Below are 144,179 nucleotides of genomic sequence, written 5' to 3'. Positions count from 1 at the left end.
AAGTGGCCGCAGGCTCAGGTCACACAGGTCCTAACACAGTCCTCCTGCCCTGCCCTACCGCAGGACAAGGTCACAGGAGCCTCTCCTCCCAGCCTGAGGACTCGGCTAACGGCCCGTGCACACCCACCCCCCGGGGCCCCCGTGGAGATGGGCTCCGGGATGGCCGAGCGGTCACCGTGGCGTCTGTCAGCCAGCACTGGGTTTAGTGAAGACGTCTGGGGACTTCCCTGGTGGCCCAGTGGTCAAGAATCCAGCTGCCAACGCAGCACACACAGACTCAGTGCCGGGTCCAGGGAGATCCCACACACCACGGGGCAGCTAAGCCCCCGTGCCACGATCACGGAGCCTGCATGCCCAGAGCCCAGGAGCTGCAACCAGAGAGGCTGCCACCGTGAGAGGCCCACAGCTAGAGTGAAGCTCGAGCAGCAGTGAAGACCCTGCACGGCCAACACCAAATAACTTAAAAAAAGGAGCTTGATGCATCAGACTCAGCTCCCTATTAGTAAATAACCCCATTCCAAGTTGTCAAAGAAAAGTCTGTGTCTAGAGATGAGAAGGAAGGGAGCAAACTGAGAGGCAATTTTGCCCAGAGGAGTGAGTCAGAAATACACCAACCCTAATCTCGCTAAATCCTCAGCACAGCTGACGACTGCAGTGCTGTGCGCCCAGCACAGTCACAGCTGTGAAGAGGGTTTAGGCATTTAGGGTCAGTGTATTCTGACTAAACTCTGAAACAGTGAGCTATGTTCATGCTCAGCAGCTTTGAATCATCGCTTCCACTGTTACCCCCTCTGACTGACAAGGAGCTGGAGGGTCGAATCTGAGGATAGGTCAGGCCGTCTCCAAATCCCGGGCTCTTGGCCTCCCTGCTGCCCGGCAATGTGGCAGCAGAGGGCCTCCTTCTAATGCCAAGGAGACCCAGGAACAGGCAGATACCCGCGGCCAACACGGGCCATGTTCAAGCTGGAGGGGCAGAGAGCCCTGCCGCTCCCCGTGCCCGCAGCGTGGAGAAACACCACCAAGCCTCTCCAGACGTTGTTCAGGACAAAAGCAAGTGTGTCTGTAACTCCTGCGACGCAACAGCAACTCAGGCTGGAGAGAGAGAAAGGAGCAGAAGGAGAAAGACCTGCAAAGAGGAGCAGACACAGTCTCCAGACCCTGGGTGTTGTTTAGTCCCTCAGTCGTGTCCAACTCCTGTGCAACCCCATGGACAGGCTCCTCTGTCCACGGGATTGTCCAGGCAAGAATACTGGAGTGGGTTGCCATTTTCTCCTCCAGGGGATCTTCCTGTTCCAGGGATCGAACCAGTGTCTCCTGCATTGGCAGGCAGATTCTTTACCACTGAGCCACCAAGCAAGCCCCTCCCAATCCCTGGGCCCAACCATAATGCGCCCTCTGCCAGCTGACGAGTTGCTCTCAGCAGGTTGGAAGGTTTAGCAGAAGTGCCTAGTGTGTGTAGGAAATGCCTAGTGTCCTTCACTCATCTCAGCTGGGCATTCAGGGTCCCCCAGCTCTGTGCTCCTGTCTCCCCGTGACTCTGCAGTCGCTTGGAACCCTGCCAGCAGCAGCCACCCTTCAGCTCCAGCCACCTCCGGGGCCCAGGACCGTCCCTCCTTCACCTTGAGCACCACCAGGCCCACTTTCTCCTTCTGGGGGTTCCCTGCTGCTCGTGGCTGGGTGAAGGAGGGCAGAGAACACATCTCATTGCTCAGGGAGCAGGTACTTCCCTGAGACACACCTCTTAACCCAGGCCCACAGGTTGTCAGGCAGGCTGTGCAGACCCTCTGCCTCTCCAGTGGAGCTGGGCCAGCACTTTCCTTGGGTTCTCAGAGAAACCACCCTGGTTAGATGCGTGAGTGCAGGAGGAGAGGTGGAGATGCTTTAAAGAATAAGCCTCCTCCACTCTGCTCTCTTCCCTGGTGGCTCAGACAGTGAAGAATCTGCCTGCAACGCAGCAGACCCAGGTTCAATAGATACCTGAGTCGGGGAGATTCCCTAGAGTAGGGAATGGCAACCCACTCCAGTGTTCTTGCCTGGAAAATCTCATGGACAGAGGAGCCTGGTGGGATACTGTCCATGGGGTCACAAAGAGTGAGACAAGACTGAGTGACTAACAATTTCACTTTCACTCCACAGTCAGGCTCCACGTGATCCAGGACAGCACCAGCTGCAGCAAAAAATGAGCATCAAGGACTTCCCTGATGGTCCAGTGGTTAAAAATCTGCCTTGCAATGCAGGGGACACGGGTCTGATCCCTGATCACAGGCTTCCCAGAAACGCAAGACCAACTCTGGAAGGGAACTCACCCAGGGAAACTCAGCTCACTGCTGGGCCTGCTACAGTACTCTCTCCCTTCATTCTTGTACTATTGTTTTCTGATCATGTATTAATTAAATACTCAAGTAATAGATAAGTCCTCATTCATGCAAACATTACAGAAGTGTACAGAGATGTGCCAGGGCACACCCACACTCATGCTGTCATTTTATACTAATTATTCCGGCAGGGGCCAAGCTAAGCCCAAGGTCTGAGCTGCCTGTAGAGCGCAACATCCAACAAGCAGGAGGCAGAGGGAGGCGAAAGCCTCTACAGGGCAGCCTGAGGGTGTCAGGGAAGGCCTGACAGCAGAGGCAGAGGGGTCAGAGGACACACCCAGGCCCAGGTCCCTGAAGCACCCAGGCCTGGCCACTTGGCAGAATCGCAGCCTCCATCACCCACTTAGCATCTTAGGAATTAATTACCCGATTGCTCCAGGCAGAATCTGGGAGCTTGGTGGAAGCTGCAGGCAATCTGCAGAGGCCTGTAGAGCAGTGTTTCATGCCAAATATCAGAAGAACCCTCCAAGGATGGATTTTTATATTTTCACATTAGCTCTGATTGCGTCTCAAGTTACTAGTTCTCTGACAGAAGAACTTGGTTATGATAAGTTTATCAACAGCAAATAGTTAAGGGGTGAAACTACTCCAAGAGAAACTCCTAGTTCAGGACAGTCTTCTATCAGTCTAGTAGCTTGATTTTTTTTTTTTTTAAGTATACGAAAATAAGGCAATGCACTGATGAAAACGAAGCTTATTGTGAAAAAGCATCAGAAAAAATCGAGACAAAAAATCAAAAGCATCATGAGACTCATGTAACATTCTTTTTTTCTTTTTCTTTTTTTTCTCTTTAGAGACTCCTCTAACATTCTTTCGATCTGGATTCTTGCATTGTGGACATGTCTCCACTACAATGTGGAGATTGCTCCACTAAAATGTAAAGGAGAGTTTTGTAAACCTGAAGCCTGATTAAGAAAAACTGCCAATGAGCCTGGAGTAGAGGAAAGTTTAGGGGAGAATGGATACATGTATATGTACGGCTGAGCCCCTTTGCTGTTCACCTGAAACTATCACAACATGGTTAATCGGTTGTAGCCCAATACAAGATAAAAAGTTAAAAAAAAAAAAAAGAAAGAAAGAAAAATTGCCAGTGATGAAGCCCATGATGATGAAGGAAATTAGAAAACAGTGCTGACAAGAATAAGCAACCATAGATATCAGGACTGGAAGGTTATAAAGAAAACTTGAGGTGTTCAGAACATGTGATTTCTTCATGGCAGACTCAGCAGAAGTTTTCATGTGTAGGATTGGCTTTGTGTTTTGGGGGTGTCTCATGGCAAGGAAAGTGTGTGTCATCTTTTCAAGAATATCCGAAATTTCTGGGGGAAAATTCTATAAAGAATTAGATTTTAAGTCCCTACAGGGCAGATGCTTCCAGCTGAAGCCCAAACATTCCTCCGGGGGTCTCAGCTTTGAAGATGTCAGGGAGAGTCCAGGATGGACAGATCCGGCGCTTCCCGAGGGCGTGGCCTCACCGCTTGCATCTCACCCACCCTGAACAATGCACACAGCGTTCACTAGGTCTGCCTCAAAAGTACTCTATTAGAAGACTGTGATCTAATCACTCACGAAATTCAAGAGCCCACTGAGGCCAGAGAGGCAGGGCTGACTTTCTAAGACCACCAAAGTCAAATGACAAAACCCAAAACCCAAATAGTTTACCCACCGATCTCAAAGCCCACGGAGAGGCATCAGGGCCTGTGTTCCCTACTCCTCTGCCCTCTTTTATTCTTGGCAGTGGTCCTGCACGTCTACCCCAAGCCAGTCCCCTGAGTCATCCTCTGCCCTGAGATGCAGGTTGATGACCGATTTGGACCAAGGAGGCGGAGCTTCCAGAGAGGCCCGCCCCCCGAGTGTCCCGCCGCTGTCTTCCTGGTTGAGCTGGTGCCCGGCTTGCTGCTCCTCTCCTCTCTCGATCAAGACTCAGTCCAGGTCTTCCTCTAATGCACGCTATAACGTTTCAGCAGGCTCCGGCATCACATCCCCCGGCAACAGGGTAGTGATGACCTCCAGGAGCTAGAACTCCCTCCCCAGGGCCCAGACACAGGGCTTGGTGCTCTTCTAGCGGAGCAGACGCAAAACGATGGTTTCCGACAGTCAAAGGAAGCAACAGAGGGCCCCGGGGAAGGCCAGCATCCCAACCCACGCCAGTCTGACCCTCCAGCTACAGAACCTACGTAGGCAGTCAGCTCTCATCCTATAATGAGTTATTCCATTCTTCTGAAAAATAGCGAGAAAGACGATCGAAACCCAGAAATCTACCTTTTTCACTGAATCCACAGTTTCCAAATCACAGACTCAACGGGACTCATTGCTAGAGAGGTGGATAGGCGGTGACAGCCAGGAAGTGAGGAGAAGTGGGCTAGAGGCCAAATCAACGCTGCCCTCTCGCAGGGCTGCTTGTTGGAAATGTGTCTGGAGGGCCGGCGGTGTCACGAAGCACACTGCCTCCAGTTGGGGGCTGGGGGTGGGGGAGCAGTAACCCTCTCCAGTGGCTACTGGTGGTTACTCAAGTACTCTCAGTGTCCAAAGGTATGCAGAGCCATCCCTTGCTTCATGTCAGGCCAGATGTTCCAACGCTGGCAGAATCCACAGGTGCGGCCGGGGTGGGAGCTGGAAGTCACCCATCCCAAGCCAGGCTCCTGTGGTCACCCTCTCATGGGTGCTGGGGGAAGCTCCTTTGTTCTCCGTGGCCCCTTCCCCCACTTTGGTGTGGTCGGTGGGTGCGGGGGAGGCGCTGGCTGTGGTCTGGCTTCAGGGTAGAGTAACCACAAGACAATCAGACAGCAAAATTAAACTCAGGGGGGCAGGCTTCCTCTGTGTTCTCCTGCTAGAAAGGCTTCTTCGTGGTCTTGAGTCGTATGTGAAAATGGCCGCTTGTGAAAAGAACTTATGGTTATGGGGGAAGGATGGGGGAGGAGACTGTTAGGGAGTTTGGAATGGACATGTACAGGCTGCTGTATTTAGGACAGATAACCAACAAGGACCTACTGTATAGTATAGCATAGGGAACTCTGCTCAATGTTATATAGCAGCCTTCATGGGAGGGGAGTTTGGGGGAGAATGGATGCTCGTATGTGTATGGCTGAGTCCCTTTGCTGTCCACCTGAAACTGTCACAACGTTGTTCATCAGCTATGCTCCAATATAAAACAAAAGGGTAAAAAAAACCAAAAAGTCTTCTGTGAGCGTGTGTTGTAGACATATGCATGCGGGTCCCAGGAAGGAGTGGGGAAGGGGGCAGAAATCATTCCCACTGTATCTGTCACATTACGTAAATTGCCTCCGTCCATCTGTGCTTAATACGAAAAGCTGCATTCTACCTACACAGGTGAGTCTAGGCGGTTATTTTAAAAATGGTAGTTCCTTCTCCATCCCCCCCCCAGGGTAATATTTTCCACCAAGCTGATGAACGGATAAAGCTAGGGTACATATATACGATGGAATATTACTCAGCCATAAAGAAGAATGAAATAATGCCATGTGCAGCAGTATAGATGGGCCCCAAAATAATCACACTAAGTGAAGTGAGTCAGAAAGGGAAAGACAAACGCCATATGACATCATTATACGTGGAGTCTAAACTATGACGCAAATGAACTTCCCAGTGAGACAGACACAGACTCGCAGACACAGAGAGCACACTGTGGCTGCCACGGAGGTGAAGGGTGGGCAGGGAAAGATTGGGGACTTGGGATTAGCAGATGCAAATATTATACATAGAATGGATAAACAGCAAGGTCCTACTGTGTAGCAAAGGGAACTGTATTTGATATCCTGTAACAAAGCTCGGAGAAGGCAATGGCGCCCCACTCCAGCACTCTTGCCTGGAAAATCCCATGGACGGAGGAGCCTGGTGGGCCGGAGTCCGTGGGGTCGCTAGGAGTCGGACACGACCGAGCGACTTCACTTTCACTTTTCACTTTCATGCATTGGAGAAGGAAATGGCAACCCACTCCAGTGTTCTTGCCTGGAGAACCCCAGGGACGGGGGAGCCTCATGGGCTGCTCTCTATGGGGTCGCACAGAGTCGGACACGACTGAAGCGACTTAGCAGCAGCAGCAACAAACCTAGATAGCATATTCAAAAGCAGAGACATTACTTTGCCGACTAAGGTCTGTCTAGTCAAGGCTATGGTTTCTCCAGTAGTCATGTATGGATGTGAGAGTTGGACTGTGAAGAAGGCTGAGCGCCGAAGAATTGATGCTTTTGAACTGTGGTATTGGAGAAGACTCTTGAGAGTCCCTTGACTGCAAGGAGATTCAACCAGTCAATCCTAAAGGAAATCGGTCCTGAATATTCATTGGAAGGACTGATGCTGAAGCTGAAATTCCAGTACTTTGGCCTCCTCATGCAAACAGTTGACTTACTGGAAAAGACTGTGATGCTGGGAGGGATTGGGGGCAGGAGGAGAAGGGGACAACAGAGGATGAGATGGCTGGATGGCATCACTGACTCGATGGACATGAGTCTGAGTGAACTCCGGGAGTTGGTGATGGACAGGGAGGCCTGGCGTGCTGCGATTCATGGGGTCACAAAGAGTCAGACAGGACTGAGCGACTGAACTGAACTGAACTGAACAAACCATAATGGAAAAGGATAAATAAATAAATGCCCTTTCTCTTTTTATTCCTTCCTCTATGCCCCTGAGGTCGCCCCTCTAGTCTAGGCCTTTATCATGCTATATGAAGGTCACCACAGTAGCACACAACATCTTCCCAGGCCAGACCCCCTGCCCCAGTATTTTCATGAAATTAATCCATTCAGCAAACGCTTGCTGAGAAGCTTCCAATGCCAGAACTGTTCAAAGTCCTGGTGCTAATCAGAAAAATAAGACAAAGCAAAGTTCTTTGCTCTCACGTATCTCCTTAAAAGCAAGGAAACAGTTCACAAGAGTAATGTCAAGTGGTGATAAGTAAAACAGAAATAAGCAGGATTAGTTAAGGAATAAAGAATGATAGGGGGTTATGTTATGGCAATTGCTCACAAAATGTCTTAGATAACAACAGGCTTCAAATCCTCATCACTGCAAAGGCAGAAGAAATTCTTCTGTAAACTCCAGTGAGCTAGAAATTTATTTTAAAAGCTCGGGCAAGTCCCTGGAATAGAAATGTTTTGTTTAAAACCTTTCCTAAACTTTGATATTTTAATAAAGATCCCATGATATGAAGCTTATTTCTTGGTTATCCAAAAAAAAAAAAAAGCATGAGGGGTTTCCCTGGAGGCTCAGTGGTAAAGAATCCACCTGCCAGGGCAGGAGACATAGGCTCAGTCCCTGATCTGGCTGATCCCACATGCTGCAAAGCAACTACGCCCATGCACCACAGCTACAGAGCCTGCGCTCTGGCGCCCAGCAGCCGCAGTTACTGCAGCCCTCACGCCCGAGAACCCGTGCTCTGCAAGAAGAGACGCCACCACCATGAGAAGCCTGCACACAGCTACTCGAGAGTAGCCCCTACTCACCACAGCTAGAGAAACGCCTGCACAGCAACAAAGACCCACCGAGACAGGAAAAAATAAATAAATGAAAGGGTCTTTTTTAAAAAAGGTGAACTTCCCTGGCAGTCTAGTAGTCAAGACTCCATGCTTCCAATGCCGGGGCTGCAGATTCAGTCCCTGGTCAAGGAATTAGATCCCACATGCCGTTTGGCCAAAAAACCCCAAAAACCCTGACGGGGGCAAAGCTACTATTTTTACACAGAGTGGCCCTGGAAAGCCTCTATAAGAAGGGACCTGAATGGGGATGAAAAAGCTAGCCATGCAGATATCAGAAGACAAGTGTTCCAGGCAGAGAAAACAGTGAGTACTAAGGCCCTGGGGCAGGCGCATGCTCTTTGAGGGATGTCGAGCAGTCTGATAAAGGAGGAGAAAGTGAGCAGAGTGATCTGGGTTAGAAGTGAAGTTACAGAGGTACCACAGACAAGACCATGGAGAGCTTTGTAAGCCGTGAAAAACACTAGGAATATCAGACTGAGAAGACTGGGGAACTATTTGATAGTTTTGAGCAAATAAGAGGAATGACCTGACTTGTTTGCAGAGGATGCTGAGGACAGCCTGTAGTGGGGGGAGGAAAGACACAGGGAGTCCAGCTGGGCATTACTTGCAGTGGTCCAGACAGGGTGTAAGGATGGCTTTGAGCGCCAGGTGGAGAGAAGCGGATGGATTCTGGATATATCACAAAGGTGAAACCAACAGAATCACTGATGGGCCAGGTGTCAGTTGTGAAAGAAAAAAAAATATCAGAGATGACTCAGAATTTACACCTTGAGTAGCTGGGAGAATGCCGTGGTGGGAGGTGGGCTGCAGGAAGAGGAGGCTGGGGAGAAAGCTCAGTCTGGGGTGTGTCAAGTTCACCATGACTGAGGTCCGGGTGGAGACGTGAAGCAGGCAACTGGCTGGAGTGTCTGGAGTTCAGGAGATGCTCCAGACTGAAGGCTTATACAGGATAGAAGACAGTGTGTAGTTAGTATTTTTTTCTTTCTTTTTTTGGGGGGTCTTAAACAATAGCGTTTGTTTATACAAAGCAGTGCAAAATGAGGCAGTTCCTCAAAGGGTGACTTGGAGCTAGAAAATCCATCCTGGGTGTGAAAGTGTTAGTGTTATAGGATAGTGTTGGCAAACCCTATCCTACTCTTTGGACCAGGGACTGTAGCCCACCAGGCTCCTCTGTCCATGGGATTATCTGGCAAGAATACTGGAGTGGGCTGTCACTTCCTACTCCAGGTGTAGTGGGTATTTCATGTTTTGTGTGTGGGTGCACACACACACACACTACATGTAATAGTACAGTTGACACGAACAACATGGATTTGAACTGTACAAGTCCATGTGTACACAGATTTCTTTTTCCAATAAATACACACTACATTTCTACACAACCTGAGGTTAGCTGAATCCAAATCACTAAGTCATGCCTGACTCTTTGCAAGCCCCTGGACTACAGCCCAGCAGTCCCCTCTGTCCATGGGATTTTTCCAGGCAAGAAGAGTGGAGTGGGTTGCCATTTCCTCCTCCGAGGGATCTTAGTGACCCAGGGATTGAGCCCATGTCTCCCGCATCTCCTGCACTGGCAGATGGGTTCTTTACCTGGGAAGCCCAAATCCAGGGTCACTGAGGAGCAACCTGAAAAGTCACACCCTGCCTGCCAACCTCCTTGTCATTCTAGAAGCAGCCAAACGTATGCCTGACGCTCAGACCACTGACAGAACGGAGATGCCTGCCGGAGGACAGATGCAAACCGGCCGCCCTGAGGAGGAACGTAAAACCAGACTCCGCTGGTCACCTAGAGGGTGAGCAGAGAAAGAGCCGCCCTGAGGAGGAACGTAAAACCAGACTCCGCTGGTCACCTAGAGGGTGAGCAGAGAAAGAGGGGCAGGCTCTACGAATGAGCCTGGCGACCTCTAGCATGTTTGTCTAAAACAAAGCTTCAGCTATTCACCCCCCGGAACTATCCTAGACGTCCATTGTCCAAACGCTTGGAGCACAGTCTGCTCACCCTCCAGCCTCCCGGGCCCTCTTCCCTTCTCCTTCATGGCGCTCCCATCAGGCCAGTTGCGGCCCCACTGCCCCCTCACACCATGCAACCCCACCCCCAGAGCCTGATTCACCCTGTTGTCCTCTGTTGGCAGGTCTGTGCTGGGGTGCTCTTTCTGCTTGACTCATTCCAACTAAGCCACCCAAGACTGTCTAAGCCCCGTGCTTCCCATAAGCACTGCTATAACCCTTGCCCCAGGCTTCCCTGGTGGCTCAGTGGTAAAGAATCTGCCTGCCAATGCAGGAGACTGGGTTCAGACCCTGGCTTGGGAAGAGCCCCTGGAGAAGGAAGTGGCAACCCACTCCAGTGTTCTTGCCTGAGAAATCCCATGGACAGAGGAGCCTGGAGGGCTCCAGCCCACGGGCTCACAAAGTCGGGCACAACTTAGCAGCTAAACAGCAGCAACTCCTGCCCGATGGAGTCCCCCCATATCTCCCCCCAAGGGCAGGCTGGGACCTGGGCTTTGGCCACTGACCAGGCACCCCTCATGTATCGTCCTGTACAGGAATTCCGCCCCTCTCCTTGATAGGGTGAGAATGAATCTTTGTGTCCTGACTTCCCTGGCATTTGGCATCGCATGGCATTCAGTGGACCTTCGTTCATGATGCTGATGACAGCTGTGTAGACAAAGAGAAGGGCCATCCATCACGGCGTCCTCAGTGACCCCTGCCCCTAGGTGGCTGCCCCCAGCACCCGTGGGCAGCCACAGCAAGGGAGTCTGACAACAGGGTTATTTTTCTCTTCCTGATAAGCCGTGCTCAGCCCGGCACCCTCCTGCTCCTTATGAGAGAAATAGCACGGGCTTTCTCCTCCCACAACATTACTTCACCCCTCTTGGCGGCTTTGAATTTGGGCGAGAACAAGATCAAGTTCTCCTAGGGTCCCCTGCCCCTGTGTCCACGACCACCCTTCCCACAGGGAGAAGTGTCTCCCCCCGGCTTGAGGATGAAAGAGCCTTCCTCCACAGCAAATTATCTCTAAACTGTGTATCTTGTTTAATGTATTTCAAAATTGAAAGAAAATACTTCCCCCACAATTACAGTCATTTTGTAACTAAACCCCACAGTTTCCCAGCTCCTTCCAAACCTACTTATTTTAAAACAGAAAAACACTGCCATTTCCCAACATGGTCTTTACAGAGTAAACCAGGGTGCATAGAGGGGACCGCTTTACTCTCCAGAATTGTCCTGGGACCACTGGATTAAAGACAAATTGTGTGTGTGTGTGTGTGTGTGTGTGTGTGTGTGCACACGCACACATGTGCCAAATCAGTCAGTCACGTCCAGCTCTTTGCAACCCCATGGACTGTAGTCTGCCAGGCTCCTCTCATCTGTGGGGTTCTCCAGGTAAGAACACTGGAGTGGGTTTCCATGCCCTCCTCCAGGGGATCCTCCTGACCCAGGGATTGAACCCATGTCTCTTACCTCTAAGCTGCATTGGCAAGTGGGTTCTTTACCACTAGAGCCACCTGGGAAGACCAAAGACAAATCAGAAATCTTGAATGCTGTTCTCTTTCAGAGAGATTTTGAAAGCCAGGTTTTCAGCGAGGCAGCTGCTCGTGAATGTACACAGCACGGCAGGCAGGGCCTTGAGCCCAGCGAGGGTGATAGGAACAGTTGGCTCCGTGAAAGAATGGCACCTGCAGGCGGGAGGGCCCTGTGCCAGGGACAGCCTCCCACCGGCCACGGGGCCGATGCAGGGGCCTCCCAGCACCTTCCAACCTTGGGACAGGACCCCCACACCTTTTCTAACATGAGCTATATTCCAGAAAGAGATTCACAGACTTAGAGAGCAAACTTACGGTTGCCAGGGGGACACATGGCGGCGGGGCGGGGCGGGGCGGGGGGGGTGGGTAAAGGATAATTAGGGAGTGCAGGATGGACAAGTGCACACAGCTGTATTTAAAATGGATAATCAACAAAGACCTACTGTGCACCACAGGGAACTCTGCTCAGTGTTATGTGCCAGCTGGATGGGAGGAGAGGGGCCTTTGGGGGAGAATGGACACATGTGTACGTATGGCTTTGCCGCCCATCTGAAATTATCACAACACTGTTAATTGACTATACTCAATACAAAACAAAAAGTTTAAAACTAAGAAATAAAAGGCATGAGGTTCAGAAAGGAAGAAAAACAATGAGCTGAAGTCCAGAGGTTTGTGGCGTGATATTTCCTGGTGTCAACTCACTGTTCTCAGTAGGAAAATAGAGACGTTCCTCCCTTCCCACCCCAAACAAGGCTTTAGATGGGGTGACCTTCACCTAACTTGACCCTGGGTCTTAACCTCCACATGTGTTCCCCAAAGATGCCTGGACTCCCACTCCAGAGCAGTCACAGGTGAACTAGGGGTTCAACAGCAACCACAGCTCAGAAATGGTGAAAATGTGAGGCAGCATCCTGAGAATTTAGGATAATATGAAAAATCCTTTTTGTTTTTTGAGGCCAAATTTTACCTAGTGATGAATAAGTGATGCTGTCTAAATGCCACAAGTCACGTGATCTGAAGACACAACAGGACCGCAGACACAGCTCGTGCCGCCGTGAAATATGCAAGCTATTGTTGCGTGAGGAGGATTCCGGTTCCGGAAGAGGAAACAGCACTGGCGTTGGATTGTGGTGAGAGGCTTCCCCGGCGGCCCTAGTGGCACAGAACCCACCTGCCAATGCAGGAGATGTAAGAGATGCTGGTTCAATCCCTGGGCCAGGAAGACCCCTGCAGGAGGTCATGACAACCCACTGCAGTGTTCTTGCCTGGGGAATCCCATGGACAGAGGAGCCTGGCCAGCTACAGTTCACGGGGTCACAAAGAGCTGGACACAGCGGAAGTGACTTAGCAGGCACACGCAACGGCTACAGAACAATGTGAATGTACTTAATATCACTGAACTGTACACTTAAACATGGTTAAAATGGCAGATTTGAGTTACGTATATTTTAATCACAATAACAAAAATAATAAAACATTTCTAAGCTAAAAAACAAAACAATAAGCTGGCTCAGAGTTAGCAATGAAGAGGAGGAAATATCCACTCAAACTCCTGGATCAATTTGGGTTAAATCTCCCTTTAACTTTTCAGTTACTTGAGCCAATAAATTTTTTTCTTGGCCACATTATGCTGCCGGCAGGATCTTAGTTCCCTGACCAGAGATCAAACCCGCGCCTGCAGTAGAGGCAGGGCATGGCAACCACTTGACCACCAGGGAAGTCCCGTAATTTTTGTTTAAATCATCAAAAAAATAATAAATTGGCAAAACTGATTTCAAAAGAAGCAACCATTTCACACTTTGGAAGGTAGAAAGGCACGATGAGCAAGGGGCTTCCGAAAGACAGTGCTTGGGGCTTCCCTGGTGGCTCAGTGGTGGAGAATCCACCTGCCCATGCAGGAGACTTGGATTTGACCCCTGATCCAGGAAGATCCCACATGCCATGGAGCAACTAAGTCCGAGTGCCAGGAAAAAAAAAAAAAATACAGCAGCGACTCAGGTGCTACACGCAAACAGGATGCCCTCAACACCCCCCAAAGGGCTGTAAAACATCCAGGACGTTCAAGTCCAAAGCCAAGTCAAGTGTTTCAGGCCCATAGCTCTTTTTTTCAACTGGGAGTCAGTTTTCACCAGGTGTGAGACACAGAGTCATTGACCCCAAGCAAGCACTTAGCAGAAACCTTGCTTAGCCTCAGACACTTGTCATCTCGGATTTAAACTTGGCCCAGCCTGCCCCCACCTCACATGAGATAAAGGTCAGGAAACAAAACAGTTCGGCACGACATCACTTCCCACCTGATTTGACAGCCTCAGAGATTTTCCCTCTCGCCTGCAGGCATGATCTCAACAAGGATGAACTTGAAACTCTCATTTGAGGTACACACACAAAGTGAACACGTGAGTGCTGGAAGGATCCTCATAAGGCCTGACTCATACTCGGACTGTGGCGAGAAGTGTTTGGTTCCCTTGGGAGGACAACACAGACATTCGTACGGCACTCAGAGTTCAAGACTCAGAGTTCAAGACATCCAGAGATATGTAATCATCTTTTCCCTAAAAGCCACATACCTTAATTACATGTGGGATCCGATAAACTTCTCGAAAATCATTGCACAGATAGAAACCCGTGGATGTCAGGAAGACCAGTTACATGTCCTGGACTATAAGTACCCATTTGGGAAACAAATTGTTCCAGTCACCTTGAAAAACAGTTAGGCATTATCTTACAAAATTAAACATAACATCTACCCTGGGCTCCAGCAGACCCAAGAGAAACGAAAAGAGAAGTCCTCACAAAGACCTGTATGTGAATGCCCTCAACAGCTTTATTCCCTATCACCCCAAACTGGAAACATCTTTGACGTCCATTATCTGGTGAGTAAAGAAAGGCGAGTGGTGGTACGTTCGTACAGTGCAAAGCCACCCAGCAATAACGAGGAACCGCCCTGACACCCACAAAGACAGGGACAAGCCCCAGACAGACTCTGCTAAAGGAAGGAAGCCAGGTGCAGAGACCGCACACGGTGTGACTCTGTGCATGTATTTCATCTCTGGCCGTGCCGGGCCCTTGCCGCTGCGCCGGCTTTTCTCCAGGTGCGGCGAGGGCTTCCCTTCGTGACGGCTTCTCTTGTTGCGCTGGGCTCCAGTGTTGTTAGTCACTCAGTCATGAGCGACTCTTTTCGACTCCATGGACTGTAGCCCGCCAGGCTCCTCTGTCCATGGGATTCTCCAGGCAAGAATACTGGAGTGGGTCGCCCTTCTCTTCTCCACGGGGTCTTTCTGCCCCAGGGATTGAACCCAGGTCTCCTGCATTGCAGGCAGATTCCTAACCAGAGCCGCCAGGGAGGCCCCTATCTGAAGTTCTAGATAAGGCAAAACCATTGAGATAGGAAACAGACCACGGGTTTCTGGGGCCAAGGGGTGGGGGTGGCTACAATGAGATGGAAAGGGAGGCTTTGGGTGATGGGGCCAGTGGTGGTGATCACGCTCGGGCGAGTCTGACTCTATGCGACCCCACAGACCTAGCCCGCCAGGCCCCTCCGTCCGTGGGATTCTCCAGGCAAGAATGCTGGAGTGGGCTGCCAGGCCCTCCTCGATGCCCACCCAGAGGTCGAGGCTGTGTCTCTGACATCTCCTGAATTGGCAGGTGGTTTCTTCACCACGAGGGCCACCTGGGAAGCCACACAACCACACATAATTACCAACACTCATTAAGGGTGCCTTAACTTTCACATGGAGAAGGAAATGGCAGCCCACCCCAGTACTCTTGCCTGGAGAATCCCACGGACAGAGGAGCCTGGCGGGCTACAGTCCACGGGGTCGCAAAGAGTCGAACACGACTGAGCGGCTTCACTATCTTTCACACAAACCTTATCTCAATACCTTTAAAAGTTCCTCACCTCCGTTCCATAAAAAATTCAGTCTACATCTCAGCCCCTGTCCTTCTTTACTGAACATGCTGTCTGCACCTCTGTTCCGGCAAAAGTTTGTGGTTACATGGAATCAGAGGCCAGGAGGGATTCCATGGTATCCCATCACTTCTAGAACAAGGGGGTCTGTATCAGGACACATCATCAGAAAGCCAGAACGCGACCCATAACCTGGACTCTGGGACATCCGTGGAGAAACAAACAGACAGATATAAAGCATTCCACCCTGGACAGATGCATTCCATCCCCCACAGGGGAGAGGACCCCACAGAGGACAGGTTCCCCAGGGGGAAACATCGCCCAAAGGATCAACCCTGTGAGTTCCCAGACAGCCCAAGAAAGGCCAGTGTGATGGTTAGAGATTACCCAGAAATAAAACGAAGGACCCCTGATGAGCCATGAGCATCCGTCCTTCAAGGGAGAAAGATGAGTCTGTGAGAGTCAGAAGGAAGGAACACTGCAGACGTGAGTACAGACGTGTGTCACCCTGCAGGGTCTAGCCAGATTCTAGAGGACCAAATTTCTCTTTCTTCCTCACTAGAAAACAAACCAGGAAGCTGCTTCTTTGGGGAACAAGCGATGAAGGTCATCTGTGTTATTCTGTCAAATGGACACGCCCTGAGCCTGGGAAAATTCTTGACCAGGCATGCAAGGCACCCACAGTCGGTGTTTGCAGGTCAGCAAACTGACCACACTCCCTTCCCCAACCCCACTGTCCTGGAAAGGTGTTGGGCAAACCCAGGATGATCAGCACCACCCCCTGACATGCCAGCTGTGGCTGCCAGTTTCTGTGAAATAACAAAGACATCATCCCAGATTCTCTTAAAGCCAAAACCCCAAATAACACCAACCATGCCACAGCTGTGCCCAGATTAAAGGTTGCAACGGCCAGGCATGAAAGGCCCATGGGGGCTCCCCCAGCCGTGGCCCTCAGTCTCTGCTGAACGCTGCCCACATTCCCCATTTCACAAGCCACAAGAAGGTGCCGGACCGTTTGCAACCAAACTCCAACGAGTTTGCACAAATAGAGGAGGCTAGCTAACGCTCCGACTCAGCAAAGCAGCCTTCGAGTTTCTCAGGCTCCTGGTCAGACGAGCTGACCTCACTTTCGGTCCTTCTTCCTCCCAAGGGTTGTGCTTCTCATCTTTGGGAGGGAGGCAGGTTCTCCACACTCAGTAATCCTTCCAAGAGAAGAAAAGGCCGGGCAGACCCTGCCCATGCTGAGTTTAGAAGAAACGCCATGACAAAGAGGAGACAGAAACTACAGGGGAAAGTGGGCAGGGCCGTTAGCTCCTGAGTGGCCAAATGGGATCAGCATCGGTCATTCTCTCCTGCCTTCCACACCCATAGATACAACGAGTTTGCATTTTAAATCACCTGCCCCAGAAGTGAACTTCTCTCCGGCAAAAGGAGCGTCTCTAACACCAGCAAGTGTATCTCAGAACTATGAGCAAATGAGGACTTCCCTGGTGGTCCATGTGCCTAAGACACCCGAGCTCCCAGTGCAGGGGGCCCAAGTTGGATACCTTGTCAAGGAACGAGATCCCACATGCCACAACCAAGAGTCAGCATTAAGCACCCTGCGTGCTTTAACTGAGACCTAGTGCAGCGAAATAAATAAACATTCAAAATAAAATCTAAGCATCCATGAAGAAAAGAAGAAGACGTGAATCTGATATTTTTTTTAAGCTGCAAAGAGAAAAAAAAAAAAAAAGACCAGAAACCTGAATTAAGTAGAGACAGGAGACCAGAAGAGGGCGCCCTCATAGCCTGCAGCCGCAGCAGAACCTGACGGAAGCACAAGGACACCTCTTCGTTCCTAGGCGCAGCTTAGGGGGTGAAAAGCCACAGACTCCTATTTATTATAAGCATGCCAACTGCCTCTTCACTTTTATGTGTGGCTCACCGTGGTTGCAAACCCCAAATTGCAATTCTCTGCAATAAACTCATTTTTGCTGGAGAAATATCTGGCCGTCTATTTCTGATCAACAGAACTAGTGCCAAAGACAGAGGTTGACTGACCAGGACTTGGGATGCACGTGCTGTGGGAAGCCATGGCAAAAATGAGCTGTCCTCACAGCCCCCAGGCCTGCTCCTCACGACCCCCAGGCCTGCTCCTTACAGCCCCTCAGGCCTGCTCCTCAAGACCCCCGGGCCTGCTCCTCACGGCCCCTCAGGCCTGCTCCTCACGGCCCCCGGGCCTGCTCCTCAGGACCCCCGGGCCTGCTCCTCACGGCCCCCGGGTCTGCTCCTCACGGCTCCTCAGGCCTGCTCCTCAAGACCCCCGGGCCTGCTCCTCAGGACCCCCGGGCCTGCTCCTCAAGACCCCCGGGCCTGCTCCTCACGGCGCCCCCTGGCCTGCTCCTCGCGGCGCCCCCGGGCCTGCTCCTCATGGCCCCCGGGCCTGCTCCTCGCAGCGCCCCCGGGCCTGCTCCTCACGGCCCCCCGGGCCTGCTCCTCAAGACCCCCGGGCCTGCTCCTCACGGCCCCCCCGGGCCTGCTCCTCGCGCCCCCCTGCAGCCTTCCTGCACCCTTAGTCTCAGCCTCCATCTCCCCAGCTATCACACGGACACTGCACTGTCACATGGGTGAGTCACAAAAAGAGAATGAAATGAAGTCAGCAAACGGGGTACTCCCGCTCCCTTTGGATAAACGTGCATACGCCGTTTCCCTGGCAGGGTTACTAGATACAGTTAAGCCCCCTGTGTACGAACGAGTTCCTTTCTGAGTCCCTTCGTAAGTCCAATTTGTTCATTAAGCCCAGCAAAGTTAGCCTAGGTACCCAACTAACACAACCGGCTATATAGCACTGTACTGTAATAGGTTTAGCATACTTTTTGCACAAATCATCCATAAAAAACAAACACAGGGCTTCCCTGGTGGTCCACGGGCTAAGACTTCACGCTCCCAATGAAGGGGGCCCAGGGTTTGATCCCTGGTCAGGGAGCTAGACCCCACATGCTGAAACTAAGACCCAGTGCAGCCAAATAAATAAGTAAAAATAAATATTATTTTTAAAAAACACAAAAAATAAGAAAACATTTTTAATCTTACAGTTCTGTACCTTGAAAAGTACAGTTGTACCAGCTACTTATACTGCTACTTGTACTCTTGTTTCCAGACATCCTGGGGTTAAACCAAAGATACCATGTGACTGTACTCTATGCCAACAAAGATCCACCTAATCAAAGCTATGGTTTTTCCAATAGTCATGTATGGATGTGAGAGTTGGACTGTAAAGAAAGCTGAACGCCAAAGAATTGACGCTTTTGAACTGTGGTGTTGGCGAAGACTCTTGGCAGTCCCTTGGACTGCAAGGAGATCCAACCGGTCCGTCCTAAAGAAAACCAGTCCTGAATATTCATTGGAAGAACTGATGCTGAAGCTGAAACTCCAATACTTTGGCCACCTGATGCAAAGAACTGACTCATTTGAAAAGACCCTGATGCTGGAAAAGATTGAAGGCGGGAGGAGAGGGGACAACAGAGGATGAGATGGTTGGATGGCATCACTGACTCGGTGGACCTGTGTTTGAGTGAACCCCGGGAGTTGGTAACAGATAGGGAGGCCGTGGGATCACCGTGGGGTGCTGCAGTCCGTGGGGTCACAAACAGTCAGACACAACTGAGCGACTGAACTGAACTGAACTGATACAGTCCTGTGCAGTAAAGTGCACAAAAGCACAGCCACTTGTAGAGGAGGGTGCGAGCACATGACAACATCAGCAGAAACAGGAACTAACTCACGTGTCGCGTCTGTGAAAATGTGCAACTTGAAGGCTCGAATGTAGTGGGATTACTGTATTTCAAACTATAAACAGTTAACCGAGATGACTACTAAGAACCAAGTTATTAGCTCCCACTTAATAAAAACCATTACTCGTGAATAACCCATCAATGATCAGCCAACAAACATCTTAAACCTTACAACGTTTAATGAATGATGTGATTTGTTTTGATACTAAAACTGGAACTCTCCTGCTCTTGAATGAATTGTACCTGCCCGGGGCAGCCTGGCCATTGGCTGAATGCAGGAACAGAGCAGAAATCTGGGCAGAGCCTTCAGCTGGGAAGCTGAGCCCTTCCGAAGTCCAAGTACCAGTTTAGTCAGACCGTGGCCGCTCCTGTGTGGGGACTTATCCATGACCCGAGCGGGGAGGGCTGCCTCCCTCTCCCCACTGCAGGGAGCACGGCCGCCTGTTCGTCTGCCAGGGAGTCGCTGTCGTCTGTCCACTGGGTGCCACCGGAGGACTGAGGCTCCCATGGGGTCTCACATCCTGACCTTGCTCCTCCCTCTCCCATCTTGTGCTAAGCAGACAGCCAGAGGGAAAAGAGTGAGAAGGGTGCAGAGAAGAAGCCGGTTCTGACCCCGTGTTGGCCTCTTTGACTTGCTTTACGTTGTTTTCACTGTTATAATCACACAGAATGGCTTGCCTCGGAGAATCCTGCCCCTCTGCCAGACTGTTAAAGTGCCTTAGTTCAGAATTTGTCCACCTGTGGACGGCAGGAAGGAAGAAATGAACACATCCCCTACCTGAGGCTTGACATCCTAAAACTAATGGCCTTTTTACTTTGCTTCTTCACCTTCTCCCATCTCTGGTCTAGAAAAGAACCTGGCATCCAGACCCCCAAAAAATGGTTATTTTGAGGCGCTAGCCTGCCATCTTCTTGGTCAGCCAGCTGCCCGACTGAAGTCGTTTCCCTTGCCTCAACCCCTCATCTCTTGGATTCATTGGCCTGTCCTGCGGCAGGCAGGGCGAGCTTGGACTCAGTAACAGGAACACTCGCAAGCACCTCTGTTTCTGTCCCAGAGGCTTCTATATCCATCACTGCGTGCTAAGTCATTTCAGTCATGTCCAACTCATGCGACCCCATGGACTGCAGCCCACCCAGGCAAGAGTTCTGGAGTGGGGTGCCATTTCCTCCTCCAGAGGATCTTCCCGACCCAGGGATTCAACCTAAGTCTCCTGCGTTGGCAGACAAATTCTTCACCACTAGCGCCATGTGAAAAGCCCATACTTATCAATAGCACGTCCAAACCTTCCCCCAACTCCACGATAGCTATCCTCACTCTCGTTTTTGCCCAGGACACAGAGCAAATAAGTGGCCAACCTGGAACTTGGGTGCAGGCCAGCCCAAGGGCACCACCCAGGCCATCCACCACCACAGCCAGCACCCCAACCCCTCCTCCAGAAGCTTGCCACACAGTGCCCCGGGGTCTCCCTCCTCCGTTAAGCTCAGCTCTGTGGGGGCAGACTGCCTCTTCCTGACTTGTGTCTGCCACAGTGTAGCTCTTAGGGGATGTGCAAGAAAGTTTTAAAAATAAACACATCTAGAAATAAGAGACCAACCCACCAACAGACAGCAGTTGACCCTCAGAGAATGTTGCAGGTGACTGCGGGCATGGTGGGCCAACACCTCTGGTGTTTCTGCTCCTTTTGGACAGATGGGCAGACGCCAGGTCGCTGGCAGTGTTACTGGATATTATTGTCGAGGGCCTTGAGGCGTGCTGGCCAGGAAGAGAGCTGCAAGCTTCCTGATCTCTTTGGCCCCATTCCAGGGAGAGGCTCAGTAAGGAAAGAACTCCTGGAACCGTCCACCCGTGTGTGGCAGGAGGGTCACAGCGCGCAGCTCACAAACTAGCCTGCCTTGCTCCTGTCCTTAGAGGGCCTGCAGCTGTGTCCTCTTCAGCAGTGGCCTGGGGACACCTCAAGAAATCCCAGTGACCTAGGATTGGACCAAATGAAGCTGCTTTTGAGTGGATCCCTGGGGTGGCGAGGCTGGACTTAGAAGTACCCACATACCAAGGGCTCTGCGGGCGGAGGCTCCAGGAGATGGCCCGGGGGAGAGCTATCTATCGCAAGACCACCGTCATAAGAAGACGTCAATCTGCCTAGGCTGCCCAGGCGGTGCTAGTGGGAAAGAATCCGCCTGCCAAGGCAGGAGATACGGATCCCTGGGCCAAGAAGATGCCCTGGAGGAGGAAATGGCAACCCACTCCAGTGTTCTCGCCTGGAGAATCCCACGGACAGAGGGGCGGGGCCTGGCAGAATATAGCCTGTGGAGCTGCAAAGAGTCAGACACAACTGAAGCAACTCAGCATGCACGCACAGCCAACTCAAGAGCAAGTACTAGGGAAAGAAGAAAAAAAAAAGATCAGTGGCTAGTGTCTACACACCAGCTCACACCCATTAGGATGGCTACTATCCAAAAGAAAAGAAACAGAAATAGCCTGTGTTGGGAAGGATGTGGAGAAATTGGAACTCATACGCACTGTTGTTGGGAACACAAAATGGGGCAGCCACTGTGGAAAACAGTAGAGCAGCTTCTCGAAAGATTAAAAATAAAACTGCCACATGATGCGGCCATTCCACGTGGGAGCACAGACCCAAAAGAACTGACAGCAGGTCTCTGTTGAGGCATCTGTACACCGCTGTTCACTGCAGCCTTATTCACAATAGCCGAAATGTGGAAACCCGTCCAAGCATCCGTCGGCAGAGGAACAGATAAACAGAATGTGGTCTACATGCACAATGGAGTGTCACTCACCCTCCAAAAGGAAGGACATTCTGACACCCGCTACAGAATGGATGGACCTTGAGGACACTGTGCCAAGTGAAGTGAGCCAGACACACAAGAACACACTGTGTGACTGCACTTCCAGGAGGCTCTTAGAGCGATCGAGCTCACAGTGATGGAAAGTGGAACGGTGGTTGCCAGGGTCCGCAGGGAGAGGACAAGGACGAGTTAGCATTCAATGGATACAGAGTTTCTATTTTACGAGAGGAAAACCTGGGGAGATGGATGGTGGAGATGGTTACCCTGAAGAGCAGCCAAAAATAAATAAACATTTTACAGTAATAATTTTTGAAAAAAATAAACAGTTGCTTTAAAAATGTATTAAATACAACCAAACTATACACTTAAAGGGCTTCCTTAGTGACTCAGAAAGTAAAGAATCCGCCTGTAATGCAGGAGACACAGGTTCGATCCCTGGGTCAGGAAGATCCCCTGGAGAAGGGCATGGCAACCCACTCCCCAGCATCCTTGCCTGGAGAATCCCATGGACAGAGGATCCTGGTGGGCTACAGTCCATGGGGTCGCAAAGTGTCCGACACAACTGAGCAACTAACACACACATACACTTAAAATGGTTAGGATGGTCAACTTTTTGCTGTGTATTTCACTACAATTTTTAAAAGTGTCCACGCATATTAAAACTGTTGTTGTTGTTCAGTCACTAAGTCATGATTGACTCTTTGCAGCCCCGTGGACTGCAGCACTCCAGGCTTCCCTGTCCTTCACTGTCTCCTGGTGTTTGCTTAAATTCATGGCCACTGAGTTGGTAGCCATCTCATCCTCTGCTACCCTCTTCTTTTGCCTTCAATCTTTCCCAGCATCAGGGTCTTTTCCAATGAGCTGGGTCTTCACATCAGGTGGCCAAAATATTGGAGTTTCAGCTTCAGCATCTGTCCTTCCAGGGAATATTCAGGGTTGATTTCCTTTAGGATTGACTAGTTCGATCTCCTCGAAACCCAAGGGACTCTCAAGAGTCTTCTCCAGCACCACAATTTGAAAGCACCAATTCTTTGGCGCTCAGCCTTCTTCATGGTCTAACTCTCCCATTTATACATGACTTCTGGAAAAGCCGCAGCTTTGACTATGCAAACTTTTGTTGGCAAAGTGCTGTCTTTGCTTTTTAATATGCTTTGTCATAGCTTTCCTTCCAAGGAGCAAACGTCTTTGAATTTCAAGGCTCCAGTCACCATTAGCAGTGAATTTGAAGCCCCCAGAATAAACTAGGTCACTGCTTCCACGTTTTCCTTTTGTACTTGCCAAGAAGCAATAGTGTCATGATCTCAGTTTTTTGAATGTCGAGTTCTAAGTCAGTTTGAATTAAGTTTGAATGTTGAGTTTTTTCCACTCTCCTCTTTCACCCTCATCAAGAGGCTCTTTAGTTCCTCTTCACTTTCTGCCATTAGAGTAGCATTATCTGCATATCTGAGGTTGTTGATATTTCTCCCAGCAATCTTGATTCCAGCTGGGGATTCATCCAGCCCAGCATTTCGCATGATGTACCCTGCACTCAAGTTAAATAAACAGAGTGACAAGATGCAGCCTTGACGTACTCCTTTCCCACTTTTGAACCCGTCCGTTGTTCCATGTAAGGTTCTAACTGTCCAATCCTCACTGCTCCCTCATTGACCAAATGGCATTTTTTGCTTTGCTGTGATGTGTCTCCTCTTCAGGTTCACATCCATTGAGTATAAGTTTTATTAACGGCAGAATGAGATTCAGATAAACTTTCCTGCAGAGAAAACACAAACCCAAGAAGCAGACAACTTGCCAGGACCAAAGGACAGGAAAATAAGCCAACATCAGTTCAGAAAGTGCTGGCTCTGCCCCACAGGTTGGTCCTTCTGAAACCTGCCCTTGTTGGTGGGGGGTGGGGTGGGGGGCGGGAGGAGGGGCAGGACGAAAGGAGGACCAGGTTACAACCCAAAAAATGTATTATTACTCTCCTTCCGGGTTCAAAATGTTTATTTTGATGAGTCACAAAGGTTAGCTGAGAGGCTCTTCAATTAAAAACCCACAGGGTTTTCCTTTTATAGACTATCCTCAGGAGCCCTCTCGCTGAGCGTTCCCTGTCCTCACCCCGAAGCGGCAGCTGCTGTAAGCATGTGTGTTTACAGAAATACCAGGAGTTATTGCATGTTCCTCTCCATGTCATTAGGCACTGCCATAAAGCCAAGCTGGGTTAGAAATAGACCTTTCCTTCCGGGAGAAGCCGAACTGGGCAGAGCAGCAGCCATGGTGTGTGTCTTGTGCCACCTGCTGGCCTCTGCTGGGATGACACAGCAATTGCCCGCGGGATGGACAGGGTAAGCAGGACGGTGGGGACTGGGAAACACCACCAACCAACTGTCCCACACAGGAGCTGATTTCCAGACCCGTACTCCCTAGCAAAGGGCTCCAACCCCCTGAGCTGGTGCCTAAGAGGCAGCCCCTTGGGTCTTCCGCTGCCAGTTGAAGGGCACTCCAGGACAAGGGGAGCTTACATGACAGCGTGACTCACCACACGCATGTTTAGACTTGGAGATGAGGGGCGTGCACACCACTGTGGTTTGCAACTTGATATCATTCGCCAGGTAGCTTTTTGGTGGGGGGAGGTATAGTTGCTTTACAATGTTGTTAGTCTCTGCTGTACAGTGAAGTGAATCAGCTATACATAGACATATATGCCTTCCCTCTGGAAACTCCCCCCCTCCCACCCCCATCCCCCCCTCCGGACACCGCAGAGCACCCTGAGCTCCCTGTGCGGTTTGCAGCCTCCCGCCAGCTCTCTCTCTTACGCATGGCAGCGCATATCCGCCAGCGCTGCTCTCTCCATTTATCCCAGCCTTCCCTTCCCTCAGTGCATCCACAGGTCCATTCCGTACGTCTGTGTCTCTACTCCTGCCCTGCAGACAGGTTCATCTGTACCATTTTTCTAGATTCTACGTTAATGCATTAATATACAATATTTGTTTTTCTGACTTACTTCAATCTGTATGACAGGCTCTTGGTCCATCGACATCTCTACAAAGGACCAATTTCTTTCTTTTTTATGGCTGAGTAATATCCACGGTATAAACGTACCACATCGTCTTTACGCCATCATCTGAGCCCAGCAGTTCAGTTCAGTTCAGTTCAGTCGCTCAGTCATGTCCGACTCTTTGCGACCCCATGAACCGCAGCATGCCAGGCCTCCCAGTCCATCACCAACTCCCGGAATTTACTCAAACTCATGCCCGTCGAGTCGGTGATGCCATCCTGTTGTCCCCTTTTCCTCCTGCCTTCAATCTTTCCCAGCAGCATTTGACAAATGTACCTCTTCTAATCCTCAACCCAGCTACATCAGGTTTGTTCTTATTTTAGAAGTGAGGAAACCAGGGCACAGAGGTGTTTGATCACTGGGTTAAGTACCTTTCTGTTACAGAGAGAGAAAAATGAAGCATTCTTGCCGTACTTGTTGGGAAGCTGAACTACAACACAATTGTAACTCATTGTCTATTTTCCCAAGTAAACACACCAACAGAATGATATCCGAGCATCCTATTAACGGCTTGGAAGATCTCACTTGAAAGTTCCACAAGCAAATGAAGCATCTGTACCTTCGTAACCACCATTCCATCTCCTGGTTCATGTCAACAAATATGGGCTGACCCTCTTCTGGGTTCCAGGCAGGCAGTGGAAATGAACTAACTACTCCGTCACTGACCTTATGACAGGGGGCACTCTTGAGGCCAATAAAAGTTTGGCTATTTCCCAAATACAAACTAATCTTAAGTAATGAAACTTTGCCAACTCAGAGGATATTCATGCTCTGAAGCCTGTTCACAAAGAACTGGGGGCAGGTCACGTTCTCCATGGACTTCCCTGGTGGCTCAGAGGTTAAAGCGTCTGCCTGCAATGCGGGAGACCTGGGTTTGATCCCTGGGTCGGGAAGATCCCCTGGAGAAGGAAATGGCCACCCACTCCAGTACTCTTGCCTGGAGAATCCCATGGAGGGAGGAGCCTGGTGGACTACAATCCATGGGGTCGCACAGAGTCAGACACGACTGAGCGACTTCACTTCACGTCACTTCATGTTCTCCTAGGTGACCACCAGGGGGCGTGGCTTGGTGGCAGGAGCCCAGGGCAGAATAGCTTCCAGGGGCAGTGAGGGTGTGAGGGATCTGAGCCCAGGCCCTGAGATAGGACTGTGCTGGCACCATCATCCTGGTGAGCTGATATCCTGAAATCCAACAAGACCCTGGGACTTTTGGCCTCCAGAAAGACAGGTGATGGGGCCACTGCAGTCACCAGCCTTCATCGGCCACACAGACCTGCCTGGGGCAGAGGCAGCTGCAGAGGAGGGGGCCTCAGGGAGAAGGAGGCAGGCAGGGGAGGACAGGGGGGGCTTTTCTCTCATTTTCTGCCCCTCCTCCAGGCCCGCCCAGCAGCCACTTTCCTGCCTTCTCAAGAGCCATGTGTGAAAGCATTTGATCATCGCCAAAGCCAGGTCAGGGGGACAAGGACAGCCACCACAGCACCCCCAGCACCCCGGCCTGGTTCCTGTGTGCCCACCACCTGCAGCCCCCACAACCTGGCCCAGCCCCCGTCCTCCCCTCTGCAGACCCACTGTGTTCTGGGCTGTGTCCTCTACCTCCACCTCCTACATTCCCTTCATGCCCCACACTCACCGAGTCTCGGGGTCCTTGTAGTCGACCCCAGGAGGGTCTTCACACCCGCCTTGTTTATCAGAATGTGTGCTTATTACCTTTTCACTCTCCGCTCCATGGACGCACTGCCCCCTTGTGGGAACTCTCGCCAAGCGCCATCTTGAGAACGTGATTCGCTTTCACGGTGACTTGTGTGTGCCCGCCTTCTTCCTTTCCCTCCGCCTCCTCTTTCTTCTTCTTCCTCTTCATCTCCCTCTCCTCCTCCTCCTTCCTCTACAGCTTTTATAAGAAGCCTGCATGTAGGAACTGAACTCATTTCACGCATATAAATACTTTGGCCACCTGATGCAAAGAGCTGATTCATTGGAAAAGACCCTGATGCTGGGAAAGATTGAGCGCAGGAGGAGAAGGGGATGACAGAGGATGAGATGGTTGGATGGCATCACTGACTGGATGGACATGAGTTTGAGCAAGCTCTGGGAGTTGGTGATGGACAGGGAAGCCTGGGGTGCTACTGTCCACGGGGTCGCAAAGAGTCGGACACAACAGAGCGACTGAACTGAACTGATATAAACCCAGACACTTGACGTCCGCTCTTTAAACAAACGTTTTCTTAATTTAAATAAATAAAGGGCCAAATCAACTAAAACCTTGGTCTTCCTGCCCCATCAGTGCTTAACAGTAGTCAGAGAGGAAACAACTTTGTATTTGAGGAAGTGATGTCCTTTCTGACCTCAGCTATGACCATGCCTTTCAGTGGCCCTTTCTTTGGCCCTGCTCGCTGACCCTGTACCTCACAGACCCCCTGCATTTCTGCACCCACTACACAGGAACACTGGACTGCATGGTTCATCCAGTGCCCTCTAGGACTGGAGCACAGCTTCGTTTAACCTAAAAACCCACTGAAGAGGGAACATTAGCATAGACCCAATCTCTATCGACAAGATAAAAAATACTTAACAACTTCTCTGAAACAGAAGTGGTATTTAGAGTAATCAATATTCATAAATACATTTGAGCTTCTAATAAGTTATCCCATAAACACCGCACATTATTTCAAATTAAAACGTTACAAACTCCTCAGTCATGTGACCTTTACGCTCTTAAGACACTCTCCATAAGTTACCATGGCAGCGCCTCAAGAGACATGCGCAAAATAACAAACACAATCCCCGCACCTTAGCAAGTTGGGGCTTCCCAAGCAGCTCAAGCGGTAAAGAATCCGCCTGCCAATGCAGGAGACGCAGGAGACACAGGCTCAATCCCTGGATAGGGAAGATCCCCTGGAGGAGGAAACGGCTACCCACTCCAGTATTCTTTCCTCGGAGAATCTGAGGGACAGAGGAGCCTGGTGGGCCACAGTTCAGTGGATCGCTAAGAGTCAGACATGACTTAGCAGCTGAGCACATTAACAATTTAAGATGGTGATTTTTCACAATAATTTTAAAGTACATTTAAAATTTTAAAGTACATTTAAATTTTAAATCCCTTAAGCATATATGTCCACTAAAGAGGTTGAGTACACTGGCCGGGAGAATTTTTGCCCAGTAACCAAGATGCTCCGTGTTGCTGTTCAGGCTTCCTTTCAGCAGGGGGCACTGTAAGTCAACCTAAGCACGTCCTAAGCACCACTGGTGCCTGATACTCACCTGGCTAAGATCTAAGGAATTTACAAACCCATCGTGCATCAGCCAATCCTTGCAACAACTTTGGAAGGGAGGAACTGGACTGTGTTGGCCATGATCCCATACTTAAGGCCAAAGTGTTGGTCTAATTACATCCTGGGACAACAGACCACACTTGGGGCAACACTTTCCTCTAAGATGGTCGCCACCACAAAGCCTTTCCACATAAAGCGAAGGAGCACATTTGCTTTTGTTTCCCTCTCACAAATCTGTGAAGGGAAGAGGAAAGGGGGCCCGAGTAAGACCACACTTGTTCCCTGTGCTGGGGAGACCCGCTGGCCAGGCCTAAGACGTCACAGAAGGAGGAGAAAGGGCTTGGAGGTCCAGGAGGGACCTCAGACAGCCTGCTGTCTGTAACAGAGTTATGCTGAGAGTTCCTTTTGTTATTTTATTGAGCAGCGTTCTGTGCTTCATTTATTTTTTTAGAAGTCATCTTATATCTCTTCTGATTCCATGGATTGACAGAATGTGATTAATGTCACCTCTGCGTTTTCAAATTTAAGTATAAAAATGATCGAATGAAAAAGAAAAGTGTAATGTAAAGTTGTCAAGCGCTTTCGGTTTGCATTTCTCCCTAATCTGTTGATAATTTGTATTTACAGATGCAGCTCTCAGGGAAACCACTTCCTGTGCTGAACAAAGTTTGCTGATAATATAATAAAGGCTGGAAGCTCAAAACGTAACAGCAGCAAAAAAGTCACTACCCTGGACTTCTGGTTACAGACAAGATGTCCTTCTCCATACTCCTCCTGCTAAGAACAGTTGCAAAGCCTGGATATTATAGATGAAACATGAGAAGATTCTGAAATGTAGAGAAGAAGAAAAAGATTGGATAAGGACCCCAGGACCTGAGGAACAACACAGCAGTAAGTTCTCCAGGTTCCTTCTTGACTTCTTATATCTCAGACGGGGCTGGAGAAGCTAGCAACCTAGAAACACCTGTGGGTGCAGGCAAAAAGCCCCCCAAGATAAGCCGGCTCTTTTTAGTTAAAAGAGCAAGAAGATAGTAGCCTAGCAAAACGGAAAACTTCTGGACAAAAACCACCCTGCTGCTGCTGCTGCTGCTGCTGCTAAGTCACTCCAGTCGTGTCCGACTCTGTGCGACCCCACAGACGGCAGCCACCAGGCTCCCCCGTCCCTGGGATTCTCCAGGCAAGAACACTGGAGTGGGCTGCCATTTCCTTCTCCAATGCGTGAAAGTGAAGTCGCTCAGTCATGTCTGACTCTTAGCGACCCCATGGACTGCAGCCCACCAGGCTCCTCCATCCATGGGATTTTCCAGGCAAGAGTACTAGAGTGGGCTGCCTACTCCGGCCAAACACCATGAAAAACAAAGGGGGGGCCTTAGTCCCATACTTGTTATTGAAGGATGAGTGGAGAACCAGACCCTGGAGAAGGGCATAGCAACCCACTCCAGTACTCTTGCCTAGAAATTTTCATGGACAGAGAATCCTGGTGGGCTACACTCCATGGGGTCTCAGAGTTGGACATGACGGAAGTGACTTAGCACATACACAAGCACAGAGAACCAAAACATCCATCCTCTTCTGGTCGTAACAAGATGCTCTGGCAGTCCCTTCACAGCCAGGACGGTGTCAGAAAGGGCTAAGAGCCCAGAATTTCCATCCATGCCTGGGTAAAGCATGCCCCACCACGTGCCGGTGCAAGCCACATAGAGATCCTGGGCTCTCACCCGCTCCCAGAAGTGCAACCACTAAATAACTTACACAAAGCAATACGCAAGAATGCTATACCCCAAACTGGAGTTATGAAGTATATTAAAACATCTCACAGGAAGGCAGGAAAAAGAAAACAGAGGAACAAAAAAGAGAACAGGAAGGAAACGAAAGAGAAAGGGCAGGCTTAGCCCTAATATATGAATCCTGACACAAAGTGTAAATAGCTTATTAGAGGATAACCTTATGGTTGCCGGGGGTGGGGAAGGATGGGGGTAAGGTATAGGTAGTTTGGGGTGGACACGTGCGCGCTGCTGTATTTGGAAGGATCACCAGCGAGGACCTGCTGTGGAGCACAGCGAGCTCCGCTCAATGTCAGGCGGCAGCCTGGGCGGGGCGGGGATTCGAGGGGGAAGGAAGGGATACATGCATGTGTACGCGTGAGGTCCTTTGCTGTCCACCTGAAACTATCACAACTCTGTTAACTGGCTATCAGTTCAGTTCAGTTCAGTCGCTATACTCCAATATAAAATAAAGTTTTTTAAAAACAAATGTAAATACTCTAAATACACCTACTAGAGACTTCCCTGGCAGTCTAGTGGTTAACACTCCATGCTTTCACTTCAGGGCGCCAGGGTTCAATCCCTGGTCAGAGGATTAAGATCCTGCATGCTGCGAAGTGGAGTAAATAAACAAGCAAGCATACTAAAAACACAGAGGTGGGCAGAGCAGATTAGAAAACACGACCCGACAGTAAGCTGTCCACATGAAATTCACCTCAACTGTAACAGGTTGGGAGAAAATATTTGCAAATCACATATCTTACAAAGGACCTGTATCTGGGATATATATCATAAAAAATTCTCAAAACTCAACAGTAAAGAAGTAATTCAAGTAGGAAAAAAACATGAACAGACATTTCACCAAAGAAGATACACAGACAGCAAATAAAAACACATAAAAAGATGTTCAATATCATTATGGAAGTGCCAATTAATTCCACAATGAGATATGGTTAAAATAAAAAGTGATAACCCAAACGCTGACAATGATGTGGAGAAAGCGAATTATTCACTCACTCCGAGTGGGGATGTACACGTTCCCTGGTGGCTCAGTGGTAAGGAATCCGCCTGCAATGCAGAAGACGCAGGAGACGCAGGCTCGATCCCTGGGTCAGGAAGATCATCTGGAGGAGGGCATGGCAACCCACTCCAGTATTCTTGCCTGGAGAAGCCCGTGGACAGAGGAGCCTGGCGGGCTGCAGTCTACAGTGTCGCCAAGAGTCAGACGTGACTGAACTGACCGAGCGCATTGGGGATGTATGACGACAGGGCTACCCGGGCTAGTCTACAGTGTCGCCAAGAGTCAGACGCGACTGAACTGACCAAGAGCACTGGGGATGTATGACGACATACATACTCTAGATGTGGCAGATTCTTACAAAACGAAATCTGCTCTTTACCATACAGCCCTGGATTGCTACTGAGCGCTAAGGAGTACACGACTGATTTATGCAGCTCATTAAGCAGTTCTCGAGAGAATTATGCAAAGTAAAAAAAAATTACATCCGATTACAGTTTCCATTTATATATTTTTGAGACTAAAACATTACATGGGAATTCCCTGGTGATTCACTGGTTAAGAATCCACTTGCCCATGCAGGGGACATGGGCTCCATTCCTGGTCCGGGAACTAAGATCCCACATACCTCGAGGCAACTGAGCCTGTGCCCCACAGCTGAGCCCAAGCAGCAATGTCGATCTCCTGTTGTGATATTCTGCTACACACACACGAGCCTGTACCAATGAAGGAAATTTGTTACAAAGGGTGTACAGTGTCTGTCTGTATCAGTGTTGACAACTGCATGTGAATCTACAATTATAGATTAAAAAGTCAAAATTTTGAAATCTTAATATATATGATCATAGCTAAACACAAATCAAGAAATGTAGTAAACACAAGAAAGGTACAAAAAATAAACAACTTTATTATGGATATTCATCGATTTTTATCACTTTTTGGATATGCAGATGTATCACTTTCATTTAGAAACATGAATTGGTTAGATAAAACACAAGCTGAGTTTCAGAGGTATTACTGGGGCAAGAGAAAGTGATCCCAGTGTTCAGCCTGGGACACTAACTCCCTCCTCCTGAGGCCCACAGTCTTGTCCTTGAGAGTTATAAACCCAAGAGCACTTCCTGGTGGAATGGTGTGACATCATCATGAACTCATGGCAAGGACTCCGGAATCTTGGAAGCCATGGGATCCCAAACACTTGGCTACAGTCCGCGGTCTTCTCCCGCCGCTGTAAGTCTGCATGTTGAGTAAGGGTGGGGGCCTGGGTCTTGAGGGAGCCTCGTGGTGTTCCCTCAGGGTGGGCATCACTCTTTTCTGTCCTAAGGCGAATCTTGGGTCCTGAACTATGTCCTTCCAAACTGTCACAGGGGATGTGGAAGGGGTCACCTGTGAATTTCCAGATGAGTGACTGGGATGCAGTAGAAATACAAATAGGTCTCAAGTTTGGGGGGAAAAGAGAACCAGAGGGGATGTGGGTAAGAGGAGAACAAAAAATCTGGGGAAGAGGGAGAGAGAGTAAAGTGATTTCTACAGAGTACTTGCCCTTGAGAACCCTGGGCACATGCGGACATCATTCAGGGGGAACACTACCCTCGGAAGCACAGGCAGGACTGGACTTCTGCAGGGGGTGCCCCCTCAATCAGCTTCCAGGACTGCTTCAGACGGGCTTGGGGCACTCTGCTCAGACTCTTGCCAGGCTTGCTTGCCCGTGGTTGTATAGTGGCTCACAGGGCTTCCCAGGTGGCCAATGCAGGAGATGCCAGAGGTGGCAGTTTGATCCCCTGGTCCAGAAGGTCCCCTGGAGAAGGAAATGGCAACCCACTCCAGCATTCTTATCTGGGAAATTCCATGGACAAAGAAGCCTGGCAGGCTACAGTCCATGGGTTTGCAAAGAGTTAAACACAACTGAGCGGGCACACACAGGTAGAGCTGATAACATAAGCATGTGAGGTGGTCCAGTTTGACCCTAATGGAAATGCGACTGAGGCTCAGTGGTGGCTGCCACAAGCCATTCTTCCCCTTGAGCGCTGGTCAGACACGAGGTATTTTTTAGTATTTATTCATTTATTTATTTGGTTGTACTGGGTCTTAGATGGGATCTAGTTCCCTGACAAGATGGAACTTGAGGCCCCTGCTTTGGAAGCGTAGAGTCTTAGTCAATGGACCATCAGGGAAGTCCCAGACACATGTTCTAACCCCAAGTCCAAAGAGCTCTAGCCACAGTTAAGGAGCAAACCTGAGACAAATTACATCATTGCTTCCTCACCTGTAAATAGGCGAGTTATATACTTTACCTCATGCCTCATTATAAGGATTGAATGAGGTAATTCCCAACCACTAAAAAATATCTGAAGTTTACTAAGCAGTCAATAACTGTTAGCTACAGTTATTGCTATTTTAAATATTATTTGGTCTCACAATAAGCAAGTTAAGGAGAAAGAAATGGCCTGGTCAAGGTCAAGTTGGTTTCTTTCTTTTCTTTGGTGCCCGGAAAAGACCGGATCCCTCTGAGCTCCTCACTGGCTGCCTCGGAGACAGCTCCAAGCCCACAGGTCTCAGCAGAGAAGAAAAAGGTGTGCATGGAAGGGAAGGCAGGTGTGTGTGGCCAACCGCCCCCTTTATCCCCGGTCTCTGAATGAAGGTGACGGATGGCCATGGCTCCAGCACCCATTCCCCGATCTCTCACGACTGTGGGCCTGCAGGGTGGGGGAAAGGGTGTCCAGGGTGGGGAGACGGAAGGCCACTCTCTGTCCACTTTTTTAGTTAATAAAGACATCAATGACCAGAGAACTTCACATTTATCTCTATAGAGGTGTCCCCCGGGCAGAAAGAGCCATGGAAAGAGGCCCAGGAGCGCAGGATTTCCCCGGCAAAGAAAGGTAATTATTCACTCAATTCCTACCCTCCTTTATGAGGCTTCCGAGGTGGTTTAGTGGGTACAGAATCCACCAGCAATGCAGGAGACACAGGAGATGCAGGTTCGATCCCTGGGTTGGGAAGATCCCCTGGAGGAGGCCAAGGCAACCCACTCCAGTATTCTTGCCTGGAGAATCCCATGGACAGAGGAGCCCAGCAGGCAACAGTTCACGGGATGGCAAAGAGTCGACGCCAAGTGGAACAACCAAGCATGCACGCACACACCCTCCTTCATAGATGAGCACAAAGCGGGTGACGGTCATTCTTATTCTTCAGATTTTATACGCAAAGACCTCAAGGTGAGCAAAGCGAAAAGGAAAGAACCAAGTACTTCCCAGGTGGGTCCCCCATCCTGACCACACAGGGTCCTTCCTCTCTCCAGCAGCTGCCCGGAAGGCGAGCCCTCTGGCCTCCAGTCCTGCCCCTCTGGAGGCTGCCCCTGAGCAGAGAACCAGGAAGATGAGAGGCCGGAAGAGGAAGAAACTAACAGATGTCAAGGCAGGTATGTGTCCTTGGCTTCCCTAGCCCTGCACAAAGCATCAGTCACTGCTGAGTAACCACTGTCATCTTGCCCTCATGGTGGTTCTTGGGTGGCAGGATCCTGTCTTCAGGTGAGCTAACAGGACGGATTCAGGACTCCCAGGTGGGTCAGATCTTGTTTCCACAGGAGTCTTGTGTTCACAGAGTCTTGTTCCTGCAGCAGCCCACAAGAGCAGCTCCCTGGCCTCCTGCCCCAGCTCCTCAGAAGCTGTCTCTGAGTTGAAGTCCTGGAATAAGAGGGAGCGGAAGAGGAACGTATGGACTGTCAATCACATAGAGGGAATGAAACTCAGGATGAACAAGAGGAGAAGACCTAGCTACCGTCCGGAAGACCAAGAAGCCTTCTACCGACTTCTGGGTGTGTGTTCTGAGCCGGTGGAGGGTCAGGTCTCTTCTACACTGAGGATCCCAGGGGCTCAGGGATCGTGGCCAAGACCCCCTGGGGCTTGGAGCTGACAGATGTCCAAGTGGCGTAGCAGCAGATCACCAGGCTTTCATGCTCTGGTTCTGCTGCGGTGCCAATGGCTTTTCCTCTGAGACAAGTTCTTGGAGGGAGAAGAGAAAAAGACTCATGGCTATGTTCAATGATCATGACAGTTTAAGACAAATCAAGGAGGGAATTCCCTGCCCACATTTATTCCATCCAGTTAAGGTTTTAGAGATCAGTGGTGAAAGGACCAACTAGATCTTGCTGCCTTGATGGTCAAAGGGGGAGGAGGCCCAGAATAATTACAAAATAAGTAATTTGCCAGTGACAAATGCAGAGAAGGAAAATTCTGGAAAGGCAGTGACACCTGAATATCCATTGGCAGGACTGATGCTGAAGCTGAAGCTCCAGTACTTTGGCCACCTGATGTGAAGAGCTGACTCAGAAAAAACCAACATCAATGACACCTAGGGGCTTCTCAGGTGGCGCTGGTGGTAAAGAACCCACCTGCCAGTGCAGGAGACACAAGAGACGGGCTCAAACCCTGGGTGGGGAAGGTCCCCTGGAGGAGGGCCTGGCACCCCACTCCAGGATTCTTGCCTGGAGCATCCCAGGGACAGAGGAGCCTGACGGGCTACAGTCCATGGGGTCGCAGAGAGTCAGACAGACTGAAGGGACTTAGCACACAGCACAATGGCACCTGGAGAGGGACTGTGGACAAGAGCAGGGGTTCTGTGACACAGATCCTCAGGCGAGGTCTGCAGAGGTGACGCCATGACCTGAGGAGGTGGGGGACGACACAGAAATGACCCTGTCCACAGATCCTCAGGCGAGGTCTGCAGAGGTGACGCCATGACCTGAGGAGGTGGGGGACGACACAGAAATGACCCTGTCCACTAGCTGCATGCAGTTATTCAAGTTTAACACTGAACATTCTCAACTTCTGAAGCTCAGTTCCTGGCTCTTCTCACCAGCCACATTTCATATGCTCAGCAGCCACACATGGCCAACAGCTACCTTTTTTTTTTCTGCACTGGGTGTCCACTGCTGCAGTCAGGCTCTCTGCAGCTTCTGTGCGCAGGCTTCTCCTTGTGGGGGCTTCTCCTCCTGCAGAGCACAGGCCCCGTGCTCAGGCTTCAGCAGTCGCGGCGCGCGGGCTTAGCTGCCTCACGGCATGCGGAGCCCTCCCTCCGGAGCAGGGGTCGGGCTTGCGTCCCCGCACTGGCAGGCAGATCGCTGCCCACTACGCCGCCAGGAAGTCCTGACAGCTGCCACGCTGGGTAGAAAGATCCAGGCCATCTTCACCATCACACAGCTGGGAGCCAGGCTTTCAGCTGCTCCCTGTGTCAGGGAGGGAAAACGATCCACAAGCCCTCCATCCTCCCATCTGTGCAAATGTCACTGTCCAGGGTAAGGAGTGAAGAACAAGGAGGCTCTGAAATTCTCACCACTGGAAAATGGTGACCTCCAAGGGACAACTGTAGCCCCCCATGAGCCTGCTGGGAGCAGGTGAGGCCAGGTTACTATCTGCAGGAAATGGCAGAATCCAGGAGAAAGAGGGCAGGATGCCCAGTGCCGCCCACCGCAGCTTGGGGGAGGGTATGAACTCCCCACTGCCCACACAGGGTGCTTGGTTATCAGATGGGGCAGAAAGACTTACAGTGTGAGGAAGCAACAAGCAATGTGGTGCCCAGAGGCCCAAGGTCATATCTAAGCTTTGGCTCCAGGAATACTATGTTAAAACTTTGAGAACCAGGTTTGTATCTCTTCATGAAGCACACTTACCAACTTCTATGTGTTGAAGATTAAATAACAATAGCAACCCCCCCCCCCGCCCCCCCCCCCCCGCCAACCGCCGCAGCTGAGACCCACTCTCTGTGTCAATGGCAAAAAACAGCTTTGTCACTCTTGTTAAAGCTCTGAGCCTCCCACTGGGAGAGAGAGTTGCCTGCATTCCCTGAAATAGAGGAAGGGGGAGAGGTTTCCCATCCTCCTCCTCCCTGTGAGCTGAAATCCCACAGCCCCAGACTCGCTGCTCCCGGGCCCTCATCACGCCTCCCTTCCTTTGCAGAGGATCCAGTCATCCAGAGCTTCTTGGAAGCTGACATTTTCCTGAAGGTGTCTGACAAGGTACTCACAGCACTAACATGGGGAGGGACTGAGGGACTGCAAGGTCACCACCCCACGGGCGCAGGGACAGAGGACCAGGCATCAGCCTGGGCGGAAGCCCTGAGTGACCCACCCCTAGTGCCAGAAAGGACGGACGGACGAACTGGCAGTGCCCTGCACCGGCCCTGAGCATCTCCTCCCTGGCCTCCTGTTGTCGGCTCGTCTCCACATGCCAAAGGGCCAGGAGGCCCCCAGCAAGGCCCACCCTGGGTGACTCTCCCACCTGGGTGGGGCACACGGCCCATTCAGAATGCTCTCCCTGCCATCCAGCCCTGGCTGCCCTCCCCTGCTCTCTGTCTCACGCAGTACCTGCTGTCCATGGTGGTGGAGTACTTTGGCCGTGTGGGGCTGCCTGGTCACCTCTACAACAGGATCCACTTCTTCCTGGCCCTGTGAGCGCTGCCCGAGGGCCCCCAGTGGTGGTTCAAGGCCTTCAAAGAGTCACAGGGTCAGAGGAGGGGAAGGCAACCAGTCAGATCCTGGGGTGATGAATGTAGCCAGGAGACACCGCACACTGCCCGAAGACAGTGACCCAAGGTGGAGACCCCCAGGGGAATGACAGCAGCCAGAACCTTGCCCTGGGCCGGACAGGCTCGGTGCTGAGTGCCGTCCTGTTGTCTGGATCCAGGAGCTCCAGCCAATGGGGCTCCCCTGGACCCCAGGCCTGGATACTCTGTCCCGGATGCTGGCTCCTCCAGGGGACCTCGGCAGCCTCTCCACTGCCCACCTTTGCCCTGAGGCTGGGAGTCCTCAAAGGCCGAGTCCAGCCTGCCCTCTTTCCTGGTGGCAGCTACATCGCCTCCGACATGGAAGAAGACAACCCCACGTCCAAGCGGAGCATCTTCCAGTTCCTGCTGGGCAGGGAGCACTGGCCAGACCTCTATAAGGAGTTCCTCAAGCTGAAGGTGGAATTCTTCCACGCGATGGGGCACCGAGCCTGGGTCACCCCTGAGTTGTGTGAGGAGGTCTGTCGGGGATGAGGGCTGGGGGCCACACCCCAGAGGTGAGGGGCTGGCTCCTTCCTCAGGGGGCTTACCCCACTGCGCTTCCCTTTTAGATCCAGGCTCAGAACCCACATCACTGGGTCTGGAGTCGGGCACGCCACTGCGCCCCCTAGGTTCCCACGGAAATGGAATGGGGAGTGCAGCTGGTCCAAGTGAGTACGGGGCTTCCTGGTGGGGACGACGCCACCTCCCTACGCCCTTGCAGTCACCTCCAGGGCTGGTGGGCACAAGGAGGAAGTGCCACTGTGTCCCTGGATGCATGATTAGCCTAGTAAGCGCTCTGAGAACTCCCGTGGTACAGAAAGTAATTACTGTGTTTATATTAAAATTCTCCTAACGGATTCCATTATGGAATCATGAACTATGCTGTACAAGGTCCCAATTTGCATATCAATCTTTCTTCTTCTTCTTCTTTTTTTTTTTTTTAGGAAAACTCTTGAAAATGTTGATCTAAGTCATGAAAACCTCTGCAGGGTTTTGATCTGAGTTGAAAATTTTAAATATAAATACATGAAAAACACTGAGGTCATCCTTTCTGGAAAAGGAGCTATTACCCTGGTGGCTCTTGGAGGAAAAAAAAAGGAGAAAGATTAATTCCAGCATGTCATCCAAAGTTCTGTGTGCTTTGCTCCCTGGGCTGGGTCCCTGAAGGATGCGGCAGGGTCTAGCCTCACAAGGATGGAAGGAGCTCCTAGAGCTCTCTGGTCTTTTGAACAAGTAAGCTCACTGGAAAATAAAGCAGCACACATGTGGAGGTGAAAGAGGACAGGTGTGGAGGCGACAGAGGACAGGTGTGGAGGCTCAGCATCCGACAGGCAGCACACTTCAGTATTTGTCTTCTTTGCCTTTAATTCCATTTTTCTGTGTGGATCTGCTCTGAGTGAAGGGAGCTCATCCATGAAGGGCATGAGGAACCCTCCGCCTGGGCTGGAACAATCCTGTGAGCTGAGTGCCCACCCCACGCCCCGTCTCACTGCAGGGCGTGACAAGGTGCACTCTGACCCCAGGAGAAAGAAAAGGAGAGACAGAGCAGGGTGGGTGTGTTCTGAGATGAACCGAGTTTGGTATCAAGTTCCATTCATCCCCAGCATTTTATGTGACAACCAAGAATATGTCAGGATACATATTCCTACCGTACATATCAGGAGTCTCAAAATTCCAAAGAAAACAGCATTCTAACGACAATAATAAAGAGAGAACAGCAGTCAGAGGGGCCCCTCCTGGGCCTGGCCATGATAAAGACAACGAGGGTGACAAGGATTCTCCCAGAGGCCGTCCTCTGCGCACCTGGAGCTGTGGTCCTGACAGCCTCCTCACCAGGGGGCCTGCCACCCACCTGACCCCTCTCTCTCTCTCCTCCCCCCCAACTGGGGGGCAGCATCAGACAGACAGAAAGCACTGGGTGGGTCTCCAGCTCTCTGCAGGCCTATGGACCATCGCGAACGGAACCTGCGGTGCCAAACCAGCCAGTGGTATGATGGCCCCTGGCCTCCCAGTGGGTGTCAGCCAACGAGGCCCTGAGCCTGAGGGCCCTAGAAGGGCTGAGCAGTAACATGGAGGGGCCCCAAGGGAGCCAAGACCAGAGCAGGCACCTCCATGGAGACCGAGGGCAGGCAGAGGGAGAAGGGCTGGAAAGTGCAGCAGCAGGCCTGCACTGCCAGGGAGGAAGAACCTGAAGAAGAGCCCAGAGAAACGACCAGGCGGGAGGAAAAGAGGTGGAGGCAGGAAGGAGAGGAACACAGGAGCAGAGAGGACGGCCAAGGACGCCCGGAGCCAACCTGCTGGAGAGCGGCCATACCCAGCGAGACAGGACACTCCAGCCGAGGGACCGGGGGCAGACACGGAGCAGCGAGACGGGACACTCCAGCCGAAGGAGCAGGGGCAGACAAGGAGCAGCGAGACGGGACACTCCAGCCAAAGGACCAGGGGCAGACACGGGGCAGCGAGACGGGACACTCCAGCCGAGGGACTTGGGGCAGACACGGGGCAGCAAGACAGGACACTCCAGCTGAAGGACCGGGGCAGACACTGAGCAGCGAGATGGGACGCTCCAGCCGAGGGACCGAGGGCAGACACGGAGCATATGGGCGGGTGGCCCGAAGGCTGACACGGAGTGGGAACAGCAGAGGGGGCTCAGCAGTGAAGAACCCTTCTGCCAACGCAGGAGACGAGGGCTCAATACCTGGGTCAGGAAGATTCCCCTGGAGAAGGAACTGGCAGCCCACTGAAGTATTCTTGCCAGGGAAACCCTATGGACAGAGGAGCCTGGCAGGCTCCTGGGGTTGCAAAGAGTTGGACACAACTGAGCAACTTTCACTTTCTTTCATATGAGCAGCCCCTTTAGGGACAAAGTTTTATTACTGAGCAGTTGCTACACAGTATTACTGGGTAATTGCCAGACAGAAACTGTTGAGCTCTTCATCTTTTTTTTCCCATGAAAATGTCTAGTTTTGCCAAGAAATTTCTGCTAAGGTTCCCAGGAACCTCACAGTCAAGTGTTAGAACAGTTGGTCTTGTAAAAAGCCAACTCCTTTCAGGAAGCAATACAATTGTTGTTCAATGCTATTTCATGAAGGTTTAGCATTTTCTTCGCGTCTTCGAACCTTCCAGAAGCAAAGGACCATAGTACTTCCGGCCTGTGAAGCCCAGCCAGTGCTTCCCCAGAAGGCCAGCTGGGCTAAGGGGCGGATCTCTCCCCAGGGTGGCCACTGAGGGGCAGACCAGCAGGACTGGACAACAGGCCTCACCGTGCCCCCACCCACCTTCCTGTGAGTGCAGGCCTGGGGAGCCCGACTCAAGTGGGGCCAGGCCCAGAAGACTCCAGCAGCTCTGCTAAAAGGTCCCCTTGGCATGTGGGAGGCGGCCCACGGCCTCCTGGAGGTCACTGCCGCTGCAGTGCTGAGAATGGTGCCGTCAGCAGAGCTGGTACAGGGAGGGCAGGATTGCAAAGAAACGTGTGGGTTTCAGAGATTAGCTGGGCCTGATCATGGAAACGGCAAGAGAACAGCACTGGGAACTCAGGGGAGACTGCCAAGCGGCGAGGGCGGCACAGCCCAGGGGAGCCGCGTGGTCGGCACTCTGCACAGGCTGTGTCTGCACCTGGGTCGTCACACCCGACACAGCGTCCCGGGGTGTGCTCAGGAGCCCAAGCAGCAACGGTGCTGGCCAGGGGAAGCAGACGGAGGGGCTTCTGGGGCAGAGGATGCAGAGGCCCCAGGGCAGGGTGCCACGCAGAGCTGGCATTTATGCCCTGCAGCCGGGTGAGCACCTCCACCCTCTTGTCCACCCACAGCAGCTTCGCCTCCTCTCCCTCCTGCAGGCCGCGCCTGGCATCTCCCGCTGGCACCTCCGAGGGCACTCTTCTTACCTGGCCCCCATGGGAAATGTGGGTGGAGGCTGAGGAGTGAGGAGGAGCGGGTGAAGATGCCCAGCTGACATCCAGGCACTGCACAGGGCACACGCGGTGGCCCATAGGCTGGAGCCTGGAGGGAGGTGGCACAGAGCACACCCAGCCCTCCCCTGGGGATCTGCAGACTTCACCCCAAGGGCTGGCGCTGCTCTCATCTGATCTTACAGGTGCTAATGACAGTGGGTCTGCTCAGGATTCTTCCTTCTTCCTTCAACTCCAGAGTTCTACACATTTACCCAAAAATACCTGCTTAATCTCTGAAATGCTACAGTGAGTAGAATGGAAACATTCCTGATAAGAGAAAGATATGCACACAAATAAACACAAACGAAAGAAACACGAGTGGCCTTAAGTAGCTTTCAGCCACTGCTCCTGTGACAAGGCCCCCAGGAACACGACTTGCCAGGCCAGGACCCCAGCAGGTCTGGGTTGTGAGTGCACACGGTCCACAGAGCTTGGCACCTACCCTTAGGAATCGAGATGGCACCACTGACTACAGCGACGAGGCGGCAGACCACACCTGACTGAGCCCTGGAGGGAAGCACTGGAAGCCACGTGCTTATTCAGATTTTCAGTGCTTTTATTGAATTTAGTATAAAATTCTTTTCCTAAACTTCCTATTTCATGTTCTAATGTACCACGGAAGAAATATTTTTGGCTAAAAGAGAAGAGTTTAAGATGGTTGTTGCATGACTAAGAAAGCAGCACACAGACTAATTCAATAAATGTAATTCCAAGGAAATACACACAAAGACCTTTGATTTTCCAAAGATGTGCAGAGAAAGCAAGTCACCTGTCTACTTTTTAAGGTGTTCATACATAAACTCTGCCTGGTGCAATAGCAAGTAACTCACTTCACCAGCCTCTTTCCGAGTGTCCACTGGACCAGGAAGATGGGCAGCCGTGGACCAAGCTCCCTGCATGAACAGCATGGCCTGGGTGCCCAGGCTTGCCCGGGCAGCGACTGGGAGTCGTGCGGCCTCGGGCCGGCCATGTCCTGCTCTGACCCTCAGGTCTCAGCTGTGGAACAGAGGCAGGACCAGGGGTCACCCAAGGGAGTGTCTGGTGTAGATGCCTGTCCGATGGGCTCCCCTCATCTGGAGCCTCCAGGTCCGGCCCTCCGAGCAGCCCCCACTCTGCATGCGCGCCACACTGCACACCAACAGAAGACGCAGCAAAGCGAGAGGATGGCGAACAGGCAGGTCTTCCTCACCCACGGGCCAAAGCCACGAATGTGGTTTTAGAGGCTTTTACCAAAGAAGACTTTTCTGAAGCTCGCGACTGCACTGAGAAGCAGCCACCCTATTTCAGAGCAGGGGGAGCCTGGTCTTGGAAGCAGGAAGTGACAGTCACCTGGGAGCTGTGGGAACCAGCGCCAGTGTCTGCATGGTGCAGGCAGTGTTGACGCCGCCCCTCCCAGCCTGGGAGAGCCCTCTTAGGAGGCTCTCTTCCCACCTTGCCTCTGCTCCCTTCCACTGCTGGTTCACAACCGCAGACACAGCAGGCGCAGGGCGACCAGATTCTGTCCCCTCTCCCACTGCTGGGCTGGAAAGATCATCACACAGGGAGGCTTCTCCCACAAAATTTGGTCAGCATGAGGATGGGGAACCCAGAAGAGGCCCCCAAACCTTAAGAAGGAGGTAATAAAATCTTCCTGGTTTGGTCTCAGATTGGCCCACGGCCTTCAGTTTCACCCAGCTCCCAATGGTGTCTCCCGGCTGGCCCACTCAGGATGGGTTTGGCACCTGCGTCCCTTGGAGTCCTAACACGTCCCTTTCTCTAATAATTTCTTCTCCGCTCCATGGCTCTCGTTCCCAGCCTCCATCTGGGCTCCCACACCCAGGGGCTCCATCCGCCCAGCAGGTTCACCAGCCTGACACCACCACCAGGCTGAGAGACCCAAATCCTGCCCCCTTCTCACCTCTTTAGGATGTCAGGGGGGCCCCTAAACTGGGACATGCCCCTCTCAGTAAGCTGTGAAGTCGGCTGGTTCTCAGGCAAAGGGTGAGAGCGTGGCCTTACTTAAGGAAGATCGGGCAGCACTCAGAAGCTCTGAGGCTTCCACCACTGGTGTCCCTGCTCAGGCCTGGCGAACATGCCTCAGAGCTGCCCCCAAGTTCATGCCTTCACTGCTTTGAAAGGCATTCAAGGTAGGAGCACAGGTGTCAACATCCATCAGGGAAACAGTATTAATGTACTGTTTCTTTAATTACGTCCATCTATGGAGGCAATGCCACACATTTCCACCTGTGTAAGCAGAGGAGATGGACGGACAGAACTAGCAGCGAGTGAGGAACCACATTATGACAGACGCCACCAAGACGCGCCAGAGTCTGCATCTCCCCTTTGTGAGAGAGCACTGAATGAGGTGGAATTTATTTCCCGCCAACATGCAGCAGCAGGAAGTGACGGGGCCACTTCTGGGCCCACTTGGAACCGGAAGCGTCTTTCTCCAACTCTTCCTCCTCCACGGCTATGAGGAGACTAAAATGTCCTGGATGGTGAGTTATACTCTCAAGATTTTCAGGGAGCCCATGAACAGCTGGCACTGACTTCTCCAATGATTCAAGCATGCTTACTCAGGAGTCAACTGTTCAGAATATCCTCTGTCTCCTCAGGAGGCCTGGGATATAAAGACAACGCTGTTTCCAGACTGCAACCTTCCAGCCCGCTGAATCCCTGATAAAGCCTGATTGTTGCTTCTGTTGACAACATTCTAATGACCGTTCACCTTCTACATGACAATTCGTAAGTAACTCAAGTCATTCTTCAATCAGGGAAAAGCTTACAAGTTACAAACAACTCGGAGTGAAGACACCAATAGTTGCCCAGTACTGACTTCTTTAGGTCCTGGCTCAAATGGAATTTTCATAATCTACCTTTTTTTTTAACTAGAAGAAAAACTTTTAAATGTGAAGGAAGCACATTTCACCCTCTCATTCAGCCACTCTGCCCTTGATTCACACGTGAGGTTAAGACAGGAAGGGTCTGAATAGAACCACTATGCACACTTTTGGGATGCAAGGAGCAAACACCATTTGGGTTTTTGTCAAAATCTCAGTGGAAACATTTCTATTTGCTTTAATTTTCACTTTTGAAATTAACTGTAGAATCTCACAATTCAGGATGTGGAAATGTGAAATCACAAGATAGACCTTGCAGCTTTGATTAGTTTAAGGTCCCACTGGCCATTTAAGGAGGCAGAGGACATCTCAGAATCTAAACAACAGGAAGTTTTCTTCTTCTTAGTCTAGAAACCTGAAGCTGTATCTTATATATATTTGTATATATATATATATTTGTATCTTATACAAATACCGTTCCTCATCATCTAGTCCAAAAACTTGATGTGGGTGTATATTCTCTAAATCCTGGGTGGAAATGAACTGTCTTTTATTTTAAAATGCAATTTCTGAAGACGTCTCTGTAGTGAGAATTTTCTCTATTTAGAGCAGGACTCGTGCTAGGCAGTTCTTTACTAGGGTATAAATCTCCTCCTGTTTAAGACGATCCATCATACTATGGCACTGTCACAGGATGAACAAGCTTACTTTAGACAACGGTGACTCCAGTTCAGTTCAGTTCAGTCGCTCGGTCGTGTCCGACTCTTTGCGACCCCATGAACCGCAGCACGCCAGGCCTCCCTGTCCATCACCAACTCCCAGAGTTCACCCAAACTCATGTCCATCGAGTTGGTGATGCCATCCAGCCATCTCATCCTCTTTCTCCTCCTGCCCCAAATCCCTCCCAGCATCAGTCTTTTCCAATGAGTCAACTCTTCGCAAGTGGTGACACCTTTGAAAATGATAAAAGCCCTTTGTTGCTGCAGAAAGTAAAATTATTTAACAGAGCCTTTTAAAAACAAACGCATTACTATATGTAAAACAGACAGCTAGTGGGAAGTTACTGTGCAACACAAGAAGCTCAACACAATGCTCAGTGACAACGTGGAGGGATGAGGTGGAGCGAGGGTGGAGGGAGGTTCAAGACGGAGGGGGTGTATGTATCCTTATGGTGATTCACACTGTTGTATGGTAGAAGCCAACAGGATGTCGTAAAGCAATTATCCTCCAATTAAAAATAGATTAAAAAAAACAGTGAACATCTCCGTAATGCCCCCTGCACAAAACCTGCATTCCTGAGCATAAAGCCACTTCACCTGAACCACCGGAGCTGAAAGATTCCAAAAACTAACATACACCCCAGTGCCCACTGGGCTCTACTCTGAAAAATCTTAATCATCAAGAGTTTTGAAAACAAACCAAAACATTTTATTTACAAAAGTAAAATTTCAATTCATTTTTATATATCCTATCACGTTAATGCCGACAGCAACAGAGTCTCTGGGATATTTGAAACATCTGGATTTTAAAATACACTGAGGTCTGTGCAGCTCATTCCCCACAGCTATATTATAAAACTTAGAAGGGTTTCTATAGCTTTGTCATTTGGTCACATTTTTTGTGCAGAAGTCACGCTTCAGGGTAGGCTTACCACCAGCCATGATCACATAACCATTGGCTGTGGGTTTCCAAGGAGCAGAGGAGCCAATCTCAGCAAGGCCCGCACTGGCATCTTCAGCTGTTTAAATCTGAAGAGGAGTTCTGCGAAGCTTGTGCTCCCTGAAGAAACGGAATGGAAGGGAAGGGTCACACGTCACTCAACAAAGTCAGCCTCTTTCAAGGAAGCTTCAGACACACAATCACGTTTAAAGTTGGTATTCTTCTCTTTGAAAACAACTGCTAAAAGACACTACTACTTACCTTCGGATTTCCCTCATACACTCTAGGAGATGACTTGATATAAAACTTTAATTTATTCCATTCTGTATTTCTGAAACTGACTTATAACTATGTGAAACAATTAATACTATCTACATACATATATTATTTAAATATAATTAATAAATACGCCCAGCGCCTCCCTGGTGGCTCAGAGGTAAGGCATCCACCTGCCAATGCAAGAGATGTGGGTTCAATCCCTGGATTAGGAAGATCCCCTGGAGAAGGAAATGGCAGGTTCTAGCATTCTTGCTTGGAAATCCCCATGGACAGAGGAGACTGGTGGGCTACAGTTCAAGGGTCACAAAGAGTCAGATATGACTTAGCAAACAAACATCAACAGATTTCCTAAGGCCTCGTTAAAACCAAAGACAGGGAACAAGTGCATAAGAGCTATGAAAACAGCTCCAATGTCCTGATACACTATGGAATCCAACAGACCATTCAGACTTGGTGTGACCATCACTGTGGTCAGCCTGAACATTCCCCTTGCCATCTGTCTTCTGTTTGCTCTGTCCTCTGCTCCCCTCTCCCCCTTTTGGACTGAGTGCTTTCCATGACTCCACCAGAGCTCCTCTGTTGCCTACTAGCTCCGTTTTCTTATGTTTAGTGGCTGCTTTTGGATTTATAGTATTATCTTTACCTTCACATGAGATCACACCTACTCACAGGTAGTAAGAGCCTGATGGCTACACTTCCATTTCTCCCCACCCAGTCTTTCTGCTGTGCTTACACATGTCACTTTTCAGAATTTACAAACACCAGTAGTAGTACACTGTTTTTTTTAGGAGTCAGCTGTCTTCTAAAGAGCAGTCTGAAAGGAACAAACCTTACGTACATAGCCCTGTAGTGGCCATTTCCTGCTCTTCCTTTCTGTAGGTCTGTATTTCCATCCGGTATTCTTTTCCTTCCGTCTACAGGACTTACTATGACATTTCCAGTAGTGTGGGTCTGCTGGTTAAGATTTCTTTCAGCTTCTGTGGTCTTTTTTTTTTTTTTTTTTAAGATATTTTTGCTGGGTGTAGTGTTTTTCCTTTGAGTTCTTTACAGATGTTACCCCATTAACTTATCACTGGCCATGCTGCCTATGAAAAATATGCACTCTTATTTTTGTTTCTCCGTAACGTGCTCTTTTCCTCTGGCTGCTTTTAAGATTTTTTTTGGACAATTTATTATATACCTTAGCATAACTTTCTTTATGTTTCTCAGACTTTGATTCGTTGGACTTCCTGAAACAGCTTTCACCAACCTTGGAAACTTTCCAGCTGTTATTTCATCAAGTGTTTTTTCTGTCCCTCTCCCCCATTTTTCTCTTCAGGGACCTCAATCTCTTGTAAACTGGGTACTTAAAGTACCAGAATTTCTTCCTCCATTTTAATGCTCTGTTCCTGTTTTACAATTTTCTTCTTTTTGCATTTCATTTTGCATAGTTTCTAATGCTATGTCTTCAAACTCAATTATTCTATTCTGCAATGTCTCATCTGCTATCAATCCAATTCAGTGTATTTTTCTCCTCAGAAATATAGTTTTCATCTCTAAAAGTTCAATTAGATTCTTTTCATATCTTCTGCATCTCTTAATGTTTTGAAGTACGGAACCGAGTCATAAGAACTGTTCTGATGTCCCTGTCTGCTAAGTAACACCCACTGACTTCTCGCCTCTTTCATTGTAAGTTGCTTTCCTGTTCCTTTGTATGCCAGACATCAGTGAATTTTACCTTCCTGGCTGCTGGATATTTTCATATTTCTGTATTCTTGAACTTTGTTCCTGAATGTAGTCACATTACTTGATTTAATCCTTTTGTATTGTGCTTTTAGTATTTTTTTAGGTGGGATTAGAACTCTATTTAGTTTAAGGCTAAACATTTCCCATTATTGAGGCAAGATGTTCCTGAGTAAGGCCCCTTGAATTGTGAAGTTGTGGGAACAGGTACTGATCCTGTCGTTGCGCAGTCGCTAAATTACGTCTGATCCCCCGAGACTCCATGGACTATAGCAGGCCAGGTTTCCCTGTCCTTCAGCATCTCCGAGTTTGCTCAGACTTTATGTCCATTGAGTCAGTGATGCCATTCAACCATCTCACCCTCTGTCAGCCCCTTGTCCTCCAGCTCTCAATCTTTCCCAGCATCGGGATGTTTCCCAATGAGTTGGCTCTTTTCATCAGGTGGAAAAAGTACTGGAGCTTCAGCTTCAGGATCAGTCCTTCCAATGAATATTCAGGGTTGATTTCCTTTAGGATTGACTGGCTTGATCTCCGTGTTATCCAAGGGACTCTCAAGAGTCTTCTCCAGCACAATTCAAAAGCATCAATTCTTCAGTGCTCAGACTTCTTTATGATCCAACTCTCTCACATCCATACATGACTGCCTGAAAAACCATAGCCTTAACTATATGCATCTCTGTCAGCAAAGTGATGTCTCTGCTTTTTAATACGCTGTCTAGGTTTGTCATAGCTTTCCTTCCAAGGAATCTTCTAATTTTGTGGCTGTAGTCACCATCAGCAGTGACTTTTGGAGTCCAAGAAAACAAAATCTGCCACTGTTCCCACTGTTTCTGAATCTGCATAAACTGGGAATGTGCCCTCTAGTCCACCTGGACAGTTTTCCCCTCAGCCTTGGGAAATTCCTTCACATGCACGTGCTGAGCAATAAGGACGCCCTAATATTGGAGGGGGCCCATCTGCAGGGGTCTGGACAGTTCTCCCCTCAGCCTCGGGAGATTCCTTCACATGCACGTGCTGAGCAGTAAGGACGCCCTAATATTGGAGGGGGCCCGTCTGCAGGGGTCTGGACAGTTCTCCCCTCAGCCTCGGGAGATTCCTTCACATGCACGTGCTGAGCAGTAAGGACACCCTGATATTGGAGGGCCCGTCTGCAGGGGTCTGGACAGTTCTCCCCTCAGCCTCGGGAGATTCCTTCACATGCACGTGCTGAGCAGTAAGGACACCCTAATATTGGAGGGGGCCCGTCTGCAGGGGTCTGGACAGTTCTCCCCTCAGCCTCGGGAGATTCCTTCACATGCACGTGCGGAGCAGTAAGGACGCCCCAATATTGGAGGCCCGTCTGCAGGGGTCTGGACAGTTCTTCCCTCAGCCTCGGGAGATTCCTTCCCATGCACGTGCTGAGCAGTAAGGACGCCCTAATATTGGAGGGGGCCCGTCTGCAGGGGTTGGACAGTTCTCCCCTCAGCCTCGGGAGATTCCTTCCCATGCACGTGCTGAGCAGTAAGGACGCCCTAATATTGGAGGGGGCCCGTCTGCAGGGGTTGGACAGTTCTCCCCTCAGCCTCGGGAGATCCCTTCCCATGCACGTGCTGAGCAACAAGGACGCCCTGATATTGGGGGCCCGTCTGCAGGGGCCTGGCATTCTCTGTGTGCTGCTGTCTCCTCCCTGGCACTCCTTCATGGAAACTCTAGCTCCTCTGGGCTCCCTGCATTCTCAGCCTCATCACCTCAGCTCTCGGAGTCTTTCAGGTTCTTCCCGGGTTCTTCCTCTCCCTGTCCCACCCCCTGCCCCCACCAAGCCCCCCCAACCTCCCCGTCTGGAAACTGTCAAGGCGACTAGCTGGGGCAATCACAGAGCTAATCTCATTGTTTCTCATCTCTTAGAGGTCACTCTTTGTCACTGCCTGATACAAAAGCCACTGATTCATATGCAGTGTCTAGGATTTTCTCCCTTTTTGTTTTTTTTGTTTCAGGTGGTATAGTAAATCAGATCTCTGTTACTCCATCCTGGATGAAAAAGGAAATCTATGCTTTAAATTTTTTTTCTCTGTTTAGTAGCTTTGACTATTTTGCAATGAGGTGTGGTTTTCCTCGCATTTATCTTGCATAGGGGTCCGTCATCCATTTCTCAAACTTCTTAGCCTCTGTCTCTTCAAACGTTGCTTCTCTTTTTCTCTTTCCTCATTGTGGGATCTTAATCACACGCATGTCTGACTTCACTGTACTTCAAACGTCTCCTCCTCTCTTTTCTGAATCTGATACTCATTTTTCTCTCTGTGCTTGTCTGTTTCCTTTCTACACACCTGTCTTCCAGTTCATTTATCTGCTGTGTCTAATGTGCTAACTAATCTACATATGAATTCTCTTTTTTCCCACCCTGCTGGCATGGCTTTTGGAATCTGTTCCTCAACCAGAGGCTGAACTGGGGCCATGGGCAACCAGGCTGCCAGGCAATCCTCTATATACCGAATTCTTAATTTTAGTTATATTTTTCAGTTCTAGAATTCCCTTTAACTCTTTCTTACTGATTCCAAATTTCTGGTGAAATTCTTCATCTTTTCCTCTATTTTCTTGGAAATATCAGTCATAGTAACTCCAGACACTGGAGTAATCTAAGTCTGAAAATTCCAATATGTGGATCACATCCAACTCTGTTTCTATATTACCCTTTTTCCTCATGTCTTTTCATTTTGATTCAGCACTGATACTGTGAATTAAAAAATTACAGAAGTTCAAGAGGTATTTTCTTCCTCCTATAAAGGTTAATTTTTCTTCTATCAGCTCTGTCCCAGACTGGTCTTAGGGCTGGTCTGTCTGGGAGCTTACCAAAGCCTCCACCGTGGCGGACTGCGAGCACTGCCCTTTGTTTCCTCGGCATTACAATGCTGCGGAAATCGCCGCTCGTATTTTAGCGTCCTGGTTTCTGCTAGATTTCCTGAAGTTTTACCCTGTGCGCGTGCAGGTTAAGGTTTGATAAACGCCTCAAGAGAAGAGAGCACCCAGGTTTTGAGTTTTTGAACTCCTATGGTTCCCTCCTATCTGGGATTTTGCTCCTTAAGTTCTAGGCCTGGGCAATGATTAATTCAACCTCCGGCTCCTCTGCCCAGCAGCACTGCTGCTTTTTCTGGATCTCCACTTCTTCTAATGAATTGACAAGTGCCTTTGGGAGAATGCCAGAGTAAATATGGAGCTTCTTAAATGCTTCCCTTCTCTCAGGAATTCTTTTTCCTCAGTCAAGTCTAGCTAGTAGGGTTGCCACCAATTCCTTTAAGCTTTATGAAAACGTCCACTTTTATATTAGCTTTTTTGTGTGTGGGAGAGTCTGTCTAATACAAGAAATTCCACTGTGGCCACATCTAGAGGTCTCTAAATAGTGCATTTTTTTCTGAGGTTTTTAAGACAGCCAGAAATCAATAATGTCATTACACTTTAAATGATTAAATAGACAGATTTTGTATCTGATTCTATAGTCTGAAAAATACAGTCAGATGCTAAAACTTCAAACTCTGTTATGGAAATATTCAAATACATATAAAATTAGACTGCTATCATTTCAAAGTTCTATATTAGAAATTAATATTATGTGCTTTTTAAACACATGTAAGAATTAAAGATTTTAAAATTTAAAAAAAAATAAAAATAAAATAAAAATAAAAATAAACAAACAAACAAACAAAAATATATAAACTGAAAACTCAGAAAATAAAGAAAGGTTTATGCATATGGAAAGCTCAGGTAGTTTCATTATTAGAGTCTTTTGGTTTTGTTTTCTGGGAAAAAACTGTCAACAATAACACCCACACATGAGTAAAGCCAAAAATCTGAGAAAATAACACAGTACAAGTTCCTCCTACCAAGAAACGAAACCCATTGGGGGGAATGCAGGTGTGAAAAGAGGACCCAGGTGCAGTTACCTTCCAGGCCTATGGACGGCAGGTGCTGCGGGGCTGGCACTGAGTGGTAGACCAGGAAGCAGGCCAGCATGCTCAGCTGCGACTGCTCGCAGGGCTGCCCGCTGAGGTAGGCGTGCACACACCTGTCACCTCCAGCTGTGAGGGAGACATACACGGGACAGAGCCAGCTGATTACACAACTGAGAGGCACAAGGAACGAATTCTTTTGATTATTTTCTCATCCAGAACGCACTGAGCACCTACCATATATCAGTTCCTGTGCTGGGCATTAACGTTCCTGCGGTAAACCAGCCAGAGTGCCCATCACTGCAGAGTTTAGAGTGTGTGGGGGACGGAGATAGTATAGACCTAACATCAAACAGGTGCTGGCCACAAATCAGGATGAGTGCCATCCAGGTGCAGCAGTCACCACGGTCGTCTTCCCGGACACCCCCTCTGCCACCTTTCCCTCCTCACTCACACGTGAGGGGACTGGATCCTGATTCGTCTTGGTCAGAGGTTCTCAAACTTTAACAGGCATCAGAATCACCCAGAGGACTGATTAAAACACAGATGCGTGGACCCCAACAATTTCCTGGATCGGGCCAGGGAAACTGTTTCCAGCAAGCTCCCAAGCAATTCTGCTGCTGCTGTTCCAGAACCCACGCTGTGAGAACCACGGGTCTGGGGCTATCCAGGCAGTGCCACTCCCCCAACACAGTGACAGGTTCAGGGACAGGCAGACATTCAGGGAGAGTGACACACTCTGCCCTCAGAAACGATCAAGGAACGTGCATGAGCTTCAGTTCAGGGACACAAGGAGATGCCTGACAACGTGTCTGCTAGAGGCTTGCAGTAAACAAACTCCTTCATTCTTACGGCAAAGCTCCTAGAAGCAACTCTATTCTTCCTCTAAGCAAAACGCACAGCTTGTGGCAAAGAACTGTCACTGTTCTGCCATCAGGGAAAAGTACTCTGAGGATAAAGTGATGGCACAGAGTGGAACTGATGGAACCTCAGAGAGACGGAGCTGGAGCCACTGCAGTAAGATGTCCCTCTGGCCTACAGCCACTGTCGACTTCCAGGAACGTAAGTTTGTACGTGTCCTACTGTCTGAGCTGGGCTCCTCTGCTGGCTCAGTGGTAAAGAACCCGCCTGCCAATGCAGGAAACGTGGGTTCAATCCCTGGGTCAGGAAGATCCTCTGCAGAAGGAAACGGCAACCCACTCTAGTATTTTTGCCTGAGAACTCCCATGGATAGAGGAGCCTGGTGGGCTACAGTCCATAGGGTTCCAAAGAGTCAGATACGACTCAGTGACTAAACAACACTTTTTGAGCCAAGCTGAGTCAGGCCTGCTGCTACCTGCAGATAAAGAAATTCTGATACAGACAAAAAGGTTAAGAGAGAGAAAGAGAGAAGTAAAAATGGCAGGAAAGGTGCCTGAGGCAGTGTGGTCACAGAAGGCCTGGGAAGAAGGGGCATATTTACATGGAGGCTGTGAGAATGAGCATGAGCTGGGCAGGCAGAGAAAGAGAGGAAAAGGTTCTCGGGATGGGAAGCAGCTCCTTCACCAGTCCTGTGGTGAGAAAGAGCTCTGTGCTTTTGGGGAAGTGGAAGGGACCAGGGGGCCTGAGTGGAGTTTATGAGGAGCAGGTGGTACAAATAAGAGGCTGTGGAGAGAGACAGAGGCCTTGCTGGACATACAAGGCCTGGTGGCCAAATGGTAAAGATTGTTTTCACAACTGAATCAGCAGCCTTTGCAAGGTTTTAAGCAGGAGAGTTAGATCCATTTACTCTTCAGAAGACCACTGTCAGCTGACTAGAGATGGCAAGAGGGAGATGAGAGAAAAAAGCAGATGTGCAGGAGGCTTCAACCGTCTTTGTCCAGGCACGAACGCATCACTGTTCTAGGACAGAAGCGGCAAAATGTGGACAGATTCACGACATGTGTCAGAGTTAGGAATGAAAGGCTGAGGGAATGGATTGGCTACCACAGAAAAGAGACGCAGAGGGAGGAGGGGGCAACAGTGACTCCCAGAAAGGCAAGGAAGGAGAGACCGTCAAACAGGGACGAAACAGAAAGAATGGTCAGCGGCTTTCTGTTTGTCTTTTAACAACTGGGAAGTGGGAGAGTGAGCTGTCACAAAAGTCAAGAAAGATCACTTTCCTTAAGAAGGAGATGGAGTGCCAGGAACACTACCAGAAACCCACTGGCCCTAACAGGAGGATGTCAGTCTGGTGGGAGGTGGGGGCCTCTGGGCCTGATACAGGAAGCGAGAGAGGCCCTGCTTTGGCAGCTTCTCAGGAGAGGCAAGAGAGAACACAGCCACTCAGTTCCATGTCAAGGACTTTCTCCCGCCCACTGCCTTTCTGTTTCGCTGATTTTCTCTATTGTTTTCCTGTTTTCAATTTCATTGATTCCTGCTCTTAAATGCTTGCTTTGGGTTTATTTTGCTTTTCTTTTTCTAATTTCTTGAAGTAAGAACTCAGATTAGTGATTTGAGACTTTCTCAATGTAAGCATTTAGCGCTATGAATTTCCTTCTCAATGCTGCTTTAGCAGGAAGATTTACACTACAAAATTTAAAAATTTACTCTAAACCTACAGTAATTCAGAGGGTGTCTGGCAAAAAGACAAACAGATCAATGGTACAGAACTGAGTCCAGAAACAGGCTCACACTTACAAAGTCCACTGATTTTCAACAAAGGCCCCAAAGCAATTCAATGAGAAAAGAAGTCATTTGCACAAATGGTCCTGAAACAACTAGATATCCATATTTAAAGTTAAAGAAAAAAAAGGACAACTCCTATCTCACACCATGTAAAAAAAATCAGTTTGAGACAAATCATAGATCTAAATACAAAAAAATCAAACTATAGAGCTTTTAATATTAAACTAAAAAAAAAAAAAAAAAACTTCATGACCTAGAGTAGGAAAGATTTCTTAACACCCAGAAGATAATAACCCTAAAACAAACTGATAAATTTGACTTCATCAAAATTTATAACTGTTTATCAAAAAACACTCTGGAAAAAATGGGCCAGGCATAAAGTAGGAGAACATAACTGCAAAACATATTTGACAAAGAACTTTCAGCCAGAATATATAAAAACTCCTACAACTCAATAATCAAAAGACAGCCAATTTTAAACATGGGTAAAGGTTCCAAAGTTCAAAGTTTCCCTGGTAGCTCAGCAGTATCTCTGGTGGCTCAGACAGTAAAGCGTCTGCCTACAATGCAGGACACCTGGGTTTGAGACCTGGGTTCAATCCCTGGGTCAGGAAGATCTCCTGGAGAAGGAAATGGCAACCGACTCCAGTATTCTTGCCTGGAAAATCCCTTGGACAGAGGAGCCTGGTAGGCTACAGTCAATGGGGTCGCAAAGAGTCGGACACGACTGAGCGACTTCACTTCACTTCAGCAGTAAAGAATCCACTTGCCAGTGCGGGAGATGCAGGTCTGAGCCCTGGGTCGGGAAGATCCCTGGAGAAGGAAATGGCCACCCACTCCAGCATTCCTGCCTGGAGAACCCCACGGACAGAGGAGGCTGCCAGGCTACATACAGTCCATGGGGCTTCACAAGAGTCTGACATGGCTTAGTGCTAAATAATAGCAACAATAAAGGTTTGAAAAGATATTATGCAAAGGATGTATGAGTAACAAATAAACACATACAAAAATAATTAGCATGATGAGTCATCAAAGACATGCAAATTAAAACTACAATCAGACACCACTACATATTCAGCAGACTGTCTAAAACTAGACTGATAATGCCAAAATCTGCGAAGCGTCCCACTGCTGGCAGGAACGTAAAATGGCACAATTTGGAAAATAACAGCAGGGCAATGGGTAGTTACAGAAAATACAAGAATGGCAGAATGTGGACACTGCTGAAGCTGCCTGATGGGGTTTATGATACTACTATGTTTACTTTGCGTTATGCTTTAAATTTTTCCATAATAAAATGTAAAAGTAAATAAAAATTTTAAGTTCTTAAACTTTAAACCCAATTTTCTTTGCTCAAGATTAAAATCTAATTGAGATAAATCACAAAACATCGACAAAATATGATCAATCCGCCGCACTAGTTTGGGTTACTAGTGAGCGAGCTTTAAAGTCCATGTCACCTGTGATTTCACTGCGACACAAACACACCTGACATTTCCCAGCGCTGCCGCACAGCCCCTGCACCTGCACTTCTCCTCCACCCCGAAGCTGCCGATATCCGTGAGAGGAGACCACATGCCAAAGAGTTTAAGTGACGGTCCTTTTTCAATAAAAAAAAAATAAAGAAATACACATTGCTGGCAATCAGAGTGGCAAGACAAATCTGGTGAAGGCTCAGAACAACACTGTAAACCACCAGTCGTTCTAACAAGGAGGGAGGAGAAAGCAAGTCAGGGCTGTTTTAGAGAGCGCTCTAGTCACTGCCGGAGCCTCACTACGTTATAGGACACGTGCGTGTCAGAGAATCTGTGAAGGTCTGGGGACTCATTTCTTATCAACAGCAAGGGCCCGTTATGGGTGAACAAACACAAAACTGAATAAAACCAGAACAGCAACATCTATAAAATAACAGGTATTTTTTCCCAAACATGAGAACAAAATGATTATCATATTTTTAGAAATTCTGAAACTTTATGACCTTTCAAATCTCAAGAGGAAATCACAGAGCAGACGCAGGTGTTAAACACAGGACTTTGAAATTGCTGTTTTCCATATACATATCCCTCAGGCTTCCTTGGTGGCTCAGCGGTAAAGAATATGCCTGCAATGCAGGAGACCCAGATTCGATCCCTGGGTCAGGAAGAGAAAATGGTGACCCACTGCAGTATTCTTGCCTGGAGAATTCCATGCACAGAGGAGCCTGGCACAGTACAGTCCATAGGGCTGCAGAGTCGCACATGACTGAAGCGATTAAGCAGCAGCAAGCGGCAGCATATATATCGTTCACAATCTGGCTTACAATTGAATTTTTTCAGAAACTTTTTTTTAAAGAAACAGCTTGTGTGTTAATTCAGGAGGAGAGATGGGGACAGATGGGAAATGGGGAGTGAGGGGGTCCTTTGGTGTTTGTCAAAAACCACTCCACCTTTCCCCTCCTCAGGCTGGGGCCCTGGTGGGCTCGCTCCGCGCTCGTGCTCGTCCTTTTCCCTACTCCCTCGCACCCGTTTGACCCTGACCCGCCAGTAACTGGACAGAACCTACCCTGACTCTACAGCTGGGCGAAGACAGGCTCAAGCTAACCTTCTTCCCCCTCCCCCTTATTTCCATTTCCTATCTAAATAAAATAGAGAAAAAGCAAGAGCAGCTGGGACCTTGGAGAAACAAGTCACCTCAGGGCTGGGGGCGGGGCAGGCCGAGGAGCCCCAACCAGGTGCAGTGAACAGGTAGACAGCTTCAAACATAATTACAGTCAAATCCCTAGGTTCTACCACTTTCTAACAATGTTATAGAATCAAAAGCTGTTACTACTGATATTATGAGGGTCAGCATTTACTCAGAGCAAGTTGCTGTCCAATATGTTTTGGAAGCATCAGAACTGAAAAGAATAAAAAGATCAAGGAGTTAAGTACTAAAAATGGATTTCAGGCATGTATCACGTATTAGACAGCTTTTCACACATCAAAAGGCCCCATCACTTGCCTCCATAATCACTTCTACACTGTCAGGAGTAACTTCACACTCTCCCTGCAATCACAAGGCAGAGCTTCTACTGAGAAGTCCCAGGTCCTCAGCGACTGACTCATGGAGCTGGTGAAACAAGCATTCACTCTAAACTCACATCGAGTTTTCAGTGTGCACAGGATGCAGGCGGAAAGCGGGTCAGGCAGGGGACACACCGCACCCCTGAGAAACAGGAGAGAGGGGTGCCGGAAAGAAACATGATCTGACGCTGGAGAAGATGGAACAAGCTCCTAAGCGTCAAGTGGTGCTCAGAATGCTACATTATACATTCTCCCCATGATCATAGAGCAGAGTTAAGTACACCTGGTAAAGAAGTCAGGACTTCCCTGGTGGTCCAGGGCTTAAGGCTTCAAGCTCCTGGACTTCCCTGGTGGCTCTGTGGATAAGAATCCACCTGCCAACGCAGGGGGTATGGGTTCGATCCCTGGTCCAGGTAGATCCCACATGCTGTGGAGCACCTAAGCTTGTCCCCCACGACTTCCAAGCCTGTGCGCTAGGGCCCTCGAGTCACAGCTGCTAAGCCCTACTGAAGCCTGTATTCCTAGAGCCCATGCTCCACAAGAGAAGCCACCCCAGTGAGAAGCCTGAGCACCGCAACAAAGAGTAGCCCTCAGGCTCTGCAACTAGAGAAAGCCGTGCCCAGCAACAAAGACCCAGTGCAACCAAAACAAAAGACTCAGAACTCCTAATGCTGGGGGCGCAGGCTGGATCCCTGGCTGGGGAACTAAAAATCCTACATGTCACACAGCGTGGCCCAAGTAAATAAATGAGTAAATAAATCTCACTTTCTATCTGCAAGAAATGTTAGAGCAGATAATCAGAGCGCAATTCACCTAACTGGAAACATGACATCTACAGCCATTTGGGATTGTACTAGGACTTAACCTGCTTACCAAGGAAAACAGGTTAAAACAGAAACCCCTGAGACCCAGTGCATCTCGAAGGACAAGGGGTGCAACGCTGTTCTCACCTTGCAGCCACTGGTCCAGAGTGTTGTCAATAGTGCATTTGACAACAGGGAGGAATTCCGAGTTCATAAAGAGCCCTCGCTTAGGCTGGTTCTGCAGCCGTTCCTGATGGCTTCTGGAGCTGAAAAACTCCAGCACCAACTTTATCTGCCAGAGGTCAGATGTCTCAGACATTTCTCTTCTTCCCAGTCTTCTTACAGCCTTGCAGAGAGAAGAACAGAAATCCACTTGAAAGAGTGAAGATCCATCACTTCCTTGGAGTTGTACACTGGAGTATTTTTTTAATATGGTCATGAGATCAAGGAAGGGCAGTGGGGAGGCTCGCTCTGTGTTTGATGCAGCCTGCCCCACAGAGAAGCCCTTTAGTGGATTTAGGTACACGGTCATTCTGTTCAAAATGAACATGAACAGCCTTCAGATAAAAAATGGTGAAGGCAAACGAAGCTTATTCTTGGCTCAACAGCTCTGAGAAATGAAGACCCAATAGGTCTACAGCTGGTCCCCTCTGGGAAACCGAAGTTGGTACAATGATATGTCCGCGATCAGGCCAGGGATCCCAGGGGTCAGAAGGCAAAACCTGTATTATCAACAAGACTGTTCTTGGGACCCATTTGCAAAAGTCACCATGGCTGCAACCAGAGGGATGTTCCATTATAGGTGGACTGCAAAGAGGTAAAAGTTCAGAGTGTAAGAAAAGAACACACTCTCAACCATCAACTGAAAAACACCACTCATGACTTGATTGCTGTACACAGACACACCGTGAGAAGCAGTACTGGTGTGGACATCATATATTTACGAACCAAAAAAGGTGGATGCCTGACAATAAGGGCACTCTAGGCCCACTTGGTTATTCTGGAACTGGCCTTTTTAATTAAGACTGTTTGCAAAACAGGTTTTGGGGAATTATTTCCTGCATTTTCCCACTCAGTTCTTCAGTAGAGATTCTTTTTCCATTAGAAATTACTTCCTTTGACATTGAGTCCCAAATTCTTATCTGTGAACTCACTATATCATAGTCACTTAAGCTGTTTAAAACTATAGATCCTGGACTTAAATCTCAGAAATTCTGATTCAGTAACTGTACAAGGGGACTTGAAGATCCGTACTGTCAAGATTTCCCAGATAAATTTTAGCCAAGTCAGAAAGCTATTGCCTTAATTTAATGGCAAATCTGAGTCTCAATGATATGACAAATATTAAAAAGCAATATGTATTACTAAATAGGACTTCCCAGGTGGCTCAGTGGTAAAGAATCTGCTTGCCAATGCAGGAGATAGGATTTCGACCCCTGGGTCAGGAAGATCCCCTGGAGAAAGAATGGCACCCCACTCCAGCATTCTTGCCTGGGAAATCCCATGGACAGAGGAGCCTAGCAGGCTACAATCCATGAGGTCGCAAAAGAGACAGAAGACTTATTAATTAAAACAACAATTACTAATAACCTAAGAAAATAAATAAGTTCAATCCTTTAGGAAAGCTGTTGAGTATTATCTTCCGCATTACCCCTTTTAGACTCTTAATTTAAAGCAACAATAACACAAAAGAAATTTTAAAATGAACTCCAGCTCCCTAAACCCCCACATGCTGACACTGTGACTTCTGTGAGCTTAATCGCCAGGTGTAACTGCACATGACTGCCACCACCAGGGCACTGTTTGTTCACTTACTGCTCACTTGCATAAGCTTTTCCAGGAAAAGGCTTTGTCAGGAGGGAGGCAAGAGACCACACGAGGATGCAAGGGGAGAAAGGGAGAAAGCACGCTCTCCTGGTCAGAGGAAGAGGCCAGAGGGGAGAATGGGAACCCTTGGAGTAAAGAGCCTATTTGTCATCATAAACTCTAAGCTTCTGGTATATACAGAGCTTGCAACTTTGACAGAAATTCCTTTTCTGAGATTCTGAAAGCGAATGAGAAACTAAAAAGATGGACAGAGAGGAAATCTTACTGTATTGTCTGGCATGTTATTTGAAATACAGGATAATGCTCATCAGAATTAGGATAGGTTTTCTGAACCATACCTGATCCATCGCTATGTACGCAGGTAACATCTCTGGGGTTTCCTGAGTCACACATTCGTACAGGACTGAAGAGAAGAGATCCAGAAGCTCCTGTTTCTGTGGAAAGTCAGAATCTTTTTGTAGCACAACAACGTATATTCCAAAATCAAATCAAAGAACAACTGTATAGTCACTATCATGGCCCATTCTTACATTCTGCAGTGAATGATATAAAAGGGTAAAAAAGGCTAGGTCTTTATAAAATCAGAGTGCATGCAATATTAAACACCAATAAAAATCCAATCAAAATTAAGTTCCAAGAAACAGTTAAGGCTCTAAGTGCTATGGAGGAGAGGAATGAAAGAAGCTGGGTAACACGAGCACACAGGACATCACAGAGCTATGCCATGGGGTGGGCTGGCAAGAACAGGATCCAGAAGGGGCACCCTGCAGCCACCAAGATGCAACAGAAACACTGAGCAGAACAGGTTTGGGGCGGTGGCACAGCAAGCCCAGCTGGGGTCAAGGGCAGGCGTGGGCTTTCAGCAGAGACCTGTGGCCTTCAGCTGAGCACAGGCCCCAGTCCTTACTGGCTATGTGACCTCGGGTATGTGACAGGTCTAAGTGGCAGTATCTCTCAGCAGGAAGTACCTACCCCCAGGGTCAGAGTTAAATGAGAAAAATTATAAAGAATATTGAACAGAGTGCCTAACACACAATGAAGATTCAATAAATAAGAGGCAGGAAGGTTCTGTCATTTTACTTTCAAAACAACAATGTAAGGCAGGTTATATTATAATTCCACTTTTAGGAATAAGGAAAATGACATCTCAAAAAGACTGAAAAACTTTTCCAAGGTCACACACACTTGCAGACAATAGGCCATCAATCCCAGATCATATAATTCCTATATCCAGTCCTTGCCAACTGAGATGATGGATAAATCAAAGAATCTACTAGCAAGCACCCTTAGATTCCTGAAGAGAACAGCCTTATGACCAACAAAAAGGGTTATAAAATAAAAAGAAACAAGAATCATTACAAGAATACATAAATACCAGTGACCAAAATTAATCTCAGAAATTTTAAGTTGTTTCTACTATTAAGATAGGAAATTACTGAATTTAATAGTTTTAGACTATGAAAAACTTATATTTGCCAAACAAAAATCATTCAGTGTGCCTAAGGCATGTCATCAAAGACAGATAAGGATATTTTGGATTTTTTTTTTGGTGGTCTGAAGACAGAAACAAAGCCTAGTCTTGGAGCTAAGCAAACCACATAATACATACCTGCCCAACGTTCACAGTTGGTTTGCAGAAATATTCAGCAAATGACAAAAGTGCTGGATCAGAAGTGAATGTGGAAATCGTTTCAGGCTAAAAAAAATAAAGAACAAGTATACGTGAGATAATAAAGATTATTTTCATTACTACTCAAACTGTATGCAGCTATAATCTACTTTATTTTTTTTTTCACACAATGTTTCCACGAAACCCAAGGCTGCTAGAGGTTCATCAACCTAATGGGTTGAAAGTCTTTTTTCTTTTTTAGTAATATCAGCTTACTTCTTTTTTTTCATACATGCCCATCCCAAACTCCCTCGCCATCCCTTCCTTCTATCTTTCTTGCTGGCAACCATAAGCTCGTTCTCGGAGACTCTGAGTCTGTTTCTGTTTTTTAAGTTCATTTGTATTACTTTCTTTCAGATTAAACATATATGGGATGTCATACTTAAGAAATATATTGCATAAGCTACCATGAGCTACTGATTTATCAAAGGGCAGATTAAAACCAGGTGTTTCTTATAGAAGTTGCCCCAAAAAGGTTTTCCCTTCCTTCTTTAACTAACTGAAAGGCAAATCAGAAACTAGAATTATTTCTGAACAGATTAAGGAAAAAGATTATCACTCTAACAAGGCACTCACAGAAGGACAACTGCTGTCGCAAGGTCACTAGAGTTATGAAAGAGAAGGCAGGATGGCGGCTGCCCGGTACTGGGGAGAAGGGGACGGGCGGTCAGTGTTAACGGGGCAGAGGTGCAGCCCTGCAAGGTAAGGACGGTCATGGGGAGGATGATGGTAGCGGTGCACACCGACATGAATGTACTTAGTGCCGGAGAGCCACACACTTGGAAGGGAAGCCCAGTGTATGCTCCGTGTGTTTTACGACTTTAAAAGACACTGGGGGAAAAGGGTGGCAAGGAACATCACTCAAGGTTCAAAACTGAAAATGGAATATGAAGGTTTTACCATTTTCACGGAGGCTTATATTTTACTTTTGAACTCTGGGCAGGCAGGAAATGGAGATGGTCTTTTAATTTTCATATACTTGCCCCATGAAAACTCAAGCCTAAACTTATCTATTTTCTTTATAAACTGGATTAGGGTCTTTGAGATGGGCCTTGGTTTATATCGGGCTTATATCGGGCTTCCCTGATAGTTAGTTGGTAAAGAATCCACATGCAAGGCAGGAGACCCCAGTTCGATTCCTGGGTTGGGAAGATTCCCCTGGAGAAGGGAAAGGATACCCACTCCAGTATTCTGGCCTGGAGAATTACATGGATTGCATAGTCCATGGGGCCGCAAAGAGTCAGATACAACTGAGTGACTTCCACCTTCATTCACTTTGGTTTAGTGCTAATTAGCAACAGTGCTAATTCAAGTTAAACTCTGCCCCCAAATCCTTTCGAATACTGACAAACAAAATTCACTGATGTAAACTACCTCAACTGATTCTCTGGAAACTATAAAAGACTCAGTCATAAGAACTCAAAAGCGCTACCTTACAAAAAACCTTTTTAAATTTTTCCCATGAATTAAGTAAATCTTAACGGATTTGAGGATTAACTATTAAGCCAAACTTTTTTTAGCGTTAAGATGTATTTTGACTGTCTCTGCCACTAAATATAAATCATCCTTTGAGTTCTGGCAGGTGGCCTGTATTATATAACAGCCGTCACATAAACAGCCAACAGGCCCCAGGTCGTTCAGTCTTTATAATCTGCTGAGGTTAGCGAGTGGGTCTACCTAAACAGCACCACAAATGTTATGAAGAAGTATATGCTTTGGGTGGACTAGGAGGATTTGAACCTATTCTCTCTTGTTGTTCAATTTTGGTTTTTGTTTTAATTGAGATATAATTTATATAGAACAGTTTATTAGTTTCAGGTGCACAACAATTATTTGATATTTATACATACTGACAAAAGACAACCACAAGTCTAGCTAACATCCATTGTCACAGTTAGTTATAATTTTTTTTCTTCTGATGAGAATATCCTTCAGTTTTTACCAATCACACTACCTTGAAAGCCCGAGCTTCAGAGTTCCTGTTAGCTACAGTCTGGGCCAATAAACTTTGCCACCCCATTGGATCTTCTTTGTAGGAGAGCTGACCTGCTCTGAGCTTAACATATAAAACCCCATCCTTGGAAAGAATGGACCTGAAAGAAAACAAGAATGGATTTAATACAAGGTATTACTGGGAGTTGTTGCCCGGAAATGCAGTTCCCAATACTATTTCACATGAGACACAGTATTCACCACTTTCTGCTATGTGATTATTTACTGTGTTGAAACTAAACCAGCCCCTACAAGTCATCATCAAGTTCTGCTTTTCTCTGCTGTCAAGATTCAAGGAACCTATTAAATAAGGCAGCATTCTGACTATTTGCTCAGGTATGAATTTCAAAGGAGACATTTTATCTAACACGTATTCCCTTAAGTACCTACTGATTGGTTTACAGCAAAAAGGAAAAGATGCTCCAAATCTAAAGATAGAATAATACTAAAAGCAGCTATTTATAGTCTGGGAGAAACAGAAATGAGGATGATACTATAAAAACTGTTATAAATTGTTAAACTTTCTGCAAATTTAAAGACTTAATTTACATGCTAACTGAAGTATAAAAATTATTAGCACTCTCTGTTCATCAAAGTAATTATCTGCATATGACCATTTCCAACCAAAAGCAATCAGCCATCCTCTTAATTTTATGAGGGCCATCTAACCAGAAAATGGTAAAGAGATGCAACAGCAGATGTGGTCTGACAAACACCAACTGTCACAAAGTTCCCTCTGTGGACAGATAAGCCAGCTTCACTTTCTTAGATTAAATCTTTCATTACTGCTCCAGAAGACAAGCCCTTGACTGTCCCAATTTAAGTCGCTCAAGTTTCTCAGTGAATTAATAATTAGGGTTTAACTTCTGAATGTAAAATTTTACTTCCTACTACAAGCTTTTTCAAAGAGAGAGACCATCTTCTTTAACACTCTACATATTGTCCTGGATGAGATGAAAGGGTGACAAGGAGCATTTCACATAATTATTATCATTTATACCTTCCCATATATTTCCGTTCCCTTCACAAACACATCTGAGAAATTTAATGCACTTACTTCAAGTGTTGTGTTCCCTTGCTTAAATCTATGAGCAGCTCCCAGTATCTTGGGCCTTTAACTTTAATCTGCCAAGATAAATGTGAACAGTCAGTCCAATCCTGGGGAAGTGTTAGTAGATGAAATGAAACCCACGCTTCTCCGAGGAAATGAGAATAAACTGGGCTAGAAAGAGATGGTGAGAGGTGAACAAGCCCATTTCCAAACGAACGCGTGAGTCACTTCTCAGGCCAGCTCGGCACTCGGCACAGAGCTCCCAGCGGGGACTCTCCCTCCCTCAGGACCACTCCTCCTGCCACTGCTTAGAGAACGCTGAGAACGCACAGGCTCTTCTTTGGCTATCTTTAATGCTGTTATCCTGGTTGAATCTACCCTTGATAAATCTCTCTATTCATATCCTACTCACCTGTTTTAAAAGGTGGAGTTCTGGAAGAAGGGTGGGGGCCATCAATTCTTCTTTGGTTTGCTCATACCACTGAGTGCCCTTCACAAACAGGAGAGTCACCGTTTACTACACAGTTAGGGGAAAAGTATGAAAACCACTCACCACTGCATGCTTTCCCTTCCCCGCAGGTTGCAGACAGACTGTCAACAGCTTAAATCCCCTCTGATACTCAAGTCTGACGGGCTACCATCTACTGTGCTTGGCAGAGCCCGCACCGCCTCCCAGGGCTCCGAGCCCGCACTTCAGCTGCAGCAGCGCTGCGCCTCTGCCCTTGCAGGAGGCCTCTGGCCTTCGGCACACTGTCTTCTCTGCCAGGAACGTGCCCGGCTCGGCCGGCAAACCTCAGTCCAGACACCGTGTCTGCCGTGATGGCCTCCCAACTGCCAGGAGTGTTGGTAAGAGCACGTGTCAGCTCCCTCCGGCCCCACACAAACCTCCAAATATCTCAGGCTATTCTGACTGAATCCTAGCCTGACTCTTCAATGACAGACATTCCTTAAGGAAAATGACAGTCACCTCAACTTTGTATCCCAGAACCTAGCAGTTTTGGGATTTGCTATTTTTTTGTTTTCCTGTTTGTTTTGACCACACCACATGGCTTATGGGATCTCAGTCCGCCGACCAGGGATTAAACCCACGCCACAGCAGTGAAAGCTCAAAATCCTAACCACTAGGCCACCAGGGAACTCCCTAGCACAGTTCTGATACACAGAAGGTACCGAACAATTTTCTGAAGGGAGGATGTGCGTGCGCGCTCAGTTGTGTCAGACTCTGTGAGACCCCATGGACTGTAGCCCGCCAGGCCCCTCTGTCCATGGGATTTTCCAGGCAAGAACACTGGAGTGGGCTGCCATTTCCTCCTCCAGGGGATCTTCCTGACCCAAGAATCGAACCCGCGTCTCCTGTGTCTTGTGCATTGCCAGATGAACTCTTCACCACTGAGCCGCCTGAGAAGCCCAGAAAGAAGGAAGGACATAATGGCTTATAATCTGTGCATGCACGTAAATCCAACTCTCTCATTACACACTCTGAAGCACTAGGCTGACGTCCAGAAATTACTCTAACTCCCTTCATTCTTTGGAGCGCAACTGTCAGCTTCGTAAAGATAACAGATTTACAAACTACAAGCTCTAAAAACCAAAGAGCAGCTGACAGTCCCTAAACTATTACATCTGAAGGCTACAAATGAGCCTGAACGGCCTGGCAGGATGTACATTAACTGTGGAGGCTTTAATTTTTAGGAGAACACAACTCACTATTGTCATCTTTTAAAGGACAATGCTTTCAAAAAACTTTGATGTGCAAAGACGGATGAGCGGCAATAAAAAGCAACAAGGCAACAACTACCTTATAGGTGACTTCTAAGAGGGCGTAGCAGGGCGTGTTTGTGTCCACATCCACGGGCACCAGCAGTCTGGGTTCTGCAGCCAGCACGTACAGGTGCCGGAGAGCCTGGAGGTGATACCTGTTCACAGAAAACACAAAAGGCCATGACAACCGGAGGCAGCACAGCAGCCTGCGAGCTGAGACACGTCAGAGCCGAGCGGCGCCCGTCCAGGACGGCAGTCCTCAAGGGTGATGCTGAGACTCAACTACAACATGACAGAGAGGCTCTCTCGTTGCACTAGTCACACAGAGGCTCTTGGTGCTTATCACCGAACTGTTCTGTGTAAGACAGCTGACACTGTGGCCAGCAGCTCTCCCTACTGCTGCTCAGTCGCTAAGTCGCCTCTGGCTCTCCGCGACCCCGCCGACTGCAGCACGCCAGGCTCCCCTGTCCTCCACGGTTTCCCGGAGTTTGCACAAATTCATGGCCACGCAGTCGGTGATGCTATCTAACCATCTCCCTTGTACCCTAAGCGATAGTGGACTTCAACAACTCAAAACAATCTTCCTTAAACTTACAAGTAAGAGACCATGCATCAGAGTTATACTAATTTCAACAACAATATTCTTATGCACCATCCATCATTAAAGTTTGGACTTTAGGGATTCCCTGGCAGTTAAGACTCCACGCTTCCAGCACAGGGGGTGCGAGGTTGATCCCTGGTCAGGGAACTAACACCCCACATGTGGTGCGGTGAGGCCAGAGAAATGGTAAACAAGAAGTGCAGTTTGGACTTCACACCAGGCTACCTCTGTGAAGGCGGCCTTCCTGTCATCTCTGGCTGCACGTGACACTGCGGCTCTGAGTGGCGGCGCATTACTGTGGGCCTCCCTCGCTTGCGCCTTCCCTGGCAGACCACTGGGGCTGCCTGCAGCTGAGCTCTCAGAGCGTCCTGGATGTCCCTGGGGCACAAGGGGCTATCTTCTGCCCTTCCTCCACAAACGGGAGAGACTGGCTGGGCCCGAAACTTGTGGTGGTTCTTTGCGCTCTGCACCCAGAGCTGCTGTGTTATCAGATGGCGTCTCCATGCGTAGGCTTCTACTCGTCACTGCCACTTCTAAACTCATCCTTGGCTGCATTTTCTTGTCCCTTTGTCAGTTAAACAAAACTTCTCAGCATTCAAAGACGGAGCAAATGGAATTCATACAGACATTGCCACTACATTAGATAAATTCCTCTCTCAGAATTAAACACTTTGGCCAAAGTGTACTCAGTTTCTCCTGCTGCTGTCCTCTGTACGCTGAGTTTCCCCTAATGATACCCCTAGTCTGGCCTACTTCTGGGTTTAGAGCAGTTCAACTGACTGGAGAATGGGAGAAGGCTGGTCAGGCATCAGAAGCCCAAAGTTCTCTTCTGGCTTAATATTTTGCGAGAAAAACTTTTTAAAAAGATTTATCCAGGAAGATAACTAAGTTTAAGAACACAGTATAGCGAATTTGGAAATGAGTCCGTTAAGCCAAAACACACTCAGATGACTCCCCTCCCCCAGATAACTGAAGAAAGGCCACGTGAGGAACACCACTCGGCTCACCGGTTGTCAGTGCTGTGAGCTGGGAAGTGGGGGTACAGGGCACACAGGAGGGCGGCGATGGACGAGTTTGATGTGCTCAGAGAGTACCTGCAGAACAAACACGGAGGGACAGGCGTTACTCATCACACAGCGCAGACTTTCAGCTTTCACAGCAGCCTTGAGAATTGGGAAACTGGGGTATTGGGGCAAGGTGTGTTGATGAAACTAGTGCCTTGATCACTGTGGGTGCGTCAACAATGGGAACATTTTAGTCAGTCCTTAAGCCATTTCAACATCAGCTACTATTTAAAGCAGAAGTGACACATCACAAATGTTAAATTTCAAAGCTTAACAAAGTGTTGACCTAAGAGAGAACAGCAGCGAGAACAATGAGCGCAACTGTAGAGATTATAGATACTGAAAAAGTCATGTGTGAACTACACTGCCTTCTTCTCCAGCTTTATATACACCTGTTAATAGAATGCTGAAACTTACTTCTAAACATACAGGGTTATTTTTTTTACTGGGTATCTCAAACACTTTTTTCCATTCTGTAAAGCATAGGTGTTTCCTTAGAATGCTAGACTAAATAAAACAGGCAAAAGCTATCATTAAAGAGTTACAATGAATGAATGAACACCTATTCCTTGAAAAACACAGTTCTGTTTATCATTGGTAAGCTAAACTTACGTTATAAAGGCCATACACTCTTAGTAAACTAAAATCCTTTGAGGTCTCCGTCGTGCCCGACTCTTTGCGACCCCGTGGACTGTAGCCCCCAGGCTCCCGCCCCTGGGACTCTCCAGGCAAGAGCACTGGAGCGGGCGCCATTCCCTCCTCCAGACTGACATTTTACTGCTGCCCAAACTCAGCATGGCAGACAGGGTGACTGACAGGGTGACTGACAGGGTGGCTGACAGGGTGACTGACTGACAGGGTGGCTGACAGACAGGGTGACTGACAGACAGGGTGACTGACAGACAGGGTGACTGACAGGGTGACTGACAGGGTGACTGACTGACAGGGTGACCGACAGGGTGACTGACTGACAGGGTGACCGACAGGGTGACCGACAGGTGACCGACAGGGTGACTGACAGGGTGACTGACAGGGTGACTGACAGGGTGACTGACAGGGTGACTGAAGGCTAGTCTTTCCCACAGATGTTCCGAAATAAAGACGATTCTGGACATCACAGAAAACCACTGCTGTCATTACTCAATAGACATACTTTTTATTATACATATACATGTAGACTTCCCCCTATCTCTTTCCCTATCTCTTTTAATAATTAGGGTATCAAGTAAGAATTCAGTATTTATTATACACATATATATTTTATGAAGAAAAGATTTCAAAATTTAAAACACAGAAATACATCTATTTTGACATGAACATAAGCTAGGCCATTTTCTCTTTACCATTCTGATAAGTCCAAAGATAAACATTAGATATTAATGTCAGAAATTTTGAGATTAAGCATAAGGGTTAACTATGCTAAGAGAAATGTAAACCATGTCACAGAGTGCATACAATCATTCAAAGATAAAACAGTCACTAGAAGAGCAACAGCAGGATGGGCAGAAGGGGAGAAAAACTACTCAATACACAAGAGAGCAAGTAGAGTCCTACAGCATGTGAGGACAGAAGATGACCCTGAGCAAGAGAACACAATAAATCAGAGGCTTATTTTGAAAGGAAAATATATTTTAAAAAGTAGAATTTTTATGATAATCTTTCCTTAACCATTCTTAATTTTAAACAATTAAAAGACAAAAGTTTCTACAAAATGTGTCAAAAGGAAGTGAATGCACATCTTTAATAATCTTGACTTTCTGTACTTGTGGAAGGGTGTGTTCCAATGTTTAATCACTCTCAATAGTGTAAAATAACTACTGACTTAACAGATATCATGTCAGTTGTCCAAGGTCACATACTCTAGAGCTAAATAAATGAAAGGTTACACTATACTCATAGACTTTAAGACTCAACGATGTCAGATTTTAATTCCTCCAAACCAGTGGAAAGATCCAATGCAATTCCTAGCAATATTTAATCATGTTATTTAGTTTGGAAAAGTCACAAACAAATTCCACTATTTATATAAAATGTAGAGAGCTAAGAACAGAAAAATGTATTTTCAAAGAACATAGCTCACTTTGGAGGATTTACTCTACTGGATATCAAAACTTATTATAAAAACTACAATAATTAAGTCAACTGTGGTACTGTGCAAGTATAGAAAAATAGACAACTGAACATAACAGCCCAGAAACAAACACATGGACATGGACACTTAATCTACAACTAAGGTGGTGCTGCCAAACAGTGGAGGAGCAATAAACTGTTTCTTAACAGCAGAGAGTCAACTGGGACGAGGGGGGAGGGGGAAACACAGAAAAATCAGTTCTGGTTAGATTCTAAATCCAAATGTGAATGGAAATGCTGAAAAACTTCTAGAAGATAAATAAGAGAATATCTTCATTTCTGGTGGGTAAGGAAATATTTCATCAAAAGGACAAAAAAGGACAAACCATCAAAGAAAAATATTCATACTTCTGTTGATCAAAAGATAACAAGAGAGTTAAAAGGTACGCCACAGAGTAGAAGATACCTACAACATAAAGAATGAACAAAGGTCTTGGAATCAAAATGATAAACTAATGTGGAACAGTCAAATTAACAGAAACAGAGAGCACAACAGTGTTTGCAGGGGACTGGGCAAGGCAGGGAAATGAGGAGTACTTGCTTAGGGGCTACAGTGCTCCTAAGTACGTCAAGGCTGTATATTGTCACCCTGCTTATTTAACTTATATGCAGAGTACATCATGAGAAGCGCTGGGCTGGAGGAAGCACAAGCTGGAATCAAGATTGCTGGGAGAAATATCAATAACCTCAGATATGCAGATGACACCACCCTTATGGCAGGAAGTGAAGAAGAACTAAAGAGCCTCTTGATGAAAGTGAAAGAGGAGTGAAAAAGTTGGCTTAAAGCTCAACATTCAGAAAACTAAGATCATGGCATCCGGTCCCATCACTTCATGGCATATTGATGGGGAAACAGTGGAAACACTGGCTGACTTTATTTTTGGGGGGCTCCAAAATCACTGCAGATGGTGATTGCAGCCATGAAGTTAAAAGACGCTTACTCCTTGGAAGGAAAGTTATGACCAACCTAGACAGCATATTAAAAAGCAGAGACATTACTTTGTCAACAAAGGTCCATCCAGTCAAGGCCATGGTTTTCCAGTGGTCATGTTATGGATGTGAGAGTTGGACTATAAAGAAAGCTGAGCGCAGGAGAATTGATGCTTTTGAAGTGTGGTGTTGGAGAAGACTCTTGAGAGCCCCTTGGACTGCAAGGAGATCCAACCAGTCCATCCTAAAGGAGATCAGTCCTGGGTGTTCATTGGAAGGACTGATGCTGAAGGTGAGACTCCAATACTTTGGCCACCTGATGCAAAGAGCTGACTCACTTGAAAAGACCCTGATGCTGGGAAAGATTGAGGGCAGGAGGAGAAGGAGATGAGAGAGGATGAGATGGCTGGATGGCATCACCAACTCAATGGACATGGGTTTGGGTGAACTCCGGGAGTTGGTGATGGACAGGGAGGCCTGGTGTGCGGCAGTTCATGGGGTCGCAAAGAGTGGGACACGACTGAGCAACTGAACTGAACTGATAGTGTTTCAGTTTTGCAAAATGAAAAGGCTTTGGAGATTGGTTGTATAACAATGTGGATATATCTAATATTACTGACATTTAAAAACAGTAAGATGATAAATCTTATGTTATGTACATTAAACCACAAATAAAAATTTTTTAATGAATAAACCAATATGAAAATGGGTAGCAAGAGATTTGGCCATCACCAAAGGAAATTTTCAGTTGGCCACCAAAGCTATAAACAGGCACCACATACCATTATTCAAGAAAATGGAAATTAAACAAAACGAGATACTACTACACAACGGCTAAAATAAAGGCTAACAACAGCAAGGACTGACCAGGATGGGGAGCAACTGGAAATTTATATGAGGCTGATGGGTATACAAAATGGTAAAACCACTTTGGAGTACTGATGGCATTACCCACTGAAATATAAAAGAAATATATACCCAATGACCCAGTTCTACTCACAGATCTGTACACAACAAAATCAAAAACATGTACAAGAATATTCATAACAGTTTCAAACTAGAAAACAAGCATATCCATCACTAACAGAGCAAATGAATAGCTGTGGTATAACCATACAATGGAATTCAACAGCACTGAGACATGAATAAACGCTACCTGCCACATGAATGAATCTCAAACACAATGCTGAGCTAAAGAAATAAAGTATGCAAGGACACACAGTATACGATTCCATTCTAATTTCAAAACCAGTCTAACATGTTAGAAGCCTACAGTTATGTTTGGGCAGAATACAGTAACAGTAAATTGGAAGGGACAGAGCAGTTGGAGATGGGTATTCTGAGTGACATCTTGCTCTATGGAACATCTAAGAGATTCTCAAATTGTAGGTAGTTCACTGAGTCATGCCCCTATGACTTGCACACTATTCTGTAAGTGTATTTTATCCAAAACAGATCATTAAAAGCCAGGGAAGTCGTAGAAAAGGATGAGGTGGTCAGGAATGATAGATGCTATAAAGAGAGCAAGAAAACTGAAAACAGCAAATCCGATAGGCTTTGGTGACTGATAGTGTTCATGCCTTTTATGAGACAACAATTTAGTAGAAGAGTAAAATCATTCAAGAGTGAGGAACAAGAAGTGACACAATGAAGTACTGAGTCCAGACCCTGAGAAAGGCAGTGATGCCACACGTGTTAGAGAGAGGATGGTAACTCTCCTAAAGAAAAAAAAGTTGGTCGCACAGTCGTGTCCGACTCTTTGCGACCTCATGGACTGAAGCCTGCCGAGTCCTCTGTCCATGGATTCTCCAGGCAAGAGTACTGGAGTGGGCCGCCATTCCCTTCTCCAGGGGATCGTCCCGACCCAGGGACTGAACCCAGGTCTCCTGCACTGCAGACAGATTCTTTACCAACTGAGCTACCAGGGAAGCCCCCCATAGTGTGGCATAAATTAATTGATGACTAAACTATATTACCTGCCTCCTCCCAAAAATAGAAGTCCGAGGGCCATGTGATGAGCTAAGTGGAAACCATAGTTCATCTCACCACCTGTTTTCATGTGTACGAAGCGACAAAGCTGCAGAACCTTCAGGTTGCCCGAGCCAGCCATCACCATGGCGAGAGAGAGAAGCACCACGCTCAGGCAAGTCTCCAGGTTGTAAGGACCTGTCTGGAGACACGGAAGATGACACACCACGTCAGCTGTGCTACGTTTTACCATCAGAACTAAAGCAGCCAGCATTAGACTACAGATGGTCACAACTTAAAAACCTCTGAAAAAATGTTTTCTCTGATTATGAAATTTAAGTTCCAGGTGGAAAATTCAGACAATAAGGTATCAAGAAGGAAATAACAATTACTTGGAATACTAAAAGCTATAAACTGTTGGCTTTCTCCCCAAATCTTACCTATAGTATCTATCTTTTAAATGAAATTGAGATATTATTATATATAGTATTTTTAAGTTTTTAATCTATTTTATTATAAGCAATCTTCACTAGTAAAAAATTCTTACACCACATGCTATTGATAGCCCCTCTATATAACAATGTAGATATACCATAGCCCATTTTTTGACTACTTTTAGATTTTTTTGATGCTGACAATTTTCTAATATCAATAGTGTTAATTAAATCTGTTTTTTAACGAGGAAATAAAACCCTGTGGTCTTACTATCATCAGAGCAGCAATCCTCAATAGCAACTGTATTTTTTCTAAGTAATTTTTCCAACAAGCAGTTATCAGCATTTAGTATTGAGAATGGCATAAGATTATGACAATCCATGAAGGTCATGGCTTTTCTTAATTATTCTCTCATCATAAGAAATAAATGCCTTTAAGGGTAGTCACATTCTCAACCAACTAACCAGAACTAAAATACAAAGATGAGCCAAAGCCTCAAACCTCCCATTCTAAATTCAAAGACTGTACAGATATTTGGCAACACATAAGTAGTTGAATTATCAGTGAATTTTCTTCAAGTTTAATTTTATTCCCAAGGAGAACCATCACAAAAAGACTTACTACAGAAGCATTAGGTGCAGACAAATAAGTCATAAAATCTTTTGCAAATTTATGCTGGAAAAAAAACAAAAGAAAAAATTTAAGGTTAAAAGATGCATACTAAGGCTCTGTAAAAAAGAAAGCAGAACAGCGTCGAGGAAGATATTTCTTACCAAACAGTTAAATGCTGATAAGTTTTCTGAGCCAGCAAATCGAAAACCCAGAGACAAACAAGCGCCTGCAATGATGTAGACATGTGCCTGCCTGAAAACAGATCACCACAGATTGAAATATTCTCCTTGTTTTGCTTTAAAATTCATTATTACTATTATCTGGGGACACAAATAATAAATACTCCTGTTCTCTAAATTAGTTCCTCTACTTCTGGGAATGCTCAAGCGCACCTGTACTCAATCAGCTGGGCAGGCTTCCATCTGCTTTCCTTAAGCAGAAGCACCATGTGGCTCTAGCTGATAAAGTCTGCCTCATGCCTGCACTGTCTCACATGTAGCAAAAGAAGATAGTTTCTAACAATCACTGAGATTTTTTTTTTAATGAAAAGGATAAAAAAGGAATATATATAAGTTAAATCTCTGATACTGTTTTATGAGGGTAAAAATTCTATGCTTTAGAGAATTAAATAAAAAAACAAACTGGTGAACATCTGATAAACCATGGTTAGGAACACGGGGGATTTAGAATAATTACTCGAATCAAGGACAGCATCTCTCTTGCACAATATATTTCAACTCATTCATCTGACAGATACTGGAGTAGCTAATGTGAATTAGATGTTTTAGGACTTACGACAAAGTTTCCAAATTCAAATCCTCTGAGCAAGGCAATTCAATCTCACTGAGAGAGATACTATTTTCTCTAATAATCTGTCAAGACAGAAAGCAGAATACTTGGATATTAACATTCAAGTTACAAGTATCTAGTAATTTGAATAACAAGATACTGCTTATGGTCATATTTACGTAAACTTTACCAAACCATCTCATTCAAAGGCCTATAGTTTAATCACACTGACTGCAATCCAATTTCAGATCTAAGATGGGGCAAATACCTCAATAGGGCTGAACAAATACAAACTGGACTACTTGAGTATATTCTGTTGCAATAACAGAGCAGCAGTATTTCACGCCAGTGAAATGAAATGCAAGGACGATGGCCACAGAGGAGACCTGGGGCAGAAGTGAGGGGAAGCAGCGGGAAAGCAGAAGAAGGCAGCTGGAAAGAGCTCCTAACCAGGGACGTATGAATGCCTCCAGTATTCAGACTCATGACCATTCCCAGTACTGAGCCTGCCTTCCTACCACAGACAAGGTTAGTTACCATCCTAGTCACCCAAACTGTCAACATGTTAACTTGTTAACTATTGTTTAGAAACCCATCCCTTTCCTTTCAGTATGAACAGGAATTTATTTTTTTAAAAATACAGAGAATATCTAACTTTAAAACCATGAACTGATTTCTCTTCACTTAAATACAAATAAAAAAGATAAAGCTATACATTTTTAAAACTTATGAATGCAAGCACATAGAAGAAAAACTATGAAGATTTATTCCTATGACTCTTTTTAGAAGACTTTTCAGGATGCTTTCTATAATAAACCAGTAAGTATTCAGAGCCGCTTATGATACAATCTTCTTATATACTGAGCACCGCCAATCAAAAAAAAAAACTTGAAATACCTTCTCCCTTTCATAATCTCAATGAGGTAAGCAATTACGTTGGCTATGTAATACAGGCTGATAACTACTTCCATCTTTCTTCCTCTTGTCTTTATTTTTAATTTGGAATGTATCTACTTAGAAATTGAATGAGAATTCTGAAAAACTGACGTAACTCCAAAGTGAGCAGTTAATATATACATGGATAACCTAATTATAACTTTCACTATATAAATTAGCAATAATATCACATAGGAATCAAATATTTCTATTTTGAAAGCAGGCAGTTACAAGCTCAAGCTCCTTTTTATCTTAAAAAGCATATAGCCTGGCACTTAAAGGCCTAGGTTCTAATTGAAGCAGGGCCACACATTAGCCCTGAACCACCTCTGTAAAACAAGCAAAAATTATATTCCTACCTTCTAGGTTTCTATGAGAATTAGAAGACTTAACCTACTCAAAGCTCTTAAAATTAATACCTAGCACGTATTCTTTGTGTTAGCTGCTATTATTATCATTATTATAGATCTGTACCATTCTTATCACAAGATCACACTTGATCATAAACCACTTAAAGCATCACTAAAACCTTGAGTTATAATAACTGTGGGGGGGGGGGCGGGGAACACACTCTTCAGCCTAGCCCTTTTATCTTTTCTACGGCCTCGTAAGTTTAAAAAAAATAGTAAGAAATATGAGGCGCAATCAAAGGGAAACATGTAATTACTTATAAGCAGGCTGAGGCACACAGGAATGAACAAGAAAAGACCACCAAACTGCTCGTTTCTTCCCCTGATCTTTCTTTATTTGGCTGTGCCAAGTCTTAGTTGTGGCGTGTAGGATCTTTCAGTTGCAACATGTGGGATCTAGTTCCCTGACCCGGGATCAAACCCGGGCCCCCTGCACTGGGAGCGTGGAGTCTTAGCCACTGGACCGCTAGGGAAGCCTAAGACAAAAATCCTGAGATCTCAGGACTTCCCCGATACCCAGTGGCTAACACTCCACGCTCCCGGTGCAGAGGGCCCAGGTTCGATCACTGGCAGGGGAACTGGATCCCACATGCTACAACTAAGCGTGTGCATGCCACAAATGGAGATCCTGCACGCCACCACACAGAGACCAGCGATCCTGCATGCCGCAACTAAGACCCAGCACAACAAAATAAAGATAAACAGTAAAAAAAAAAAGTCTCACACTCGGAAGGCCTAACAGCTAGTTTAAGTCTCACCCTACCTCTTACTAGCAAGGGTGGTTTTGGACCAGTCTGTCCTCTTTCAACCTAACAGTGAGGTACTGAGCTCTAGCTACTGTGTGTGAGTTGCTAGGAATGAAAGATGGAAAGATACAATAACTGGCCTTGAGGAGTCCTGACATAACAAATAATCAAAAGTACATCATTCCCACCCATACACTGGGGGCAATACTTCAACAATTAACAGCACAACACTGAAGAAAAAAAAAGAAAGAAGGAAAGAAAAAGAGAAACAGGCTGCAGAGTAAAGCTTTTTTATGAAGATGTTAGTTACTGTATTTGATACATGCCTTAAGTTCAAACAAATAAGCAGTTTATAAAGTGACCTTTTTAACCCTTTTTTGATGCTAAGTGTTCCCTACAAGGAGCCCTGCTACAGAATCAATGAGGTGACTGACTAGGTGGGAGTGAGGAGAACGTAGAGAGACAGGTGTATCAATCAACAGAACTGTGAACTTGTTATACACCCTACTGAGTAACCTAATATGCTGCTGCTGCTAAGTCGCTTCAGTCGTGTCCGACTCTGTGCGACCCCATAGACGGCAGCCTACCAGGCTCCCCCGTCCCTGGGATTCTCCAGGCAAGAACACTGGAGTAGACTGCCATTTCCTTCTCCAATGCATGAAAGTGAAAAGTGAAAGTGAAGTCGCTCAGTCGTGTCGGACTCTTAGCGACCCCAAAGATGGCAGCCTACCAGGCTCCTCTGCCCATGGAATTTTCCAGGTAAGAACACTGGACTGGGTTGCCATTGCCTTCTCCAGCTCTAATATAATAAAGACCAAATTTAAAATTATTTAAAATTATTAAGTCTGAAGGAAAAGGAATGTCAGAGAGATACCTGTATTAAAAGTCCAAGGACTACATTTCCACAAAACTTTAAAAACAGAAGTTACATAAAAAAAGAACTTACATGAATTTTCACTTTCCATCTGAAAATAGTTATTTGTGTACATGTTTAACCTCACTTTGAAAACTAAAAAAAAAACTAAACTTAGTAAACTGAAGTTTTCTCAAAATCAGTCCACATGTCAGATGCATCTTAAATGTAGCACAGAACTTAGGGTGGTGTCTTGCATTTGCAAAGGATCAACACACACATGCTGAATGAAGGAGTGGGAGAAAAAGTATAACTTCATCCTGCAATGTGTATTTTAAAGCATGCTTTCCAGAAGAACTGCTACTTTTGACCTTTGACTATGCAAGGAGTTAAATGTCTGCCTAACCCATGAATCATATGGGACCAGGGTAGACCCAGACCCCACAGAATTAAAGAACTCAACTGAGATTAGAACTGGCACCCAAGAGACAGGGTTTGACATTTGATTTCAAGTAAATTAACTGCTGCTTTAAAGCAAAATGATTTGTGTGTGTATGTATGTATATTTATGCGTACACACACACAAAGACAAGTATGCACGTATCTACATATGTATCAACCAACACTCCTTAGAGGAATACAAGAGAAGCTGGAGTCTTCAAAAACCAGCATGCACACTTTTACTCTGTTACACATATTTTCTGATTTTCCTTGTCATGGCTTCTTAGATACAGCCATCATTTAAAAGTGGACATTTAATTTCCAAATACATGGGTTTAAAAAAAAAAAACATGCACAGTGTCTCAGACACAAATCAAAATTACTTAACATAAGGAAAAGAAATGCGACATACTTCCAGGAGAAAAGACCATAGAAAATCATCCTGAAATGACCACCCTCTTGGCATGAGAAGAGAAGGATTTTAAGCAGCTCTTCTAACTGGAAGGACAATATGCTCATAATGAAAAGACAGAAAATCTCATCAGAAAAAGTATGAAGCTTAAAAAAAAGTTATATTAAAAAAAGGAAAAGCAGAAATTACTTAAAAAGGAAAAATGCAAATTTTACATCAGCGAAGTACAAAAACGAAAATTGTAAATTCACTTAATGGACTCAAATAGGAAAATGAAATGCCTGAAAAAGAGTAAGTGAACATCAATTCATAGAAACGATGCAATTTGTAGAAATGGTATAAAATACAATAGTCATCTGATTTTTGACAGAGGAGTCACAGGAATACAATAAGGAAAAGAAGGGATACAAATGATGTTGGTGCAACTAAATACCTATATTTTTTAAAATATGGAAGCCTTAAACCTTAATTTCACATCATAAACAAAATTACTGAGATAAACTACATAAGTATACATAAAAGCCAAAACACAGAGCTTTAGAAAAAAAATCTTCAGGTTAGTCAAATTTTTTTTCCCAAGGACACAAAAAAGCAACAACTATAAAATTAAAAACTGATAAATTAGGCATTATCAGAATTTTAAAATTTTATGCTCATCAAAAATGTTACTAAGAAAATGAATGGGCAAGCCATAGGTTAGGAGGGATATTTGCAAAACATTTATCTGATACAGGAGAGGTTTCCAGAATATATTAAAAATTCCAGCAACTCAGTAAGACCCCCAAAATATTTTTTAAATGGGAAAAAGATACAGATACTTCATAAAAAAGACATATGAAGAAGCAATAAGCAAATAAAAACCTTCTCAACAGGCAAAATGAAACTACAGGAAGCTATCACTATGTATGAACAAGCAGAGCTAAAACTAAAAAGACGAACACCACTGGCAAGACGGGCAGCAGTCCGCACCCTCATACAGCACTGTTCCACGGGTAAAAAGGTGCAGTGTCTCTGGAGAAAAGTTCACCTGTCCTTAGAAAACTAAACATACCGTCCACTCTACGCCTAGGTAGTTCCAATCCTAAGTAAACACTCAAGAGAAATTAAAGTATAAGTCCACAAATTGTATTTATGGTAGCTTGACAATAACTGAAACCTAGAACCAACCCAGGTGTGAATGGGAAAAGAGAAGAGAATTCTCAAAAAAGAATGGAAAAAGAAACTGTGGTATATTCATACAATAGGATACTACTTAACAACAAAGGCTGAACACTCAGTAGTATCTCAAAATCATGCTGAATGAAAGAAGTCTTATACAAAAGGGTATATACTGTGATTCCATTAATAAAAAGTTCTACATCAGGCAAGCTTATACAGTAAAATATTAATTGCAGTGGCTAAGTGGCTGTAAGGGTGTTTGTATAACATTCTTTCAACCTTTATTTTGGAATTTTCTTATTAAAACATTGGAGAAGCATTCTAGCACTCTTAAGGATTTATTTTCCAAATAAAACAGTAACAAGGACATGGATAGTTAATTAAAGGGCAATATTTAGTTACAATATTTACAATATTTGGAGTTTTTATAAGAGACTGCTTATTTTTTTAACTACTTAGCTCACTGGGTAAATATGCCATAAAATAATTAAAACAATGTATTATATACAAGATAAAAAATTGTCACAAAGTAGTAACTTTGATAAATGCATACTTAACTAGAATAAAAATGTCAAAAACACTTAGGTTTCTTTAAGGAAGGTTGTGGTCTGTGCTCACATACAATCTTAAAATGAAAGTTCCTGTGTTTTGAAGAAGTACCATAATCATCAATATTGTCTTCAAAAGAAGTAGTATTTTACAGGGTTTTAGAAAATCCCACAAGAAATCATAATCTTTACGATTAAAAATAAAATAATATTTATCATACGTACGTACTTGAGGAACGTTGCTATCAACCCACTTGGAATTTGGTAAAATATCATCCCACAAAATCAGGCATCGAGCAAGTGTCTTAAAAATGAAATACAAAAAAATCATTGCAGCAGGGGAAGGTCACAGATTTTGTAATGATGATACCAGTAACAGAGCAATTTAAGAATCAGTTCCCAACTGACGGACATTTCCAAAATAAAGCTAAGTATATAACATCAACCCAAGCCGCTCACTAAAATAAACTGAAAGTTTATCGGGTTGGCCAAAAAGTTCATTCACCTTTTTACATAAGCTGTTACAGAAAAATCCAAGTGAAGCTTTTGGCCAGCCCAACAGAGGCATCGCCAAAAAATCTAACATTGAGTTGTTCATCATCAAAGTCTGGAGGAGTTGGAGAAAAGTTTTAAAACTTGCCCCATAAATGAAAAGCCATAAGGAAGAGAATCAATCTACAGAGTTCAAAGCCTATCATATGCTAAAAACATCCATTTAAATATCAAGAGGAAAAATCTGAGGCAGTTAGGTCAAACAATCACTGTCACTAATCACACCTTTAATAGTACTACTGCACTGGTAAAAGCAATGGAAAAAATGTAAGATAAGTAGTAACGAAGCCCCACTGAGTTGCTGCTGATTAGCAAGCCTGAATAATAGCGTGAAAAGTTAGAATGTTACTTCAAGTATTGCATATCAATGTGGTTGCCTTACTTAGCAATTCCTACAGCTGTATTTGGGACTATTCAAAAGAATACTACCAGTTATATACATACATGATGGATTAACAGTAAAGGCTCGTTTACGGAGACATTTTATACAGATTCCTCAAATTAAGAGAAATGAAAAACTGCGAAGTACCATACCCTAAGTAAGAGGAATTCTGGCTTCACAAAGTCCAGCAAATACATGGTATCTGGAGCTCGGAGCCAGTCTGCAATGGATCTGTTGGTGGTGGATACCAGCAAGCATTATTGCTCAAGAAGAGAGTAAGACAGTCAAGAATCACAAGACAGATTTCAGGAATTTTCTTTCCACTCTAACTACCACTCTATTTTTTTCTCACAATACTTCACATCCTCCAAAGCAATATCTGGTACGTCTACGTATGCCTTACTATAAGCTAAGTATTTGCTTCATTCACTGAAACATCTCCGGTGCCAAGAAGGCAATGACGTATACTTTCATCTAAACAGTAGATGAATAAATCTGCTTTTAAAATTTGCAAAATTTTAAAATTTTGCAAACATTCTCTTTGTCTAAAAAAGGAATTTACAATATTGAAAAATTTCTTGAATTTCAGACAGTGTTTGTAAATCAAAAGACTTAAAACCCAACTTACTCTTCTATGCAAAATATAAAAGAATAAAATGCCAAACATCTACTTGCAAGCGCCAACACTAGTTACTGGGGTTGGGAAGGCTGAAGGTATGGTCATTAAGAAAGCTCTTGAATTAAGAAGAAACCATTTTTATGGATGGGAACCAGGAATACAACAACGCTAAGCATTTCTGATTTCATCAGTTCTCACAACATGCAAAATCAATGAAAAGGAATTTGGACATTGTTTGATTGTCAGTGATGTCAACTATAAAAATGAATAGAAACTGGCAACCGTATTGTCAGATATTAAAATAACTGGCAGTATTTGACAGCACTAAAGTCAGGCTGATCTAGCACAGTTTTACTGTGAGGTAAAGACAGTAAGATAATCTAGTGTCACTACTGAGGTCAGAGTGGGGCTTCCCAGGTGGCTCAGTGATAAAGAACCTGCCTGTCAATGCAGGACATGCAAGAGATGTGGGTTCGATCCCTGGGTGAGGAAGATCCCCTGGAAGAAATGGCTACCCACTCCAGTATTCTTGCCAGAAAATTCCCACGGACAGAGAAGCCTGGCAGGGTATGGTCCATGGGGTGGCAGAAGATCGGACATGATTAGGCAATGGAGCAATTCAAAATCAACTGCAGTCAGACGGGCAGTGACACCGTCATGGCAAGGGATGGGTGGGCAGACGGTACCTGTTATTGGTTTTTAAGTAGATCATGGCCAAAGCGAGAGTGGCACCTGGACAAGTCACATCCACATTTATGGTATCTCCTTCCTATCAAAAGAAAAAGTTCATCCGTGTAAAAGAGCTTTGAATTACTCTAAAATTCTTCTGAATACTAGCTATGCTTAAAGTTGAACATATTTACAAATGCTGATATGAAAACTACCATTTTTTAAATTAATTCCTTAGTTTCTAGAACTCTGATCTGTTGCTTGATCTGGACCTACCTTGATCTGGTAACTCGGTGACTTATGTTTCTCTCTGTGCATCCCGGCTTGAAAGCGCCTGTGGCCTCCAACCATGTACTGATAGAGCTGCTCGGGCACGTTGAGGTCCGACATCCCTATCAGGTTACTGCCATGCTGGAGAATGAAGGAACAGAGTGTAAAAGGAGATTTTACAGAGTAAGATCCCTAACACAGGCCCATGACAAAGGACCGAGTAACTCCAAAGCCGGGTATTCGGGTTTTTTAATCAATTAAAATAAACATTTCTCGTGAGCTAACACTCAGTCTACTAATGATTCCCATTAAAAATTACATAATACACATGCAGACAAATTCATACTTTCATTTCATAAAATACACAAAAGCTTCAAAATATACTTAATTTTACTAACAGCTAAAGAAACTGTTAGAAAAAAAAAAAGAAACTGTTAGGTAGGTAAATGAAACGTGAACTATGAACATCTCAATCCTTTCATTATGGTGCCTATGAATTATTCCAACAATAATAACCATAGTAATAAAAATAAATTTCTGAACACTTTTAACTCTCTTCTAGGCGTGGGTCTGTGTGTTTAACATGGGTTAATTTACTTAATATGAGGACAAGCCTATCAAATAGCTGCTGTTTTACAGGTGAGAAAAGGGAGGCACAAAGATCACACCCACGGTCACACCGCTACTAAAGAGCACCGCGGCCCTAAGACAAGGCAGCCTGGCTCCAGTCTAGGGAAGTGCTCAACGACTGACAATACGGTAGTTGCAGGCAGCCAGGCTCCAGTCTAGGGAGGTGCTCAACTGCTGACAATACGGTAGTTACCTGCCGTGGCCTGCTTGGTCAGAACCAGAGTTCAGGCCCCAATTCTCAGTGCGGTGCTTTTTTCATCGTATCATCTCCTCCTTACCTCACGTGTCAGATGTGAAGAGTCAAAAACCTAACTCACAGCTTATATAATTCAGTTTCAGTATAACCCTGTACTGGAACCCACAATCTTTAATCAAAGAACCCACACTCCAGCTGACACAGTCATTTAATGAAATGTTTCTGGTAATTCTATACTGTGTCTCCTGAATGGGGTTAAAGACGGGTCACAGTGATACTGCATTCTGTAACAAAAAGCTGCTAGCGGGGCGACCTTCTGGAATATCAGTGTGCCAAAAGACAACTCTGGTTTATCTCTAATAACTTCTACAGACTCTTGAGGCTTCCCACCAGACTCATTTTCACTGGTTTCTGACTAAGAGGGCTGTCACTTCTTCATCTTATGTCTTGAAATCTTTCTGAGAAATTTCATTCCTAGGGTTCATTCCTAAACACTTACATCTAAGCTGGGGTCAAGAAATCTTAAAGCCCTACTCTTCACTATTTCTCTCCATTCCCAAATCTGACACTTTGAAAAATATCCATAAAGAAGAAAAGAGCTCAGAATCAGTGTCAGCTAAGGCAGAGCAGTATTCAGAGTAATGTGTCAAGGTCGTTTTTCTCTACAAGCAGATGTTGTCACTAAAGCATCTGAAGGCATGAACTCTGCTTACCCCCAAGCAAACCATGCCCAGGGCTAAACCAGCAGCCAACGAATAAGATTCTCTGTCAGTGCAGTACTCCATTTCTGGGCCAGGGGGCCGTCCTACAAAACATAAAGCAACACGGGTCAAGCTGGTCTCTCAAGAGCCCAAGTCATAAAAGTTTTAGAGGTAACTTTCCAGTAAGCTGCCTAAGAGCTATGAATTCAATATAATCCCACTGAGAAAGATCTGACATTCTCACAAATGTTGTCCACAACTTTTGGTTTACTACAAAATAAAACCCAAACACAGTTCTTCTAATTTGCCAATTTGAAAGGAATGACTTTAAAATACTGCAAAACCTTGGGCTTTATAACAAAACCAAAAAAATTTACCAAAAAGGAGGAAGAAATTTTAAAGGGGAGGGATGCTCAAAAAGCTTCGATTTGTAATTACTTTCCTCTTTCCTTCTGTTCTTGTTTTACTATTTTAAATCCATTCATTAGATGTGGTGAACACATGTTCAAATACTGATAATGAACAGGAAGGACACTTCAAGTATTTAAGAATTTTAATTCTTAACTATGCAGTTCAGTTCAGTCGCTCAGTCAAGTCCAACTCTTTGCAACCCCATGGACTGCAGCACACCAGACTTCCCTGTCCATCACCAACTTTCAGATCCAGACACTTATTTTGAATCTAGATAATACTAAGCTTTACTATGATAGAATTTTTCTGTATTGATGCCAAAAGTCTGACTAGATGTAAAATCCATACTTTTAAAAAGTACCCTTTAATTCTAACTCCACCCCCTTTAATGCAGCAAAATGTATTATATATATAATATATTACATCGAAAAAAAGTTCACATTCCTAGAATTTCATCCCTAGAAAATAAAATTTTTAAGAGAACAAAACAATTATACACATGCAATCAGTAAAATGTTCATTGCTTAAAAGCAAAGAATTAAAAACCATCTAAAACTCCTGACAATAAGAAAATGATTGGGCAATTTACAGAACACCAACGCAATGAGCTATTATACAATATAAAATTAATTTTAAAAGTCATTTTTGACAATAATATATGAAAAGGGCAGTACAAAAATGGTATGTATATGCTGACTAATTATAAAAAGAGCATATGCCTATGAATCCACATGAATCTTTTACAGGTAATATACAATCTTCTATACACAATATGAAAGAGCCAAGGCTGTCAGATATGTGTGATATTAGCATTAGATATCATCATGATACAGCCAAAAAATGTTATATTACCCCATAAATGAATTACTTTTTAAAGCCAGTCCTGAGGATCTTCTGACTATTTCTCAGACCAATCACTTAAGCTATTATATATTTTAGTAACAGGAAATTTATTTTGTGAATAATTTATCTCACCACTATAGTAGAAATAGAGAAAAACAATAAAATGGGAAGAACTAGAGATCTCTTCAAGAAAATTAGACACCAAGGGAACATTTCATGCAAAGACAGGCTCGATAAAGGAAAGAAATGGTATGGACCTAACAGAAGCAGAAGATATTCAGAAGAGGTGGCAAGAATACACAGAAGAACTATACAAAAAAGATCTTCAGGGCCCAGATTATCATGATGGTGTGATCACTCACCCAGAGCCAGACATCCTGGAATGGGAAGTCAAGTGGGCCTTAGAAGCATCACTATGAACAAAGCTAACTGAGGTGATGGAATTCCAGTTGAGTGATGCACTGAAGTGCCAGCAAATTTGGAAAACTCAGCAGTGGCCACAGGACTGGAAAAGGTCAGTTTTCATTCCAATCCCAAAGAAAGGCAATGGCAAAGAGCGCTCAAACTACTGCACAACTGCACTCATCTCACACACTAGCAAAGTAATGCTCAAAATTCTCCAAACCAGGCTTCAACAGTACATGAACCGTGAAATTCCAGATGTTCAAGCTGGATTGAGAAAAGGTAGAGGAACCAGAGATCAAATTGCCAACATCCACTGGATCATCAAAAAAGCAACAGAGTTCCAGGAAAACATCTACTTCTGCTTTACTGACTATGCCAAAGCCTTTGGCTGTGTGAATCACAACAAACTGGAAAATCCTGAAAGAGATGGGAACACCAGACCACCTGACCTGCCTCCTGAGAAATCTGTAGGCAGGTCAGGAAGCAACAGTCAGAACCAGACATGGAACAAGAGACTGGTTCCAAATAGGGAAAGGAGTACGTCAAGGCTGTATATTGTCACCCTGCTTATTTAACTTGTATGCAGAGTACATCATGAGAAATGCTGGGCTGGACGAAGCACAAGCTGGAATAAAGATTGCAGGGAGAAATATCAACAACCTCAGATATGTAGATGCTGCTGCTGCTGCTAAGTCGCTTCAGTTGAGTCCAACTCTGTGCGACCCCAGACACGGCAGCCCACCAGGCTCCGCCGGCCCTGGGATTCTCAAGGCAAGAACACTGGAGTGGGTTGCCATTTCCTTCTCCAATGCATGAAAGTGAAAAGCGAAAGTGAAAAGTGAAAGTGAAGTCGCTCAGTCGTGTCCGACTCTTCATGACCCCATGGACTGCAGCTCACCAGGCTCCTTCGTCTGTGGGATTTTCCAGGCAAGAGTACCACCCTTATGGCAGAAAACAAAGAAGAACTAAAGACCTCTTAATGAAAGTGAAAGAGGAGAGTGAAAAAGTTGGCTTAAAATTCAACATTCAGAAAACCAAGATCATGGCATCTCTGGTCCCATCACTTTATGGCAAACAGAGGGGTAAACAGTGGAAACCATGACAGACTTTTCTGGGCTCCAAAATCCCTGCAGATGGTGACCGCAGCCAGGAATTTAAAAGACGCCTACTCCTTGGGAGGAAAGTTATGACCAACCTAGACAACACATTAAAAAGCAGAGACATTACTTTGCCAACAAAGGTCCATCTATTCAGAGCTATGGTTTTTCCAGTGGTCATGTATGGATGTGAGAGTTGGACTATAAAGAAAGCTGAGCACCAAAGAATTGATGCTTTTGAACTGTGGTGTTGGAGAAGACTCTTGAGAGTTCCTTGGACTACAAGGAGATCCAACCAGTCCATCCTAAAGGAGATTGGTCCTGGGTGTTCATTGGAAGGACTGATGTTGAAGCTGAAACTCCAATACTTTGGCCACCTCATGCGAAGAGTTGACTCATTGGAAAAGACCCTGAGGCTGGGAAAGCTTGAAGGCGGGAGGAGAAGGAGACAACAGAGGTTGAGATAGTTGGATGGCATCACTGACTCAATGGACATGAGTTTGAGGAAGCTCCGGGAGTTGGTGATAGACAGGGAGGCCTGGCGTGCTGCAGTCCATGAGGTTGCAAAGAGTCGGACAGGACTGAGCAACTGAACTGAACTGATAGCACACTACATTGTTGATCCCAATTCATTCCTGCCCTGCAGTCCTCCTGTATAAACATCCACTCTCCCGACAGCATCTCCTACTGTACATGAACACTTGTGACTGGCTTCGACCTAGGAGCCTGGCTGGCATAATATAAGCAAAGGTGTAGAACGTGCCTCCATTATTCGGTTCCACCTGCCCTTCTATCATCACCACAGAAGCAGCACACCCTCCAGCTGGTCCCAGGAAAAGTCATTTGGAGCAGAGTCTGAGCATCAGACCCACCGATCTAGAGCCTGAAGCCAACAGGCCCGGGCCAATTCTGTGGCTACCCTGAAACACATGTAGAAAGACCCTGAACAGGGCAGAATGAAGCATGTAAGTGCTATATCTAAACTCTGAATGCACTAATGATGCCAAGAGCGTCTCCGTTTGTCAGAAAAAGATGACAACATCCAAGACACATTTCCAAAAAAATGCAGGCTCAGCTGAAAACACAGAAACTAAATTTCATCACTAACACACCCACTAGTACACAAAGGAAAAAAGGAGGAGTCAGTCACTCCCATTCTGTTAGAAGTGCTGTTGTCCAAGAGAATAAACACTGTTCTTTCAGGGATCAAATCAACTTTGAATCTTAAGTGCAGACCACTGCTGGACAATGCCTGGCAAAGACAGAGCAGGATAAAGAGCATGCTCACATGTGATTTTAAGACCATAGGCGGGAATTCCAGGGTGGTCCAGAGGTTAGGACTTTCTGCCTCCACTACTGGGGTCCTGGGTTCAATCCCTAGTCAGGGAACTGAGATTCCTCAACCCGCATGGCACACTCCCTTCCAAAAAAAAAAAGACCACAGGCCACCTCATTAAATGGGGCCACGGGAGCTCAATAATGGGCTGGCAAACAGTAAGCATGCAGACTAACAACCTGCAGAGTAACATAAGCCGTGGAAAACATTATCTGTAATTTTTTCTTATTAGTGCAGCTCATTCTATGCTTACATAAGCTACTATTTTTCCCTTCATTCTTACAATCTTACTATCATTTTACTTTGGCTCCTGTGGAATGGGAAATAAACACGTATGAGACCGCAGCGCATTGAAGTCCTACCTATTTCAGCCAACAGGACCTCCGCGGTATGCCTGTGAGCTGTCCCTTGATAAACAAGGCCAATGCCGACCACTGCAGCCACCTGGACATTGTGAGGAACATCAAGCTCTGTGGACGTTGGGGGCAGGAGAGCAGGAATGTGGATGCTAAGAAGCCGGGTCACTGACATATCCATGGTGCCTAGCTTAGCAGCAGCGACACCAAGCAGCAGTCCAATGCTTGTCATCTCATGACCCTGGACAGAACAGAGAATGAGGCTCAAGTCACTACCAAAGCAAATATGCAACTTTCATAAAATACTTCCTGCCAGTGATTTTATTAAGGACTTTTATGTGACAGGCACAGTGAGAGGATCCAACAATACATAAGCGAAGTAAATAGAAATGGTCCTTGTTCTCATGAAGTTAGTGCCCTTGGGGGAGAAAATGTGTTAAGCTAAAAAATATATATTATTAAAAACTCATTTAATGAAAAAGATAAAAATTACATGAATATTTTAAGAGCCTAATTTATTTTAACTGAAGTACAGCTGATTCAGTGCTGCACCTAATCTCTGATGCACAGCAAAGTGACTCAGTTATACACACACATACATTCTTTTTTTATATTCTTTTCCCTTATGGCTCTGTCAGAAGACTGGATACAGTTCCCTGTGCTGTAAGTAGGACCTTGCTGCTTATCTTCTAAATGTAACAGTTTGCATCTACCAGCCCCAAACTCCCCGTCCATCTCTCTCCTTCCGCTTTTCCCCCTTGGCAACCACAAGTCTGTTGTCTATGTCTGTGAATCTATTTCTAACAGAGCCTAATTTAGATTAAGAGGAACCAGGGTATCACTAGAAATCTCTAAAAAGTAAACTTATAATAGAACGAGTACAAATTAGCCACGAAAAGTGGCAGACGTTGGGGGAGGGGTGTCACTGAGATTTAGGAAGTAAGAGAAAATGATGTCAGGTGAGGGAATATATGCCGATAATGCCAAGATGATTAAAAAATAGTGATGCTTGGATGACGACAAGTGTGTCAAGACAATTCAATGGGAAGAGTTTTTTCATAAACAGGTGCTGAGACAACTGTAGAGCCACTTGCAAAAGAATGAAATTGGACCCCTTTCCTTACAATAAACATAAAAATTAACTTCAAGATGTAACTAAAAGTAAAAAACTCTTAAAAAGCACAAGTGTAAATCTGCATAACAAGTATACACCCAAGTGACCTTGGATTAAGCTAAAAAATAACTGATTAGGTAAGACACCAAATGCACACAGCAATCAAAGAAGAAACAGATAAGTTGTTGTTGCCACTGTTCAGTCGCTAAGACATATCCGACTCTGCGACCCTACGGACTGTAGCCCGCCAGGCTCCTCTGGCCGCGGGATTCTCCAGGCAGGAATACTAGAGTGGGTTGCCATTTCCTCCTCCAGGGGGTCTTCCCGACCCAGGGGTCAAACCCACATCTCTTGCATCTCCTACACTGACAGGCAGATTCTTAACCAACTGGGCCACCTGGGAAGCCTAGATGAACCAGATTTCATCAAGTTAGAAACTTTCTTGCTTCAAAGGCACTATCAGAAAGTGAAAAGACAACCCAAGAGACAGCACAATGGGAGAAAATTTTGCAAATCGTGTACCTGTTAATGGTCTGGTATCCAGAACACATAAGGAACTCTTATAGCTCAACCAATTAAAACTAAGCAAAGGATCTGAATGGACATTTCTCAACAGACAACATATAAATGACCAATGAGCACATATAAAGATGTTCAGTATCATTAGCCATCAGGGAAATCATTGCAAACCAAACCCACAATGCAATATTACTTCACACCTACTGGGGTGACTAAAATTAAAATGACAGATAACAGCAAGTGTTGGCAAGAATGGAGAGAAATTGGAACCCTTACGTATTGCTTGTGGGATTATAAAATGATGCCGCCACCCTGGAAAACAGTTTGGTAGTTCTTCAAAATTTTAAAAAGAGTTACCAAATGACTAGCACTTCTACTCCTAGAAATATACCGAAGAAAAATGAAAACATTCATCCACACAAAATGTTCATAGTAGTATTACACATAACAGTCAAAAAGTAGAATAAACTCAAACATCCATCAACCAATGAATGGAAAAATAAAATACAGTCTATCCATACAGTGACTATCTACTCAGCAATGAAAAGGAATGACGAGCTAATGCATGGTATTAATATAACATGGACAAACTTGAAAGTATTACAGTGAGCAAAAGAACCCTGCCGTAGAAGACCAGCTACTGTCTGGTTTCATTTCTATGAAAGGTCCATATTGGCAAATCCACAGAGACAAAAAGTAGGTGAGCAGTTTGTCAGGCTAGAGAGAGAAGGGAACAGCTGACTGCTACTAGGTAGGGGGTTTCTTCACGGGGTGACGAAGATGTTCTAAAATTAACAGTAGTGATGGATGCATACCAACGTGAATATAATAAAAAACACTCGTTTTGGGCCGTGAGAGAGTCTGGTTTGCAGAGGAGCTAGAACAGTCAAGCTCTACAGCTGGAGCGTGAAGAGCAGAGGAAGGAAATGGACAAAGTAGGCTGGAGAAGTGAGTAGGATCACACAGGGTCCAGAAGGCACACTAAGAGCAATGGAAGGCCACTGAACAGTTTCATCTGTTCCAGTTTACGCTTTAGAAGGATTTCTCTGCCTGCTGAAAAGAATGCACTTAGAGGGACATGACTGAAGAAGAGCGCACAGGACCCTGAAGAGCTACTGTAACAGCCCCGGGGAGGAGCAAGGCCAGGAGCCAGCAGCACGAGTGCTCACTTTGGTTAGGTAGTCGTGGATATTGAGGGTGGCCAGCTTGGTAAGGTGCCCATTAAGGCCCAGGGCCATGAGAAAGCCAGCATACTCATTGGCTAGCTCGGCATGCTTGGGCTTATTGTAGACAATCCAGGCTGAGTCGATCTGGGAGGCAGGGGCTATCTTCAGGCCAGCGGCCACACCATTGTGGAAGCTGGCCCAGCTGGTCATGTTGGGGGGCACGTCGATATTCCCACTGTTCAAGTCCACTGTCGTGTTCCGAGGGGGGGCCCGCCCTAGTCAGACGAAATGTAAAATGGAGAGTGAAAATTCAGAAAATCAGAACTGTTACACTGACTTCTGAGAACAGAGACCACTTTGCTGCATTCAAAACCCTTAGCCCCATAATATCTGGGGCTACATGAATAATAATTCCAATGTGTGATTGATAACAATAGTATTAATTTCAAATGTACCATCCTATTTTTCTCTTTCTCTTTAGACGTTAAGAAAACATGGTATTTTCAAAAAGACCTTTAAAAATTTGTTCTATTTCTACCTCTTATGTATATATGTCACTCTCTATATATAGGAATCTAATTATATGCTTTTAGTAAAAGTTCCAAATTGCATTCAAAGATATCTATATAAAAAACATCATTTTATACACTTGAGTTACCCTGTGAATCAGAAGAGAGTAATCACTAAATTTAAATCTATGGTCAACTTATTGAAGAGCACATAAACTGTTAATAATGATAGGGTCTCTATGAATTCCTTTTCTTGCATGTTTTGATTCTAATCTACACTGTGTACTTGCAAATACTGAATTCTCTGTATATTTTTAATGTTCTATAATAGCTTAAGTCATGGATGAATAGTTAAAATAAATATTCTAAACACTGCACAGTTATACAGTTCACTAAAGGTTTGAAACATGTTCTGAAAGTTATGTAAATTTTAATTAGACGCACAGTGTCTTATTTGTAAAAGTCTATATACATATATACACACATACGAAGACACAGCATAAAATATATTTGCATTCACCATTTGCTTTCGGTACCTAAGAGCTAACTCAAATGCTGGTCTGTGAGAGTACCACATTGGTGACAAGTTCATGACAGACACTTTAACTTTCTCAAAAGGGGCAGAGAGATTAATAATGAAACAGCAAGAAAAATTTCTAAAATGACAGTTCATCACATGCATAAGACACAATATTGATAATGCAAAAAGAACTCCACTAAACATATAATTAGTCATTTTCCTTTCTCACTGACCCAGAGTTTAACATACCAGTTAAATTCAGCTTAGGAATAGGCAACGGTTCTGTTGGCACGGGGTGGTACGAAAACAAGGTGAACATTCCCCGTCCCACTGGGAGAGCCATAGTTCGCTGGCACAACTGGAGCAATCTGTAATCAAGATGAAAGCCGTCATGTGAAAAAAATTTAAACAGACAAAAGAAAAAACTGGAGTGCAATCTGTAGTGAGTATTTTAAAAGCAGCAGTGCTGTGAAAGAAGAAGCCACATCAAAACAAATCCCTACAAAGACGTGGGTCAGTCATCTAAACACGGTTATTCTTTTTCATACTCTGACTCCCATTAGAGGGCTTCCGCTATGGCTTAGCAGGGAAAGAATCCTCCTGCCAATGACGGAGCGGCAGGGTCAGTCCTTGGGTCGGGAAGACCCCCTGGAGGAGGAAATGGCAACCCACTCCAATATTCCTGCCTGGAGAATCCCATGGACAGAGGAGCCTGGCGGGCTGCAGTCCAAAGGGCTGCAAACGGTTGGGTATGCCTGAGCAACTAACTATGCACGCACTCCCATCAGAAACTCTAAGAGGGAGACACATTCCTTCTTCTGCTTCATAGTCACTTTGAATTAAAACCAGCTATTCTACACACCAGGCCCACTCTCCCTAAGCATTCAAAAAGGAAAACGTAAAATTCTCCTTTCAATAATGCTAACCCACGACTGGGCAACCGAACTGAACCTTCTCAGAGGAAAACATAGGATTTGCTGGGTTCCTCACTGTGCTGTTGCCAGTGTAGCTGGGCCCCTCCTCTCATCCTCTTTGTGAACACAGCCCTAGCGCCCCCTCCACGGCCTGCACACAGGAGAAAAAGAAAGAAGTCCTTGTTGTGGAGGTGAGTGGATTTCATGCTGTCCCCAGAACAGGGAAGTCATTTCATCTGCTCGATGGCTAGCATTCACGGAACTAATAGCACTATATGCCAACTATGTTCAAGGTTAAATGGCTTCTATAGGCTATGTTTTTGTTTAGTCAGTAAATCGTATCTCATTCTTTTGTCCATGGGATTTTCCAGGCAAGAATACTGGAGTGGGTTGCCATTTCCTTTTCCAGGCTATACTCTGAAACTAATCCACCACTTTTAAACTTGCTTCTATCTTAAAATAAGTGGCATCAAACAGAAGTTGTGGAAGTAGGAGCATTTATAACCAGGGAATACTACAAGCTCTATCTGAAGACACAGAAGTATCCTTTCTGAGGCTAACAAGAAGCTAAACCTCTCTCTGCAGACAAAGCTATTCACAAGCATGCTCTCTCCCTTACTGTACATACAATATGCCTGCTTTTCTCATTCACTGGAGAGGAGCACCTCACTGTCCTAAGATGACTCTTTAAGAACACTGCCCCACAGTAATCTGTAATCAGGGAAATTTAGAATTAGGCCAGAATGCTATACCCCATAGCCTTTTTAGCAGAAACAGAATACATAATCCACAAAATTACAATAATGAAAACAAAACCTGTGTGCCCTTCCATTTAAGATGCAGCTGATTTTAAGATGCATCACTATTTCATGACGTGCTAAGAAAGGAAAACCACTGCCAACTAAACGGTGGCACCTACAGACATCCACAGACTGGCAGACCATCTGACCCCAGCAATGTGAAGGGTGAGGAAAGACAGCCTCACAAAGCCGCCGGCCTCGGGTAACAGAGGCGCCTGACGGCACTGTGCTCTGCGGGGCCCCCAGCAGTGCTCCAAGCCTAGGCAGGAGCAGCCCGCTTGGCTCCTGAGCAGCCCTGTGAGGCGTGGGCGGGTGCCACGGTCATGCCCGCCCCTCCAGCTGAGCAAGCTGAGGCAGCACTCGGTACCTTTTTACTTAGATTCCGGCAGCCGACGTCTGCCTTTACCTGTTCTCTTTTTCCTCGATGAACTCGTGGTCACTGAGTTCTGGGTACTGCACCACATTGACGCGGACAGGATGTGCACTCTGGAGGAGCCTTCGCACGTCCTGCACGCGCAAGTCTTCGCTCCATATTAACGACATCACCTCCTGATTCATGTCATTCATGCCATCATCCTCCTCCTCTGTTTCTGTTCCTGAAGGAACATCTGATGAGAGCACCTGAGTAACAGACTTGGTTGTAATACTAGCTTAAAAACCCGCCAACGCACATTTACTGAACATGAGAATGCACAGGACGAGGTGCCAAGTCTACATCAACGCAAACAAAAGCATATGCCAAAGAGGGCTGGCTCAGGCTCCCAGGCATACGGGCTCCTACCCAGAAATTCTCTAACTGTACTGCCTGCCTGGAAAGAGTCTTTACTCAGCCAAAGGGAAAGCTTTCAATTTAGAATACTAGTCAGGCAGCTGATCTCACAGAAAGGAATATTCGAAATAAATTATAAAAATCAAACTATATTCTAAATATTCTGAAGAGGAAACATATTACTGGCAACAGAAGATTAACTCCACACAATGTTGCTAAAGAACCAACACCAATGTAAATACTGTCTTTAATTAGCAGAAGCAGAAGAAAACAACCTGGAAAGGTATCAACCAAGGGCTGGAGGAGGTCAGACTAATACTTTCTCACTTCCATCCTTTAAACAGAATGGATCATGGTTGGTTTTCACTTTTCTTTGTTTGTCCTAAGTATGTTCCAAGTATGTTTCTTAAAAGGAAAGGAATTAAATGCAGCAAAACAAGTGAGGAGAGTTAACTGCCTGCTTATCATTCTGTCCTCATGATCTTAGCATGTGCTTTAACTTCCCAGGCCAAATGATTCAATCAGACTTCAAAACAGAAGAAATAGCAGAAATCTTGTTTTCTCACAGTTTTCTACTCCTTTCACAAAAGATTAATTCCTAGACGAAAGGCTAAAATCTTGCAACATTTAATGTGGAAGCAACATTAACCAGGAAAAAGAATACTGGAAGATATGATTAAAAATCAGTCTCACTTTAGTTGCTAAAAATTTATTATAATTTCTATGGAATATCTAATTTTAAAAGGAACTATATTCCAATTGGTGAGTCAGTAATAAAATATAGACCCAAATAGCTGATAAATTTAATTTGAGACGAGTTACAAAACGTAACCTGAAGTAACTGAACAAACTGAATTTAGCTAGAATTACTTAAAGTGAAAGTGAATTTGCTCAGTCGTGTCCGACTCTTTGCGACCCCATGGACACCACGCTCCTCCATCCATGGGATTTTCTAGGCAAGAGTACTGGAGTGGGTTGCCTTTTCCTTCTCCAGGGAACTTCCCGACCCAGGGATCGAACCCAGGTCTCCTGCATTGTATACAGACGCTTTACCGTCTGAGCCACCAGGGAAGCACTTAAAAGGACATATAAATACAGATGAACGATTATCAGTATCATTTAGCTTTAAGGCTAATGATGGTCTCATTCATAGTAACAAAAGAGGTCTAAATGCTAACAACTTAATCTTGGTTGAGGGAAAGATAATCATATTACTAACAAAAAAATTTTTGGTCTTCTATTTAAAATAAGACAAACACCAATTCACCTAAAACTTCTTACTTAAGTGCAGATTGGAAGGTAGGTGTGGCCTCCCTGGCAGCTCAGTGGTGAAGGGTCTGCCAGCCAACGCCGGAGATGCGCATTCAGTCACTGGGTCAGGACAAACCCCTGGAGTAGGAGACGGCAACCCACTCCAGCGTTCTGGCCTGGAGAATCCCATGGACAGGGGAGCCTTGTGGACTACAGTCCATGGGGCCGCCAACTCAACAGCAACTTAGCAACTAAACAGCAGCGGCAGTTAGCTACTAACGTGGTACAAGCAGGGAATCAGTCATGGTAGCTGTCCACTGACTCAACACTTGTCCTGACTCAAGGCAAAGAGAGGTGCAGGTAAGACAGAGCATTCCCAAAATCTATCTCTATGTTCAATCTACAATGAATATAATTTATCCTATTTTAAAGCATATCTATCTAGCATATAATAAAAGATAATCTGATACATACACTTGCAAAAATTCTTAAAGGAAAATGGAGGACAGCTCTACTCTAATTCTACTGAGGCTAAAACTGAACATGGACTTTCCATGGTGATACTCACAGATTTTCCTTTGGGCAAGTTTCCTTCGCAGGCCTGCTTGGAAAGATCCTGACGTCCAATCAAGAGGCAGACAGCTTCCGGCCAGTCTGAAGCAGGCTGCTCCCGACAGTGATAAATCGCATCTCGGATGGGAAGAGCTATTCCAAAGGGAAGTGTTTCCAAGTCTCTTAAAGTGAAACCTTGAAACGGAAGGAAAAGAGAAAATTCTTCAGTCAGATTTAGCCACTGTCCCAATTCTCCGAATGAAGTTAGTAAACTCTACCCTAACAAATAGCAACAAACCGATGGTATTCATTCTGCTACCAGACCAGCATCTTGACATCAGTTTTCTTTAGGGGGGGAAAAAAATTCCTAAAAACTTTAAGAGAAAAGCACAATCCAATAGGAAAATCAAAGGACAAAAAGACCCTTCCCTAAGAGGAAACACAAATGGTCAATGAACATACGAAAAGATGCTCTGTCCAATGAGTGGTCAGAGAGATGCAAATTAAATCCACTAGGAAATGAACATCCATGCTCATCTGACAGACAGATATTAGAGCCAGCCAATGCCAAGTGTTCATAACTACACAGAGCAACAGCAATTCTCTTCCACAGAGGATGGTGGCGTATACAGAGCCAACCACCTCGGAAAACACAGCGTGTATAGTCAGGTTCACCCCTACAGTCCGTCAGTAGCCATACAGAAACACGCACACAGGGAACAAGGAGGTAAGCATTAAAATGTTCGTCAGCATCGTTCATTATGGCAAAAAATGGTAAGGGAGGAAAGAGTCCAGTTTCCATCATCAACAGAATGGATAAATAAGTTGTGATATATCCAAGCAATAGATTATATAGCAGTGAAATGAATGAATGACCTTCTGCTATGTGAGTCAACATGGATAAATCTATAAATAATATTGAGGAAAATAAGGTAGTAAAAAACATACTTATATCTACACTGAGTTACATAAAGTTAAAAAACATATAATACTAATTAATATATGAAGGTGATAAAAAAAAATGACAGACGGTAACAAAATTTAGGATGGGTGCTGCATCAATGGTTACCTGTAGCAGCAAGGTGTGTGAGGGGATATCAAGGACTAGATCCACAGGGCTTTCTACTACACTGACAATGCTTTATTTCTAACAGTGGGCGACCAGGACATCAACGCTCACTTTACTATTATTCTCTAAACACATTTCATACACTTTCTTGTATATATACCATATTTCACTAAAAAATTTTTCACAGCCTCAGGTAAATTTTTTCTGAAATGATTTTCTAAATTTTATAATATTTTACTGTATTTATTAACACAGAAAATTGGTTAATTACAGAGGTAAAAATGTTACTTTATTTGAGAATGACACTTATACTAAATACTATGTAATATACAAATAAATAGAACTCATCCAACATTTTTCAGCATAATTATCTTACTGGTAATACTACATGACAATTACTGGAATTTTCAAGGAAGCATAACAAAAAAGAAGAGTGAAAAACTCAAGTCATTTAGAATATTCTCTAAATAAGAATTCAGAAACCTCTGGTAATATTCATTAAAGCACTATTTTCTAACATACTATTTTATAACATCCTCATTCTTTTATGTTTTCATACTGTCAATATTTTTAAAACATTTTAGTTCATTTTCACATAAAGTTTTGGTTGTTTCCTCAGCTTAAAACCCAGAGGCACAATCTTTAGGAACAGAGGATAAACTCTTCGCCTTCCTCTCCCTTGTCCCAGGTGAATCTGCCTCTTGGTGCATAAAATCCCTGGCCTGGATCATTCAAAATTTTGCCAGAAATAAACGCTTCTGGTATCTGAGTATTTAACAACTTCAAATCTGAATGTGTAGTGATTAGCATTCTCCATTCTGGGGCCACTCTACAAAGCCACAGCCTCTACTGGTCTCAGAGGAAAGACAAAGATTTTCCATCCACCAAAGGAGAAAAGGCTGATACCCAAGATATCAGTAGAGGGAAGCTGTGAGACCGTCAAGCAAAGAAAGGGTGGCTCAGGGGGGCCATCATACAACCCTGTGGGATCCTTCTGTGGAGCTAGAGGCCCTGCCTTCTCATGCCTCCCAGCTCTAGCATGCTCTGAGGACACAGGGCCTGGTTAGGAAAGAGCAGTCCAAGGAAGGGATTTCAAAGACACATGAAAGGTAACAAAGATGGCCTTACCTACATTAGTCATCCAGACAACTAATCTCTCAGCTAGGCTAGAAACCGACGTAGAATGGCTGAAACTAAGCCTGCAAGAGAACAAACACGAGGTTATTAAACAGGAAGCCGTGAAATAGACAGCGTAAAGGCACAAACTGAATAAAAGTCACCTGCTCTCCTCTTGTTCTGCTTGCGGCTTCTGGGGCGCTAAAACAGAACAAAACTTTATTTTGATAGTTATCCTGGTAAAGAAAGCACGCAACATATAGAAGACATTTGGAAAGAAAAATTACAGATAAAGATCTCCTAAAAAACAACAAAATACGCAGTGCTCTGGCAGGCTGGAAAGAATGATCATTTCCCCGGGGCTAAAACAGCCCTTTTTAGACATACTGAAAATGTAGTTTGTCAGATTTTTAGTAATCTTGGTCTCTGAAAGTCAGTTGCGGACTCAAGACTAGAACTGCGATTTTGTCACCTCTAAAATGAAGCAAGACACAGCACCTGAAGTACACTTAGAAAAGTTTTCATTTTTTAATTTCAACTCTGATACTGACATCTATAAAAATTTGTCTGGGGAAGCCTAATGTGAGACTGACTTACCGATACTTATTCTGGATAAATACTGTGAGGATTCATCAGAGAGAGAGCTTTCGTCACCAAGTATGTAGAGTGCAATACTCTGCATAAGGAGAAACTTAACATTATTTCTTAAACTCTTGAGGCATAAGCACAGACAGGAAAACTAGCCCATTTTAGATACAGAGCTCTGTTTTGACAAATGTTATACAATCATATAACCACAGTCAGGACACAGAATGCTTGCATCACACCAGAAAGTGCCCTTGGGAACTACTGGGAATAAATAACGCTTCTTTTTTCTCTTCCTGTATTTTGCTTCTTCTTCAATACCCTGCAAATGGAGTCACAGAACATGTTGTCTTCTGTGTCCTGTTTCATCAACTCAGCACTTTGGTGAAATTCATCCACATTACTGTGTGTGTCAGCAGTTTCTTTCTTTTCACTGCTGAGGGGTATTCCATTAGAAATATGTACCAACCTCTGCTTATCTACTTACAAACTGATTGACATTTGCGTCATTTGTGTTGAGTGGATGCCGAGTCCTTTCAGTCATGCCTGACTCTTTGCGACCCTAGGGACTGTAGACCACCAGGCTCCTCTGTCCATGGGGTTCTCCAAGCAAGAACACTGGAGTGGGGTGCCATTTCCTCCTCCGGGGGACCTTCCTGACCCAGGGATTGAATCCAGGACTCTCATGTCTCCTGCACCGGCGGGTGGGCTCTTTACCAGTAGCGCCCCAACTTGGGGCGAGGTAAACCCTAACTCTCTACGCCTCAAGGCCCTTCTCCACTTCAGCCTTCAAAGTTCTCCTTTGAGTATTTGCTATTACCACTAAGATCTGCACCTACAGCTTTTTTTCGGAAAGAAAGTGGCAGCATGATCTTATCAAAATCTCAACACAGTGCTGGAGGGTCTTCAAGTCCTAACTCTAAACCGGTACAGACACTACAGATGATAGGTTCCTAAAAGTCGCTGACATCGTATCTAAGAAAGATATGCTATGACATGAGTATCTGTAAGTTGACTAGTGTAAGCTGGACACAGAATACCTTTGGCTTATTCATGTATCTCTGGCTCCCTCTTGGGGAGCTGTAACACTGAGTCTACCCCATTTTAGCGGAGTTGTACAGAACCAAAGTATCTGGTGAATTCACCTAAATGTTTCCACATAAGCAGCAAGGAATGAAAAAGTATTGAGCTGCTCTTAATACATTGTGAATGGACTGATCGCCACTGAATCGTACACTTAAAAACAATTAAAATAATAATATGTTATATATATTTTATCAGCTTTTTTTTTAAAAAAGCAGAATCACCATTCTGCATGTCTATTTCAGAGCCATGGCAGGTACTGAAGCCTCTCTCAACATGAAGGAAGCAGGACACAGAGTAAAGGAGGAGCAGGTGGGGAGCAAGGACATTTACCTAGTCCAGTGATATCTGAGACAGGAGACAAAAGATCTGGTTCTCCTACAAGCCTGGGAAAGCCCCATCTCAAGAAAGGTCCACAGAAGACCTCTCGGCAGGCTGCTCCAGTATAAGGGGACCAAGGGACGTTACTGTGAAGGAACTTACCTTTACTGATGCCCTTTGGCTCTATCTGAATCAGCTCTGATCTTGGATTAACTATGTATTAATAATGTGAGTTAATTTTTTTTAATAAAAATTATTTCATTAAAAAAAATTCAAGTAGGATTTTTTGTAGCTATGGATAAGCCAATTATAAAATTTAAAGGAAAAGGCAAAGGAATTAAAATAGCTAAAATAATTTTAAAAAAGAAAAGTAAAGGAAGGAAGAGTCACAGTAACCAATTTTAAGACTGACTATAAAGCTACAGTAATCAAGAGTGTGTGGACCACAACACAGACCAATGGACTAGAATAAAAAGCCCAGAGACAGACCTACAAATATGTCGTCAACTTATTTCTGAAAAACTGCAAAAGAGAAAGAATAGTGTTCCCAACAACTGATGTTTAAAAAAACTGACCATTCAAATGGAATAAAAATCTCAACATAAACCTCACATCTGATTTAAAAAAATTTAACAAAATGGATCACGGATCTAATTATAAAACAGGAAACTGTAAAATTTCTGGACAAAAACAGGAGAAAATCTTTCTGACTTGGATAATGAATTTATAGACATGACACCAAACGCACTATCCATACAGGAAAAAGTGGATAAACTGGCTGCATCAAAATTAAATATTTGTGCTCCACAAAGGAAGCATTAAGAGAGCAACAGGACACGACAAACCACAGGAGAAAATACTTCAGACCCATGTATCTGACAAAACCTCCTATGTAGGCACATTCAAAATATCACTAGCCATGAGGAAAATGCATATTTAAACCACAATGAGTTATCACTGCACATCTATAAGAAGGAGAAAATTTACAAATCATGACAATACCAAAAACTGACCAGAATGCATGCAGGGAAACTGGAACACTCACACACTGATGGTGGAAATACAAATACATGAAACATACATGAAATTAATGACTGCTTCCTTCTTGGAAGAAAAGCTATGACAAACCTAGACAGTGTATTAAAAAGCAGACACATTACTCTGCCAACAAAGGCCGTATAGTCAAAGCTATGGTTTTTCCATTAGTAATGTACAGCTGTGAAAGTCTGACGATAAAGAAGGGCTGAGCACCAAAGAACGATGCTTTTGAATTGTGGTATTGGAGAAGACTTTTGAGAGTGCCTTGGACTGCAAGAAGATCCAACCAGTCAATCCTAAAGGAAATTAACCCTGAATATTCATTGGAAGGATTGATGATGAAGCTGAAGTTTCCATACTTTGGCCACCTCATGCGAAGAGCTAATTCATTGGAAAAGACCCTGATGCTAGGAAGAAGGCAAAAGGAGAAGAGGGTGGCAGAGGATAAGATGATTAGATAACATCGCTGACTCAACGGACATGAATTTGAGCAAACTCTGGGAGACACTGAAAGACAGAGGAGCCTGGTGTGCTGCAGTTCATGGGGTCGCAAACAGCTGGACACAAGTTGGCAGCTGAACAACAAATAACAGAGACTCTGAAAAACAGCTTACAGTTTCTCAAATATACTAATCTTAATATATACTTGCTATATGGCCATCAATCCCGCCTCTGGGTACCTACCCTAGAGAAATGAAAACTTTTGTTCACACAAAAACCTAGACATGAATGTCTATGGCAGCTGTATTTATAACTGCTTAAAAACTGGAGTCAACTCAAGTATTGTCAATGGATGAATGGATAAACCAATGTGATATATATAGGCACACAATGTATAGCCAACACTCAGCAATTAAGTGCAATGAACTCCTGCTACAGCAATACTTGAAAGAAGCTCAAAGCAGGAGGGAATTTTCTGAGGGGGTTGATAGAAACATTCTGAATTCTAATTATGGGAGGGATTACATGAACTCAACATTTATTGAAATCCACAGAGCAATACACAAAATGGGGGGGGCAGTAATTTTTCTATATGATAATTTTTTACATTACACTGAAAGTTAAAAAGAAAAAAACAAACAAGTTTGGCAACATGCTGAATACATACCAAGACTACAAGTCTGCTTCGTTCACAGATTCCGGGGAGGTAAGGATAGGGGGGCACTCCTTCCCCCTTCAGACAGGAGCTCACCCACTGATAAACACTAGGTGGCTCAGGAGTGAAAAATGACGGGTACAGCATAGATCCTGTTTGACCTTCAGAATTAGATAAATGTTTGTAAAGATGTAAGTATACACTAACACAATACTGTTTTAATTCAAAGGAAAGATAATCAACAATCCCTGTCATCTGAAGACAATCAGAGTAGCATTTTTTCCATATTCTCTAAAATGCTTCATGTTTTCTGTCACAGTAAGTATGTGACCACATTATAATCTGTGGAATTTAACTGACTAATATTTTATCCGAATTCTTATGTTCAAGGCATATTAAAGAACGTCACCAAAATTTTCTGCTCTAACTCTAATGATGAGAAAAGACAAGACACCCAGGATTCTGCTCTGTTTTAACAACTGGGCCCCAATCTTGAGTCTGTTTAACTCAGAGTCTAAGACAACACAATGGCTGTGAAACTGTTCTGTATCTGTACTGTTCAATATGGCAGCCACCAGCCCCATATGACTGCTGAGCACTTGCAATGTGGCCAGGGCAACTGAGGAACTGAATCTTTAGTTTAAACTAAAATAGCACACAGTGGGTGGTTACTAACTGGACCACACAGGATAGCAAAGCATCCTTGGCACTGGAAGCTCTAAGCTTTTGCAAGGCAGAATCTTGGGGATGAGTAAAATCCCCTCCCCCACCACCCCCCACACTGAAGAAGCTATACTACAAGTCAGAGACCAAATACTACAAACTGAAATCTGCCTAGTGGAAAAATACTACCCCTGATTTAGAGGTGAGCACTAAGAAATATCTCCTCTGCTCTTTACCAAGAAAAATACAAGCAAAGGTCAGCATACTGTTGAGAGAATCTTTAACAGCAGAACACTTACCTTGGTCAATTGCGCACACTTGTCCAGTAGTTCTGACAAGTGTTGGGTAGTCTCTATAGTAATGATCTACGTAAGGCTCCAATTTTAAGTCCCTAAAACAATGGAACACATAAAAGGAATTAACAAGCGAGGTATTACGGCATTCTCCTCCCAAACAGTTAAGAAGACTCATCAGTTGACCTTTTTAATTTAAAACATTTACTTAGGAGAAAGAAGACAACCACGTCTAGAGCCTCCGTACTGTATTTCTGGACTTAAAGTGCCTAGGGTGACAAATGCAACCAAGACTCCCCCCGCTAGATAAATTTTGAGGGTAAAACTGCTGTGAAAACTGTGGTCCAATTTCTCCTCTGTTAATTTGTTAGCTGTGTGCTCTTCAGGAAGTCAACTTTCTCAATCTCAGTAATTATTCTTCCAGAAAATGGTGGAACACCAGTCAACTCACCCTCAAGCTTTTAAGATTAAATAATATGTATGAGAAATACCTTATAAAGTGTAAAACATTATACTAATTTTACCTATTTCAAAGAGCCATGATTAGGGTTTGAAAATCATTTCATTACAAAAGTACCTTCCTTATAGTAATGCCTTGTCATTAAGAGAAACTAACCATCAATTAAAACTGTCCTGTCTCAGAAAAGAATTTCAATATCTCAAGGAAGGTAACATAAATTAGAAAATATACTACAACCTTAACTCAGAGGTTGGCATTTTAATTCAAACTTAACTTTATCACCAAGGGTCACAAAGGCTCAAACAACACCTAAGTCTAAACACTTTGAGCTCAGTGCCAAACACAAGGTGCTAGAAAAGACTGTTGAAAATACCACCAGAACAGTCTTATTGTAGATCCACTACAAGAGCCTGAAAGACAGGGAAGACCAGACTGGGGCAATCAAGGACCAGCAAAGAGAACCAATATCTAGCAAATGGCACCTGTCCTTAAAAAACAAACTTGAGAGGCTTCCCTGGTGGCTCAGTGGTAAAGAATCTGCCCGCCAATGCAGGAAACATGAGTTCCATCCCTGGTGCAGAAAATGCCACACGCTGCGGAGCAGCTAAGCCTGCGCACCACAACTACTGAGCCTGTGCTCCGGAGCCCAGGCGCCACAGCTACTGAAGCCCACACACCTGGAGCCCAGGCCCCACAGTAAGAGAAGCCCCCAGAATGAGAGGCCTGGACCGCAAACAGAGAGTGCCTCCACTCGCCACAGCTAGAGAAAAGCTCGAGCATCAGTGAAGGCCCACCACATGCAAAAATAAATAAATAAATTTTTTAAATGGTCCACACCAAAAAAAAAAAAAAAATTTTTCCCCTCAAAACTTAAGCATGTTTCCTCATCACTGAAACAGGGACTGTAATACCTACTTTGACAATTTCTACATGTAAAGTATTATTTTGTTAGTTTAAACCCTGACAGCTCAGTTGGTAAAGAATTTTGCTTAAAACACAAGAGACCCCAGTTCGGTTCCTGGGTCGGGAAGATCCCCTGGAGAAGGGATAGGCTACCCACTCCAGTATTCTTGGGCTTCCCCTGTGGCTCAGCTGGTAAAGAATCCACCTACAATGCGGGAGACGTGGGTTTGATTCCTGGGTTGGGAAGATCCCCTGGAGAAGGGAAAGGCTCCCCACTCCAGTATTCTGGCCTGGAGAATTCCATGGACTCTATGGTCCATGGGGTCACAAAGAGTTGGACACGCCTGAGCAACTTTCACTTTCAAACACTATTTGAATCTAAGGCATCATTATAAAAACAGCAGGTGTCATTATAGACTTTCCACCACAATCATGGTGTCAAAATGAAAGCCAAACAGGTTATCCTCACTGGGCAACACACTACTCTCATGCCTTTTCCACTCATCTGAGGACAAAAAGCTGCAACCCCAGCCTGACCCACGGCCCTTACACAATGGATCCCCTCAAACAGTTCTGTGGCTTATGGAAAAGGCTCCTTTTTGTTGAGAAGGTAGAATTCAGAAATTTATTTGCAAGGTTCCTATTTGACATTCATGGCCAAGAATTAAGTCATCTAATGACCTTTTGGAAATTTCTAATCTATAAACGATATTTACCTTGCCAATTGGACGAGAAGTTCAACAAGTGAACGAACCCCTTCTCCCATTAGGGTGTTCAACTTGAGTTCCTCATAGACCAGGTGAAGAACAAAAAAAATTGCAGGTATGTGAGTGAACAGAAGTGTAGAAGAGTCCAAACTGAGATTCTGGGAAAAATCCTCATCTTTCATCTGTGAAACTTCCAAAGGACTCAAACACAAAGATCTGTTCAAGAGATGAGACTCAACATTCTGGTGGTAGTCTGAATTTAGTAAATATTCCCAGTCCTAAGAAGAATAAAAAGGATATTAGCCTTCTAAATAATTGTAATGTCACTATTAAAAAAGAAGACCAAATTCACTTTAAAAAACTCAAGTTCCATTTTCACATTAAGTTGTTAACATTATTTAAAAAAAAAACCACAATGCTGAAAAATTAGAACCAATACCTAACAGCTAAGTCATTTCCAAGTGCCAGCAATAAATATTAAGACAAGCCACCTTTAAAAATCACTTGAATCATACCCTTTTAAGGAAGAGACTTTAGTAGAAGAATTCTACTGCTTAAGCAGAGATCGAAAGAGAAAACTTTAAGCTTATTTTAGGCAATGTCTCACGGGCCACAAGAAAACGAAAGCCTAGAAGCGTAGACAGGCAGGCTAGGGACCACTGCACTGATCTGGGTGTGGGTAAGAGGAGAGGTCTACTTGAACCCAGCTGAAATACATGTATTTCCATGTTGACAAGATGCTGAGGCTAGTAACACACCTAATAACCAACTGAATTTTATATTTGAACTGTGCTACACTTTACAAGTATTGAGTCTATTTTAGTTTCTACTTTTCTTGGGGACAGTCTTGATTCCTCTCCTGTACAGGGTCATGACCCTCCGTCCACAGTTCATTAGGCACTCTGTCTATCAGATCTAGGCCCTTAAATCTCTTTCTCACCTCCACTAGATAATCATAAGGGATTTGATTTAGGTCATACCTGAATGGTCTAGTGATTTTCCCTACTTTCTTCAATTTAAGTCTGAATCTGGCAATAAGGAGTTCATGATTTGAGCCACAGTCAGCTCCTGGTCTTGTTTCTGCTGACTGTATAAAGTTTCTCCATCTTTGGCTGGAAAGAATATAATCAATCTGACTTCAGTACTGACCACCTGGTGATGTCCGTCTGTAGAGTGCCATTGTACAGGAGACAGGGATCAGGACCATCCCCAAGAAAAAGAAATGCAAAAAAGCAAAATGGTTGTCCGAGGAGGCCTTACAAATAACTGAGAAAAGAAGAAAAGCAAAAAGCAAAGGAGAAAAAGAAAGATACACCCATCTGAATGCAGAGTTCCAAAAAACAGCAAGGAGAGATAACAAAGTCTTCCTCAGCGATCAATGCAAAGAAATAGACGAAAACAACAGAATAGTAAAGACTGGAGATCTCTTCAAGAAAATTAGAGATACCAAGGGAACATTTCATGCAAAGATGGGCTCAATAAAGGACAGAAACGGTATGGACCTAACAGAAGCAGAAAATATGAAGAAGAGGTGGCAAGAATACACAGAAGAACTGTACAAAAGAGATCTTCACGACCCAGATAATCATGATGGTATGGTCACTCACCTAGAGCCAGACATCCTGGAATGAGAAGTCAAGTGGGCCGTAGGAAGCATCACTACGAATAAAGCTAGTGGAGGTGATGGAATTCCAGTTGAGCTATTTCAAACCCTGAAAGATGATGCTGTGAAAGTGCTGCACTCAATATGCAAGCACATTTGGAACACTCAGCAGTGGCCATGGGACTAGAAAAGGTCAGTTTTCATTTCAATCTCAAAGAAAAGCAATGCCAAAGAATGCTCAAACTACCGCACAACTGCACTCATCTCACATGCTAGTGAAGTAATGCTCAAAATTCTCCAAACCAGGCTTCAACAGTACATGAACCATGAACTTCCAGATGTTCAAGCTGGTTTTAGAAAAGGCAGAGGAACCAGAGATCAAATTGTCAACATCTGCTGGATCATCAAAAAAGCAAGAATTCCAGAAAAATATCTACTTCTGCTTTACTGACTATGCCAAAGCCTCTGACTGTGTGGATCACAACAAACTGTGGAAAATTCTGAAAGAGATGGGAATTCCAGACCACCTGACCTGCCTCTTGAGAAACCTATATGCAGATTAGGAAGCAACAGTTAGAACTGGACATGGAACAACAGACTGGTTCCAAATAGGAAAAGGAGTACGTCAAGGCTGTATATTGTCACCCTGCTTATTTAACTCACATGCACAATACATCACGAGAAATGCTGGGCTGGAAGAAACACAAGCTGGAATCAAGATTGCCAGGACAAATATCAATAACCTCAGACATGCAGATGACATCACCCTTATGGCTGAAACTGAAGAATTAAAGAGCCTCCGGATGAAGTGAAAGAGGAGAGTGAAAAAGGTGGCTTCAAAATCAACATTCAGAAAATTAAGATCATGGCATCTGGTCCCATCAACTCAGGAGAAATAGATGGGGAAACAGTGGAAATCATGACCTACTTTTATTTTGGGGGGCTCCAAAATCACTGCAGATGGTGACTGCAGCCATGAAATTAAGAGATGCTTACTCCTTGGAAGAAAAGTTATAACCAATCTTGACAGCATATTAAAAAGCAGAGACATTACTTTGCCAACAAAGGTCCATCTAGTCAACTATAGGTTTTTCCTATAGTCATGTATGGATATGAGAGTTGGACCATAAAGAAAGCTGAGCACCAAAGAATTGATGCTTTTGAACTGTGGTGCTGAAGAAGACTCTTGAGAGTCCCTTGGACTGCAAGGAGATCCAACCAGTCCATCTTAAAAGATGTCCTGAATATTCATTGGAAGGACTGATGCTGAAGCTGAAACTCCAATATTTTGGCCACCTGATGCGAAGAACTGACTCATCTGAAAAGACCCTGATGCTGGGAAAGACTCAAGGCGGGAGGAGAAGGGAATGACAGAGGATGAGATGGTTGGATGGCATCACCGACTCAATGGACATGAATCTGAGTAAGCTCCAGGAGTTGGTGATGGATAAGGAGGCCAGGCAAAGAGTCGGATACGACTGAGTGACTGAACTGAACTAGTTTCTACCTGCGATTTATTGTATTGTGTTGAGACAGTCTATAGTTGTATTTTGTATAGCTGTATTGTGTTGAGATAATCTATGGTTTCTTTGGAACTTGGAATTTATTGGTGTTTCTATCAGGCTTAATACAGTGTATTATTCTAACTTAAAACTCTTGTAACAGACATAGAACCAATCATAAAAGTTAAAAATTTATAAGTCAGACAACCAAAATAAAAAACTCTTCTCAGCAAAAGATACTGTTAAGCCACATAGTGGGAGAAAATATTCCCAAAACACATATGACAAAACTCGTATCTAAAATATATAGAGAACTTCTTTAGATCAATAAATATTTTTAAAATCTAATTTACACCTGAACAGAAACTTCACAAAAAGATATGTAAGTAGCTAACAAGTACGTGAAATAGTGCCTAACATGATGAGTCATTTTGGAAAAGCAAATTAAAACCACTTAGAGAAACCACTTTGTACACGCTCAAATGGTTAAAAGGAAAAAGACTGACAGCAAATGCTGGCCAACTCGTATACTGCTTGTCAGAATTTAACATGGTACAATCAATTCGAGACCAGCAATGACCCAACAAGTGTACTGCTAGGTATTCATTTAGCCAAGAGAAATGAAAATATAGGTCCACAAAGCCTAGTTACTGAATGTGGGCAGCAGCTTTCCCCATAATAGCCAAATAATGGCAACAGGCTACCTGTACATCCAGAGAAGAATGGACATACAAACCACGGTAGAGTCACACTGCTGCCTCCGCAGGAAGGTGCAGACTACTGGCTCGGCAACAGCATCGATGAACCGCAAAAGCATTACGCTGAGTGAGGGAAACTTTATACCGAAGACTACATACTAGATTATTTTACTCATATTAAGTTTCAGAGTTGGCAAAACTAACATATGATAGAAATCAAATCAGTGGATGCTTCTATTAAAAATGGCTCAAGAGAACTGTATACACCCACGGAAATGTTTCATGCTTAAGAGCAGCGTGGATTACACGAGTGTCTATTTGTCAAATCTGATCAAACTGTAAATTTAAGATCTAAGCATTTCATTTATGCAAATTATACCTCAATTTTAAAAGACTGTGTTGAAACACAAGAATATACCCATGGAATCTGACATGTTTGAGAACTTAAAGAAACACTGCATAATAAATGTCGTCACTTAAGGTGATGAGCTGGCAGTAAAACGTCTGTAAACTGAAATTTATATCACACAGCATCGTGTATGTTTTAAGATGGTCATTAAAGACAAAAGTGAATAAACAATCACAGAAAACTTGACAGGCCCTATCCTTCAAAATAACTGCCATTCAGTATTAAAATAAGCAAAAGCTGTTAAAAATAGGCACAAATCAACAGGAACACCACAAATATGGGGGACTGGTACAAGTACCCACAAAGTAATTTGTATCAGCAAGAAAAAACAATGCTTACATCATCAGATCCCGTCTCAGAAGGCCTTGCCTTTTTGGGTGCAATGACTGGGGAAAGTGATCCTTCAAAGTCAAACTGGAAGATAACCCCAAAAGAGAAGACAAAAATCATGTAAATTTATCACTTACAACAGATCAGCTTAAAGGACTCAGCAATCAGTTCTGCCAATTACGGAAACTGAGGAATGACATCAAAACTCATTTTCTCATCTAGAAAAACATGATATGAACACCTTTCTTCTAGGGTCACTGCGAAGATTAAATGAAATCATCTATATAAAGCACCCAGTCTGGTGCCTGGGCTCGTAGGTTCTGCAGCAGTAGCTTCCTTTCCTCCCCACTTCTCTCATGACATAGACCTTCACTCCATTCGTAGAACAAGAACCATTAGTCATATCCAAAATACACCCAGTCTCAAAGAATCAGCCCAATGTTAGCCAAAAGTCAGAGCTAAGCGAATATACATTTAGACGTGCACTCAGAGTCTGTCTACAGTGACAGCCCAACAATTCTCTGGCAGAGATGGGCAGCTACTCTCCAAAATCTGAGTTCTCCTCTTTCTTCTGGACCCACAGCCAGGCTGCTGTATCCCGGCCCTCACAGTGAGACGTGGCCCTGTGACAGTGACTATGAGTGAGAGTGGATGTCACCGATGCCAGACTAGCTCATGAAATCCTCCCATGCATGCTCCCCTATGCTCTATCCCTCGCATCTGACTGGGTGGTGTCAACTCTAAGGTGATCTTTGAAGCCTCAGGTTGAAGAGGACAAATGCTCCATTAGCCTGGGTTCCTAATTAAACCGTGTGGCCTGTTTACCTGCTAAGCACTGTTAAAGGAACAAGATACACATTTCTGTTGTGTATGCCACTATATCTTTTAACGGCTTTCTGTTATAATAACCTATCCTAATACAGTTACATAAAAGCAGTTTTCTAAAAGTTCAGCCTAATTCAATTTTCCCTGGCATAACCTTAGCCCCTTCTGCTAATTTGCACAGGCACTGAACTATCAGTTCATCAATCATAACCGTATAAATGGTAATGTCTATTTTCCTACGCTATAGAAACCTACATAGTTATCAACCTCATTCATCTGAAAGTTGATTTATATGTAAAAACTAAACATAAACAGCAATATTTAAAACTGAATATTTAAATATAAAACTGAATAAAGTTAATTTTTAAAACTGATCAAAAGAACAGGTTTTCTTATGAAGAATTCAAATAAAACACAGCCCAAGAAAAAGACAAAATACTGTATATCACTCATTGTGGAATCTAAACTATGACAGAAATGAACCTACAAAACAGAAGCAAACTCATAGAAAGAGCAGCCTTATCCTTGCCAAGGAACAAGCAAGGAGGGAGAGGGATGGACTGGGAGTCTGGGGTTGGCAGATACAAACTATTACATTTAGAATATCGAAATGGCAAGGTCCTACTGTATAGCACTGGGAACTATATTCAATATTCTGCGATAAACCATAATGGCAAAGAATTTTTTTAAAAGAATGTATTAAACACACAAAAACTGAGCCCAGCTTACACACCATATCAAAAAACAAAAATGACAAGAGTAAAATCAAAGCAACAAATGAAATGATTTTACCTGAAACTTTAACCAAACACAGCATGCATACACAGACACAATCTAAGTCCCACAATCAGAAAGAACACCCCTGTTGTGGTTATCAGATTCTTTAAGACCTGGAGTTACGGGAAAGAATAGCGGAAACTGATACAGACACCTTTTTGTCACACATATGGATGTTTTATTTTCATTATTTTAATATGTCACCGCTTAGCCAACCCTGTTATATAATCCTGTGGATCACCGACCTTGATCTATCATAATCTGACTATAAAATATTCATTTATCTGCCTTCCCCTGGGACAGTCAATTCAATGGGAGGAACTATCTTGTCTTGCCTAATGCTTATCTGAAAAGCCTGGCTTCATGCCCACAGCAGGGACTCAATATCTAATGAAAATAAGAGCATCCCAAAGGACAGAACAGTTAACCTCGGATGCAACCACTCACAGAACCTGTGAACCAAAAAGAAACATCATCCGGCCCAGAGCTGTCATCTAACATCAGCAAATTCAGGAAGGCCCAAACAAATTCCAGAGTCACACACATAGCTGGTCATCGGCAGAAATTCTGGACTCTCTACTCTCCACCCTATTACTTAACTGACAACAAAGAGGATATATGTGGACAAAACAAAATAAAAACCATTTGCCACTGAGGACCATTTCATCCTGAGCTTTCATTGTAAGGACAACCAAGACAAGGTTTAACTACGCAGTCATCCAAATAAATGTCAAAGCAACTCAGTCTCAGGGCTCATTTCCTTGTTCCTTCTCTTAGGGCTACCACGCAACAAATTAGTCAAAGAGTCAGATTCTTCTTTGCAAAAGAAAAACGCAGCTGCGTGCTCGGCCCTCTCTGCAACAGGAACCATGAGGGGGCTCTGGCCCTCTGCGAGAGAACGAGGCACAGTGATGTGGATTCATCAGGTCCTGCAGGACAGCAGCATGCACAAACTACAAGAAGCTGAAGCAGACTTACTCATATGCAGAAATCCTCAGTTTCTGTAAGGCTCAACTCTTTCATATTTAATAAAGAATGGAAACATCTGGACTGAAGTAGCATTCATGCAATGGTTTGGACTAAGAAAACTGTCTATTTTCCCAGTAAAACTTTCCCCAAGGAAACTGCAGAAGGCAGTTCTTTCATATGATACAACACATATAAACTCTTTTAAAAACTATGCTTCATTTAGGTGGACAAGGGCTTTCATTCAGCCCATGTTCACTAGGCATCCATCCTTGCCAGGCACTGCTATTTACCTTCCTAATGGGAGCAGAGACACACAAAATAAGTAAAGAGGATAATAAGCAGGAGACAAGGGTCAAGTCCAGTTCTACACAGAAGAGACACGGCAGGCTGCACTGAGGTGACACCGGCCGAGGCCTCAGCTTGTCTTGCCTGATGAAGGCATTTTCTCCAGCGTGCGCGCATGCGTGCTCAGTCGGGTCTGACTCTTTGCGACACCATGGGCTGTGACCCACCAGGCTCCTCTGTCCATGGGATTTCCCAGACAAGAATACTGGAGTGGGTTGCCACTTCCTTCTCCAGGGATCTTCCCGATCCAGGGATCAAAGCTGCATTTCCTGCACTGGCAGGAAGATTCTTTACCACTGAGCCATCTGGCAAGCCTGCATTTTCTCCAGAGAGAAGAGCAAGTGTGAAGACCCTGAGGTAAGAACACGCTTGGACACGTTTGTCCTTGTTCAGGACAAACAATGGAAAGCAGTGTGGTGGAGACAATGTGAGCAAGGCAGGGATGAATCAGAGGTTATAAAAAAAACAAAACTGGAAAACCCATCCCCATTTACCTATACAGAAATAATAAACATTCTCTCTGAGTTGGCAAAGGTTCAGCACACCAAGAATAATCTGGGAGGTGAAGCAGGCACTTTTAAATGACACTGGTGAGAATGCTGATTGGATAGTCAGTCCTTTTTGAACATTATTTGACCCAGTAATTCCTCTTTTAAGATTCAATTCTTGAGAACTGACTAGAGATCTAAAGATCTGTGTACAGAAGAATGTTACTCAAATTACTCATAACAAAAAAACCTGATTCCGCAATGTTTAATTATTAGCTATTGGGGCTTCCCTGGCAGTTCAGATGGTAAAGAATCTGCCTGCAATATGGGAGACCTTGGTTTGATCCCTGGGTGGGGAAGATGCCCTGGAGAAGGGATGGCAACCCACTCCAGTATCCTTGCCTGGAGAATCCCACGGACAGAGGAGCCCAGTGGGCTGCAGCCCATGGGGTCACAAAGAGCTGGACACAAGCAAGCGACTAATACTTCTACTTTTTCATAATTATGACAAAGCCATATGGTACCATATAATGAGAACGATAATCGGGGGGAAAGAGGTTGCAGAATTCTTAATATGGGCAATGTTCATTGATATGATGTTTATGAGAAGCAACAATGAAAATGTTTACAGTGGTTATCTCTTAGTATTATTTTCCTTTTAATCTCTTCATTTTCCAAATTTTCCTCAGCAAGCATGTATACTTTTATAATGAAGAAAAACAATGATTTTTTAAAATGGATTTGCTGGTATGAAACCCAAATGTACTGACAGGTGCAGCTGAGTTACCTTGTAAGTGTGATCTAGAGTGATTTCTTCAGAGTGAACCAGGCAAGGCTGTCCTGGGAAAGATCTCCGGAAGCAAAACGAAAACACCGAGACTGAGGACCCTACCCTGCTGATTTGTGAATAACCTATGAAGGAACCGTAACAAAGCTTCTTGGGAGGGAGACGAGGAGCTTAGTTTGTATCACTGACAGACTAGATATTTAGGCTAAAGTACTTTAAATCCCCTTCAAAATTAAACCTTCCTCATAGACCAAGCAATAATGTGGAAAAAGAGAATCTGGGCCTCAAGAGAAGAACATTAAGCCATGAGTCAGAAGATACACTGTAGGCCCAGTTTTGAGCAAATCTCTAGTCTGTGATCTCCTTGTGACTGTTTCTTCATCAGTAAAATCAAGACTACTCCTACTAACCTAAGCATAATTTGCAGCCATGTTACAACGATGAAATGAGAAATAACAGTCAAAGTGGTTTATGTTATAAAAACATAATGATTCTAATTACAAGTAAAACATTATCATTAAATTAACATTTGACTTACAATGTATAGATACAATAAGCCTTAGCATTATTCCATTTTGATGAATAAGGTATGCCTACTAGTACACTGGTGTATTACATACTCTGAATGTTGTACTATCAATTACGCAAACATTACACTGATAACGGTGTATCTCAGGAGGAAAAACGATCATATGTACTCACATTTCTTGTCCACGCTAAGCGGTCTGTGTTATAACCCATCATGTTCATGAGACAGGTCACAAATAAGTTCCACTCTGAGTGATCACTGGGCCCTCCTGGGGCACTGTGGACACTGTACCACTTGACGAGCATCTGAACCGCAATTTCTTTCGGCAGAATGAACTTAATTGCTTGCAAACAAGTTTGTACTATTGAAAGCAAAGATTAATTTTAGTATGCTTCCTAGGCACGCATTTCTTTTCCCCTTTTACTAAGGTTTTTAAATCACTGCTATATAAAGGTCAAGCACTATGAAAAGGGAACTGCCATTAAAGAGCTGGTGGGACACAAACCTGACCGAGCCAGTCATCTGACTCTGAATTTAACAGGGCTTATGAGAGGTCTCAGAGCTGTGTTTTCGTCATCAATTTTGGGTCAGAAATAGAATAACCACATAGCCCGGGTTACCTAAGACAGAACTGACTGACATCTGTGGGCCCAACAATTATTAACAGCTTCCCATTTTGGCTCTCAAAAATGTCCTAGTTTGGGCAATGAATTAAAGATCATTCTAACAAAAACACACAATTTCTACACTAATAAATTCATATAAAATAGTTTCAATACTTCAGTAAATATAGAATAATGAATATATACATCCTCAAATAAAAACATTCATCTAGCTTTAAAATATGCTATAAATGATTAAACATTTTGGTTAACCAAAGCTTTATAACTTTTCATTATTTCTGACAGCCCTGTTTCTACGGTGTTTTACATGCTGTCTTCAACAGATCAGTCAATACCACGTCATCTCCATCTTTCTTATTGGCCAATACCATTAGCATGACAATCATTTACAGCACCACGCTGTCACACAGCGACTCCCGCAGGGTGGCAAGGGCTATCGCTACGAAGAGGCCTAGGTCTGCTTTTGGCAAGAAATGGCCCCGACCTGCAATGTTTTTGTATACCCACATAATCTCTTTAGAGGACTTTTTCTTTCCCTTCCCAAATCCACTGTTACCAAAGCCCAGCCTTAGCAGTATATGCTTTTTCTCGTCAATTTGCTGTGTGTGCACACACAACCAAGGCTGGAATCAAATGAAACCAATGTCAGAAAACCAGATAACCAAGTTTGTCATGGTTGAATCCAAATTCAGTGTAAACCAGACACGACTGAGGCGCTGAGGAAAGTTTCATCAAGTACAAAACCTTCTGTGCACAAACTATGTGACTTCTATTTGCTCCTGCAAGAGTAGGATTTCACTGTTTTATTTATTTTAACTAATCCATTAATTGTTTTTATATATTTTGGTTAGGCTTATATTTCTTGAGATCACTGGCTAAATACCCTTTAGAAAAGCAAGGCAACTCCATACCAACTCAGAATATCATCTACCACATTGATGAAGAGTACTTCCTAAAATGAGAAAGGCACTCCAGCCCACTTGGCAAATTCCAGAGATCACAAAATCTGCCAACATTCTGCACTAGAAGTTGGATTTTGAAACTAACAGACATCCTGAATTTTCTTATATCACACAGGTATTGTTTTCTTAACTTACGTTTGTTGGCAAATCTTTTCGATTACATGTTTTTCTTTAGTATTTAATGTTCAGAAATATTCTCCACCTAGTACTTTCCAAATTGCATTTCAATAATTCAAGCAGACTCTGATTTAATCAAAATACTTCTGAGTGTATTTTTGCTAAAATGATAAGTTTTCCTCAAAGGCAATTATGTTAATTTCTCAATTATTCTTAACAATTGAGAGATTTTTGGATTAAAAACCATCAAATATGCCAAAAACTGTTTTAGTTGCTTGGGCTTGTTTCTCAGACTTTCTTGCAAGAGGCGTGTCCACATGCTACAATCTCACTGTATGGCTTCCTCCTCCTGAGAAAGCTCACAGAGGTGGAACCAGCACGCACTCCCGGGCCCCAGCCTTGGCGCACACAGGGATGGGCCACACAGCGCTCAGCAGCGCGTCACAGCTTCTCAGCACAGGAAGAAGGCCCATCCCGTGGCTCCAAAACAGTGAAATGTTTAAAGCCCCAATTATTAATGTATATCAACAATCACTCCAAATCTTTTAAATCAAACTAAGAACACATGAATATAAGGTTTGATCCTCAACCATACCTAATTCAGAGGTGGCAATTTCAGGAATAGTGATCCTCACCATGGAGCCATTACTCAGTTCCTAGGGAGAATATGGAAACAAATAAGAGCAAGTGAATAGGAACTGTTAATTCTAAATCTCTGGATGTCTAAAAAATAGCTGATGCTTAACAAGACTGTTTGCCTGTCAAAGAAAAATGCAATAAAATATACGAAAAATAAGTAGTATTTTTTTCAAACACAACTGAATACTTTGAAATTTCAGACACAATAAATGTGCTTATTTATAAGACATTAACAAAAACTCTTTATCTTTAAACAAAGTGCCTAATTTTCATACAGACACTAAGAGTCACCATCACCAAAAGTCTCACTTTGAACAACAACAACAAAAATATGTCTCTATTAAAATTCAACTGAATGAACAAGTTTTGTTTCCAATACACTCTTTAATAATATAGAAACTTTAGAAAAAAGCTGGATGAAACTACTTTAAAGAAAAATAGGGCAAAAAAATGATGTATTACAAGCGCTTTTAAAAAATCTCATGAAATATTTGTTTCCACTTTTCAGACAAAACTCTGCATTCTGACAAACTTTACACGACAGCCTAATCCTTGGAAAGCTACGCTGCCTTTTGAAAATGAACATGCACACTTACTAGCGTTACCCTGTTACGGACAGGGTCTCTCACAGAATGGATGTAAGTCCCGAGCTGCTGGAAAGTACAGTCCTCAGCACAGAGAGAATCATGAAGCTTTGAAGAATCCCTCAGCTCTGGAACTGGGGACACCAGAACCTGTACAGGGTCATAAACACAACACGTGAAGCTTTTTTGAGAAATTAGGATGAAGAAATCACGTCTTGTTTGCACATGGTCTAACGATGTACACAATGACTTTACACCATTCTGAGTATGACTAGGTAGCCTGTACCACGGTCCCCACCAAGAGCAACTATGAAAAGTCAATAAAAACAGGACATCTGATCGATGGCACTGGAGAGTTGTGGAGATAACCTGGACTTGAGGGGCCAACATCAAGAGAGAGAGGAATCAAAAGTTAAGTGGCCCCACAGTTTAATACCACTTGGGATCTAATACCACTTGGTCTATCTTTAATCCCAAGATAAACCCATCTGAAACACAAATCCTAACATTCTTAACTGCATCCTCTAAAACCGACAATGTCTTAGTGACTGCATTCAGAATGAAAAAGCTCTTTATCCTTTCTTCTTTAAGAGCATGTCAGGTGGAGTGTAAGTCCTAGCTCTACCACTTACGAGCTGTATGTTTTTAGATAAGTAACCGCCCTGTGTCTCCATGTACACATCTGTAAAACAAGGATTAATATTTTCCTAATAAAGCTGTTTTAAGGGACTAAATGAGTTAGTACACATACAATGCTTGGAACAGTATCTAGTACATAGATAATACTAGAATATCCCACCCCTTGCCCTGCCGCACCCAACAGACCACATGGATTTTTAAAAGTATTCATTCTTTCCTCAGACTTGTTGAGTCTTAACTTGTATGCCAAGAGGTGGAGGTACAGTTATATGTTAGCAGTGTTCTGCACTGACCTGTCTCCACGCCCACACCCATGGGATTCCTCTTTACCCGAATGCCCCCTTCCACCTACAAATATTCTATTTGTCCTCCAGGTCCAAACCAAGTCAGACACATCTCTCAGAGTTCCCTGTGCTACACAGTAGGTTCTCAGTTATCTTTTAAAAATATGGGACATTTCACAAATTTGTGTGTTATCCTTGAGCAGGGCCCATGCTAATCTTCTCTGTATCATTTCAATTTTAGTATATTGCTGCCGAAGCGAGCATTAAATTATGGCTTCTTAAAACAGACAGTACATCTGATTCACACAAGTAAATTGTGAGACCCCTAGATGAAAAAGAATGCATCCCTCTCCTCACTGTAGCATCCTCAAAAAAGCACCTCACACATCACAAGGGAAGTCACTGTACGTTTACCGAATCATTTGTGTTTAAAAATATTCATATTCTACAAGCATTAGCTAAACTTCCAATTTTACTGTTTTTAAAACAGAAAAAAAGTTAACCATGGAAAAAGCTAATATTTGACCCAACTTCTCTAAAACTATCAATTTTTGACAACACCTACTCCCCTTCTCACCTCATCCAGGGATCCAAGCAGCTTACTCAGAGGGTTAGTAGGAGTAACACCGTCAAGTGGGGTGCTGGGCCGAGGCATTGTGTTGGACATTGTCAGGGAGGGAGCTGGCAGCCCAGGAATAAAAACCTTCCCCACCTGAAAGAATTTAAAAATGTGGGGAAAAAATATTAGCTTTCATGTATCATGTTCTTCAATGAAACATTAAGGCATGTAAGCATGTATTTCTTTTGCTATTTCAAAGTTTACGCTCACCACACACAACTAAAAAACAGGGAGAATTAAAATTTCAATAACATATCAAATTCCACCATCCGACTACAAACATCTTGACATAAACTCTCTTAGTCTGATTCCTCCTTTTCATTACTAAGAACTTTCTGACGGCAGGAAACGGGGGGAATGTTAATACAGTTAAGACATTAAACAAAACTCAACTATGTCACACCCTCTTCCACCTTATTGGAGGTAAAGGCAGCAGGCACATTTAGCTTTCAGAGAGCATAAGCATCAGTCTTATTAAGTCTCCTGGCAGAGAGAAATAAGTCTCATTTATGTCTTGGGGCCAAAAGAAATTAAGCGGAAGTGACACTCAGGAAATTAAACCCAAGCTGGTCCAAACTGTGCTCTCCAGCTTGCAGTCCATCATAAACCCTCAAACACTTCTTCCTCAGAAAACCCGACATAAAGTCCTCACTGACCTGAAAAGAGTGAGTCAACAATCATGCTAATCGCTCTCTCTTTTAAGTATCCACAGGGTTCTCCGGAAAACAACACGGAAGTTCACATCCACAGTCTGAAAACTTTTTTTTTTTTTTAATTGGTTTTTTGGGGGCTCCAAAATCACTGCAGATGGTGACCGCAGCCATGAAATTAAAAGACGCTTACACCTTGGAAGAAAAGTTATGACCAACCTAGATAGCATATTCAAAAGCAGAGACATTACTTTGTCAACTAAGGTCTGTGTAGTCAAGGCTATGGTTTTTCCTGTGGTCATGTATGGATGTGAGAGTTGGACTGTGAAGAAGGCTGAGCGCTGAAGAATTGATGCTTTTGAACTGTGATTTTGGAGAAGACTCTTGAGAGTCCCTTGGACTGCAAGGAGGTCCAACCAGTCCATTCTGAAGGAGATCAGCCCTGGGATTTCTTTGGAGGGAATGATGTTAAAGCTGAAGCTCCAGTACTTTGGCCACCTCATGTGAAGAGTTGACTCACTGGAAAAGACTCTGATGCTGGGAGGGATTGGGGGCAGGAGGAGAGGGGATGACAGAGGATGACATGGCTGGATGGCATCACTGACTCGACGGACGTGAATCTGAGTGAACTCCGGGAGTTGGTGATGGACAGGGAGGCCTCGTGTGCTGCGATTCATGGGGTCGCAAAGAGTCGGACACAACTGAGCAACTGAACTGAACTGAACTGAACTTTACTAAAACTCTGAGAGTTAACAAACCTGACCATACATTAATTTTAAAACTACACTTTATAAAACTTCAGTTAACCTTTTCTCCTTTTATTAAAAAATAATTTATCTACATTCACTGAAGCTTCCCCAGCTGCACTGTGTTCATAATGCCAATCCACCTAATGACCATGAGACCTAGACCTCCAAGTTGCTGTTGCTTAATCGCTGTCATGTCCAACTCCTTTGCAACCCCATGGACTAAAGCCCACCAGGATCCTCTGTTCATGGGATTTCCCAGGCAAGAATACTGGAGTGGGTTGCCATTTCCTTCTCTGGGGATCTTCCCAACCTGGGGATCAAACCTGCATCTCCTGCACTGCCAGGCTGGTTCTTTATCACCACCAGGGAAGTACTCCAAATAAGGTTCAACCTAGACCAAAGGGTTCATTTTTAACTCTTATAGAAATCTTCTGCCAAATTCCAGTCACGAGGTAACAAATTCTAAATATCAAACTAACACTGAAAAATAATAATTAAAGAAGCAGGCCTACTAACAGCACGGGGTGCTATGTGTTACGTACCCGCACCACCCCTGTATACAGCACCAGGTTTCCACTGCTTTCCAGGACCAGCATAGTGTCTATCTTCTTGAAAAAAAAAAAAAGCAAAAAAAATGTTTTTTCCAATTGTGCAAATTATAAAGTACAGAGATTTCCAACTTCTCAGGAGCTCTGCCCGCATTTACCTCCACTGGCGCTGCGTCCTTTGCCTGGATGTTGGTGACAGAGCCGAAGATGAGCTGTGCTTTATCATTACTCTCTTGAAACTTTACACATCTAAACATTCGAATTAAAAAACAAACACAGTATTGATACATGCAACAAACCTGCACGTATACTCAATTCAAGGCTATTAGGCTGACTGTTAAATGCCCGTTTCAGAAGGTTACTTACTGCTGGGTTCCATTTATATGACACCTTCAATGACAAATGACAAAATCACAGAGACAGACAGATTAGTGGCTGCCGGGGATTGGGGACAGTGGGAGGTGGGTGTGACGTGCATGCTTAGTCTCTCGGTCGTGTCCAACTCTTTTGCAACCCCATGGACTGTAGCCCGCCAGGCTCCTCTGTCCACAGGATTTTCCAGGCAAGAATACTGGAGTGAGTTATGATCTCCTCCTTCAGGGGATCTCTCCAACCCAGGGACCGAACCTCTGTCTCTTGCATCTCCCGCGGCAAGAAGGTTTTTTACCAGTGAGACACCTGGGAAGTCCAGGGTGTGGAGTGTGTGACTGTAAAGGGTAGCCAGCATGAGGGAGACCCGCGAGGTGATAAAGAAGTTCAGAATTTCGATTGTGGTGTCTACACACAGCAACACGTGAGAAAACGTCATTGAATCACACACACATGCACACACGCACAAGTGAGTACATGTAAACCTGACGGTTTGAACGAGGTCTGTGGACTGCACTGATATCAGTTTCCTTGCTTTGGTAATGCACTGCAGTTACGTAAGACGTTACCTCTGGGGGGACAAGGACTACATTACAACTTCCTATGATCTGTAATAATTTCAAAATTAAAGGGTCCATCACTGGCAAATATATGAATACATATTTCACCTAAGAAGATAAACACATAGCTAATAAGCGCATGAGAAGATGCTCAACATCCTAAGTCATCAGGGAAACGCAAATTAAAACCACTTCAAACACACCAGAATGGCTACAATCAAAGAAAATAACAATATCAAATGTTGTCAAGGACGAAAAATTGGAACACTCAGAAACTGCTGGACAGAATGTAAAATGGTGCAGTTTAGTTGTTTTAAAACAAATTTAGCAATTTCTTTAAAAGCTGACAATGAGTCCTCTTTCCAGCATTCTTCCGTGCTGCCAGAACGGTGCGCTTGAATGTCCTGGCTGACGCTCTCAAGAGTATCAACAATGCCGGAAAGAGTGGTAAACGCCAGGTCCTCATTAGGCCGTGCTCCAAAGTCATCATGAGGTCTCTGAGAGTGATGATGAAGCACAGTCACACTGGCGAACTTGAAATCACTGATGATCACAGGGCTGGGAAAATTGCTGTGAACCTCACAGGCAGGCTAAGTAAGTGTGGAGTAATCAGCCCCAGATTTGATGCGCAACTCAAAGATCTAGAAAAATGGCCGAATAACCTGCCCCCATCCCGTCAGTTTGGTTTCGTTGTACTGACAACCTTAGCTGGAATCATGGACCATGAGGAAGCAATGAAAACACACAGGAGGGAAAATCCTTGGATTTTTTCTCCAGGGATGTAATACATACAAATAAAATGCCTCAGAGGACCCCAAAAAAAAAAAAAGCTGACTGAATTTATCATTTGATCCACTCCTAGCTACCTACCTACCTATGTACATGAATCACACATGTCCACACAAAGATTCTGGCTCCTATGATCATAGTGCCATAACTCACAATGGTCAAGAGTAGAAACAAACCAAGTGTCCATCAACCAATGAACAAAACGTGGTACTACACAGTGAGAGGAATGGCATGTTTATGCATGTTACAACGTGGGGGTCCTAAAACATGCCAAGTGAAAGAAGGCAGCAGACACAAAAGACTGTCTACTGTGTGATTCTATCTATATAAAACATCCAGAAAAGGCAAACTTGCAGGGCCAGAAAGCCTACATTCTGGAGGTCTGAGGTTGGGAACAGGAACACAGACTGACTAAAGTCAAGCACAAAAATCTTTCAAAAGCGACAGAGGAAGGTTTAAAACTGGCATGTGGGGACGTTGCACAACTGTAAATCTACTAAAAATCATTTAATTATACACTTTAAACATGTTAATTTTATGGTATATAAATTATTTCAATAAAGTTATTATGAAAAAAAAAAGAGAAAGAGAAAGAAGAAAAGAAAGAACAGCCCTAGAGAGAAGCACAGGTTCGATCCCTGGGTCAGGAAGACTCCCTGGAGAAGGAAATGGAAACCCACTCCAGCATTGTTAACTGGAGAATTCCGTGGACAGAGCAGCCTGGCGGGCAACAGTCCAGAGTCATAAAGAGTCAGGCACAACTGAGCGACTAAGCACTAAACACAAACTTATTTACACGGGTTAAACGAGAAACATAAGCACACTTACCGCAGCTGGAGCTCAGACTCTACTAAATAGCACAAGAACTTCTGCCCACAGAGGTCAGATGTAATGAAAACTTTGGAGGCCTGTGAATTTTTCTTCCTGTAATAGATATATTAATAAAGAAAATGGTGGCACTGGCTTAAAAATCTACCTCAGATATTAATAAAAAGTCTTTGAAAATACAAGAAATACTAACTGGGCCAAGCGATTACCTTGAAGACATAAGAGCTCTTCTAAGAACTGAACTTCATCACCTCTAAGATTCCTCTCAGCTCTGACTGAGTCCACTACATAGCTTTCTGGGAGAAATTACAATAAATGGAATCATTACCTACAGACTTTTTAATTCTACACTATGCTAGTTGTCTACTGCCAAAGTAATGCAAACTTAAATTCCTATCTCTTAAAAGGTCTAAGGGGTCAGACTTTTTATAACATGACCTCTCCAATCTATCCTTACTCTCTAAGATTAGGTTCCACTTCACCTCTCCTTTTTTAAACCATACCCCAAAATTCTCTATTCTCAAAAGTTTCTTTGCAGAGCAGTGCAGAGGACTGGAACTGTAAAATAAGCATCTGCAATATATCCAACTTAGCAATAAGGTATTTAAGGAGAAATGACTTTTTCTTTCAGTGACAGTATTTTCTTTCCATTTTAAATTTGGGGCCATACAATGCAGCACATAGGATCTTAGTTCCCCGATCAGGGATCGAACCTGTGACCCCAACCCCCACCCCACATTGGCAGCATGCAGTCTTAACTACTGGATCACCAGGGAAGTCCCCAAACAAATGATTTTTAAATACAGGGAATTTTTATGTTATATATAAGGAACAAAAATGGAACCTACTTCAACCCTGCACTCACATCTCCACTTTCCTCCAAGCATCCCTGAGCTGCTGGCCTAAGAGCACAGATGTGGCCTCTACCTCACTGGCACCCCAGTGCAGCCTAGCTGACAATCATCACCTTCTTTCTCCCCAGGGCCCGTCTCTCCTCCTGAGCTCCCAAGCTGATAATCATCACCTTCTTTCTCCCCAGGGCCCTTCTCTCCTCCTGAGCTCCCAAGCTGATAATCATCACCTTCTTTCTCCCCAGGGCCCGTCTCTCCTCCTGAGCTCCCAAGCTGATAATCATCACCTTCTTTCTCTCCAGGGACCGTCTCTCCTCCTGAGCTCCCGTCTGGCTCCTTGTTCCATCAGTCACTTCCTCTTCCCCGTATTTTCAATGCTCTCCTGCTCTGGGTGTGTCATCTTTGCAGCCTACTCTCTCACTTTAAAATGAGTCTTTCAATACACAGATGTACTAAAACATCAGATTATATGAAGGACTTACTGGCTGCTTAGCTGACTGTAAAAATGGTAGCATGGTTTGGTAAAAAGTGTCCTTCCTCTCTAGAGAAACACACTGAGGTATTTAGGGGCAAAGAGGAAGATGAATTTTCTCTAACATAGTTCGGGAAAAATGAAACCCTCCCTGGACCCTGAGGTGCCCTCTAGCTAGTTTTGGACCCTCATTCCCACTCAAAGGACTCCATGGACAGTCCGTGCATCCATGCTCACCCCTCCAGTCCCTGCTGACGTTTTCCACCCCATCCCACTACACCCTACCCCACCCGAGGTGCTCTGGACAACCGCCGCCTCTCCGGGCCCACCCTCACCGTCACACCTGACCAGCATCTGACGCACTGACACCTTCGTCTCAAGCCTCCTCTCTCGTGTTCCATGACTTGTCCTGCTGCTTCCCCCGCCTCACCTCCCTTGCTCTGTCTGTCTGCAGTAACTTTACCTCTATTCACCAACCTCCTCCCCAAACATTAAGTTCCCAGGACTTCAGTCCCTAGCCTTTTTGATTCTACACAGCCTGGTTTTAACTATTCAGAGGTCACAGACTGGGAATCTAATGAATGTTAAACCCTCTCCTAAAGAAAAGGCCTAGACACCACACGTACCTTTGATTACTATCTTTGATCCCAGAGGGTTACCAGAACCCTGTTCATCCACAGGCCTCCAGGAACCCCAGGAACCCAACCTCTACACACAACCTCTATATCCTCCATAAATTCCAATCCACCTGTCTTGCCTCAGTCGCCACTGTTAAGTGACTGCTCTTCCCCTTGTATTTATGACCCACACATAAAGCACCTCGTTTCAGCTTTCATGAGACAGAGCAGCCCAAACGGCTCTCTCTCTCCACCTCCTCTTTCTCAGCCCTTTCCCCTTCTCCTACATAAACAAACTGACAGTATTTTTAATTCCTGGAACATACCACATATTTACACTTCTAGCTTTTCTCCTGATCCCCTCTAACTACTGTGCCCTGTCCACTTACCCACCCGGAAAATACCCAGTTGTCTTTTCAAAGCCCTGTCTGCAGATCTGCAGTGCCACCACCCTCCAGATGTCTCTTTTTGAGGACAGGGACAGTGGCCTGCTTGCTGATAAACCACAGCCACTAACACACACTGGCACTGACTGAATAAATGATTAAAGAGAAGATAAAAGGAGGAAGGTCATGTAGAATGGAGGTCTAGTGGTGTTTCACAGAAGAACAGCTGATACTCAACTAACAAAGACAAAGCTTAAGAAAAATGCTATAAAACCCCAAGTTGCCTAAACTACACAAGTTAACTGTTTTTCCCCAAAACAGCAAACACTTCAAACGGGAGAGATTACTACTACAAAGTTAAGGAAGAAACAGCAAATGACAAAGGAATATTTTTATGATCATCTTAATATCACTAATATTCTCTACTGAAACTTAGGTAGCCTCTTATATTTCTATGCATTTTTGTAAGTATTTGTAACTGCTTATAGCAAGAAGCTTTACATAGAATATCAAGTGTTTTCTAAAACTTTTAGCATCATTTTTCTTTCAATATAAAAATATATCCTCCAAACCTTAGGCGCATAATCGTTTCTGTCCATAAGTGGTCGATACAAAGCTCAGGAACAATGGGCTCCGTTTCTGGTGCAAGAAAGGAGCCATTAGAATTACTGCTTGGAGAATGAGAAAAACTGTGTCTCTTTGGAGACTGATTATGGCTTGAAAGGTTGAACCTCTGCACCCCTGAAAAAGAGTATACTCCTAAGGCAGGGGAATGAGCACGACTGCAAAACAAACAGAGAAAAGAGGGCACCATCATTAATAATGCAGGCTGACCCGACACACTTTCCAACAGAGCTTTCCAAACTCTATGTATTCTTGCAAACATTCAGGCAGAAACCCAGTCAGAAATACAATTAAAAACCAAAAAAAGGAACAGCTACTTACATGGTTTGTTAACACGCTTTATTATATTCTAAAGATTTAGAACTCCTGCTGGAGTAACTCTTTTTTTTAACTGAAAATCAGTTCATCTTCTGCCTCAGAAAAGGAATTGCTTAGATTATTCAAAAGAGTCTAAACTATGTTCTTAGGTACTCAGACATACACATATGAACAAAACCCAGATTATATAGATACTAATAAAAACAAAAGCTAAAGCAAACTAAGCCAAAAGAAAATAGTACCAAAATATCTCTGGAATTAATATTCACCAAACTGCTGCCAAGGAGTGGTAACAATGCGGCACTCTTAACAACAAGAATTGGCAGCTTCTAAATATGACTCACTGGCAAGGCAACACAGTAGGCCTGGAATCTTGGTAAAAGTAGCTTAATGGGCATACTGCTTTTTTTCTAAAAGGTACTCAGGAGCTGTCAAGAGAAATTTTAAATGCTCCCAATCACAACAGAAAGTTTAAAAAGAAGGTATCTTTTTCTTGAGACTTCTTGTTTAAAAGAAGGAAACACGGCCACACTGAAGTCCCACCTGAGAGCTGCCATGTTGGAAATGGAAGGTGAACGGGAGTGCAGGCTGGGCGAGGAGGCGGAGCGGCTCTGGCTGTGGATGGAGGAGTAGTTCTGGAAGGGGGACGCCACGGGGGAGTCGCCCTTGGAGAGGCTTCTGAGGTGTGCTGTGAGCGAGCTGCTAGTAGCCACGTTCTGGGGGGTGGCCCCCTGTTCAGAGAACTTTAAAACAGCATTGCCTTCCTTAAGTCAAAATGAAGGGGGACCGGGAGATAATAATTAGATTAGGAGGGCATTTTCCTTGCAGGGTAGTTGCCAGTTATTAAAGACAAAACATCTTTTTTCCTAAGATACTCAATTTATTTCACAAATGAGTCTTCTAAAAACATACAAACAAATATCACACGTTAACACACACACATGGAGTCTAGAAAGGTGGCGTGCCGCCGGTGAGTCTATTTACAGGGCAGCAGCGGAGACGCAGGCATGGGACAGCCTGCAGACACAGCGGGGGAAGCAGAGGGGGGCGGGTGGGGAGAGGAGCATGGAACAGACACGCTGCCACACGTGAAACAGAGCCAGTGGGGGCTTGCTGTGCGACTCAGGGAGCTCAAACTGGGGCTCTGTGACAACCTAGAGGGGTGGGCTGGGGTGGGAGGAGGGAGGCAGGTTCAAGGGGGAGGGGACATATGTATGCCTATGGCTGGTTCATATTGATGTATGGCAGAAACCAAGAGAATACTGTAAAGCAATTATCCTCCAATTAAAAATAAACAAATTTTTAAAATGATTTTTAATGAGTGGTAAAAAAAATATGCAGGTTTTCAGCATTAACTATCTTTTTCTGTTAAGAAGTGACTTGCCTTCACCCTTACCTCTGTTTTGACTCTCCGGAGAGCCCACACAGAATGCAGACCTTGAACAGTGTCATAGGTCATGACAATGGAGGGATCGGTGTGGAGAAAGACAATTTTCATCGCATGATCTACAACATACTGTACCCGTGATGAACCAAAAAGACCTTAAAGATAAAACAGAAATGATCAAGTATAGGACAATGGGCTTCACAAGACTGTTGTTTATGAAGTGACTTCTTGCAATTCCTAAAGACAGAGAGAAATGAAGGTTAATTAAGGCATAAAATCCATTAATCTATTAATATGACATAATTAACTCTCCATTTTTAATACATCTACTTTGGGCATCAATTTCTTCAAACATATTAAAGGTGAGAATGTTATGAGCTTTTATATCACACACATGTACTTAAATGTTAATGAAGTTAAGCCATTAAACTCATCAACCACAGGTAAAAGGTCCATGATTCCTTTAATGACTGACTTATCCATAAATTTTAATCACCTATTCTGCCAAATTTGACTTCCTTAGTGGTTCTTTTCTTCTGTATGAAATCTGTCCTCTATGGTAACCATTTGAACAGTGCTGAACAATACACTACTGTTTCTGTTTTACTGGAAAGACAGGCAAAAATCAGTTTTTTCCTAGTGAGTTCAGCTTTTACATCTATAGCACCACAAACAAGTTCCTATTTCCTTATTTGACAGTTTCCGAAATGTTTTCCTCTCAGTTAAAATATTTTAAAAATTTAAAAGAATTGGGTTATAAAATTAAGAAGTACATTATAAAGAAAGAAAAATCACTCATAATTCCACTCAAAATAACTATTACTAAAATATTTAGGCACATTCCTCCTAGTTTTGTTTTCCTATACAAACATATTTTTTGTTTTACAAAATTAGAATCATATTGCATTTAGTTTTGTACCTTACTTAACATGAATAAACAATTCCTGAGATTATCAAATATTATTCAAAAACATGAGCAAAAATGGCTGCATACCATTCAACCATCTGCTCTGACATGTGTGCTTAGGTTGTTTGTAGTTGTTAGCAGTATAATATAGAATAATCAACAAACTTTTTCTGTATAAGGCCAAAGAGTAAATAGTTTAGGCTTTGCAGACCACAAACTGACTCGGTAGCATAATTTATTTCGTTTTCTCCTACAACCTTTTTAAAAGGCTGAAACCACTCTTAGCTCATAACGCTTAGGAAAATAAGCTAGATCTATCTGTAGTTTGCCAAGCCCTGATAGAGAAGATAAAAATCTCAGTGGTATTTCAGAATATATACTTGGGACTATGTCCTTAAAACTGGTTAAAGAACGTAATTTTTTTTTTTAGCCTTCAAGTATCATTACTCATAATAATCTATGTTTGGTCACATTTAAAATTTTAAACTAAGCATCTAGAAATACGTCTAGAAAATATTAAAAAATTGAGCCCCAGAAAATTATATTATGAGCAGGGTAAGTGAAATACTAAAATTTACATCATAAAGGTCTAAGGCCCTCCATTTTTTTTTTTCCAGAGAAAAGAAACAATTTTAGTTTATCTAAGTACTGTTCATTTATTATTAATTACTGAGAAACAGACTACAGAGTCATCTAGTTAGAAAATCTATCACTATTCCTGGCTCTTTTTTTTTTTTAAATACTTATTTGATTATACCAAGTCTTAGCTGCTGCATGTGGGATCTAGTTCCCTGACCAGGGATTGAACTCAGGGCCTCTGCGTTGGGAGTGCGGAGTTTTAGCCACTGGACCACCAGGGACGTCCCCGGCTCTACTTTTACTAAAAGAAGAGTTGTTTAAAGTCAATACCAGGATATTCAATGAAGTAACTAATATGAATTATTTTCATAATTATTTTTTAATGCTTAAATTGTTTTACCTTTATAAAACAATTCAAATTTTCATAACCTCCTTTATGTCCTCCCCACTCCCAAACTCAAATAAGAGTCTACGTAAAAGAATTTATAAAAACGCACTTACTCCCAGATTTACAAACAAGTGGCGTGATCTCATCCAGCGGATGCAGCATGCTGAACAGAGTGGGCAAGGGCTCCCTAGTGAAGACAAAGGAACAGTCACCAGCCCAGGACAACTCCATCTGTGCACAAATTGTGAACATTCCTGGCAAAGAAATGTCTTCTGCAGACTACAGTCTCAAAGAGCAACCCTCTAAGCTCCGACATACCGTTTTTCACAGTATCTTCGGTTTTCTTTCTAGAAATCTCTCTTATGCAGAGTAAGTCTACACACACACACACACACACACACACACACACACACAGCACAAACTCAGTGTAGCCCAGGGAGGACCCGTAAGCAGCCGTCACCGCCTTACAGAACCAACCGAGAGAGGGACGTAAGGCAGCCATTTTTTAAAAACACTTTTCTTAGTGGCACTGTGTCTCTGACAGCTGGCAAAGAAATTTAGTCCCCTAGACCTATTTATAAAGGCATGTACTTTAAAAAAGGAAGAAGAATAAACGCTTCAAGTAAATTAAATAGCTGCTTTTTAAGGAGTGACTGGAAAAAAAGGAAAAAAACAGACCTTCTATCTGAACACAGAAAGAGATCACAATCTGTAAGCAATCTTCTTCAAACTTAGCATCTACTCCTTGCAACACACTGACAGGTGACTGGATGTTCCTGCCCTTCTGCGAGCTGAGAGCTGATTAGGGAGACAAACTAAACACATTACCACTTACTACACACCTAAGACTAGGAAGCTCTATGTCAAAGATTATATACATCAGCTCGTTAAAACTCTGCACAAAACCTAGGAAGTGAAGACATTCTTCCTTTAACAGGTAAGGAAACTAATGCCGAAGCTAATGATTTGCCCAAAGTAACATGATGGAAAAAAATGGCAGAGCTAAGAACTGAGTCTTACTATCTTTAAGCCAAGAGTTTGCTCAGTTTCACTACCTGGGGGCAAAAAGCTGAGATAATTAAGTGCCAAGAGAGAAGTGCCAATAGAACTCGTAAGTGTACAATGATGAGGTGAGAGAAAAGGCATCTATCTGCGCTGACAGCATGGAAATTATCATCACCCCAAACTTTTGGGTAGGCAATTTTACCTAAGAACCAGCAGAAAAAGCCCAAGGAATCATATTCTGATCTGCATACCTGGGTGGGCCTGGAGGAACCTCACACGAAGAGCTGCTTCGTTCAAACAGCAATCCATACTTGGTAGGCCAAACATTTGCAACCTATTAGGTAAAAGGGTAAGGAAAAACAGAAGTAAAAGAAACGACTCTTTATAACATGTTTTTATGAAACAATATAGAACATTAGATTTTTCTTCCAATATAAGAGCTTTGCAGACTAACAATCTATAATTCTAACAAGGATATCTAAGAGAAAATCAAATATAAGGAAGAGAAGTTTGATCTAATATTCCCACCAGTGGCTAATATCAGTACTAAAATGTGATTATAGTGTAATGACTGCATCAGGGCATGAAAAAAGACGATGAGAAACAGGAAAAAAACTAATACTGCTCAAGCGGTTGAGTATAACCAAAGTGACTTCTTACATATGTCACTTAAACTGAAAACAAAAGAAATTCCCCAAAAAGATTTCACAATTCACTTCACTAGGTCATTTACTTTTTAGGCAACGGATGGAAATTGCAAGCAATTACAGCTGCTAAAATTTAGCTGTTTTATTTCAGTAAAAATAACATTTGTGATTATATGATGTGAGAGTAGTAGTACTTCTGAAATCAATTAATTCAAGAATAATCTCCAATAAAACACAAAAAGATTGAAACACTCAGACTTACCTGAAAAGGTAAAGAAGCTATGTAATCCTTTCCTTCTATGCTATGCATGTTGATACATGAGCTTTGCAATATACATATGCATTTTTCCACTTCATCACTACCTGAAAAGGGAGTACAAGATAACATGCATTTTTTTTCAAAACAGATTCCCAAATACAAGCTACAATTTCCAATAGCACAAATTCTTTAATGAACAACATAAAAATGCTCAAGTTAAGCCACTATTATTAGTGGCCACTTATTTTGACTGAAAAAAAAAATAAGATAAACATTTGGAATCATAAGATCAAATAAAATTTCAAAAAGAAACTTACTGTAGTCCTTATCAGACTTATCCTGTGATATAATGAAGTCACACCACAATGCCTAAAATCAAAACAAAATGCTTACTTAAGAAAATGGTATCTAAATAATAACTTATGAATTAATAATATCTAAATAATAGTGTCACGTACATAACTGTCCCACCTTATCAGCTCAACACATACATATGGGAATAAGGAAAAATAAGATAAAATTAGACTAATGATAACTATTTTCAGATAAACTATGTCTGCTAGTAAGTTTTATGAAGAGAAAAGGGAAGACAAAAATCAACAAACCTACTAGATAGAAGCTTTGAAGCAGAAGTGAATTCAAAGAGATTCAACCTATAGTAAACCCTGTATCCTATTCAAAGCTAAAGATTATTGTAAAAGCTGAAAACTGCCAAGCTGTTTCATAATCTCCAGACTGACCTAATGATCTTATCACTCTCTGACACACCTAGAAATCCCTCCTTAAATGTTCATTTTAAAAATATGTGTGTGTGTGTACGTATGTATCAGGAAAACTTTTAAAAACCATTAACCTTTAACTGGCATGCTTGACAATCACATTGAAATTATCTAAAGAATGCTGGACTGGAAGAAATATAAGCTGGAATCAAGATTGCTGGGAGAAATATCAATAACCTCAGATATGCAGATGACACCACCCTTATGGCAGAAAGTGAAGAACTAAAGAGCCTCTTGATGAAAGTGAAAGAGGAGAGTGAAAAAGTTGACTTAAGGCTCAACATTCAGAAAATCAAGATCATGGCATCCAGTCCCATCACTTCATGGCAGACAGATGGGGAAACAGTGGAAACAGTGTCAGACTTTATTTTTTTGGGCTCCAAAATCACTGCAGATGGTGACTGCAGCCATGAAATTAAAAGACACTTACTCCTTGGAAGAAAAGTTATGACCAACCTAGACAGCATATTCAAAAGCAGAGACATTAGTTTGCCAACAAAGGTCCATCTAGTCAAGGCTATGGTTTTTCCTATGGTCATGTATGGATGTGAGAGTTGGACTGTGAAGAAAGCTGAGCACTGAAGAATTGATGCCTTTGAACTGTGGTGTTGGAGAAGACTCTTGAGAGTCCCTTGGACTGCAAGGAGATCCAACCACTCCATTCTGAAGGAGATCAGTCCTGGGTGTTCACTGGAAGGACTGATGCTGAAACTGAAACTCCAGTACTTTGGCCACCTCATGCGAAGAGTTGACTCATTGGAAAAGACTCTGATGCTGGGAGGGATTGGGGGCAGGAGGAGAAGGGGACGACCGAGGATGAAATGGCTGGATGGCATCACGGACTCGATGGACGTGAATCTGAGTGAACTCAGAGATGGTGATGGACAGGGAGGCCTGGCGTGCTGCGATTCATGAGGTCGCAAAGAGTCGGACACGACTGAACTGTGTCTTGATATATAAAGCGCCTTTCTTGTAAGTAGAATACAATTGGATACTGTTTTTTTAACTGCTGCCTTTTAATTAGGGCAGATAAACATGTATGGTAGATAAGTCATGTATGGATGTGAGAGATCACTGGCTTCAACACTCCTATACAGAAATGCTTTCACACATCATCTAAAATTTGGGAATAATTCACTTTATCCTTCCTAATAAATTGTTATAAGAGTACAATACTCATCATAAAATAGTTAACGGGGAAAAAAAGGCAGTGATAAGTGATATTTCAGTGTTCACAAATGAGGAACTTCACATGAATAAAAAGACTCTAAAACCTTCTGTCAATAGGCTAACAATTAATTCAACCATCAAAAATGCTTTCATTTTGCCCCCAACTTGATCCTAAAATCTTTCAATAAGAAAAGCTGAAACGGTACAGTGAGCATCTGTCTCACCTAAATCTGACGGTTATTACTAACCTTTTGCGCATCTGTTCATGTGTGCATTCCTACACATGAGGATGTGGGGAGCGGGGAGGTGCTGTTTGAAAACTGCACACATCATCACTTCACCCCTAAACCCGTCCTCATGTATTTCCACCTCATCATCTATTTCCTAAAACTGAAGACGTATTCCTATTAAACCTACAGGCTTAACCTATAAACCGTCATACCACTTGAGGAAAAAAATGCAATTTTCTACTAGCACCTGATATTTCAGATTTTCTCAAGAACGTCTTTTTTTTAACATAAATGTATTTCTTTTAATTGGAGGCTAATTACTTCTTAGCACTGTAGCGGGTCTGCCACACACTGGCACGGGTCCGCCATGGGTGTGCCTGTGTCCCCCACGCTGAACCCCCTCTCATCGCCCTCCCCATCCCATACTTAACACTGTAGCGGGTCTGCCACACACTGGCACGGGTCCGCCATGGGTGTGCCTGTGTCCCCCACGCTGAACCCCCTCCCATCGCCCTCCCCATCCCATACTTAACACTGTAGCGGGTCTGCCACACACTGGCACGGGTCCGCCATGGGTGTGCCTGTGTCCCCACCCTGAACCCCCTCCCACCGCCCTCCCCAGCCCGTCCCTCAGGGCCGTCCTAGTGCTCCGGCCCCAGCTGGTTCTCAAACCAAGACTCAAAGTTCATTTAACGACATTCAAAAAATACTGCATTTGGTGATGTCCTTTTAGTCTCTTCTAACCTAGAACAGCCCCCATCTTTCTCTCCTGCTCCTTGACTAACTTTTTAAAGAGGCCAGAATGTAGACTGTTCCATATTCTGAATTCATACAATTGTTTTCTTGTAGTGTTTTTTTTTCCTTCTACTTTTAATTATGGAAAATTTCAAATACAAAGTAAACAGAATAACATAATGAATACTCATTAGCCAATAATTATTAACCTCTGGCCATTCTTGTTCCATCTATACCTCCAACCCATGCCTCATCTCACTTTAAAAATACTTTAAAAATTTACCCTCTAGTCCGCATACTTTCTATAACTGGAAGGTTGAACTAGATGCTCACATTATATAATCTGGGGAAGAAAACTGAGAGGATGACAACATATACTGCATTGTAGCTGGAGTATAGTACGCCTTTGTCCCACTATTAATGATGGCAAAGAATCACCTGGTGGAAATGGAGACCAACAAATATCTCTAAAATAGAGATACATCTGCTCCTTTATATTAGCAAGTAATCCAGAGTGATACCCTGGTGCACGGTAATGTCTTTTCACCCAAGAGTGTTACTATTCATTAATAATCCTTTTCTGAATCAATCATTACACTGGAGGTTACAAAATGATGATTTTTTTTAACCCTATCCTTTCATTTTTATTAGCTGGCACTCTCCCACAAATAAGGGAGATAAACTGCATGTCTTCCTAAAAAGGAAGGGCAAACACTTAATTCCTTCTCTTTAATTACCAATTATCAGAACAGACATAGGTGTAATATCTAACTGCAATGAGAGCAAGTAGGTTTTTCTCTCTCTGATTATCACTAGGAAGTACATATTATTGAATACCTGCAATCAATTATAATCATTGTGTTAAAGTATTCTTTGTACCCTCAATGTCTTAGAAATTTTTGGAGAATAATGAATCTTATCACTCAAGAACAGTGTTTAAAGACTCATTAAGCTGACAAGTTCAGTTGCTCAGTCGTGTCTGACTCTTTGCGACCCCATGGACTGGAGCACACGAAAAAGGATAGTGGAAAAAACTGACTGACAAAGGGTAGTGTAAAAAGAAGTGATGATAGAGAAAACAAATGAAACTTTTAAAATGTACACCCAGCTGCTGGGATCATTGTACTGTTTTTATTATTTCTGTTAAATTTTAGGACAAACATTGTTTTTAAGTGATAAATAATCAAATGCTAAAATTCAAATCAACTCACCTGTTGAACAGGACTGTCAACTGTAAACGCTTTATAAACAGCCAGTGCCTGGCTTTTACTTCCTTTGCTCCAGATAACCATGTTTCCAGCCATGTAGAGCTCCTCATCGTAATCCACTTCTTCTCCAATTTCACTGACACCTTTCCTTAACTGCCAGCTCTCCTTAAAAGTTAACACATGCAAGACATGTTTAAGCACTTTTTCAACAGGGGCAAGATTTACTAATTAAATCAAATAACTATCCAGATACAAGTCTCCTACTGTCTCTTTGCCTGTGGAATAAGACACAATCCAAGCCCAACTTTTAGAAACTCGGCGCCACTGATTAACAAAGTGGGCTGTCTGGATGTGTGCATTATATATCTCACAGGATGTTTCATGTTATATTATTGTATCATGTGTCCAAAACATAAACATGTCTGCAGATCCCAAAATGAAACCAGCATGCTGGGGGAAACTAAAAAGGAATATTAAGTATAGGGAGAAGTGACGGAGACGGGCAGTGAGGTGCGCGTGGGAATCACTGGGGGAGTTCATCCACAGGGCAGATCTCCCTGCTTCACAGCTACATTCAACTCCTGTCCCTGGGCATTAAAATTAACTGGGAGAAAGAAAGGTTTAGATTTCTAACTACACAGACTTCCCTCTCCCTGAGATTGTGGCATCCTAAGTGGAATAAGGTGGGAAGACTGATTTTCTGACACGCTAACATCTCATTCCCCTATTTAAGAACTAGGGGAAACATGTACTTTTTTTCTGCAGCAGGGACCATTTCTAACTCTACCATCTAATCAAACAACATGATATCTGGTCCCCACATACTAAGTGAAAAAAAAGAGGTTTAGAATGGACCACAATCATAATACTTACTATAAAACCATGAGTTACATGTCTACATAAATGGTTATGACACCATAATACAATGAAGTCATTATTTTAGTCTTGACTGAAATTTCCAAATCTTAACCACTACCCTTGAAATACCATCATACTCCTTTCTCAGTGGCAGGTAGTCTTAAATTACAAGTAGATCGCAACATTCTATATTTCAAAAATATTATGGGAAAGAAACTTAATGGAACCTTCTGTTTCTCATGGATGGTGACCTCCTGAAGGGATCCCACTAGGCCAGCAGCACCGTCAGAAGACCATAACTCGGAGGCTGGCTGAAGCTGGCGAAGCTGGAGGTTCAGAGCATTAGGGTGATGCTTGCAGTGGTCTCGACCAAAAGGAACAAATTCCTGCAAATCCCCGGCTGCAATCATTGTTGCCCTTTCTTCATAGAAGTTCGACATGGGTTCCAAATATCAACATTATTTCTGTATGAATTCAAACACATTGTAGTCAGCTTCTGGAGTCCAAACCAGAACAAAATGTCATAAAAGTTTACAGAAGAGCGATTAATCCTTAGATGAGTGTCAAATAATCCTACTGTAAGTATACAGGTTGTTCCAGACCTGCCTCTCAGGTGATCAGTCACTGGCACATTTTAGTTGGGCCCACAGAAGGTTAGCACTAAAGGCCACCACCAGGCTGAAGTGAGCACTATGTCCCACAACACCTTTCCCGTGTTTCACACTACACACTAGCTTTTCCACATTTCACACATGAAGCAGTCAGACAAGTTGCACTTTATAGTCCCATGACTATAACACAACACTATAACATTCTTAACATTAAAGGTCATTTCTGTTCATTTCCGCTGAAACCTAATTTGAAAAACACACTTCAAGGATCACTGGCATGTTGGAATGAAACAAACCAAGAACCCAAAACCTCATATTACTTCTAATTCATCGTAAGTTGAACTACTCCTTTCAGCTGACCAATCCACAAGTGAAAGTGAAAGTCACTCAGTCGGGTTCGACTCTTTGTGACCCACGGACTGTAAAGTCCATGGAATTCTCCAAGCCAAAATACTGGAGTGCGTAGCCATTCCCTTCTCCAGGGGATCTTCCCAACCCAGGGACTGAACCCAGGTCTCTTGTACTGCAGGTGGATTCTTTCCAGTGTGAGCCACCAGGGAAGCCTGATCAATCCACAAAAGACCTAATAAACTGTCAAATGTCACCAATAGTTATGACACCCCAGGCGACCAGAACATATAACTACAATCAACTCCAATTTGAGGGCCAAACAAAGGAAACCAAGGCATGAAGAACTCTGGCCATGGGACAGCCATACTTGCAGCAAATTTACGAGTCTTAGTTTTTAATTAATACAATCTATTTAGAGTACAGCTCATCACTATAAACATGTGGATGAGCTGTGGGTGGAAACATGCTCCTTTACTTCCAAAACATTTCTACATACAGTAAGGGACAGCCAGTAAGATTCACTGTACGATATCACAGTAGATAAGGCAGATGCCAGTTTTCTCTCCAAGTCAATACCTATCCTAAAAACGGCTTTTGTGGCATGTCTAAGCTGAAATCCTCAAACACATATATCAAAACCAACATTTAACCATAGTACCGTAAACAGTGTTTGGAACAGCACTCACAATTAAAAGTTTAACTAGGCTCCTCCCTATAGCTGCTGCGTCTGTATCGGTGGGAGCCCCAGCTCGAGCTTGGTAATAAAAACTCTTGCTTTTGCATCGGGGAAAAAAAAAAAAAAAGTTTAACTATATTTGACATATCTCTCATCCCATCTGAGGTCTTTTTGGCATCAATAGGGTTTTTTTTTTCCTGCACTATCTCAAAGCCCCTGTAATTCTTATGCAGCTCTTCCAGGGTCAAAGTTATTTTGCTGTGAGTTAAATGCTATTCCTGACACAACTGTACGTCATAATCGAAACACTTATCTTTCTCCGCTAAAATTCAGAACTGAGAAGACTTGAACTTGGGATATAACTGAAATAGTACCTTATAAAACTTACAAGAAAACAGCAAAATTCATTTGGTCTTCCTATCAACAGAATAACAAACAGTAAAGAACTGACTGGAGAGTTTATCCTACTTCAGTTGTACAATTTTGGAACGTTATTCTATTAAAACTTAGAAAATTACAAAACTATTAATTATAGTTATTTTCACAGTACAATATTTTTGTACTATTTACGAGAACATATTTAATACTTTTGCAATCTCCTCAATTTTTTACGTGTTTTTACTTATCAGGGGGCAACATAAAGAGCTACAGATGAAAGTACTGTATTAAACTGATACGCTGTAAATCAAGATATCAGCCTTGCTTAATAGCAGCAAAAACCACCCTGCCAGAAGTAACCACAAAGCTGCTTCAAGAGTAAATTCGACTAAATCCAAGTGCTCACACAAAGCAACTTGAGCCTCTGCAAAAAAAGCAGAGCTTTCCCGGCCCCTCTAGAGTCAGGAGAATCCATCAGGCTAAGAGCTTGAGCCTCAGAACTTCGTTTAAGAGGGGCAAGGGGCCGACCTAGAAGTTGAGACCCCCATGGAAGCTGAGACCCCTTTCGCGCTGAGCTCAGGAAAGAAGCCGGCGCGGAGCCTAACAGGGAGATGCTCCCCGGAAAGCCCAGCCCGCAAACTGGGGTCCCCATGGCTCCAGCGCGCGCTCCGGGCCCGTCCCGGGCTCCCAGCCCTCCCGATCAGCGAGCTAGGCCTGGGGGCGAGTGTCAGGACTACGAGATACGCGACGAGCCACCAGGCGCGGCGGACCCGGGACCACACCTGTGTGACTCGGGACGCGTCAGGCGCGGCGAGCCCCGGCTGCTCCCCGGAGGCGAGGGGACCGACAGGGCCCAAGAGTAGCGGCGGGGACGGTCACGGTGACTCCTCGGCCGCTGCAGCTTCTCATTCCCTCTCCCTCCCCTGTTCCGGAGGAAGGCTGGGCAGCAGCTGAGGACACGACTGCTAACAACAGGAAGGCGTGCGGGAGAACCTCTCACCCGAGACGTTCAAATGGTCGCGTCCATCTTGACTTTCCCGTCGTGCCTGGCGCCGGGGTGGGGCTTCGGCGGGAGCGCGGCGAGCCCGCGGCTGAAGCGCCTGCGCAGTTGCGGGAAGGATGCTCTGGGCTGAAGTTGCTGGGTGCTTGGAGGTTCTTTTACCGCAGGCTCTGTGGGCGAAGAATCCGCCTACAATGCAGGAAACACAGGAGATACGGGGGCGATCCCTGGCTCGGGAAGATCCCTGGAGAAGGAAATGGCAACCCACCCCAGTATTCTTGCCTGGAAAGTCTACGGACAGAGGACTCTGGCAGGCTCCAATCCATGGGGTCGCAAAGAGTCGGATGCGACTGAAGGAGTAAGCACGGGCACCTTCTGTAGCGCAGCCGCCGTGACCCAAAGCAAGACTACCTCTGCTAGGGTCTGTGCTGGAATAGGACCTTCCTGGTGTCCAGGTCGCCACGTCGTGTCAGTATGAACCTGACCTGCCTCCTGACTATGAATAACGTTTTCTGGCCAGTTTCCCTCTCCTCTCCTGACCCCCGAGTGCGAGGTATATGCCTCCAGGCTTGAGGAAGGGTGGGGAATCTACTGATTTTTCCCCCTACCAGTGCACTTTAACCTTTCCGACGTCTGGACCCTTTGAAAAGTTGATGAAAATTATGGTTTTCTGCAATTCATGGGGTCTCAAAGAGTCGGACACGACTGAGTGACTGAACTGAGCTGATGGTTGTTCAAGCATTCAGTTGTATCCAACTCTTTGCGACCCCACGGACTGCATCATGCCCTGATTCCCTGTCCGTCACCATCTCCTGGAGCTTGCTCAAACTCATGTCCGTTGAGTCGGTGATGCCGTCCAACCATTTCCTCCTCAGTTATCCCCTTCTCCAGAGATCCTCAATGAAAACATTGCTCCTAATATCTGAGCTCCACAGAACTTCAGCAAGCGATTCGTAGGCCCAAGTTAAAAACTTCTGCTTCACCCCTTCCTCCCTGTCTGTGGAATCAACTGTAGAATATCAGGCTTGTGAAAACAACAATGTTTTTGAGCTGTAATCTCACTGTGTGGCATTGCTAGGTTTAAAGGACTAATAGGCCTAAGAAGTTAAGTCACTCGCTCTGTCATGTCTAACTCTTTGCGACTCCGTGGACTGTAGCCCACCAGGCTCCTCCGTCCATGGGATTCTTCAGGCAAGAATACTAGAGTGGGTTGCCATTTCCTTTTCCAGGGGATCTTCCTGACCCAGGGATTGAACCCAGGTCTCCCGCATTGCAGGCAGAGGCTTTAACCTCTGAGCCACCAGGGAAGCCCCAATAGGCCTGAGAAGCAAAGTTCAAATACTTTATGCAGAAATATAAAGTTGCCTGAAACTTCTGTGTCTTCACTAAAATTCTCTACTTACAGTCTCCAGACACACCTCAACCTTGGGGCCTTGGTATATTGGTTCATTCTCATCTCTTTATTTGAAATGTCAACCTTTACAGTTTAGTTCAAATGCCTTTTTTCAGAAGGCTTTACTCCAACAGGAAGTCTCTGAGTGCCACCATCTCCTGTTGGCCCACCTCAACCACCACCGTGGCCTGATGCTACGTGAGCCCTATTTCCACCAGCCCTGTGGTCCCCGCCACCAGTCACAAGGCCTTCTACCCTGGCTTCACTGTGTCATCAGGCCAAAGTCACACTCCCTGGGGCACTGGATTCTCCTGCCTGCCAGACTTGGAGGAAGTGCCTCCTCACAAGGTGTGTGAAGGGGCTAAAGACACAAACCCGAAAGGGTAGAGAGCAAATTTAGCGTGTCACTGCTGGTCACTCAGTCATGTCCAAGTCTTTGCAACCCCATAGGCTGTATTCCGCCACACTCCTCTGTCCTTGGGATTTCCCAGGCAAGAACACTGGAGCGGGTAGCCATTCCCTCCTCTAAGGGATCTTCCCCACCCAGGGATGGAACCCAGGTCTCCTGCACTGCAGGCAGATTCTTCACAGTCTGAGCCACCAGAGAGCAAATTTTGATCAGCAGAAAGAAGGCAGGTGGGAACCACAGAAGTGGACGCCCTCCTTTTCCCTCTGCCAGCCTATTCTACAGCATGGCCTCTCTGCACAGCCTGCCAGGAGACGTCCTGTGGCCAAGCAGGCACGCCTGCCAAGCAGTCAGCTGAGTTTTTGGCAGTGGCCAATGCAGGGCTTCTTATCCGTCCCTGCTCCATTTTCCCTTGCCTTTATTCTCTCTCTCTTGGGTTAAAGCATCAGCAGTCATCAAATTTGCCTCCAGCTCTAGTTTTTAGGGAACACAGTCCACAAAGAGTGTCCTATGCTGCTTATTGTCCAGTCTATGAATACAGTCACTGAAAGGATTCACCCAGCTCTTCCCCCTGAGTGTTCCCTGGTCTGCTTGTAAATTCTCCTCAAGATTCCTCTCCATGGCCTCAGCCTATGATGTTTTCTCAGGACTAGAGTTTCCTAAAACACAGGATTTTCCATTTAATTCAAGGAACGGTGCCTTAAGAAAAAAAAAATTTAGTTCTTTGAAGGATTTTTGTTTGTCTGTTTGCCGCACCACATAGCATGCAGGATCTTAGTTCCCTGACCAGGGATGAACCCGTGCCCCCCAACAGTGAAAGTCTTAACCACTGGACTGCCCGCGGAGTCTCTAGAGGGACATCTTTAAACAGCACCGTCCCTTTCCTGAGTCTGACCATTTTACTTCCAGTATGGGTGGCTCATTGCTGTTTTTGTTGTTGTTGTTGTTTTGTCTATGGAGTGAGTTTTCATGGCAAAGAGCTCCCAAAACCACGCGAGGAAACACTTTTATTCCACCATTGTGTTCACAACACTGAATGGTAACTTTTCCTTGTGCTGTTTTGCAATGACTGTGGAAGCCATTGTTCTGGGAGGGCCTGGAATTAACCTGAGCTATTCTGCTAAAGTTTC

The 144,179-nt window shown here is 44.5% G+C and overlaps 1 protein-coding gene and 1 pseudogene across 2 annotated transcripts; one reads left to right on the top strand and one right to left on the bottom strand.

Annotated features, from left to right (window-relative positions):
- On the bottom strand, positions 45,686–141,287 carry ANAPC1 (anaphase promoting complex subunit 1). Of its 2 annotated transcripts, none has more exons than XM_018054804.1 (48): positions 141,033–141,287; positions 138,462–138,698; positions 137,380–137,541; positions 133,572–133,623; positions 133,258–133,358; positions 132,600–132,682; positions 131,457–131,530; positions 129,479–129,624; positions 128,626–128,846; positions 127,713–127,922; positions 124,815–124,910; positions 122,427–122,517; positions 122,263–122,328; positions 120,280–120,414; positions 118,792–118,929; positions 118,152–118,212; positions 116,028–116,215; positions 111,144–111,218; positions 106,602–106,870; positions 104,529–104,620; positions 103,579–103,727; positions 100,041–100,119; positions 99,608–99,644; positions 99,456–99,526; positions 97,275–97,453; positions 95,093–95,307; positions 93,222–93,340; positions 91,947–92,218; positions 89,151–89,385; positions 84,709–84,800; positions 83,176–83,310; positions 82,917–82,999; positions 81,764–81,842; positions 80,907–80,981; positions 75,180–75,256; positions 74,546–74,636; positions 74,394–74,447; positions 73,346–73,539; positions 68,253–68,339; positions 66,682–66,799; positions 65,296–65,373; positions 64,890–64,957; positions 63,795–63,933; positions 61,781–61,867; positions 60,510–60,605; positions 58,492–58,690; positions 51,849–51,983; positions 45,686–46,053 (listed from the first exon to the last, which is right to left on the bottom strand). In XM_018054804.1, exons 2-48 carry the CDS (start codon positions 138,672–138,674, stop codon positions 45,938–45,940), a joined length of 5,832 nt encoding a protein of 1,943 aa, XP_017910293.1. In that variant the 5' UTR covers positions 138,675–138,698; positions 141,033–141,287; the 3' UTR covers positions 45,686–45,937. The 2 variants fall into 2 exon arrangements, with proteins under 2 accessions (XP_017910293.1, XP_017910294.1); XM_018054805.1 differs by having other exon boundaries at positions 122,263–122,325.
- LOC106502590 lies at positions 122,994–124,107 on the top strand (annotated as a pseudogene).

This window comes from Capra hircus, chromosome 11 (assembly GCF_001704415.2).
Source record: "Capra hircus breed San Clemente chromosome 11, ASM170441v1, whole genome shotgun sequence".
NCBI lineage: Eukaryota > Metazoa > Chordata > Mammalia > Artiodactyla > Bovidae > Capra > Capra hircus.
Note: the sequence above shows the minus strand (reverse complement) of the source record. Positions and strands in the feature narration are given on the sequence as shown.

Excerpts from the sequence above, each read along its gene's own strand:
- ANAPC1 (XM_018054804.1), bottom strand. The coding sequence starts at position 138,674 with ATGTCGAACTTCTATGAAGAAAGGGCAACAATGATTGCAGCCGGGGAT. Across the intron at positions 127,923-128,625 it reads TCCAACATGGCAGCTCTCAG|TCGTGCTCATTCCCCTGCCT; the intron begins GTGGGACTTCAG and ends TTTGTTTTGCAG. Across the intron at positions 99,527-99,607 it reads GCAGAACAAGAGGAGAGCAG|GCTTAGTTTCAGCCATTCTA; the intron begins GTGACTTTTATT and ends GTTCTCTTGCAG.